The sequence below is a fragment of the Rhipicephalus microplus genome, chromosome X (genome assembly GCF_043290135.1).
Source record: "Rhipicephalus microplus isolate Deutch F79 chromosome X, USDA_Rmic, whole genome shotgun sequence".
Lineage (NCBI taxonomy): Eukaryota > Metazoa > Arthropoda > Arachnida > Ixodida > Ixodidae > Rhipicephalus > Rhipicephalus microplus.
In genome coordinates this window covers 342596675-342740853 of record NC_134710.1, presented here as the reverse complement: position 1 = coordinate 342740853, position 144179 = coordinate 342596675, and the positions used below count along the sequence as shown (strand labels likewise).

Sequence of the window (144179 nt, the reverse complement as noted above, 5' to 3'; positions counted from 1 at the left end):
ACTTTATTATAACGTAATAATGAGTCGACTAGCTTCTTGAGCACAGAGTCTTCCCGCGCCAAACACTTGCAAAAACCATCGGACACATCGATGCGACCATAGATGAAAAGACAAGCTGAAATGATCAAGTATGTGAGCGTTCTGTTGTCACGGGTCAAAGTTGTAAACTTGCTGATAGAAAGACCACTCAGCTCCAGGGTAGCGACGTCCAAGGCGGTGAGCGTGGGCCGACCGTTTGGTTTCGGCGGCACCGCAAGCGTGGGCCTCCGCACTGAGTAGTTGTGGCACTCCTCCAAAAGTGATATCACGTGCTCGTCAAATGGGTTCAGGACATTCAAAACGACATTGATCATGTTCTCCTTATGGTGTAGGTCCTCTCGGATCGACAGGCTCCTGACACCACACCTGTGTTGTACCAAGTTGATCAGGGACATTCTTTTCGCTATAGCATGGTTGATATCGACTACGGCTATGCATCGGTGCAGAGAAAGCAGGCTGTCGAGGAAGCTCACCGTGACAGCCTCACTGTCCATGGCCGCAGGACACCGCGCCATCTGTGGCTGGTTGTTCATCACAACGCCTAGCGTGAGTTCACCCAGAGCGTGTCCTTTTTCCTCCCTAAGTGCCAGGCCCGCGTGCCATGATTTCGATGAACGCAGCCAGCCTGTGCAACAGTATACAGGTAGGTCTATCTTCGAGTTGTATGCAGGGAAGGGTGAGCAGTGGAATGGAGCGTATTCTCCGCCCTTTTGAAGAGGAACCTTCTAGCCGCACAGATCCCCGTTCGTTGCTCATTGGAACCCGCTGGTGAACTGGCTGGCACAGAAAAAGCAAACGTAGTCAACAGTGAGGGTCAGCAAAAAGCACTACTATTAGAGACGGTAAAGGTGTGAACCAAAGTGGCAAGTATAGTACATCAAACGAGAGAAGACGGTTACGTGCAGTGCGTTACGAACACATTATTAGGTTGGCCAACGTTTTTTCTGCTAATTGGACAAATAGGGCAGCAGCATTATGTGACTAATGCGCAGCACTACGCATTAGCATGATTAACCATGAGCCGTGTAATAACGTAGTGCTGACTACGCCCTCCACGTTGAATGTTGTGCGTGCACTGCGCCGCTGTAGAGCAAATGGCATCGAACCAAAAAATTGATAGACATAACAAGGGACAGTCAAAGAAACGTAATGTCTGCTGTATCATCAAACTTCAGTCTTTACATATTGGGATAATATATTGCCAAAATTTTCTTCCTTCGGCCAGAAGAAAAGGCTGTTGAAACTTTGTAGACCAACTAGAGATGAAAATAGGGTGGAATTTACAAATTTCCTTATTACCAACTCAGAGCTATCATATAAAACGCCCGAGACAAGAGAAGTACAAGAGCGATGAGAAGCCAGCGGCCGTAGTTTGGATGACAAATAAAAGCAAGCAATATGTGCAGCTAGTCGACTGGTCAGAAGTAGTAAATGTAAACAAGGTGTCAAATACCCACATACATATGAACGCTTGCAGTGAGCGAGTTAAATTGAGTTTTATCAAAGTATGGATTCACTTTTCTCTATTTTGACGAGGGACGTAAATTCTCGCTTTGATATTATAAACGCTGTAGAAAAAAAAAATACACTGCACGTGCGTATTGTGTGTCCTGCTTTCACCTGCGCGTCTTGTTTTCTTGTGCTGCTTCATAAAGTGAACCTTACTTCATGCGCCAATTTATTTAGGTTATGTCATTAAACTTAATTCACAAGACTCGCTTCAACGCAGAGTGTGGTGCCAATACAGTAACGCCTCCTTCTTTTGTTTCTGAAGAGTTTCTTGTTTTGTACGTTTTATTCAAAGTTGCCAGAAACGTCTTTATTGAATCATTGAAATAATACAGCGTTACGTAATACTATAAATCACGGTTGGGAGTTGTTATATACGTAGAATACATCATACAACCTTTTTGGGAGCTCTTGTATTTTTACGAGGAAGAATTGAAATGCCACGCGAGTACACAACGCATGGTACTACGTTGTCAATTCGCTTGTTTCCATCATGAGGCACAAGAACCAAATCAGGTACTCTTACTGTTGAATCTTAAAGACAAACATGTGTGGTAGTCACTATCTAGCTTCCTTGCATGGTTATTTGAGTCACGTTAGAAAAAGGCCCCGCAGTGTTGGTGGCAATGGGCTGCGAGTATCGATCAAAGGAAACAAAACCGTTTCTTTTAGGTTGCATAAGATTATTTTAGTGAGAACCCTTAGGGGTTAGTCACAACAATTTCATTCAGGGTGGTGCAAAATTAAGCTTTGAGGCACTAGCGAATGCGCAACTTCAAAAGCAACTTGACCTCCCAGCCTTTCCCCTTCGTTTCACTGTTTCTGCTTAACAGAAAGCACCCAGGGGAGCAAGACCGCTGGGGATAAGTAAAGAAGAGCATAGTCGCCGAAAGCATTCATTAAAAAAAAAACGGGGAGATGGCACTCCGTTACGAAGCCAGCCTTGCCCAGTGGAATGATCTGAGAAGACTCTCTTCCTTGCATTATACCGACACGTAAAAGCAATACGCTGCCTCGATGTGGCAAGGTAGTTTGGCCGTGTATGCTCTTACGGCTGCTATACATAAACCATGCACTGCACGGTTATACTGACGTCAAGACGACATATTGAAACGCATTCGATGGCTTATTGAGACTCATACCCATTTTTTTTTTCGGTCGCGTTCCGCATCACTCTGACCCAATTTTTCGTTCCTGCGTGGTGTCGACCCAAGATTGGAGCTGCGGCTGCTGTCTGGTCCAGTACAAAAACCAGATGGTAATCACTTGATGAAGAGGCTAATTTCGGGTTGTCAAAGTGTCATTACGAGAGATGTTACTACAAATACCGGCCATGGTATTTAGCGTGTTGAAAATTAAAGTTACTTTCAACTTTTTTTCTACTTTTTCTCGAGGATATGACATGCATGAAGCATTTCTTCAATCTTGTAGGCATTTTGCGGTTTTTTTCCTTTGGTGCGGGGAAACGGTGTAGTTTTATGGGCAAGGAACTGGCAATGATTCCTTTAGTATACAACATTCTCGCGAAGCGACCAGTAAACAAGAAGCAATTTTAGGGTTTAAAGACAAACTATATACTATTTGGTTGCGAGGCGCATCGTAGCTTAGGACTTCTGCTCAATTTAGAGCACCTGAGGTACGTTAACAAGCGTCTTAATGAATTATGTGGGTGTTCTTGCATTTGAATCTCATCTAATTGTGTGCCACTGGTGCCGGAAACCAAGCCTTCGTGCATGCCGCGCCACAACTTAGATAAGCTACAATGGCAAGACAGAAAAGTTGTGCTAACTAAATCATCATAAGATTTAAGTGATCAATGAAGGACTATTCAATGGCCTCCGCAAAGCTTTTCCAAATGGCCATCGCCAGAGAAGTTTATTTCCTCACGAGTCGACTGCCACACAAAATTTTAAAATCAAACAAGTTTGAGCCGAGTTACATATTTACGCTGTATTTGCTTTCTTTGTTCTCTCGCCTTGACTAGTGCTCTGGAAGCTGATCAGGGAGGGGCGGCACGGGAGAGAGCTTACGTCATGCGCATATCATGAACTTGAGCATTTTGTTTATCTTTTTGCTTTAAACGTGCGTCCTACTTTCAGCGTGTTCGCGACCGTTCTTGTGGGAGGTGAAGGACTCCCACGACGGTCGTGGTAACGAGATTGTCACATGATTGATGTCATGACCAGTGAGTAATATTTGTCAAACCAATGTACCCTCCTATGCTTACTTTGGTTTACCCCAAATTGAAGGGATTATCACCGACATAGCGCTGACGTAGGCGGTTAAATATATTCTTAGATTGAAATTCTAAAGTGCATGCACTACGGTAAGAAAACCTTCGCTTTTAAAACCTTAGGATCAGAGGCTATTCTGATACTCGCCACCAATTAAAAACAACGACAAAGCGTACGTGCTAGTTCTCTTGCAAAGCGTGTTTGAGGTAACCTATGAAAACATGATGGCGTTCGTGCTTACAATTCAGTCAAGCCACGGGTGTTGTTACGAGTAACAACGCAGTGCAAACCCGAATAATTCCTGGTGTTAGGTCACTGTCGCAACCACACAACTGGTTTTCGGAAAGCTTGGCGCTGCGCATGGACAATTGTGGTCACCATTTCTTCCAACGACACAAGAAACACTTACCGTTGCCGTGAAAGCGATATCCTCAAGAGTTGGCTGCCCAAGACGAATGAGATGGCAACTGACCGTTATTCTTCTTTTTTCCTCCTCTCAAGCCACATACCCAATGCAGAAAATGGGACGATGATTAGGTAATGTTTTCAATATTTCTTCATAATAATTTCTGTATGAGCTAAGAATAGCTAATATAACAAACTTAAGTACAGATTATTAGAATTGAAATAGTTAAAAGATGAAGCATTTAGCTCAGTTTTCTTTTAGAATGACTGATGAATTTCTCTTTGAAAATCCTCTGGTGTTTCTTAAGGCAACTGCCCTTCATAAAATGACTGGCTGGATCCGACCCTGGCCCGTCCCGGCCCAAAATCCTCTAGTTTCGGCCCGCCGGAGCCCAGCCCGGTGTTCTTAAATAAATAGCGTACCTGGTCCGGGCCCGAAAAGCTTGGGTTCGGCCCGGCCCGGCTATTTCAGTTAATTGTGCCTCGAGGATAAGCGAGGCACTGTCAGATTGCAGGACGAAATCAAGTCATAGGTGGCTGCCTTACGTACGCAGTATTAACCACGCAGTCTTACACAAAATTCGAAGCGCTTCTTTCGATACTGCAGATATTTTGAGTATCTATCTATCTATCTATCTATCTATCTATCTATCTATCTATCTATCTAGCTAGCTAGCTAGCTAGCTAGCTAGCTAGCTATCTTTATATCTATCTATTTATCTATCTATCTATCCGCATACGTCTGTGTGCTCTCGTGAAAATCCCCTAACTTTGGGTAAACCAAATATAGCATGGAATGGTAAGATGGCTTCGTGAATATAACTAGGTTGTCATCAGTTGAATGACGTTGCAGTCCCATCGCGTACGTCGTCAAACCCTTTCTGCCACACGTGTGGCACATGCCCACCAGTGGGTACGCGCCACAGGCATGCGGGTATGTGCCACAGGGTAGTATTGAAAACTTAGCAAGTTGGTACAGATTCTTAGTTGATCGAGGTAAACAGCGCAAAAAAAACTAGGACAGAGTAAATGAAGGACACAAGACTGTCTTCATTGTTCACGCTGTTTACCTCGACCAGCTATGTGTCACAGGGGATTGACAGTTTATATCTATCCGGGAAGTGTGAAGACAGATATGGGTAATTTTATTGCGTGAGCATTAAAGAAATGCTGACATCCGCAGCGTTAACCTGAGACATGGAAAAAATAAAGGTCAAGGTCTCAGCATAAATCGAACCCTGGTATTTTGCGTGGCAATAATGAAGTATTCTACCACAGAACAACTACGGGTTTCGTAACTGCTTTTCAAATGAGTCTTGATGTGCGTGAAACGTCTATTGTGGTTGCAGTGCCGGATATCAAACTTCATAACATTACATGTGCCTATGATACAGCCGTTTCGTCGGTTTGATGTGAAATGTAGTTAGCCGCCATCCACTGAAGTTGATTTTTGAGTGCTGTTCGTATCTTTGCACAACTGTAAACAACTGATTAATTAAAGCAAATGAGGCTGTTGAACGTGTGTCCGCGCGTGCATTCGTATGTACATATCTTTAGCGCCACTTCGTAATGTTTTGCTCAGTAAAAAAATTACATCCAGTCACCTTCCTTTCGCATGCTTCTCATAGCACCAATGCCCAAGGTACGTGAGGACTGCAGATTTTTTTTTTTATTTTAAATTCGACTGCGAAATATAATACCCTCCTAAAGTAAAAAAATGGCAGAAATTTATAATTTGAGTATACAAAAGTTGTATACGAGTTATGACTGTTGAGTCTCTTGCAAATTTGATTTGTTGCACACTACGATAAAAAAAAATGGTTTCTTGCTCTTTCTGGAAAGAATACACCAGGCTGAGAATTGTTACACAAAGTAAAGCTCTCGTGTCCACTACTCGGCGGCCAACTGTACTCAACGTACACTAAGTTTTCTCTCCCACAACAAGAAGGTTCTCTGACCCACCTTTCTTCCATGAGTTACCGCCACCACAGTGCCATCAGTGACCTGTCGAAGCGAGTGACAGCCGTTCGCGCGCAATCCACCAACCACACTGTTTCCTCAAGATGCCTTAGCTCATGTTCTTTGTGTAAGAATCTTCGATTTTTAACTGTTTCGGCTGTGGTGTCCAATAAAAAAATAGGAAGATATTTTGCTGCAAAGTGCGATATGATTAAATAGGAAGTGAAACGGGTGTCAGAACTAATTTCAATGCACTTGCGCAAGCATAGGTAATAATTTTTGCGTCATCGTCTTCTTTGTAACTCTGCAAAGTGGAGAGCGAAATGGCAAAATGCCATGACGATAACACTCGCTGAAACCAAATAATAAATCACACCTTACTGGTTAACTATTGTGTGAGTACCTACCGTATTATTTAGGTTGTTTGTAAGATGGTTACCTTCCTATTTACAAAGTGGCTTTTCCATAACACCAATGCATCGCCCCGGGCAGTGGACAATCTTTATGTCCTAAATATAGGACACCAGGGCTCAGTGGTTTTCAGACCCCTGAATGCATTTAGAATAGTCTAGATGAGTAGCTTCTGTAAAAGCTCCCGATTTCTTGTTATTCTAGTCGATAAACCTGCCCACATTACTTAGATAATATGTAAGGTGTAACTTATAGCGGGATAGTACGTCATGAATTTTAATTGGTTTTATAAACATTATAATGGTGAGTGAAAAGATGATGATGGAGTGCGGTTCAATCAGCTCGCCCTTGCAAACAAGGATGGAATTAACTTTGGCACTGCAAAGCAGGATTCGGCATTTTTTTGCCACGTTGGATCTTCGAAAGTGTGCAATATATTTGGCCGTAGCCATTCAAGTGCATTGAGGAGCTCTGAATCACAAGCGCAAAAACTAGCTATCAGACAGTTTAGGTGCTTCAACCAAAACGTGGTAGCTGTAAGTTTCAGAACAATAACTTGCACTAACAGAGTTAATCAGATCTATTTAAATTCACCATATATCACTCTACAACCCCTAAGTCCTGGTGTCCTATATATAAAACATAGAGTTATTTTCCTTCTACACTGATCGGATACTGAGAAAAAATATTTACGCGCTCTTGATAATGTAGTAACTCCAAATGAACAAGAAAAAAATTTCTGTCTGTTACTTGAAATTCTGTGCTGGAAGGTTTAAAAGTATTATGTGTTAAAGAAAGAATGAATAACGGCTTCCAAAACTACTCTCTATTAGACCGCTGAAGTGAACCAGCCGATGGACTCTTCAGCGCTCCCCGTCGAACAGGGCGTTTCGGGTGTCCGGAGCGCAATCCTGCTCAAAAAACGAGAAATAGTTAGCGATGACCGACGGCTTCGGTACGAACACGGGAATGAAGTCTCGCTTTCCGTGGCCCGCAGTTGTGATTCCAGGCTTGCAGCTCGCGGCAGCGACAGTGCGAGAGAATGAGAGGTGTAACAGAAAGCAAAACCAGTGACCATTGTGCGAAAGAAAAGGTGGAAGGCTAAGAACAAGCCAACTTTCAACAGTTCTAGCGCTCATGTGGAAGGTCACTTCACGAGGATCAGGCATATCCTGTTGTCTTGGTAGGCTTCATTTTATAAGGCTTCAAGTTTCCAGTCGACAAAATATGTTTTATCATAGGTTGAAATAATAAAGCAAAACAGCGTACACACGCCATTATACAGAAACCTACGAAACCCGGGCCTCAAACTAGTCTGACCTAGGCCCGGGCCCGACCCGAGTCTGAAACTCACAGGCGCGAGCTTGGCCTGAGACCGATTCAACAATCTTTTACCCGGACCGGCGCAGGTCCGTGCTGTGCTTTAACTGAGAGTTCAGTTTCCTTACAAAATCTGACAACATATTCGTATGATGATGGGGCAATTATTATTAAGTGAAAGCTCTTTTGATCCCTGCTCTCTTAAAATAATATTGTTTACGATTGTGCTGTGTGATGATGCCTAATGAAGCTTTGTTATATGTTTACGAGTAAATTCCAACAGAAAGACATACAAAAATGTATAAAAACTACTGAATAACAATTGTCATCCTTCTGTTTTACCCATCAATAAGTTGTCCCTGTGACAATGCCTTTCCAGGTTGCCTGATACGACAATGTATAAATGTTTTCAGACACAAAAGTATGTTTCTCGATTTGATTTGGAACGTAAAAGTAATGCTGAATGGTAGCATACAATGTGTATGCCTTTTCAATTTCCGCAGAAGCGAGCTCTTTGATCGATTATGTTTTATGTATTTTATGAGGTAACTGAAGTTGTATGAAGCATTCACAGCTTAAGGTAGGTTGCCACTTTCAAAAACCAAACTTTCTAAAAAAATAAGTTTTTCGGAAATACCACTTACGCAGATGATTGGTAAACCATTCATCGTGGGTGACAGCCGAGCTAGCAGCGATATGTCACGTTTAAGTACGTGCAAGAAAGGTTACCATCATCGAAGGTTGTCATCCTTACCGACTGTCATTGTGCCCTTAGCACACTCACCCGCAAGGAGATGGACAGCCCTATTTTATGCAGTATCATGGAATTCGTCAACAATATTCTCTCACGTGGAGTATGCCTAGCTGCACAGTGCACACCTTCGCACATAGGCATTGCAGGCAATAAAGAAGCAGATCGCCTTGTCTCGTTTTGCAACCATGAAGGTTGTGACTGTCTGGGAATTCCATGTACGATGGACAACGCTCGTCTGCTTATACGGCGACACCTCCTAAAGCACCACCCAGACCAGCGTCTTGCAACGTATTACTCCCTCCCCGTGTTCGTGGCAGTGGCTTGCCTCATTGCTCTAGAACGCTGTCATACAAACTAAGAGTGGGCTCTGTGCAGGTGCGTGAACAATTGCACCGTCAACGGCGTGTTGACAGTGCTTTGCGCACTGCTTATGGCTCCTGCAAAACACTTGAGCATCGCATAGTGCACTGTGTTACAAAGCAGTAGCGAAGTCCTTGGGCCGGCTGCCCCAAGCGTGCCTTCCCGTCATCTCGGACATTCTTTTGTGGGGTGCGGGTTGTCACCTGCACCGGCTGTATTTGTCTCGGCTGTGCGCTTCGCCTGCGGGGCAGTGGCTACGGGCGGGCCCCTCTGGAATGTGCGGAAGGCCGGTTGTGTGCTACAGGAGCGACTGCCATGAATTTCTCCTGCGTGGTCGCTTCATAGTCCCCGCGCGTGTGCCACGTTTCATCTGCCACGTGTGTGAAGGGATACTTGTGTTGTGCTCTCTATGAGTGGTTGGTTCCCCGAAGTGTCATTTTCCACCCCTATCTTTGGAACTGCCCGGCGAGGCAGGGGGAGCAGCCCGCGAGAAGAAAACAGGAGAGTGTCGCGAGAAGAGTCCTCGTTCAGACGTTACTGTCCAACATGTTGCAAATAAACGTCTTGTTAAGTTTTCCTTTACGCCTGTCCCTCTGCCTCAGCTCTCAAGAGTTCTGAACATCCCCGTGGCCTGCGGAATGACGACCACCACCCAGCTCCATGCTACCTACTGGGTCCGCTGCGGCCACCGACGCGGCTCGTAACAACCGTCCCGTATATTCTACGCAGCGGGCTTTGCTGATTAAGGAATACGAATTCCTGGGGCTTAGGTGCATGACCCTATAGGATTACCTCTTTCCGAGAGATTGTGCTTCCCGCCGCGACCAGGTCCATCAAGCTCTACTTACTTTTATGGACCGAACGGGCCTGGCCGCCCATTTACGGTCGAATTTTAAAAAAATTTTTACCGATACTTGCCTAAGTGTTCTTTTTGTTTACTTCCCTTTCTTGTTTCCTCTTTCTCCCCTCTTATCTTCCTTTTCTCAGTTTCTCCTCTCCTCCCGAAAGTCTGAGCAGGCGTTGTGCTTCTCCAGGTGGCAGTTGCAAGCTTGTTTTTTCCCTCTTTCCTATGTGTCCTTGAGTATCCGTGTATGTAAATGAAATAAATTTTTGCAATGTTTGACTATTGAAGAATATTTAGGAAGAAAATTATGAAATTATCATGAGCCCTTCAAAAGTTATGATTATTTTCCCGCCCCACTTCTTTGGATGCTCTCGAAACCAAAAATGAAGGTTTTTGATTGCACAATGCCTTCAATATTGTCATGAGTGTTTTTAGACATAATAATTAATGCTAATTTGTCTAACTAAACTCCAGATATTTTGGGACATGACGTTTTCAATTTATCAGAAAATGTCTACTACATGTATACGGCACTGCTGTCAAAGCCGGGCTCCTTTTTGCTCGGCTATCTGGGGTTTTTGATTTACTACCTTCCACCTCATGGAATTAGTTGTGGCCTTTAGGGTAGAAAGTTATAGTATTCCGCGAAATATGGCAATTTACAGTAAAAAAATCACAGCACATCTGCGGTAATAATGATGATGAGTGGGGCGAAGCTTCCATCCGTTCATTCGTCCTGATGTCCATCCGTCCATGCATGCGTGCATGCGTCCGACCACATTCGCGAACGTAGACTGTGCGCGGGTAACACCGACGAGACGCGAGCCAAGGAAGCCGAACGCAAGCGTCTTCAATGCACATCCCTCTCCGCTTAGTCCATGCCCTACCAACGATCCGCCGCGTACGGTGACTATCCAGGAGACTGAGAGAGGCCCTCGTTCTCCGCGTACCCAGACACAGCCCACGCAGCAGCCAATCGGAGAGTAGCGGTACAGCACCATCTAGAATGTCCTCGCTCGACTGCAGTTTGTATGTATTTCTATCAGACAGCGTCGTCTATTGTACTGTTCTGGAGGTACCGCCTTCTTTCCTTTTTCGTCTCTTCTCTCGGTTACGCATGACGTATGACAAGGTTACACTAAGAGGAAATTCGCCCCTAAAAAGAAGTACAAACGCAAGGTATAAAATTATTTATCAAGCTTGGACCTGATGTGACGCACGTCAATGAGTGTCAGCTGGAGACGCAACACGAGATAGAATGAAAGTATATGTTTCAGCTCGCTTGAAAGGAGTTTCTAACCCTTCAATGTATGTCCGAAGCAATGATCCTGGTGAATTTCAAAGATATTTACAGATTTTTATAATCTGAACATTCCATGCAAATCTTTAAAGGCGTTTTCCTCAAACACATTTTGCATCCTACACTCACGCGGACAGTGATACCTCTTTCCTTCATCAATATTTTCCTATGAAACTTTATTGCTATTCCATCGCAAGTAGAGCTGTGTATTCAAGCCGACCTATTGAAAACGAGCCGTAACATTTTGTACACTGGCCAATCGTGTGAAAAACGACAATGCCTAACTACAACATTTTCAGTCTTTTGCAATAACGTGCCATTGCTCAGAGATGTGGTGATCGTGAAGGTTAGATGCACAGGGTAGTGTCCTCATTCTATACATGCCGAATCACGTTTGAATCGCACCAACCATTTCGCAAGTATGATCGTTGGCGATACATCCATATTTTGGGATGTTTTATTTTCAATTTTTTTTTCACTTTTTAGCAGAATCATTATTGTAAACCTTACGTTTACCTATGCCCTACAAGATAACTTCATAATTAAACTTTTGGATGGAACCATGAGAACGTTTTTTGGAAGTAGTGACCAATTATAAGGATATCATTTAAAGTGTTAATCATACTGTTGTGACGAGGAAGGAGGCTATCGTTTTATAGAAGATTTAGTGCTTTATCATGTAACATCTGTTATGAAAATTCTTGTTGTGGTGTTTTCCCCTGGAGAAGTCGCGCAATAAATTGACTCTGTTGCGATGAATAAAGGACAGTAAAGGACTTCCATTTGTCAAAAAACATTTACAAATGGTCTCATCCAGCCGCTGTTGTTGAGAGCACAGATTTTTTTTCGACCAAGCTTTATTATTGGTACGGTTCCAAATTATTACACACCTGTGATTCAGGCAACAATGGCGCCTCGCTTTATGTGCCCACTCTCTACTCACGGTTACTCTCGGGCACAGCCGAATCAGAAGGGGTAAGGGTCTCTGCCGAATTGCCGGTTTCGGCTTGTGAAGCTGATGGCCTCAGCTGTTCTTGATCCTGTCTTGCTTGACCTTGTGTCTGTTGAATGAGAGTGTCGTCCATACGCGGCGCCTCTGCTCCTTGGTCACGGAATGGCACGTTTGGAGGATACCCTTGAGTGCTACCGTCTGCGTGAACAATATTAAGCTCCGGAGTCATTTTATTCTCTTGCTGCCCGCCAAGTACTTGCCTACCACCATTCTCTCTCTGCAGATCAAGGTCTCGTTGCAGCAGTGGGTCGATTGGCCGGGGAGCGAATCCTGGGTCGATTATTCCAGAACCACCAGGATAGCCCTGCCAGTGACTGTTTGGAACATGACTCTCCGGTTGTCTAAGGCCTTTTCGCCGTTGTTCTTCATGAGCTCTTTGCAGTAGTTGACGGTTTGGGTCTGGCGCAAAGCCGGGATCTATGATGCCACTTGGGTTGGGGTAGAAGCCTCTCTGGTTTTGGGAGTACTGGGGGTATTGCGGGTAAGCGCCTTGAGGGTACTGGGGATAGGCACCTGGGGGGTATTGCGGGTAAGCACTCTGAGAGTACTGGGGGTAGCCACCTTGCTGATATTGCGGGTTAGCATTCTGGTTGTACTGGGGATAGCCACCTTGCTGGTATTGCGGGTTAGCATTCTGAGGATACTGGGGGTAGCCACTTTGGGGGTATTGAGGAAAGAATCCCTGAGGAAAGAAACCTGGGGGATGGAATCCTTGCGAGAAGAAATCACTCGGTTGGAATGGGAACGAAAGGATTTCCGGGACAGGCTGTTCAGTAGAGACTTCAGGTGGAGTGGTCGGCAGACCAGGAGTTTTTTCTTCTTGTTTCTCTTCAATGTTTTCAGTAGGCAGAGGTGATGGTGAGGGTATTTCACTGCTTGTTTGGGGAATTTTTAAAGTTGTCGGTTCCGAAGCTGCTATTGTGGTTGGCTCGGTAACCACGAGAGTGGTTTCCTCCAGAGGCACTACAGTGGTTGCCTCGGCAACGACAGGAGATTGTTGTTCCGAAGGTGCAACGGTGGTCGGCTTCTGAGAGGGCGCTGTAGTTGAAACGACATCATTACTTGCGGACGTTATTGAAGAAGTGGCCATGGCCTGGCGACGGTCTCTAACCTGAGAAAAAAGAAAGTATTTGCACATGTATTCAGCACAACGCTTTAGTCTAAGCCAATCACTTATACTTACTTGAATTTGTGCTATTGCAAACATGTCAGCTTACTAAATCACCAAGTGCACTTTCTGCTCGTACTGCTGCGATGTGCAGCCAAAAATTGACGTAAGTGCAAAAAGTACATCAAGATTTCGTCATAATGACTTTCTCACCCTAATGAACTAAATGCGTGTCTTTTTAACTCGATAGTGTTTACTGACGGGGTTCACCAAGATTTCAGCGACGTTTTTCCGTAACGGAAATGACGTGAAAACTATACACAATCAGAAGACAAAGAAAATGAGTTCCGTTAAAGATAGTGGGATCCATGCTAAGTCCATGATAACAGATGTCGGGCGCACTATCCACTTTGCCATGCTCACATGCTTCGTACGCTTCAAAAAATATGCCTTTTATATCTACCACTGTCCTCTCACAGCGTTCTTAGTAAATAGAAGGAATGCACCATGGCAGTGGAATCTGCAATCAGCTCCTTTAACGTGTCGATTCTTATCATCCGTCTCATTCGACACGTTTGCAATAGCATAAGTAAATTTTTTGAACACCTTAGTACACTCCCCGGTGGTGACAATGCCAGGTGCTTCGGCTTCGCTCATATAGCATTCATTCATAATAAACATAGTTATAAAACATCTGGAACGCGTCTGTTTCGCCTGGATGTTGCTGCGCGTTACCCACTGACGCTCGTCCCGCGAATGATTGTCACCGGACAAAGGGAAGGCACTAAGCACCTTGCGATTCCTCATGGCCAGGCAGTGGATCTACGACCATGGCTACAAGGATCTACGACCTTATAGCCGAGCGATCTACGATTAATGATAAACGATAGTCGTCGGAATGTAGATGCATGACTAAACGTCACCATAGATGCATAACCGTTAAACGAGCTGTAGCTGTCAAACACCAATGGACATTCTGCGAGCTCTCTTACACGAATGTAATTAAAATACTTTTCTATGGGCATATTTTACTTTGGTGTTTCCCTGTTTCCTATGACAGTAGAATAGAACATGTTGTTTATTTTTTAAAACTTGTTCTATCATAAGGTGGAGCAGGTTAAGAAACATCAATGTTTATGGCATGTTTAGAGACAGTACTCCTTTGTTGAACACTCTAGGGAACGAACACGTGAATAATAAGGAATGCCCACTAAAATAACTGTGGGGGGCAAGGAGCGACGAATCGCACTACTGTAATTCACCTTCTGCTGTGACATGGCGACTGAAACTTTGTCTAATTAGATATTTTTGTCTTTCTTTCTTTTTTAATAGCCACAAGCATTTTCTTCGTGAAATAAGAAAGCTCTCAAAAACTCATAGCAGATACCACTATTAACCAATATAACAGCAACGGAAATGAAACCAAGGTCGCCATTTAGTTTGTTTTATGGGATTCAACGCAGGTCACATAAGGAGAAAGACACAGCATCTGTTACCTGTCACCGTCAGTTAGGAGAGAGCTCAATCTGCGAATACCGCAAAAAAATGCTCAAAAACAAGGTAGTAATAAAAAGTGATTAGATTTTCTTTTTTTCAATGACTGCACGGCATCATAGCCACATGTGTTTTAAAGTTCTCGCGAGAAATAACTAGTATTTTCTTCTCTATTTTATGAAGCCAAGCAAAGCGTTAAAACTCTTACACGTTAAATTAAAGCTAAGAAAATCTGCTAGCGTCGAATTTCTTCAGAGTGAACACCAATGCAATAAATTAGTGTAGAGTTATGCCAGTAAGTAACAAAAAATATGCCTAAAGCTATCAAGCGTAATACAGTAGGACTTATAAGATGGCCACATGCATTCGTTGTAATTATTACTAGGTTGTAAACATTTCCACTGAAAATTCACTGCATACCTCAGGCATACTTTATGCGTTTTCTCATAGCCATTGCATTTCTTATACAGGTCGCAGATGACCTTATAAATCATGTAAAGCTAATCACATTGCACTGCTTGGTCTTAAGGTAGTCTGCTTTTTTTGTTTTTTTTTTTGTCAACAGCGCTCAACAAACGCAAGCCAAATTTTCCATGACTTTGTTATGGCCGCGCAAAAGAGAAGTCTGGAAAGCAGAAAAATGAAAAAAAAGATGAAAGAAGTAAACTCTAAGAAATCTTATTCTAATAGACCTAATGGCATTAGCGATAAACTTAGTGCAGTTGTACATTTGCACTGAAGGCTAGTTGGGAATATGAAAAACTTCGTAGAATGCTTTGATGCTTATCACCACTCGCAATTCCAAACAATTACACATTGTCATTGAGTATAGTAAATAATTTTGACTCCTGTCCCCAAATTATTGAGAAATAATTACGACACAAAACTAATTATGACACGAAGCACTCATGTGTGTCATTTCTTTTTCGGTACATATATCTGAATAAGAATAACAAAAGAACTCGCCCAACTGCTTACCTAGTTTATTTTTTTATTTTCTAAATATGTATTTAGTATTTTTAAAATTTTTAATAAGTGAGAAGTAATGAAGTCTTAGCTTTTACGGCGGTGAACAAGAGTTCTTTAGAAGATGCTGGTGTCACTTATGGACATAATCAGTACATCTATAATTTTTTTCTCTCAACATTTCTATGCTGACACTGCCTTAAAACATTTCAACAGTTTTGAGGTAATCGTCAAACGGGCCTGTGTGGAATACATGCGCTCAGAATTGTGCGTGGTTTTTTAAAGCTACATTTAAAAAGCATTTCTTTTGTATCAACATTTTTCCATTGACATTGGCATAGAACATATACGAAATGATTTACAATTGTGCGTCTACGCATGCGCGCGTTTGGGAGCATGTTTGTGCGTACGTGCACGTGCCTTTATTTTTGTAGTCTTTTTCGTGTAGGTAAATGAGATGGCAACAGACCAAGGTTCTCATTTTCTGCAACAAAATAAACCTAATTTAAAATGGCATCTGCTCATGCGTTGCAATTTCTCATTATTATTCATTCGATTGTTTGTTTGGTTGGTTTGTGGTTGGTCAGGCCATATAGATCAACGCAAGGGGAGGGGGGGACTACAGCCCATGAATAAGTCAGTTGGTTGGTTAGTTTATTAGTTGACCATTCGTAAACTGCAGGAAACCACCGTGGAAAATCAGCCATGAAACGGGTGGTTCTTTGGTAAATAAATGTTATTTAAAATTTACTATTGTTTGAAATTGATAGTTTTAAAAATAACTCAAGGGTTTAAAGCAAAAAGAAAAAAAATTATAGTAGACACTTTCTACCTGCTCATCGCCATCTTCATCCTTTTGCAACAGGCTACTTGGCTCAACGAGATCTTCGTGAGTTTTTTCCACACGGTCATCCGACTTGAGACCGAGGAATTTGCTGAAGAATTCCGAAGTTTGGTCGTCCATCTGCGGTGCTGGCCGCATTTGAGCATCCTCCGAGTAGCCAGGGACAGACTCGCCCTCAGCGGTGAGTCCAGAGGTTGCGTCTGATTTCGACGGCGAGACGTTATTGTCGTCGTCGTCGTCCTGTTCGTCTTCGTCGCCGACGGAGCGTCGGACGCGCTGCGATTCGGAAAAAAAACATCGTAGTATACGAATATTTGATAGACTTAATGTGCAAAAGCAAGGCAAAATGACACCAATTCATAACTCCTGGCCATGATCCCTCTTGTGTTTAAATAATGATTACCAATCAACTCGAGGATTTAAATGAGTCAAATGGGGAACGCTACTATATAAGCCACCCTTTTGTGGGTTCGACTTCGAAGTAAAACAGGGACAACTTTCTCTAGCACATACAAACGTTCTGCTCGATAGCAATCTCAACAACTGCTCGTTTCTATACGGTACTGCCTTTAGTTAAAATGTGTGTGATGTGGCCGTCAAAGAGATTCGTCGCGCCGATTCTGAAGAACAAGACAAATGGTCCACATGGTCTTGACAGAATTTTTTTCTAAAGCAGCCGCCCCCGTTTTCACGCTTTTTTTTTCACCACTTTCTCAGTTTCTTCTGGGGGGATATAACACTTACACAAATATGGCGCCCCTGATGAAAGTACAATAGCAGTTTTTTTTTTAGCAGAAGAATATTTAATGTCGGAGTCCATTAAGAGTGTAGTGCGTAATTCCTGCCCGAAAATGACGTCAAAAAATTGCGCGGAATCAGATAGCGAAAAAAATCTTAAAATAAAGATTCTCGTAAGTAGCAGGCGAGCCCACGACCTTTCGCTCTACGACAACACATACTGGGCGTGCCATCTACTGCACCACCTTCACACTTTCAGGAGGCTTCAAAACTGCGCCTTTCTTATCTCACCCTTTCCTCTCAAAGTACTCTTGGTCGATGGTGCGGTGTCGTCGTGTGGGAGCTGTTAAGGGAAGTTAGAAATCATGACCCTGGCCTCCACGATCAACTCCAGCAATGCTCCGCTGCTATACGTCCATGCCATTAGGCGCATTTCCAATAAGGGAAGCACACTTTTATCAACGCCCTAACACACTGCGAGGGGGCAACATCAGCCAAAGCCATGGCCTCGCTTATAGAATCCATCCAGATAAATATAGCTCTACAACGCTCAGCTGCCTCACCTGTGGCACGCGCCGGGCTGTAGCATCGTGTTCCCGCTTAGCTCGCCCCGAGAGATATCTCGGCTGGGCTAGAGGAGCGACACGTAGCGCAATGCGTTTCCTTCGAGCCCGGCTGGCTGGAATTTCTTTTTGTTAACTATTTGACATGCCGCGGGGCGGCAAGCTTAGCCCAAGTTATGCGCTCAATCAGCGACGCTCCTCTGGCTGTCGACCGCGTTCTCTGATCACGCTCTCACCGTTAATTTCTATATCTACCACAGAGGTTTACTCGTTCATCATGCATGCCAGTCATAGAGCTGGAGGTGAGCCATTAATCGTCGATGTCAGTGCATCCACATTAAACGAGACCAAAGCTGCCTAACACAAACATATATTGTGCTAGCTCTTTTATATTAAATCACAATAAACATTCAACTACTTCTGCGACGACATGTTTTGCTTTTTTTCTTCGTTTTTACCCATTTTTAAAACGAAAAATCAACCTTGGGGGGTTTTTTGCTCTATACGAATAAAACAGTAAGAACGATCACCTTGCATGAACGCTTATCACAAAGTAGTAAATGAGAACTGTATGTAACAACAAACATGAATGGTCTTGGCTGACTGATTGTTTTTACTGTCGATACGGCTACGTAATAACTCTGGCTAATAAAAAAATACGAGACACAAAAAACTGACTGACCCCACCAGCCACACTTTCAATTAACGAACACCTTGTCTTAAAACGACACAAAACATAACAGCCTTCAAGCTTTCGTGATGCAGCTCCACGATAACCAGTGTAGGCTCACTTGTCGAACGAAGGATAGCGGCATACAGTCAGAGTTCGTGTGTTTATTCATGCAATCTTCCTTTGTCTGGGTACACTGTCCGCTTTGCAAAAGATAAGGAAAGGAAAAGTGCTTGCGTAACTACTTGAAATAGAAGCGAGAAGACAACGCGATTTTTTTATTTTCATCACAATTTTCTTAATATATAGATGCACCCAGTAAATCAACACAAAGAAACGTACAAGTGCTCCCTGCACGAGTGCACGTTTACGTCTCATCAGCACACAAAACGAAGCAATGTAATTTGTCAACCAACTGTTTATACACACATACTAGTACAAACAAGACAACGCTATGTATTAATAACGCATGCCTATATGTATATAAGGCAGGCGTGATAAAAATATTACAGCGTAGTATTTCAAATGCAACGTCAATCTCAAAGTAGCGAGACACTAGCATTCATGTGACTGTGGTTGGCGTTTCTCTAATTCTGAACTCTCAAACAAAAGGTTCGTAATAACAGTGACCTTCTGATTGAAACATCCAGTTAACACTTTCGGCAGACCTACTATTAAATCATGAAAATTCAAAGTGGTTACGTGATGATTGATATGTGGGGTTTAATGTCCTAAAGCCACTATATAATTATGAGAGACGCCGTAGCGGAGGGCTCCGGAAATTTCAATCACCTGGGATTCGTTAACAAAGTGGTTACAGCAAGTAGAAAGTATAAAGCTCTAGTGAAAATCCCTCGAATATTTAAGACAGAACTGATGGCGCTCCGTTATATTTGCAACTATATGCTACCTTTCATGATAATAGATCCGTGTAACTTAGTGCACGTGCTGAAAAGGCTAAACACCTTGTCGGTGCTATTTTTCCGTTTATATGGCTTCAAAAACATTTCACTTGACAAAGACAGGCGATAATCGAAGGCAGGGTTCGCAGAGTCCTTGATTTACATCCCCGCGAGCTAAGATCTTGGTGCACGTTAAAGAACCCTAGGTGGTAGAAATTTCACGAGCCCTGGGGTCTCTTATAACCATATGGTGGTTTTGGGATGTTTAACCCCACATATCAACCAATCGTTTACATTCACTTGTTTTTCTGATGAATCCCTTGTCTGATAACAACAAGCCCTTTTACTTGACGTGTATGTGTTTGTATGTGTGTGTTTGTGTCATACACAGATATGCGCATCGTGTTTCAGCCTTCTCAACTATTGTTAGCGTGCCTGAAACGTTGTTTCCCTTTATATTGCTCCAAAATAAATAACTGCCGCTCACTGGACACTTGTTGTGCAGCCGCGCCAATTTTTGTGCACCCAACGCAAGTATCTACTAAGTCAATGTCAGTTTTGGAATCAAGCTCTCATCAAATTGCCCGAAAAGAGGAAGCCCTAAAACACACCACGTTAATCCCCAACTTACCTCAGTAGGCGTCTCGCCTTCAAACGAGGACGTGTCGTTCGTTGTCTCGTTGAGCCTCACGAGCATGCTCTCGATTTCGGCGATATCCGCGACGGTGAGCACATCGGTCGAGTTCTGGGGCAGCCTTATTCGCGTGTTATAGTCCGGTGTGAAGCCAGGGTCTGGTTTGTCCGGAATAAATGACGACGGAAGTGGAGGTGGCAGCCAGGTCGAGTTATCGGAGCCCTCGTCGCTTCGCCGCCAGATAATCACGTCGCCATCGGGAAAGTCTCCCGGCAACGGAGTGGTCACGTTCTCCACGGCGGCTGCGACCGCGAGCCGTAGCGCCGTTATCGGCAGGATCATTGCCGCTGTCCAGTCGCGCTCCCTGCGGAAGGTATAGAACGTTCGTGGCCTGATTATCGGTGTCAGTCAACGAAAAACATTTGCGCTTAGATAACGCACGCGTCAACAAAAACGAAACCAGATATGTCATTGAGGACGTTCTATTATAAAAATATGACGTGGCATTTGCTAATAAACAGTGCAGGTAATACTCTAACCACTCTTCCTGATACTTTTCTTGCTCCATCTCGGAGCTGTCAACAGCTGGCCACCAGTTTAGTCAGCCAAAGTTGCCGGCAAGTTATATTTGCTATCCGCAAAACTAATCGTGCAAATTCTCTGAATATTTGCATATACTACCCTCGGTGCAATCTTCGCGGTTAATAAATGACTCGAGAATGTCGAGCCAATCGACTGAGTGGCTCATCTGAGAAACATTTCCTACAGGCAGAGGAAAGCTCGAACGCTTCAAGGCATGTCATCTCGCTAGTGGCACACTGCACAAGCCTCGGTACTCGGTAATAAATGTGCTGCTGTATGCGAAAACAGCCTACAATATTAACGAGCTATTCCTCTTCTTTAAGGATGGCGTATTTGTTTAATAAAAAAGAAAAAAATGCGGTGATATGAATTCCGGAAAGGCGTATGCAAAACGTAGTTCTGAGCATGCATAGCGCAGTATGCGGTATCGTATTTTTGCTGATATACATCGTTCAGGTTTTTATCATACACATGTGACCTCAACTATAGGTAGGTTTTTTGTTAAAGATGTTTTGAGTCATTGTCTTTTAATCAACATCATATTGTTACGACCTCAGTAGGCGTCTGGGGGTTTATTGATACACGGTTCGAGGGACGAGCCGTATCGGCGCAGGCAGATGATGATGATCTTCTTCTTCCACACCCCTTGCTTCTTTTTCCTTCTTCGTCCGGCACATACGTGGCGTAACATTTCCCCCCTCGCAGACAAAGCGCGCCGCGCGTTTCATGCAGTGTCGCGTTGACTGAAAGGCTTCAGGCGAGCGACATGCGTGACCTCTGTCTTTCTGGAACGTCTCCCGCTAGCTGTAAGACGTGCGATGCGGTAGTCGACTGCGCTCAGGCGGTCAAGGATAACAAAAGGTCCGATGTAGTGCGCGAGCAGTTTTTGGCACAAGCCACGTTTGCGTAAAGGCTTCCACACCAACACGAGATCTCCCGGAATATATGTGGCCTGCCGGTGCTTGCTGTCATAACGAACTTTCGATCTGTCTTGCGAGGCTATTGTACGTAAACGAGCAAGACGACGAGCTTCTTCGGCGAGACAAAGAGTTTCTGCTAGGGAGATTTCTGATTGGTCCCGATCAGAGAAGGAAAATATTGTATCCAGAGTATAACGGGGGGGTCGAACATAGAGGAGGAAGAACGGGCTGTAGCCGGTGGTCTCATGTTGGGAAGTATTAAACGCGTATGTGACGAACGGCAAGACATCGTCCCAGTTCTTGTGGTTCGAAGCAACGTACATAGAAAGCATATTCACCAGTGTTCGAATTGTTCGCTCGACGAGACCATTCGTCTGCGGGTGATAAGGCGTCGAGTGTCTGAGCTCTGAGCCACACATACGGAGAAGTTGTTCGACAACGTCTGCCGTGAATTGACGTCCACGGTCACTTATGATGACGCGAGGGGGCCCATGACGCAGTATGATAGAATGGAGAAGGAAGGACGACACTTGACCAGCAGTCGCGGATGGCAGGGCAGCAGTCTCGCAGTACCGAGTAAGATGGTCAGCACATACCACAATCCATCTGTTGCCTTTCGATGAACGCGGAAAAGGGCCCACCAGGTCAATGCCAATTTGTTCGAACGGAGAACTGGGAGGCGTCACAGGTTGTAGATGTCCGGCCGGAGCTGCTGAGAGAGATTTGTGCGCCTGGCATTGCGCACAACTGGCCACGTACAACTCAACTGACTGGCGCATACGTGGCCAGTAGAAGCGTTCCTGGGTACGATGAAGAGTGCGCGTCGTTCCGAGGTGACCTGAAGTGGCGTCATCATGCATGGCGTACAAAACAGATGACCGTAGTGCCTCTGGAACCACCAGCAGGAAGCGGGAACCGGTGCCGGAGATGGATTTCTTGTACAGTAGACCATCACGGACGCAAAAGCGGCTTTCCGGAGTGGATGCTTGTGCGATCACGAATAACGGATTCAAACTCACGTCCTTCCGCTGCTCAGTTTCAAAGGTGGCCTTATCCGGGAACGCTGGTGCTACGGACGCAATCAGATGATCGAAATCGTCAGCGTCGCAAACTGTAGCATCAACTGGCATCCTTGAAAGGCAGTCTGCGTCCGCGTGTTTCCTGCCGCTCTTGTACGATACCGTGAAGTTGTACTCTTGCAGCCGGAGGGCCCAGCGTGCTAGACGGCCTGACGGATCCCGAAGGTTGATAAGCCAGCACAAAGAATGATGATCCGTAACTACTTGGAAAGGACGACCGTATAGGTATGAGCGGAATCGCTGCACAGCGAAGACGAGTGCAAGGCATTCTTGTTCGGTCACAGTGTAATTGCGTTCCGGCTTACTTAAAGTACGACTGGCATATGCGATTACGTGTTCCACTTGATTACATTGCTGTATCAGGACTGCACCTATGCCAATGCCGCTTGCGTCGGTGTGAACTTCAGTCGCCGCAGAAGGATCGAAGTGCCGCAGGATAGGCTGCGACGTGAGCAAGAACTTCAGTTGGTTGAAAGAAGTTTCACAATCAGGAGTCCATTCAAAACTAGCACCTTGGCGGAGAAGACAGGTCAGTGGAAAGGCAACTTCTGCAAAGGCGGGAATAAATCGGCGAAAGTAAGAGCAGAGGCCCAAGAAGCTCCGAAGCTCCTTCACTGAGCCAGGTGGTTTAAAAGCTCTAACAGCCGCCGTCTTATTCGGGTCGGGCCTGATGCCATCCTTGTTGACGAGATGTCCCAGCACCAGTGTTTGTCGAGCTCCGAAATGACACTTCTTTGCATTAAGAACCAAGCCAGCATTTCGAATACATTTCAAAACCAGCTCTACCCTTTCGTTATGTTCACTGAATGTACGCCCGAAGATAACAACGTCGTCAAGATAACACATACAGATGTTCCACTTCAGGCCGCGCAGAATGGTGTCCATGAATCTTTCAAATGTAGCGGGCGCGTTACATAGACCAAAAGGCATCACGTTAAATTCATATAGTCCATCCGGAGTAACGAAAGCCGTCTTTTCTTTGTCCATTGAATGCACAGGTATTTGCCAATAGCCTGAGCGTAAGTCTATGGACGAAAAGTAGGATGCTGAATGGAGGCAGTCTAGAGCGTCATCAATGCGTGGGAGAGGGTAGACATCTCTCTTTGTGACGGAGTTTAGACGGCGATAGTCCACACAGAATCTCCAGGTACCATCCTTCTTTTTGACTAGAATCACGGGAGCCGCCCAAGGACTCGATGATTCTCGAATGACACCCTTCTGCAGCATATCACGCACTTGTTCATCAATTATCTTGCGCTCAGACGGCGACACTCGGTAGGGTTTCTGGCGGATGGGCTGTGCTGTTCCCGTGTTTATCCTGTGGAGAATCCGAGACGCGGGAATCGAGGGCGCATGGTCATGGGAAAAATCGAAAATCGCCACGTATTTCGACAAAACGTCCAGAAGCATGCGGCGTTTGTCAGTAGTAAGTGACTTGTCGATCATAGGTAAAAGTTTTGAATCGGCCGTAGAAGTATTGGCTGAGGCCCCACCTGGAGCATCACTGAGGGCAGCCACTGCCATCGGTGAGTATGTTTTGAACTTGGCAAGCTTCAGTCCTCCTGGTAGAACCACCGACTCAGCTGAACAGTTTACCGCCCATAGTCCTGTGCGACCTTGAACGAGTGACACTATGCAATGCGGCACCAATGTGTTCTTCTTAATGCAACTGAGATGAAAGGGCTCCACTAATGCGTCGAACGCACTGTCACTGTTTTCAATGCGTGAAGAGTATACAGGAACACAGACTGCAGAGAATGCCGGCACAATGCTATCTTCACTGACCCGGAGCGCACCGTGCTCCCTGTCTGAATTCTCTAATAGTTCTCCAGGGGCAGCATCACATATGTACACCTCTCCATTTCTACAATCAACAGTGGCGCCACACATTCGAAGGAAGTCAATCCCCAGGATTATGTCGTGTGTGCTCCTTGGAAGAATCGTAAACTCTGTGACAAACACTTGATCACCCAAGCACACTTCTGCGGTACAGACACCAATGGGACACAGCGAGTTACCACCAACGCCACAGAATGTTGTTGCCTTCTCCCACAAAAACATCACCTTTTGTCCTAAACGGTGTTTAAAAGCAGCACTCATAATCGAAACTGTAGCACCAGTATCCACCAAAGCCATCGTACACACACCATCAACAAAAACTTCTACCTTGTTCTTGAACATCAACACAGACGGGGGTATTTCGTTTTGCAGCAAGTCACCAGCGACCTCACCCCCATCGGCCGCACTGTTTAGTTTTCCTGATGTGGTGACGATGGGCGGCGCCGTGGCGATGGAGACCGGTGGGATCGAGGCGCAGGAGGTGGCGTCACACTTCGATCAGAGGCAGGGGAGTTGTTGCGCCAGTGTCCGTGCCAGAAGCTGCTGCCGGGTCTTGAGTCGGTGGGCCAGTGTCCTTGAAAAGGTGGGACAGCAGGTTTATCGGTCAAGCTTGTCCACTGATCATAGCGTGGTATGCGCGAACGATCGCAATACCTCGATATGTGACCAGTCAGACCACAGTTGTAGCACACAGGCGCAGGACGAGGTCGTCGCCGTTCTTCGAAGTGTTCACGTCTGCGAGCGTTCGCGTAAGCCCGAGATTCAATGAAATCAGTTGTCGGTGGGTGGTATGGGCGTACGGAACGGAAACGTTGAGGGTACTGTGATCGCTCGTAAAAAACCGGACTTGACTGCTGAATACGCCGAGGCCCTGCAACCTCCGTTGCGTTGACGGATGGATGTTCATAAACTGTAAGCTGTGGGGCAGTGGTGTCCTGCGGGAAATAGGATGGAGACGTGGCAGCTGCCCGTTCACGTGTCATTTCGCCATGTCTGAGTAACTCTTCCCGAACAATTTGGCGGATGGTTGCCGAAAGGTCACCAGTTGAGGCCGCTTCTATGCTGGCTACTGAGGTGACATTTGCCAGACGACCAAACTTAGGCGCTATTCTGCGCTGCTTCAAGGTTTCAAACGTGCGGCAGTGCCGTACAACGTCAGACACTGAAGTCAGGCTTTCCCTGCTAATAAGGAAGTTGTAAACATCTTCTGCAATTCCCTTCAGCAAATGCCCCACCTTGTCCTCTTCCGACATGCTGGAATCGACTTCCCTACACAGCCTCAAAATCTCTTCAGTATACACGGTGCAGGTCTCACCGGATAGCTGGGCCCTCTGTGCAAGACTCTGCTCGGCAAGCTTCTTTTTTGCAGCTGAGTTGCCGAAACACTTCTTGATTTCTTCAACAAAGCGTTCCCATGTTGTCAGAATATCTTCATGGTTCTCATACCAAACGAGGGCAACATCAGTGAGGTAGAAAACAACGCGTGACAGTTGGGAGGCAGCATCCCATTTGTTGCAGTTGCTTACTCGCTTGAAATGTTTGAGCCATGAGTCCACGTCGTCATTGGCCCTCCCGGAGAAGGTTCGTGGCTCTCTGTGATACGGCCAAGAACTGCTGGGGACTGGTTCCCGAGCTTCTGTTTCGTCAGGCATGATGGCCAAAGAAGGAGGCAGGCCGGCGAGGCGACGACTCCGGCGAAATCCGAGGGGTAGCGGTCCCGTCGTTGGTTCCTATACCCAGCACCTTCCACCACTCTGTTACGACCTCAGTAGGCGTCTGGGGGTTTATTGATACACGGTTCGAGGGACGAGCCGTATCGGCGCAGGCAGATGATGATGATCTTCTTCTTCCACACCCCTTGCTTCTTTTTCCTTCTTCGTCCGGCACATACGTGGCGTAACAATATCATAATCTACTGCGGTGTGATAAAATACCTTAAACGCACTTTTCTTACGTGAAAGGTTTGAAGGCCTGGTTGAAGCCAGGTAGTATTTCATATGCCAACGCGACTGCTCACTCTACAAGTTGACCGCATAGGACTTTTCACGGTTTTTACTCCTTTTTTTTTTTCTCCAAAGCAATCTATAGCACTGGCGTAGCTCTGGGGTATACGCGTAGAACAGCTGACTGTCGCGCGGGAGTTTCATTCATGATCAAACCGTTCACTTCCCTTTATTCTCTGCATTCGTCGCAATTGTTCACTTACAAACGACTCCGCTAACACCGATTCCAGACTTTCTGCTACAATGGCTCGTTAACGCTATCGTTTTATTTAACCTAGGAGAGTACAGGTTTTGCTGGAATGTACTGTTGTGCAGTCGATTGCGCAGTCGGCTGGTGGGCCCACAGCTGGCGTTAACTAGAGCTTTAATACTTAGATTACGTAGGATAGGTCAATGGTAGGCCCAAAACACGGGCACGCTGTTGCAGCTTCTCCATAACCGGGCGACCAAACCTTCCCATGCGAATGATATTGTTTGATCAGGGCTTCACAGTGAAGGGAATGTTTTAACACTTATCAACGTCCACAGTGATATAACTTAACAATTATCGTCCAACAATATCTGTTTTCACACTTCTGTGACTACGTTCTTTATCACTACACCAGGCGGTCTTGAGCGGCAGATACAACAAAACAATAGAACGGGGATAAAGTAACCATAGATATACATCAGCATTTATTGCTAGTCTGGACCTGGTTTCCATGCTTCAATTTTAAGAGTGAAAGGGCAGAAGAAATAAAACATGCTATGCATTTCTCATATGTATCTGGACGCAACATTGCCAGCCCATGGGAAAGGATTTTATTATTAGTGTCATCTTTGCTACAAGGTGCCGAATATAGAATTTCTAGCTGAGTTGTCTAGTCGTGGAATTAGCGTGCACTCCTTATTTTACGTCGTTAACAATTTCACAAATAGCGGCTTTGATGGAGCCACTAGTTTGTCAAGCCACATGTTTGTCCTTAATTGAGTTTTACGAGAAATGTGTTACGCTCTTACCTAAAAAACAGAACGTACCAATCTGTAGCATTGGCTTTAAGTAGGCCCACTTTTATAAATTGAGAAAAAAATTTCGTGTGATACTTTGCAGAAAATAGAAACAACAACAAAAAAACTAAACTCTGAGAGCAAAGGAAAAAAGAAACGATTATGAGGAAACACTACGCTGCGAGAAAAACACTTGTGTGAGCTCCACTAACCTGAAACCTGGGGAGGGGTGAGGGATGCAGTGAGCAGGTAAATCTTTATTTGTTTACTCCTTTACTCACCACAAGTGTACTAGCGCACTATCACTTTGCAGATATATTTTTCAAGAAGTCCTGTTTCATATCGATGTCTTTACCATAGAAATGCACGTTTGAGTATCTGGTTTTAGATAAAACAAACTTGAGGTCTTTGGTAAATTTTAACGGAGATTGTGACACAGCTGTTGAGTCAAATATATTATTTTAGGCAGTAACGAGGAAGGTTTACCTTTCGATATGCATAATATGAACCGGCGGAGAATAGGGGGGTTTACTCGATTGGCAAGGTGCATTGCACCCACTTACGATAGACCAACACGATGGCATGGCACCTCACAAGCCGGGACATTCAGGTGCTTCGTCTCTTATATTGAAATGCGTTAATAGTGTGACTCACTGCCGTGCTGCCCTTTTAGAGCTGTGGGCATGGCAAGGCGAAAGGTAAGATATTTTCATTTGAAAGCACATTGCACTGATTGGTTTTTCCCAAGTGAACACTACTTCATACAATACGAAGGCTTTCAGCCATACGAGTTTTAATTGAACCAAAAGCTGTTTCAGAAAGTTCTTGATCAAGAGGACAAACTTCCATTCACATTAATCAATGGGAGTCGCTTTCCAGCAACCTTCATTTAACAATGTTTCACCGGAAATAAATGAGTATATAAGAAGCAGAGGTTACATTGAAATGTTGACACTCTGCATATGCGTTCGAACACAATCGTCTTAAATGTAGCCGCCTTATAGTTATGACCATAGTAGAAGTTAAACAACGCTGTATGTCGTGCGCGTGCATGAAACAAGGTATACCCAACAGTCCGTAGCCTCTTCACGTACCGGAAGATCTATGGAGGCGACGTTGTTGCATTCTCCTTGTGAAGTCTCCCAAAGGAACACTGCGCTGATTGGTTTCGGTGTTTTATGCATTGTTTATGCGAGAAACAACCCTGGCTACAGCTTTCTTGATAAGACTGTTTGCACAGTGATTCGTTCTCTCTTATGAGAATAAGTGCAGTCGGCAAAGCTTCACGCGACCACTTACTTGGCCTGAATCACCTGAACAGGGGAGCCTCTATGTCCGGTATTTTTAAGGAAGGAGGCGTGTGTTGACAGCATATAGCATGGTAGCTTTTGCGTCACTGCGTTATAGTTATAAACTTCAACAGATTGAAAAATATCTTTCTCAATTTGATGAACGTCCCTGTTTAACGAACTGATTCGAGCGTGAGCATAACTAAATCACGTTTCAATTGCCTTCCAAAAACAACTGTTATAAATACTGGCATAACCAAACCTGCTCAAATAGGCACCACCCATCGGTTTTTTGTTGTCTGGAGAGAATTTTTTTTAATTCGCAATATGCAGAAGAATCAGATGCTATTAAATTGCTATCGACATCCCACAACGTTGACCATAGCTTGCATGTCTAGCTAAATATGGCACTGCTCGTTTCTGTGTGGATATTTCATCATGCATTTCATGAACGGGAACAAAACAGTGGTGAAGAAAGCATCATATATATGCACACGTTTCTTCTATGTTTCGTGGATGAAATGCATATGATTTCTTCAGTCATCACGGTTTTTATGGCTACGCTCTTTGGTCAGACTCAATTTTCCTTCTCATTTTCTTCACTTAACTGAAGGTTCGGTCAGTGTTTTCGGTTCCAGTGACATGGTCACACTTGCTTACCGTTCTTTTAAAATTCACCGCCAATCTCTCTCACAAAATTAAATTTCCTCGCTTTCTGGTTGAAAGGTGTTTCTGCTTTGTTAGATTTTACTAGCAGTTGTACTAGGTTTTCACACAAATCTGTAAATTCCCGCGAGAAGCCGCCAGCTAAAATCTTTCATTTATTTAGATTTATTCTTCATGAGCCAATAGAGAAATCCTTTTAGATGGAAAATTCAAAACATTACTGACTCAGCTCCATTATGAATACATAACTGCTGTTGCTACGCATATCACAACATTATCATAGGTTACATTTTCGAAAATGAGAGATTGGCTTCTTACATATATGAAGGCGTTATTTTTAAAAGCATCGCAACACTAAAATGGTGTGTTTTTAATAAGCCATTGTTGTAACAGTAGGAACATTTCAAGCATTTAATTTGTTAAAATCAAATTATGTATTTTATTTCTTCCTCTCTTCATTGTCTCGCTCTATGCGAAACATATTGTGAATCTTTGTCTACTGAAGCCACGGAATGTCGCAGCACCCATATACCTCCATGTTTGGCCATGTAGCTTCGCTGTCTTTCTTTTTTTTTTCTCTCTAAGCAATTGGTTGGTGAGGATAGCAGCACCGGTCAAAGTGTTTACGCACCATATATTTTCTAATATATGCTTTTTACAGCCATGCCTATTTTGTGAGACATAGCGCCAAACCAGAACATTACAATTGCTAAATTCAGCTTCAGCATTCTACTCAACTCGTGCGCTTTAGTGAATTGCGTAAAGTGGTCTTTAAAGAAGCAGTTGGACGAGCTATAAGCATCGCTGTTTTTTTTTTTTTTTGAGGGTGGGGGGCGTTGTGGCACCATACATAGCGAAATTCAGACTTTGTACTGTCCTTAATAGCAATGCACGAACACTCAGCGTTACCTTGTAGGGTGGAATGAAAATTTGTCCTTCAATGCGAATGGCGCGAGAACTTGTCGAATTTCCGAATTTCACCTTGAGACAGAATGGCGATCGTTGGAAGCGGACAGCTTCCCGTCATTTTATTATGTAGTACATGTTACGTATATTTCGAAGACAACACAGAACTCTGCCAAAAGAAATCATTTCTCACATTTTTTGTTAAATATTCAAATAGAAATGTATTTTTAAAGCAATTTTCGACAAAGACCATTCCTGAGAGTCATAACTGAGCCGCGAAGTAACAACATTTTCGGCATAAGACAAATTAATATAGGATTGCTATGTGAAAATGGTTTCAGTGCTTGCTAATAGCATAATGTATGTGAGCATAATGAAGGTAAAAAACTGTTCACCTGACAAAAAACGAAGAATACGCTTTCTTACTCGGGATCATAATATCTTACTGTAATAGCTGTAATCTGTTTGATTAGCGATTGTGTATCAGCCGGTAATATACAAAGGCTTGTTTTTGCAGCACATATTTGAGAATAGTGATGTACGCACTTTTCCTGCATGTCTATCTGTTGAGACCGCGATTAAACGCTCCTTTATTCTGTCATTAGCATGGACGCAAGCACTGGACTATGAAAGAATTGTTTAAAGCTCACATTTGTCAAGTGTCAAATCTACAAGGCGGAACAAAAAGCAAGCCCAAGTGGCCCAGTGTTACAACGTGTGCTACTACATAGCCTAATAAACTCTCTAGATACTTTGGACGTTCGCAACCTTCTTCAACACACGTTCCAAATAGCGCTAAGAAAAAGATCAGCACTTTGCGTGCCCTTAACATGACAATTTGTCTTTAACATGTACTGTGTATAACCACCACTCTTCGAAATTCTGTAGGCCCATGTGCTCAGACTTGGGTGCACGTTGAAAAACCTCAGGTAGTCGGAATTTCCGGAGCCTTCCGCTACGGCGTATCTCGTAATCATATATAGTGGTTTTGGGACGTTATACCCCACAAATCAATCAATCAACAACTCCTCTTACAGGATTTGCATTACCCGGTTAGTTATGCTACTTCCTGAAATTTTTAAACTGCATAACTATTCCCCAAAACTTTTTAGCTCCTTTATAATTGTTCGTTGGGTGAATTGATAATCAATGCAGATGCTAAACATGTAGTTAGCCAGAGTGATGAAAAATTGCGAAGAAAAGTTATCAATAAAAAGATTTCTTCCTGTGGCAAATCTTTTATATCAGCATGAAGTTTAGGTGCACATGGAAAATATTTGTATATACTTTTTTGCACTTAAATTTTGAATGGCCATCCGCCTGCTCATATGTGTACCGCCGCATCAGATTGAGCTGGGGGAGGCCGCAACTTAAGTGGGGTAAATTAATTTATTCCAGATTACACACACACACACACGCACACGCACACAGATATATATATATATATATATATATATATATATATATCTGTGTGCGTGTGCGTGCTTGAGCGCTATATCTGGTTTCTTATGACGGGATGACGCACTGAGATGTTTCAGGGTCATTCGCGACGACAGTAGAACATCCGTTGTCATTTCCGTCTGCAGCATAAGGAAGACACTGACTTGGCTTTTAGGCCAACGCATACACACCTCTTTTCCGTTTGCGCACGCATGCACCGGTAGTGGCGGATTCGTTAGAAAGCTGTGCGTGCGCAATGTCAACTTCCTCCGGGGCACCTAGCTTCCTGTGCAAGAAACTATAGCGTAAATGTGCGCCTATGTACTCACCGTTTTCGCTGGCATTCAGCCACGAATAAGAGCTTTTAACTATCACCTTGGTAGGCCCAAGCGCTGATCGCGGAGCCGCATTTCACTGAAACTTCAGTTCTCCGTTTCAGACAGTGTTCATGAAGTGTTGCCTATCACACTCAAGCATAAAGCAATCGTATGACATCATATATATCGTGTCACTGGCGAGTAAGAACGTTTCTATACGGTCGCAGTTGCTTTCTCAGAACGCTTTGTGTCATTTCTCCAGTATCACTCCATTTCAGTAAACTGGCTGGTTTTAGCAGAAAAAAAAGAAGGTAACAAAGTGTTAAATTTTATACAGGCTTAGAGTGCAATTTGAGACATTTATGCATCTCCACATAAGCGCATGATGACAGCCCCATATTTTAGATTTTTTTACTAGTTATTTCAGCTAATTGCGTAAGGAGAACACTGCGTTTGACTTGGGTTAGTAAGGAGTGTTCGTGGGTTCTGAATTTATGCTCATTGATGCGAATTCAAGCGCCTTGAGAGGGTGAATGTATTGTGGGCCTTCTCCTATCAATATATTCTTTTATATAAACTAAATTTAGTGCTGACAGCGTATTCTTAGTGACAATTGGCAAGATAACGTCAGTTTTTTTATTTCTTATCACATGTTATAGACCCTGCAACGTTCAAACATAGTGTTACTTGTGGGCAGAGAAAAAGACCAGTTCCTTCCGGTGAAAGCTTCATCTTTAAGTAATGATAATAAATGAAAGTATACTTCGCACTTCTTTCGAATTATGATAGCGCCATTAAGCTTACTGTAAGGCAAACTACAATCCAAACCTCATTTGGATCTAGAAAAACGGCTGATATCCAAGCTTGTCTTTCTTATAGGACTAACTCCATTAATTGTAACTGGGTTTAGTCAACAGTCGGCAATAAACTATGTCGAGGGTGACAGCGCGAATGTCTTTCATCTACATAAAACCAATATATCTCAGGTGTGCAAAGTTTCCGCGTTGACGAAAATGCTGCATACCACAAGTATCGAGCGAAAGTCGTTTTTAGTGCCTAGTGTATTGCCTGGCATAAAAGTACGAATTGAATGTAATTGCGATACTCCGTATAAACCATGAACGTCAGAACACAAGCTCGCCAATGAAGTTTGTGTACACAAGCATGGCGACCAATTGTGATGAAGACCCACACCTCTAAGACGACGAAGACGACGTCGATATGTCTTTTGTAAATGTGTAGCGCACACTGGGACATTTTTCGGGCCTAGTTTTGTACATCATTACCATTCCGATGTCTGTAATCCCGCTGTCACAAGGTGCAGTTCTGATTGCCCTTGAGTCCTTAGTTGGGCCGGTTGATACATATTCGCAGATCGTAATTTTCGTAATTACTAGTCGTGAGTGCGCCTAATCCTTATCAAATTTCTCCGCAGTGGTTACTTCTTCACAGTAGCTTTCGTGAGGAAGTCATGACAAAAGATTAGATCTTAATCAGGATTATTCAAAAGTGACTGTTTGACACTGGTGTAAGTATAGTAAAATGGCATTTTTATGTCGTTATTTTTCTTACACTCGAAACTTCAAAACGAAACGCGCCTGATTAAAGCCAGTCACCAAGAGAGAGAGGGATAGAGAGAAATGCACCACTTGCATTGGTTTTATCAGTTACTTGAAATTATCAAAGAAATGGCGGTATAGATCAATTGATTTCACTTCAAGAAATTAACGTCAGTGACACGATGGTTGTGGGATCCAATCTTGGCCGAAAAAATGTGACCACTGCATTTTCCGTGGAGGCGGAAATGCTCGATGCTGATGTTTTTAGATTTGGGTGTACATTAAAGAACCACAGATGAACAAAGTTCCCAAGCCTTCCAGTGCGGTGTCCCTCGCAATCATATCACCCTTTTCGGGAAGTGAAACTTCGAAATGGGTTTAATTAGCTATGACCTATGCTTTTAAATCTAGTCCAATTAGCAAACGCTAAGGAAAAAGTCTTTATTTGCGTTAAGGCTAGCAAGGCGAAAGTCTCTACTCGCCCTTGACATTTAATAATTTACTCCAACATAATTTGTCGATATCATTGTTATTTCCGATTACCAGTTGGTACGATTTCTTAGATATCACATCGGGGGTCTAAATGCTGATATTTGGTTCCCAATTTACTATGATTAACATATCATTGACCTTGGTTTCTTATCCGAATCCCTTTAGTTTGCAGTTATTTCCTCGGCTTTAATTTTTTGTTACCTTCGATCCACTCTTACCGCCCATTTCGTTCACTTGCATGCCCATACATATATTTTATTTTACTTATACCTCAAGTTTTTACCCTAATTCAAACATGATTCATATATCACCCCTTAATTCGAGCGTTTAATTTTTTGCACTAATTATGACTTCTACTAATCACTCTATATGCCCATACGACATAACGCATCTTATTCCCTTTCCTCAGAAAAAAAATATTGACTGCTTACAAAGCGCACACGTTCCACGAGCACTTCACTGGCCACAGTACCTCGCAATCTGGGTACTGCATATGTCAATACAATTAAGTGTTCCGTGATTTTTTCAGTTATTTGTGGGAGCCATGTAGCATGAACTGATGAAATTTGCGATGCTCAATCCTACAAGCGCTACCTGATGATGTCTACGCTTTAAATAAAATGGTAGAAACTAATATGGCGGGCTTTGCGGAAATCTTGACGCAGTCACGACTTCTAGACCCCATTCTGCATTGATCTGTGCACAATGGCGCGTTTCTATAGGCACTTCACCCACCAAAGAGTGAAGTGTGGCAGCGTGTTTGAACTCATTCTCCGTATGTCGTGTGTCTGTATAATTGCCAGAGCATACGGAAATGTTCATGTCTATGAACATGGGCTCATGTGTTCTATGAACATGTGTTCATGGAAATGTCCATGTGTTTTGTATGTTTCAATCGCAATGTGATAGTGCTGTTTTCATGTATACGTATTCTACAGCTACTTACATTAATATTATTTTGCTGCTTTTTTTCTTATGTTGCTTCTTCTCTATCACAGGCAAGGCTCACCTCCTTCTGCAAGATTTATTCCGGTCTCCCCCTCGATCTAATCGTAAAACAGTATCCCCTAACACGAACGCTATAGCAGCGTCTATTTGTGTTCTGTGTCATTCGCATGCTTGAAACCAATGCTACTTTTTGAAAATTTCAAAATAACGGTCTATATTACTACTGCTGATTATGTTGAATAACCCAGCAAAAAAGATGTTGCAGAACCCTTCAGAGGTTATGCAACCTCATCTTCTAACAACAACAACAACAACAACAGCAACAACAACAACAACAACAACAGCAACAACAACAACAACAAAAGTATGAACTGAAATGCCTTGATAACTAAACGGCGTCGAAACATGAATTACTTAGAAGCACTTGTCAGCATATAACTTGACTTTTAGAAATAAGTGAATGATTTATGAAACACATCTCATCTTATTGTTGCACAGGGGCTTTTAAAAACATAGCAACACTGCTCTACTTTACCTTTGATGGCGTGAATTTTCCGAAAGGCATCTGAACTATGATACACACGCACCCCTGCTTGCAACCCCTCCCAAAATATAAACGCCACTGGCAAGACATGAGCCGGTAACCTCTTGCTTAGCTATGAAGCACTTTCCCAGCCACTTAACCACCACCGGAAAATTATTCAATGGTATTTTAAGCAATGTTTAGGCTTTCAAAATGGGTGGAAGGTAAACTACTAGTAAATCACTGCACACAATCACAAAAATACGACCCAGTTAGGCATTTGTCATCGTAATGGATGTGATGACACCATCGCGTCGTATCCGAGCCCAGAAAACGACTGATTTCTTGTCAGTGGTATTTTTTGCTTCACAAACAAAATCTTCAAGTGCATGACGAATCATCGATAAGGAACGTCTCTCTGGTATTACAGAAAAGTGACAACATTATGCGGAAATTGATTACGTTGGCTCTTCTGTGTGCACTGACTGTTGGTGTAGACTAGAAATGAGCTGCACATTCGTTAGAAAGACAATACATATATTATTAATTGTTTTGTTTCAAACTTCTAAAATCACAATATAAATATGAGGAACGCTCTGTAGGGAAGGGTTCTGGAAATTTCGACCACGTGGCGTCCTTTATTGTGCTCCTAAACACAAATACGCAAGACAGCACAAGCTCTAGTGAAAGACCGTTTTTCAAAACGCATAACGTGGGGAACGTTTTAACGTAAGAAAATAATTAGCCACCCTGTATAATCAGCTACTAGAGTACGTGCTTTCACGCTCAAGGAGAAATCGTTCAAGTGTGCAGCTTTCCCTAGTGCATTTATATTGATTCTGTTTGTTCGGTCTGACAGAGGACCGTGCATTCTTCTTTTTTTTCCCTTTATGACGACAGCCTACCTCCCCGCTCTTGCTTTTTCGACGCTTGCTACGCTGAACGGACTGCTAACCCGGTTAACCTTTCTTCCATTCATATATCACTCTCTTTATTTATTGCTATAGTAATAGGCTTTATCAACGCGATTTCTCAAGAATATTTCTTACAGGCATACACTCATCCTGTATAAACGAGGTCGTTTTTACGCAATAACTCACATAATAACGTGCCGTGTTTATAAACGAACGATCTTCTGCATAGTGGCTTTTCTGGTTCGTTTTCTTATTTTCCTTCGCATTACTACTAATGCATTCACAGAGAAGGCCTAAATGCAGTAGCTGCCTTGATGCGGATTGTGGCTTGGTGTTTTTTGAAACGATATCTCCAGTGTTAGTTCCACTGCTCGTAACTCCAAGGAAAGAAAAAATGATTGAAACAAGTTGGAGTGATCGTCAACTCATTCGCTTCGTGAAAGCACGCGCGGATACGAACGCATAAAGTTTCAGAATTATCACTGCAATTCAAGAAGCAAACTATGATATAAAATATGAATGTCCCGATGGTTGGAATGGAGGTGCTTTCCCTGTTTTGTTTGCCGAACCGGCACAAATCGTATCGGCTCTTCCGCACTTTCGCTACAAAGCAATGCCAACTTCCCTATATCCATGCGTACTTTTTCGGTATATATAGCATGACAGCGCCAACGCGCGAAACTCACCTCTGGCGAAGCTGTCGTGTGATCCGCTTTGTCAGCGTTGACTTTGCATACAAGGTCTCCCGAGGCAGCTCCCTTTGTACTCGCCGGGGCTTCACGTGAATCACAAAGTGCAATCGCGAGGGCGGATGCATCCGTTTCGGTTCCATTGGTCGATGGCGCCTTGGCATTGACGTCGCTATCGCGACTGCACACGCCTCTCACGCGACGACTGTGACTAGGGCGCAGAACGTGAGCGCAATTATAGAAGCGCTTTCTGCTGCTACTTTGATAGTGGGGCGACGTCTCGTAGTACGCTAATGGTGCAACATACTAGTGCAACAGCAGTCGGTCGCACTCACAGGAATTTGCACTGAGATTATAAGCCAAAGGAAATCTGGTGGATATATTGTATTTGTGACAATGAATGGGTCCGTAAAAGACTCAACTGTTGGCATTGTTTTTTTTTTTTTGCTGTGAAGCGACATACCAAAGTTCAATTGGTCACTGATGATTCTTTGTACACAACCACAATCACTTCGTATATATACCACTTCATTTTTGTTATTCTAGTGCAAAAAGAAAACAAAAAAATGTTTCAAATTCAAAAATATACATCTTTCATTAGTGTTACGGTCATTTTCTAACCTTCACATAGCTGTCTTTGCGGTATTGCGTCGAGATTTATATCTGATCAATGGAATTAGCAACAAAAAAAAAACGGAACGATGGGTGTGTAAGGTATTCAACCCAGCACGTTGAGCGCAGCGTGGCACTGCACCAATGATAGGGGGCAATAAGCGATGACGTTATCGAGTATTCGGTAAAATGTCATTTTGTAGAAAAGTCGTTTCCGCACATTCAACTTTCCCTGTTTTTGCATAACTCAGGTATCAGGTTTTCCTGCAATACTGACTGCGGTACAGACTGGAGAAAGAAATGATATGAAGCAAAAAGAACCGGGATGAAGTGAAGATACGACCTTGCAGGGGCGTCTGTGCAAGCAGGCGTTTGCGTTTGGTGTGTAGCGACACCACGAACTCGAGCTGATGGGGGGGGGGGGAGGTTCGTCTATCTCTAATGCTTAGCCGTGTGTGGCTTTGCCGTGTCCGGGGAAAAGGGGATCCTGGGGTTTGAGCCGACGCCGGGTGGTTGGACGTTTAAGCCCCCCGGCAGAGGCCACACACCCCTTTGGCACCGGCTTCACGTTGATAGCACCCCTGGGCTGACCCACACAGGAGAAATCGGCAGTCGCCTTTTCCTGTCACACTCTGCCCTCATCTTCGTCTTTCTCTCATAGTTTTATCTCTCCTGCCGTCTTTTTTCTTTCATTTATTTCCAAATTTCCTGCCGGCAAAAGTTAACGTTGTGTAGGTATCCAACCTTGGGTAAATACTTTAGGTTATACGGGTGATGCATGGCTGGCGTCTCCAAGTGTTTGCGAATCAACCTTGTAGCGTCCTGTTGTTGGGCTCAGTGGTGGGTGGCTACCATCGCCGCCGAAATACTCTCCGTATGACAAATGTTTTTTCTCCTTTCCTGATTGCTCTCTCAAAAGGTGGCGCACCGAAGAAGCAATCATAATAACCAAACCAAAGCAAAGCTTCCCAGAGTATCATGTCACTCATAGTCAAAACGAAAAGAAGAAAGTCCTAGAGATTTGCCCGTTCCTTGTGTCAAAAGATCGAAGTAGATGTCTTACCCATTGCACCACAGCGCCACCGCACGAAGGCGAGTCTTCTTGCGGGTATATATCTACCAAGTGGATTTTTGCAAACCGTCTTCGGAACCTTGAACTGTTTTAGGGGCATGTGCATGCATTTTATCAGCAAATAGCTTGTATAGGGCTTCATGAACTCGAGACAACCACGGAAAGTGCTTTCGGCTCTGACTTCGGTTCAGGGTGCGCCGTTGTGCAAGAAAAAATAACCTGTGTTTTTGCGTCGTTTTAGTGCTACCCCGTGAACTGTGGGTATTACGCTCACCGAAATTCGCGGACGATGTTGTGTTCGGCTGTCGAAACCTGCGTATGTTTCTCGCACATGCGTGTGTTGTGAGAAATTTCGCTGATTTGTGTCGCGTGGCACAAGCGTGTCAGTGACAGCAGCCTATTCTCAGCTGTTTGAAGACAATGCGCTTTCGCATGTAAACGTTGCATGGGTATTTTAGCGTGCCTACTATAACATTTGGATTTCGTATGCGGGAACTGCCGCGAGCTGCACGCTGGGACAGCAGCACCTTCTTAGCGTTTTAACGATTACTTCTTTCTGCAATTAGAATTTATGCACATTATTTCTCTATATAGAGTGGTTTTCACTCATTTTCAGTCTTCAACTGATCTTATTTATGGGGAGTGGCTACTCTTACCTTTATTCAGCATCACCCCGCTTATCAAAAGAATGCCGAAACACGCACCAAGGTCAAGTATGACATACACAAATTATCGACGGACAGGTAGGTCTCCCTTCAAATAAATAATGCCTCTGCACATCTCTTTCGCGAACGTCGGTCTGCAGTTGGGGTCACGAAAGGGAGCAGAACGAACCTCAAAATATTCAATTTTACCGCTAGCAGTTGCTCTTTCGAAAATGAGGATTTTTATAGCTGGTACATTATCTTCACAGCAGTACACTGGTTGTCTTGGTCGCGGTTCACTGTTATGAATCCTTGCTGGGATATGAGAACGGTACTTAACATTGAAAAGAGTGAGCAAATGTCAGTGACATACGCTCTCCTGCTGACTTTGATTGATATGCGGGGTTCAACGTCCCAAAACCACCATACGATTATGAGAAACGCCGTATTGGAGGGCTCCGGAAATTTCCACCACCTGGGGTTCTTTAACGTGCACCCAATCTGAGCACACGGGCCAGCAAAATTTCCGCCTCCATCGGAAATGCAGTCGCCGCGGCCGGGATTGGAACCCGTGATCTCCGGGTGAGCAGCCGAGTACCTTAGCCACTAGACCACCGCGGCGGGGCTCTCCAGCTGACTTCTGCGCCTGACTTTTAACTTCTGTATTTGATGTTCATCATCAAATTACGCAACCACTTATCAAACATCAACCAATTGATTTTCAGTTTTGATCTTTTTCTGTCTCATTTTTTTTTGCCATGCTTTCCTCAAATCATCAGTTCAACTTGTTTGGTAGAACATGAGCATCAACATACATCGGCCAGTGTTTCAGAAAGCTGTCACACATGCACTAGTACTCTTTTATTTAGTGTGCGACACAGCGTCATACCTCGACAACTGATGAACGGAAAGTTGTTTGTACTCTTTTATTGAAGTCCAAAGAATAACAATGAGACTGCACATCCCAGTTTATGCCCAAATGCAGAGAGATGTATGATATCTTGAATAAAGCGTTCCATATAGCACTGGAAAATGTCTCCGTCCCAGACCATCTTGTTGAAAAACGACCATCACAATACAGCGGGACAAAACGACGACGCACAAATCTCACGGCGCGCAGGCGATGGTGAACGTGACGCTGGCGCTGAGCTGGCGTTGCAACGGCGGGGGGGGGGGGGGGGGGGGGCTCGCTCTTTTTTTCTCTGCGCTCGCGCTTGTGGCTGAACTGTTCTGCGTAAGTTGAGGCCGGCTCCTGGTGCCAGGCTGGCGCGACGGAGAGGGCTGCTCTCCCCTTTTTTTTCTTTTTCCTTCTTGCGCCTGCTCTTACCGGCTGTATGCGTGACTTCTGCGCCGCGCATATGTGACGGGTATTTTTTTATTGCTTGGCTCCTTACAGACAGCATTTTATTCAGTACGCAGAAGCGCGCCGCATATGTCCCGTTCGTTATCCGGCACCTGACTGATAGCGTGCGAAATGATAGACATGGGCGGCCATTGTCAGCTTGTATAAATTCCGTTGGGCTCCGTTTCCTCTGCGCCATACCAATTTTCCCATAAGCTATGAACCAACTATCAAAGCAACAATCCCTGTTGAATAAAGACTTTAAACGGATGAGTTTCGGTGCTTTCGATATTGTGCTGTTAACTTGGCCATCTTGTAGCCTTAACAATTACTGGGTTGGTGCACTTGACGTTTTCAGACCAAAGCAGATATACGAAAATAAGAAAACCTTCATTTACCAGTCCAAGGTGGCAGCGCCCGCATGCTGTACGTAAATTTGTCTATATACCGATAATACTATGCAGTGGGATAGCTGCGAAATAATAGAATAATCGCGTGGTGTTTCTGATTACAGGGCTGTCACAGTTGAAGGATTTCTGTCCTTATGTTTTATTTAGAATTTCTTAGATGCAAGGTTTACCGCCAAGTCGAACCCTACTTAGACCACCGATGACACATGGGGATAACATAGTATTGAAGTTCAATAATTGTAATGTCCCAACCTAATACTCGTGGTCTGTAAACTAGGGGAATATCCGTAAAAAATCGATACAAACACATGAAAGCAATTGTTGTTGCTAACTTTGGCTACTAGAATTATTCATTTACTCGGCCCCTCCCCACCCCCCCCCGTTCTGTCGTAAGGACAAAGTGCCAGAGCACGTTATGCTAGAACGACCCAGAAATATAGACTGCGCTATATTGCGTGTACTTCGTACATGAGCAGTTAAGCAGGCTACCTTTCATACGTTAAGACATTTGCCGTGGCTAGTTTGCGTTGTCTGAAAGCTTTCATATTACTACCAAACACGCACAAAGACACCAAAGAAAGAGAAAGTCCAGTCCTTTCATCTTGTCTTTTTTTCCGGTGTCCTTCAGCTTGGCCTCTTATACTTGGGTGGTACGGGCAGAATCACTTTATTTCAAGTTCTTTATAAAACCTCACCATAACGTCTGTTCTTCGGGGTGTTTGCTAGTAATATAAATACTATTCACAAAACACATAAACGGTTCTTCTCGACGGCAGGCAACTTGACTCGGCACAATATCTTCCACTTTGTGTAATGTCTCTCCGATAGTGACCTCCATTTCGAGAATGCGATGGGACCATTGTGTTTCTGCGGCTATAGTTCAATATTTCGCGAAATCGCTCCCTCCAAGGCCAGAGCCGTAAGCGTGAGCTATGCGGCACGCTACCCTGATGTTATCATGTCATGACCCATCACTAAAGAGGTCAGCTGTTAACACCAGTGGAATGTATGGTAGGCACAGAACAGTAGACGCACTACGGCGAAACATTGTCTCTCCTAGCCTACAGTATTCAGAAGAAATAAAAAAAAGTAGTAGAAAGTTGGTAAAATCAGCATTTACAACCCCATGTCCACTTTAGTACGTATCGCAAAAGTATAACAGCAATAGAAAATAGATAAGCAGGTGTAACTCTCCTATAACAGAGCAAGGCGAAAGTTTCACTGCACTCATGTAAGGCCAACGAGCCGTAACAGGGAAACCACCGTTCGTTTGGCATTGCATCGGCCTTTTGAACACCTCACGCGAGCATTTTTTACCTTGTACGAATTTTTTAAGTGTGTAAAGTCTTCAAGTTACCTACTGCGCGTCTTGGGCTGTACGCTCACCTAGGCCACCGCTTAATTGATTGATGCTGTATCTGATAATGAGTTATGACTGAGGTCTTCGCAATTGGTGGGAAACTTTACGGCACTTAATCGTAACACAGTAGGCGTGGGGTAACCCCTGGTACGATTCTACGCTTCTGTCACCTGGTATTGCGCCTGTTAACGTGACTCCTCGCACAACATGTATGACACTAGTATAGGGCGTTTTCCAAAGACGTTTTAAGCGCTTGCGGGGTAGTTGGGTAGAACAACATACTGCCACGCAGAATGTCTGGTTTTAATTGTGACTCAGATCCTTCTTAACAATTCACATTTGAGCTCCCGTAAATTCCTCTCCTACACGCCACCTTTTTGAAGGCCAGTATTTCATGAGACATTTAGGCTTTCGCCTAATAATAATAATAATAATAATAATAATAATAATAATAATAATAATAATAATAATAACTATGCCCACTGTAGATGAAATGTAGAACAAAAAAAGCATGTTTCGCAATAAATCGGCTCATGTGCTTGCTGCGACGACATTATCGCAGCAAACTCCTCAATCTTTCCTACCTAACTTTGAGCCTGCCTCTGACACACTTGCTCTGTCTCACCAGTGGTAATCTTACCTACGCGCTATATGCCCAGTCTATGCCCATTTTTATTACTTATTCTCGACTGAAATTTCCTTAACAGTTGTTTTCCCGAACCCACCTACTCTCTTCTTGATCCCTATTGATATACACATATAAGTCTTTCTATAGCTCACTGTTACATCTTCAGCACATATTAAACTCTTCTCGTAAGCCCCCAATTTTTAGGTTCGAAAAGTAATACAGGTAAGATGTACTTGGTATAATACTTTTTCCTTGGGGGATACCGGTAAACAATTAATCATTATTTCGGAATCCCTGTCAAACGCACAACACAGAGCTCTTAATATTCACTTTCATAGTTCACATCTGCGGTACCTACCTGCCCTAAATAAACGTTTTTTTTTTTTCAACTTCAAGTGCATCCTAACTATCGGCTAGCATGGTTGCCTTATTAGGCTGCCGAACACCACATTATTTTCTGCGCAATAATTTTCAGGCGACTCTTGCTGAATTCGCAAAACTTCTCTTTCGTAACGGCGGTTCCCATTGGCCAATGGACTCCACTTGTGATATATCCCATATCGGGAATGGTAAAAATATTCCCTTCCGAACATTTTTGTGTAAGGTGGTTTTGTGCGACCCTGCTTTTCCTGCCCAGATCAGTAGTCCTATTTTTTGTCTTATGAATGACTAAGCAAGGCCTTGTCATCAGCAAATCGCATGTTACTAAGGTGCTTTCGGTTAACTGTTCTGCGTAAATGTTTTCAAGAAAGAGGGCTGGGGCACTGTTTCATGCCGGTAACCAAATCCGATAACTCACTTCCTCACCAGGCACGAATTGGCCACGCTAGAAGAGTGGTTGGCTTCTATTTTAATACTCCTATTGTTATAGAGGTAATAAATGCTGAAATTCTACTCATCATGTCATGGCTAGTAAATATTACTACTCTTGTAAGTGTCAGGTTAGTATTATGATACTACCTTCATTAGAGATAACATATTTCCGCTATGCTTGTTTCCCTCGGACTATGCCTCTTTCCTTTTGACTCACCCTATTAAACACACCAGCCCCTCCTTCTCTCGAACCTCACCATGGCTTTCGAAGTTGCCCTCTTCTCTTCCTTTGTTTCGTTGAAGGATAGAGTACGAAGCTTATGAATACTCGTGCTTAAGAGCTTAAGAAATAAGTTATCGTTGCGCTTGTTAAAACATCAGCTCTAGCACACCCAGTCTTCACAACGTTTTCATTGGAACCTTTACCCTTCGCCTGGCTCCTGCCCACTTCCCTTTTTTTGAGGAGAGGAATGCCTCCACTGGCTTTGGTATTCTGGTACTCCATCTGTATTGAAAATTTATGCAAGCTATAATTTTTGATTACTAAGAAATAGTAGTTTTGCGTTTCGTCATAGCACACTTATGTGCAATTGCTAGGGTACAGGGGTCTGGCTTCAAAACATCGATCATATACCACGTAGTTAATGACTGCTAACCAAAATAACTTCACCTCGATCGCCATTATTCTCTTCGACTGCACCTTCGGCTGAGTACCCTTTGTAGGTGCCCTCCCCCCAGCTTCTCATCGACTCTATGAAGAGTTTTTCAGAGTTTATAGTCCTTATGCTAACGCCAAAACATTCTATTCAGTAATCCTCACGAAAAATGACAGCGATGCTGTTGGCGTTGTTGAGGATTCAATTTGCATTTCTACTTTTAGACAGAAATTTCTCACAGATGTTGGTAGGGGAATATTCAAGGTGTCAAATCTTAGCAAATATACAAATGAAGAAGCATACAGGTGCACTCTAAGAAAGCAATGTAATTCCAATAAGAAAAAATGATGTTTGAAGCATCATCTGGTTCACATGTTTATAGTTGACAAATTTTCACACCACCACTGTAAGGCGCTAATCATTTTATTAAACTTAACGTGACGTACAGGAAGTGACTTCAGATCATACATAAGCAGCCATTTAAAGTGAAACAATAATTTTCCCATTTAATTTTACGCAAAAAAGAAAGGTAAGGTTAGGAATATTCAGGAGAATTGGAGAAAAATAAACAGAAATATAGACTCGTTATTGCATCTAATTATATAAAAGAACAATTGAAACAGTTTTATTCATGCACTCAGCAATGCGTTCGTCACACTGTGCTAAAAATATTTCCCTCAAAAACCGGGGCTCAGCAGGCTCCTATAGACAGATTCCATTACTTAGGTTGACACATTCATCTCGGTAACGCGTAAAATTTTCTATGAGATTAATGAAAGTAGTTTCCTAAAGTTATCACTTGGCATGCCACAGGTGTATTTGAAGATCTACGACGCTCGTGTTTTCAACGTGATTGCGGACTGTCTTTAAAAGTACATCTGCTGGAATACTAGGAAATGAATCTTCTACGCCGATGGAGAAGACAAAGCTGTCTCATGGCACTTCCTGCTGCTTTGTTAAGATGTCTGCAATACCCTTAGAGCCTATGACAACAAATGGATCTGTTACAGTTAGGAACTTCAGTGGTTTTTACAAGAACCTACTAAAAATATCTTGTCAGGACACCTGCTAAGACAAAATAGCGCAAAAGGGCTTCCCCTTCTGATATGTTATATATGAAAAAAAAATTCTCGAGATGTTCTTTTCCACCCTATTCATCACCTTTTTCAAAGACAGTTTATTCAAATGCTGACACATCAACAAGCCCTGCTTCCTCCTAATTACACCCCTCCCTCATAGCATGCACTCCGATCACCACAATAACCGCCGCAAAGCTCGCGCAAAATCTCTACACAGATGTTACGGCTCCGAACCGGATGGTGTGTGGGTAGACGCAGCTTGCGTGGGCGATGAAGCGGACTACCGAAGTGGTTCACTATCTCCCTCCCCTTCCCACAGACACACACACACTTCCTTTGAACATTTCCTCCGGACACTTCATCGGAAGCTGTAGAGGAAGCTCCCATTGCATCACCAATCGTAAAGAAAGAAACAAGCATGGTGTGTCTTACCTGATTAAAAAAAAACTGCAATCCTAACTTTTGCACAAGGCCGAGTTCACGTCCCTGCTCTTTGCATGCTGGATTCACTCACTGAACTCCAGCCGATTCAAGTGGAGTTGATTTCGATGCCCGCGCCCTCTGGGAACCCTGAAAACGAGGTCACCAACCTCTTAGCCCCATGTTCGTTAGAGGCCGGGCACTAGCGGCCTCTGATTCCGGATTCACAATTAAGCGCACACATATATTTAACGAGCTGACTCAAGCCTATATGCTCCACATTGAACTTCTGACCACACCACAACACGTTTCCAACATAATCAGGCAATAACTCCTTCAGCAAAGATTCGCCCTTCCCGTTTTTGTCCTGACAGTACAAGTTTCGCTTTTTCCACGAGAATATAAGTGGTAGAGACTGCTTTCAAAAAAGCTCTGTACACAATGATGCTTCCCAAAACGAGTTTTGCAACAAGCAAGCTTTTGACTCAAACCCATCAGGTAAAACCGAATCTGTCTCCAGCGTTCCGACCATAGCACCTTTATCATCCTTCTTACATGAGCTAGAGAAAGATTGTTGGGCACAAAAATTGTTTAACCTCCATTGGGATAAAACCATTCTTCAGGGTGAATAACAAAATCATTGTCCCGTAAGTAGCCATGGCAATGAAGTTGACATAGGTAATATAATGATGAAAACACACATACGGTGAGAAGACTGGGCCCAAGGAACTAGACAGATGACTCGTAAATTCATTTTTCTGGGCCAGTTATTCTTGTCTGAATGATTTATTATTCTAGCAAACACGCAAGAGACAGGACAACTGCTTGGCCTCAACTGATTCGTAATCTACATGAACTGAGATAGAATAATATAATTCCATTACGCGCACGCAGGTGCTATGTCACATAGAGTTTTTCTAAAACAATTTCACCGTGGCCTGTCTATACCAACAGCACACGCGGAGTGTTTGCGCAGATAGACCAGTTCATTTTTCGACAATGCTATGCAGTGGTGACACATGCTCACTCTCCCTACCAATTTCAGGGTGGGTTTCTGAAGCGCCCCTAAGAGCGCTCAACACGCATAGCTTCAGAAGGACAGAGGGCGTGGGTCTATACAAACGGCTTTATAGGGAAAGAGGCCGTGGGTCTATACAAACGCAAGCTACAGGTTGCGATCCCGTACGGTAATATTGTTTCCTGTCGGCTCAGGAAAGTGGCGCCAAAATGGGCTCTTGGCGCCCTGCTCGTGGCTCCCAAAAAGCTGGCGCGGCCATGCTCCGCAGTGACGAAACCTGATTAGCCGCGGTGTTCTAAGATACACCAAATACAAGTTTACAGCTTGTAAAACAGGATTAATGTACTCCATGTGACTTGCATGTGGCCAAGTTCGTATATATAAGCCAGATAGAGAGCTTAGTCAATGAACATCCCAGGGACTATCGGCATTTAGATCACCTCCCATGGTGGGTTTATTGGCGGTGCAGTGCAACACATGCTAAGGTTGGGTCCCGTCATATTACGTGACTTCTGTGATGTCCGTTGCAGGCATTTGGACAGAAAGGGAGACAATGGAAGTTCTGAAAAGTCTCAGAGTGAGTAATGCGGCATCGAGGCAAGCCCTTGACGTCCCCTCATGGGAGGCCTAAGCCCCGCCACCTAAACTTGCTGGTTTCTTACAGTAAAGTTTGCTCCTCCTCCTCCTCTGTGCCAGTGAGAACCGCGTGAGTGCGGGTCGTACAGATAGGCGGCATTTTCTTGTGAAATACTATGCGACGCGGTACATTCGTGTGCACAATGCAATGTGATATAATAACGCGACAGCAATAATGATCTTCTATCACAGAAATTACAGCCTCGGTGCCGGGTTGTTGCCGTTGGTTGTGAGCAATATGAGATCATTTGGTCTATGTCCGAAAAATCTAGACCGATACATACAGAGTCATAAAAATTTTCATGTGCGTATAAAAATTGAACTCAGGCCACAAGCATGACAAGCAGCTGTTGTACCACACAGCCCCCATAATTAGTAAAATTGCGCAAAAAAACATGTAATTTGGTCTCCAGAACGCATCATATATAGCGTGGCAGAAGTGTAGAAGCGCGTCAGGCATCAAAACCGGTGAATTGAGTTACAGGAGGGTGTTAAGAAAACCCACCAATTACAAAGCACTAAGACACATTCAATCCTTATCAGCATCATAACTATCAGCACGGTGAACTACGGCGTAGGTTCACGTGTTGGTTAGACCCTCAGTGCGACCTACACTGATTCGCAAGAGGAGCAATAATAGCGTATAGTGGGTACTTGAAAACTGTGCTTGCAGTAGACATTCAATGATAAGTAAAAACGGTCAATTTAAATTAATTAAGGTAATTTCAATTCCTTGCGGCATGCATGGTTGAGGCATATACTGAGAATCAAAACAGGCTAGGGGTTCAGAAGGCGATGCGCCCAAGGCCTGATTGCGTTATCAGGATCTGCTCTTGAAGGTGAAGCTCAACCGTCCTTCCATTCTTCCGTACATCATTTCAATTAAAAAAACTGTGGAAATCTGGCATTCGTCATGTACTTTTCTCAGTAGCCCTTGTTCGTGGCTACGAAAATTATGTGGAAGCATTCTAAAATTAGGACCTTGCTGTTGGAACATATTCTACCACTATTACCAAAGGCTGATTACATGTTATTCTTTTCTATCTTGCTTACCGGCGCCTCCTGACAAGCTTGATTTTTTAAGTAAAAGAACTTTGTTTTGTGCGATGCCTTATTCCACTTGATCTTGCTGCCAATAAAAAGTTAGTTCATACGGTCACCTAAAACTTCCTTCTCGGCTACGAGGACTTCTTGAAGAAAAAAAACTAAAGAAATTGGCAAATCCCACGTACAGACAGAATCGATGATATGCGAAGCACGAATGAGGAAGGTTCATATGTCCCTTTAAAATCAGCACAACGTTACGAGGCGGCAGGATTTAGTACAGAGTAAACACAAGTAGAAATGTTATGAGCACTCACGTATCTAGAGAAGATGCAAGTAGTCGTGAAACGACGGCACCAGTTCCAGCAGTGGTAGACAAGTAAATTATGACGTACTACACTTCCATGTCATGATTATTATGTTTGCTCCTGGCATTTGTGTCCATCGTGCATTGACGTCACGTAATACCAAATTTGTCATATGTGAAGTTCAGTGAAACAGCTGCGAGAGGATCATGAGCATGGTGTGTAGACATGTTCTTACATGACACGTATATGATGATTATCATGTTTGCACCGGCCATATACCTTCGCCATCTATCCACGTCACATAATACCAAATATAGTATATGAGAAGCTAGCGAAACAGCCACAAGCGCACTATAAACGTCACATGTAGTCAAGTTTTAGATAACACGCATGCCATAATTATCTTGTTTGGACGTGTCATTTACCTTCGTCGTCGATTTACGTCACATATGACACGAAATGTGGTATATGGGAAGCAAGCGAAACGGCCGCGAGAGCATCATGAGCGTGGCGTGTAGTCATGACTTACATGGCATGTATGTCATGATTTCCACGTAATGGCCTGTCACTTATATTCGCTATGCAGTCATGTCATACCATACCAGTTTTGCAATGTGTCAAGTGAACGAAAACACCACAAGAATGCAAGACTTTGAAATGCAAATTATTGATTGATTGATATGTGGGGTTTAACGTCCCAAAACCACTATATGACTATGAGAGACGCCGTAGTGGAGGGCTCCGGAAATTTAGACCACCTGGGGTTGCAAATTATTACACTCATGACTTACTTGCCATAATGTTCTCGTTATGACTAGACACTGATACTCGTCATACATTCACGCTATGCCATACCAATTATGGTATCAATACCATTATCGGAACGGCCAAGAGAACTAAAAGCCGTAGTCGTCTAGATAGATAGATAGATAGATAGATAGATAGATAGATAGATAGATAGATAGATAGATAGATAGATAGATAGATAGATAGATAGATAGATAGATAGATAGATAGATAGATAGATAGATAGATAGATAGATAGATAGATAGATAGATAGATAGATAGATAGATAGATAGATAGATAGATAGATAGATAGATAGATAGATAGATAGATAGATAGATACGGTCAAAGTCGCCGAAGTTTCCTAAGAAATGCTTCGCATCTAAAAGAAGTAGATGTCAATACTAACTGTACCGTCCAGACTGAACGTACAACAGAAAATGTGTTGTAAGCTCGGCGTTCACTAATGTTCAACGTGTTGTTTTTACTTCACCTGCATAGAGACTAACGTAATGGAACTGCTTGAAAGAATGAAGTAATTTTTGTGTATTAGTGGTCGTCTAGCCACAGCCTGTCTTGCTGGCTAGATGCCCAGTTACTTCTTTGCATCGTTTTACCAGCCTAACGTGTCCGCTTAATAGCATGTGGCCTTCGAGCCATCAACGGTTTTAACTGCCACGTTAGGGCCACACTGTCTACGGACATAGCAATGCATGATGCTGTAATTGGTGAACTTATGCCATCAAAGTTGTTACTCCTGTTACAAGCGCTAATTTAGCCACTCATAATATGCCGATCGTAGGCAAAATGAGGTGTAAAGTACAGGTACGAGGCATGCGAATTAAGAATGTCATGTGCAGCGTCACGTGAAGCACTTTACTGCATGGCGTTTGTAGTTTCCTTGCATTTACGCTGGATGATAAAGGACATCCGTCGCAATAAAGAGCTATGATTTGCGCAGAAAATCACTGTACGCAAATTATCCTCGTTGTGCTGAAGGAAAATTACTTGCAACTCATTCAAGACATGCAAATCGTAATTGCCTCTTTTTATAATAAGTGGCAGCATGTTATACGGTCCTTCTTTATTGCTTATTCTTTATTCTTTTCTTCAGTCGTCGAGTGTTACTGAGAATGCATCAAAATAATTTAGAGTGAAACAGAAACCAAGATTCCTCGGCTTGTTCTTCGCCTGCCTGATTTCTGAAATGATAGCTCTTGCACAGCTTGTTATACATGCACATGCGCGACACGTACCAACAAGTACATGTTACCCATCACCAGGCTGGGTAGGTAATGATAGAACCACGCAAAGTCAACGCGTAGGCGAATAATGTGTTGCCCTTAGTATTTATTTTTCTTCTTCTTCTTAGCGGCGAGCCTTCTTTCTTGCCTCGTTATTTCCCCGCCAGGATGTACAGCTCTCTCATCAGATACTTTTGTAAAGAGCGCTGTTCCGTGCAGCATGACGCATCTATAAATGGTGGGAGATGACGTGTTCCAACTAGTTCCAACGGAATGGTGGTTTGCGGGAATTCTTAGGCGCAGTTTCTTGCTCCTCTCTCAACAATGCTTCGTTGGAAACTCCCAAGCAGCCATATTTTTAAAAATTTTCAACTTCTGAGAGTTCTCGTGCGGCTCTTCATTAAAAAATAACCCAAAGTTTTAAGGATGATAAGCGTAGCATAGTACAGTAACCTAACATAATGAGCCGGAACATTGCCCTGCGTGGGTATAGAAGCATACACAAAGGGCACCGTACTCTTTTTTTTTTTGGATAACGATTTTGGATGGTTATTAGCAGGCCCTTTTTGCCTTCTGAGCTATTCGAAAACGACGGCTGTAGTTAGTTCATATTATAAACGCATGAGACGCTCAGAATGGCATAATACTTCCGTACTGTGAAATACCACCTTGCTGATCCTTCAAGTTATTCGGATCAGCTGAAGCAGTCCATACAGTCCGTCAGAGCTAAGAATACGACAAATAAAACAATATGATGATACCTGATCGTGTACGAAATGACCCCTGTAAAGTTTGGCAGCCCATACTGAACACTGACTACACGCGCAAAGTTCTTTCTGCATTGAAGAGTTCATTGTAGTGACCTCCTGGTGACCAAGTCATGGTGACATTGACAAAACGTTTGAGTGTTCTCGCACCACAGTTGATCACTTATCGCTGTCATCTGACAGAATTTCATGGTACAGTGGTTGATACTGACGAACCTGAATACTCTCAAAGACACTTCGTGAAAACAGGCACGAGTTAGTTATTAAATCCCTCGTGATAGCATAGAGGATACCTACCAATGCAAAATAAGTCTTTTTTTTTTGGGGGGGGGGGGGAGATTTCTTTGTGAACATATAGTTCTAGAAAATGGTGAAGTGGCACTTTCGCATTAGCCATTGGTACTTTCGGGTGCACCCATAGCTTCCAACCTAACTCCCGATGGTGCCTGGAGAAGCGCATGTGCACCTTTGAGCGTTACGGCCCTCGGTGTCACAAGAGAGCGTCTATACGACGCCGAACTGCGTGGTACTGATCACGCGAAGCGTGTACAGGAAACGCCACAGATTGTCGCCAGCCTTGTAAGTTTGATAACAACCAGTCCTTGAGAGCGACGCTGAGTTAGGAAGAAAGAGGGGGATTCCCCTGTTTTCGACGCTCTTTAACCCGTGCATGGATCGAGTGACGACAAGTCGCAGGCCTCGCAATATCAAAAAGGCCCGAGCCAAGCCACTGGGTGGCAGGAAGTCGTTATTAGTGAGTTTTCTGGAGCCTCCTAACGCCCACTCTACGCCTGACCTTTGCAGAAACGCACAATTTTACTCCGTGAAACACATAATCACCCCAATGATTCACTTCCCACCTCAAGCCTATTATTTAGCCGAAAATCAAAAGTAATTGTCTGGTTCACGTCTAGTGTATGACATTCTCAGAAGCTAGTCATTTTTTATTTGTTAATAATACTTCAGCAATAGAAGTCACTGACCTAGCTATTTTTAAAATGCTTGTCCAAATCGAACATTAAAGAATATTACGACAGCATGCTAGCTCAATAAGAACATTTCATTTAGCAGACTAAACATTAGCCTCGGTTCAGTACTTCAGCAACTAGACCCATAAAAACTCACGAGCAATAGGTTGCATTAGAAAAAATTGAGAAGTTATCTGCTACCCGCCCACTTTTTAACCGGAACGTGCGTGCATCGACCACCGAGTCTAAAAGTGTCAGTTCCGGGCACCCTGTCATCACCCGGTTGCCGTAACAGCCTAGATGAAGGCACCTGCACTAGACTATTCGTCACAAGCATGCACGTACAGGCGTCAGCCCCTTTAACTCGAACGCCCCGACGCTTGGTCTCGGCTCACTTGGACTGAGGTGAGCGCCACCAAGCACTGAAAGTGATATGCTTGCTGCAGTTAAGGATAGATGTAGCGCGCATCAGTTTCACCAGCAAATTTCTGTTTCCAGTCTGCCTGATCAGCTGGTCGAATGCACTCACTTCGCATCCCGTTTTCGCCCCGTTTCATTCGTGACTACGTTATCACACGCACCCATGGCGTTCGTTGTCTTATACTTATCTCGACAACGAATCATTGCATACGACAGCTTACGCACCTTTCGTGTTTGAATTCGCAGCTGCTGCTCAAAAAAGAATCACATGTAAAAACAGAGCAAACGCACTTTCAAGGCGTTTGTAAAAGTGTCATATTGAATTAAAATGCATTGGCATTGTTCATGTTCTGGTTCAATAATTTTCAGATAGCATGCATTAAACTGTTCTCACAATTTAGAGCCTGCCTTCCTGCTCAGTTTGCGCTGCACAGAAGATGTGTTCTTGGAGCACATTTGTGCTGGTAATATCATGTGGGGTTTATTTTCCGAGAACTACGATTTTATTATAAAATAAGATGGCAGTTTAAGCTCTTAAGCAATAACTATGCACGGAAACTGCTTTGTTTGCATTGTATTCATGCCTCTGTCTTGCCGAGAACACGTACAAACATTGCGCTCCAAGACGACATCTTCCGTGCAGCGAACTGAACAGAAAGGCACGCTCTAGATTACGTGAACAGTTCAATTGACGCTGCTTCAAAATTATTGTATCAGAATATAAACAATGCCACCACATTAAAGTTTTCTTATTGTGAAAATTTTACAAACGCCATGAACATGCGTTTGCTCTGTTTTCTCTAGATGTAATTCGTTGCTCCAAATTCAAACTCGCAAGGTAGGTAAGCTATCGCGCGTAATGGATCACTCTAGAGATCAGTATACAACAACGAATGCCATTTGCGCACGCGATAACGTAGCCACGAGCTAAACATGGTGAAAACGGGATGCGAAATGAGCAGAGTAACATAAAAATCACAAGAGTGGTCACTAGGGCCAAAAACCGACTTAGCTACGCAGCTTCACCCCAGCCGTAAGATGGCATCACATCACTTACTGCGTCAAAGAAGCACGCGTACTAGTTATTTACTACAGTGCCTTTTCTAGTGCATTATACGTCTACGTCTTTTTGCGTGTGTGATAGCTGCCTGAATCCGTCTTTATTGTCTGCGATTGTATGGTGCGATAACGTCAGGCTGAGATCAAGCATGAATCGGACGCGAGAGAAGTGCACATGGCATCGACACGACGGCAACGTTGTCGTGCTCCATGTTCATGAGCATTTGGCGGCAAAGAAGAAGTACGGGCAGCAGCAGGGTGTTGCCGTAAAAGATGTGTGATAGCGTGCCCGGCGTGCATCGTGGTCTTCACTTGTTTCGTCTGCCTCTCAGCTTGGCTGCTGGTAGGTACGAACACCATCAATACTATGCTAGGTGCATATTGATTGATTGATTTGTGGGGTTTAACGTCCCAAAACCACCATATGATTATGAGAGACGCCGTAGCGGAGGGCTCCGGAAATTTCGACCACCTGGGGTTCTTTAACGTGCACCCAAATCTGAGCACACGGGCCTACAACATTTCCGCCTCCATTGGAAATGCAGCCGCGACAGCCGAGATTTGATCCCGCGACCTGCGGGTCAGCAGCCGAGTACCTTAGTCACTAGACCACCGTGGCGGGTCATGCTAGGTGCATATTGCATTTGTCATTGATGTCTTAACCTAACGTTTCTAGAATTGTGCTGTTCGGCGCAGAGATTTTATTTTTGTGCTCTTCACTTGTCGTACTGTTTTTGTCGCTTGCTTCACATGAAAGAAAACTATCTGGAATGCTTCGCAGCACGTTTGCGAGAATATTATTTCTTGGCTCAACAAATTCAGTCGCCGCTCACGTTGTTCGGTTTTCTTCGGGCCGCTACATGTATCGGATTAACTGCATGAATGAAATTTTGTAAAATGTGCAGCCATGCTCACTATCATTAGCTGTGCTATTCGCAAATTGCTTGAAGCTCGAACGCGCTCAATAATAGTGGTGATGAATTAAAAAAAAATGTCTGCCAGCTAAAGCTAGGACGTAATCTTTGAGCAAACACTCTCACCTTGTTAACGGCTTGCACAACACCTAAAATTGCTTTGTTTTGCTGTGGTAACTGCTTGTGGCTGTTTTTCGCGAAACAGCGATGTGAAGTTTGCAACAGAAAATTAGTGTGAAGGTGGGAAAGAAAACGTAACCAACATTTTTATTTTCACTTTTCGGTTCATGCCGGAGTCGAGTGCTGAGGCAAGTACTGCCGTGTAGCGTTGTGCATTGTTTGTGTAGTTGTGTGCGTTTATTGCAGTTTTAATCTGCTGGAGATCTTGTTATATTGTTTCGTATATGTTTATTTCTTGTGTGCAATTTAAACTCATAATATGGCAGCTGTATTTTCGCGTCTCACAGGGCAATAAACCTCTCTTTGTGCCTGTGTTTATCAAACTTTAAAAAAGTGGGTATGTGCTTACCAAGAATATCACATGAAAATAGTTCTCGCTCCTCTAATGATTCTCATCTTTTAGTTAAAATGTGTGCATAGACGCACATTGGCATCGTTTGCTTGCTGCTCTAGCAGTGCAGCTTACACGAAGCTCATCGCTGCATGCAAACTATGCGTTGAAGAAAAATGAAAGTATGGCCTCAGAGTTAAGCACGCACGTATAAGTGGTCTCGGAGGTTGTATAATAATCCTAGTCACTACAGTGATCCTTCGAAACAGTCTTTTCTGCAGTCTGCCATCTCTGAGGCTGCAAAGTTGGGCCACATCCATTTGGTGCGCTGCGAACCCAAATCAGCCGCAGGGGCCTATGAAAGTGTCCTCTCTTGACCTTTTATATTACTCTATGAAGTGAGTGCATTCGACCCGCCGGTCAGGCAGACTTGAAAGAGAAATTTACTAGTGAAACCGACGCGCGCTACATCTATTGTTACCTTCAGCAAGCATATCATGTTCAACGCTTGGTGGCGCTGACTTCAGTTCATGTGACCTTTCTAAGCTGTAGAAGGGATGCATCCCTTCTGATCAATGAAAAGATTAGAAGGAAGGGAGCTCAGTGGCTGGCAGAAGTACATAAAAAAGATAGAAAGGCAGCTGCGAAATTTTGGAACCATCTAAACTCCCTAAGAAATGAGACAAGCCTAGAGCAGAGTTTTATGACTACAGCCCAAGGTGCTAGGCAAGAAGGGGACGAAGCTATTGAATATATAAGAACAAGGGTGACAGAAAAATTTCAACAAAGAAGTACTTTATGCACCACAATAGACAAGGACGAATCAAGTGGTGCAATGGCTCCATTTTCACAACAAGAGTGGGAAAGGGCTGAGAAAAGGGATCCTAATAGTACATCAACCGGCCCAGATGGCATTCCAATTAGGCTGATAAAGACATTAGGTCTGAAGTCTAAGCAGACTTTGAGAGAGGCAGTGAGCACAATAATAATCGATGGTGAAGATCCCGATGGATGGAAACTTAGCAGGATGAGCATGATCTATAAAGGAAAGGGGGACAAAGCTGACATAAACAACTACCGTCCTATAACAGTGACATCAGTGGTCTACAGGCTGGCGATGCAGATTATAAAAGAAAGACTGCAGGCGTGTATAGAGGATGATGGGGTGCTGGGGGAACTGCAGAATGGGTTTCGGAACAAGGGAGGTTGGAAGACAATCTGTTCTCACTGACGCAGCACATCGAAATAGCAGAAAAGGAACACAGGCCCCTGTGGCTAGCATTTTTGGATATCAAGGGAGCGTACGATAGCGTGGTTCAAGAGGAATTGTGGGGAATACTGGACACACTAGGCGTGGAACATGTAGTCACTAATCTTTTAAAGGGTATCTATAAAGGTAACAAGGTAGTTATAAAGTGGGAAAAAGAGGTATCCAAGCCTGCAGAGGTAAAACGGAGGCTTAGGGAGGGGTGCCCCTGTCACCCTTATTATTCATGATGTACCTACAAAGATTAGAGGCAAAATTAGAGGTAAGTTAACTGGGCTTCAACCTCTCTTTAGTCAAACAAGGAAAACCTATTGATCAGGCACTACCAGCATTAATGTACGCAGATGATATAGTGCTAATGGCCAACAACAAAGAAGATTTGCAGAGATTGATGGACATCTGCGGTAATGAGGGAGATAGGTTAGATTTTAGATTCAGTAAGGAAAAATCAGCAGTCATGATTTTCAATGACAACGAAGGTAGTGAGCTTAGAATACAGGAGGTCACGCTAGAGATAACAGATAAATACAAATATCTGGGCATATGGATAAGCAATGGGACCGAGTATCTGAGGGAACACGAAATATACGTGACGACTAAAGGTAACAGGAATGCAGCAGTCATAAAAAATAGGGCACTGTGGAATTACAATAGGTATGATGTTGTGAGAGGAATATGGAAAGGGGTCATGGTTCCTGGGCTGACGTTCGGCAATGCGGTCTTGTGCATGAGATCAGAAGTTCAAGCAAGATTAGAAATTAAGCAACGTGGAATAGGTAGGCTTGCTTTAGGAGCTCACGGGAATACACCAAATCAGGGAGTACAAGGTGATATGGGATGGACATCATTTGAGGGCAGGGAAGCTAGCAGCAAAATAAAATTTGAGAAGCGATTGAGAGAAATGGGGGAAGAGCGTTGGGCTAGGAAGGTTTTCAGCTACTTGTACATGAAGAATGTCGATACAAAATGGAGGAAGCGAACCAGGAAGTTGACAGGTAAATACTTAGAATACAGCAGGTGGCCAAACCAAAAAGAACTATCGGTTAAGAAGAAAGTGAAGGAAACAGAGACTGACATGTGGAGAATGGGCATGATTAAGAAGTCCGAACTAGAGATCTATCAAACTTTTAAGCAGGAAATTGCCAAGGAAAGGATCTATGATAATACTCGGGGTAGTTCTCTACTGTTTGAGGCCAGGACGGGAGTACTGCGAACCAAGACATATCGGGCCGAATACGAAGGGGTAGACACAGTATGCAGTGCGTGTGGAGAGGAAGAAGAAACTGTCGAACACTTGATAATGTTCTGTAACGGGCTTCACCCTATAGTTCAGGATGATGGCGCAGAGGTTTTCAAAGCACTGGGGTTTAGGGACCGGGAGGGCAAAATAAACTTTAAGCGGGTAGACTTAACCAGAAGGAGGTTATCTGATTGGTGGCTAAAGTCAAGGCACGAGTGAAAATTAAACTCTTCACTGCAAAGTACGAATCCTCAAACTCCCTTTTAAGGAAAAAAATATAGTTTTTGGTTCATTAGGTATTACGGCTTGGTGGCGCTAGCCACCGCCCGATCTAAAGGGTACAGCCATATCCATCCATCCATCCATCCATCCTTGAGCCAAAGCCACGCATCAGAGCGTTCGAGTTAAAGCTGCTCATGGCTGTACTCTTGTTTATTTCGCCATTGTGCTCCCTTAAATGCCGCTTATCGATTGCATGGTTCACGCTCGAGCGTTCAGGTGAGTAAAAACGGACGGGTGTACACGCAAAAGAGGACCATTTAAATTCGCTTGAGTGCACCATGAAAGCATGAAAAAGGGAATGGCCGCATGACAGCACCCGTGTTTCAAGCCTGTTCATAAATATAAGATTTTTGTTTCATGCTGACGTAATTTTTCTCCGAAACTGCGATTAAAAATAAATTTTTTCTTTCGGCTGACACGAAGTATTTTCGTCGAACTAACCACACTTGTAGTCGTGGCACCGATAGCCCACTTCCTTCCTGATCTCATTACACTGGTTTTGACAAAGCTTCTCGTTACAACTCCGACCAGTTTGGCCAAGGGTGCAATGTAGGATGGCCCGAGCTTCTCGAGCAGTCGAGTTCGCTCCCAGCTCGATCTGCGGGGGCCCTAAAATATACAGTTGCAATCTTTATGAGAGTGAACACAGGAGCGCCTGCCTTGTGGCCCTACTAGCATTGTTTGGTGACGCGTCGCAGTATCTAGGTGCATGTGTGAGGAGGGTAGCTTCCCTTCGTCGTCTGCTAACTGATTTTCGACATCCTTGGTGATCGTATTATTATGGCTGCTAAAGCTTAGATGCTTTCAGTTCAATCGGCGCATTTGTTATGCCAGCCGTTTACCTTGGTTTTTGTCTTTTTCCTGCGTTCTTGTAGTCGTACAACGAAAAGGCAAAGGAACAGAATTACCCGAATGGTCATTTGATGTACGTTCCAAAAAAATGAATTAGTTTAAGGAAGTTGTATCAGTAATCTAAAATAACTTACCTCGATGTTACAATAGTATTTTGTCATGTTCACCTTTGAAAAATAAGAGCACTGCTGCCCTTCGGGGAGGTTGTGAGGAGTACAGCGCTGGAAAACAGTAACGAGGCGCTCGAAGATTTTGCTGCTCTTGCTAAACCTTCCGTTTCTGCGCAGCCAACGCGTTAACAGAGTGCCACACTATAGCCAGTTTTATGTATATTGCTATATGTTTTCACAAGTGCTCAAGCTTGCCAGAGGAGCAACGCGACCCTGCAATTTTCGATGTGCTCGTTCCTAATACTTTTTTCAGTGTGCCCCGGCGCCAGGCCATGCTGGAACACAACGTGCGTCTGGGAAAGCACCCAGCGACAAATCAACGATCATCTGGAAAACATAACGTTTATTTGTGAGTATACGTGGAGCAGAATTAGACGTTCAAGATTCTTGCCACGTTGAAACACCCGGCTTTCCTACTGCCGTGCTGCGTGCAGCAGATGACACGCGCTGGCTCACTTGACGCAATGCGCGCGATAGTATCATTTTCACAGCCCGGCCGCACTGCGCATGAGTGATGCTTCTGGGTGGCGCCACTTAACAGCGCTCGGAGCTCCGAAAGCTACGCGCTCCCGTGTTCACTCTCAAAAAGATTGCGATTGTACAGGCCGACTATGATGATTAACACGTGGCCTCGAGTTTGGCTGCAATCGCGATGTTGTAAGACGCTCGGCCGGTAGTGAACTCAGGTGCCACCATGCTGATTATATTCTAAAACAGACTAGCTGCAGGCATTAAAAACTTCAAAATAAAAATACCGTTACGAAAAGTTCCTGGCACTTTTATTGCAAGGGTGCACTTCTGCACTCAGTGAAACGACAAACAAATGAAGATGCCTCTGATCTGATAACACCGCCCAACTTAGTCAACCGTCCTTGACGCGTTTACTGTTTCTATTGTAACCAATGAAACGCCCCTCGCTGAGGGCTATATTTGAGTTTTTTTTTTTATTAACTGTTGCCCCGCTGATAAATGAGTGTCCCCAAACTTCAGGAATATACCGAGTTTCATGAAACTTGGCTGATGCTGCATAGCACCTCAAGTTAAGCTTTCCATCTGTCGAAAATTGCATAAGCCATATTAGAAGTGCGCTAAAATACTGAGAACAATTTCATTTCTTGCATTACAATTTAGTTTTTAATACATAACTTTGACAAATTTTATGGTGCATTTAGAACAACCCGAGCATTTCAAAACTGGCCTATTTTGGCTTTAGTGTGTGGGACAAAGTGTTGCGGTACTGCATATCAATTTTCTGGCGCATTTCTTTTTATTAATTTCTCTTCTCCGCTTCCTTGTTATATAGGTCTGGTATTTTTGTAACGCTTCTCCATCATCTGTGTGGCTGAGGATAGTAGGTGACGCGAATACTCAGCACCTAGAAACCTTGAGACATGTGCTTCAAAACTTCTTTGCTTGCGGTGGTTGGAAATTTCTTGAAAGCATAACTGTGGAGGACGAAGAAACGTATTGAAAATAAAGCCGACAAAGGAGTCAATCAAAGTGGGTTATGCCCCTGTTCTATGAGAAGCGATGGGCCTCAGCTTACAGCTAGGCCCTGCTATGCAAGATCGGCCGAGTTTCGCGAAACTCGAGATCTTTACGAGCCTTGGTGACACCCCCTTTTGAATGAGCCAACAGTAAGAAACTGTTAAATCTAGCCCTTCGCACGCTGCGTTCATTGATTACGATGAAACCAGTCATTCCGTCAAGAACGGTCAACAAATTCGGATAATGCTTTAAAACCAGAGGCATTTTCTTTTATTTGCTTATCGTTCCACTGAGTGCAGAAGTGCAACCATACAATAATTGATTGTTTTGTGGGGTTTAACGTCCCAAAACCACCATATGATTATGAGAGACGCCGTAGTGAAGGGCTCCGGAAATTTTGACCACCTGGGGTTCTTTAACGTGCACCCAAATCTGAGTACACGGGCCTACAACGTTTTCGCCTCCATCGGAAAAGCAGCCGCCGTAGCCAGGATTTGATCCCGCGACCTGCGGGTCAGCAGCCGAGTACCTTAGCCACTAGACCACCGTGGCGGGGCAAAACCATGCAATAATTCTACGCGCTCTTCGTGATAATATTTTTCAGAGGCACGGGGTATTCAAGTTTATTTCGCAGCTTTTAATATATGCACTAAGTGTGTTTTATAATAAATCAGCATGTTGGTATTTGAGACTAGTACTGTGCGAGCGTCTCACAACATCGCGATTGCAGCCAAACCAGAGGGCACGTGTTAATCATCATGGTAAGCCTGCACATTCTAGTGAGCTTCTCGGCCGGTTCGCGTCTTCTTTGTTGTTATCGTCCGCTCGCACCCGAGCATGTGCGGCTGGCCAATCATCTATTTGGCAGGGCGCTATACTTGGCTAGTTCAGGCCAAGACATGCTATGACCTAGCTAATTCTGCCATGTCATAGTACGACCTAGGTAATTACGCCACGTCTTAAGAAGACCATGCTGATGAAACCATGTAAAGCTATTGATGAACAGATTAATATGTGGGGTTTCACATCCCAAAACCATCATGTGATTATGAGAGACGCCATAGGGAAAGGCTCCAGATATTCGGACTACCTAGGGGTTCTTTAACCTGCGCCCAAATCTGAGCACACGGGCCTACAACCATTTAAAGCTAGAACCAGGCTAGCTAAAGCATCCGTGTTTTTAGGTAACTATACCATGCTAACTAACGAGATGTTAATCATGACCACGCTAATTAAAACTATCCTAATTCACCCTTATGATGACAATTGGTATCATGCTCAACAGGATTACGGTAATTAACTTTCTAATGATTATGGTCTTGCTATTGGCGCCCCAGATAATTGCCTTTAATTGAAACCTTGTCAATAAAGAAAAAAGCGAAGTGTAATGGTCGTTAAGCCTCAGGCAGTTAGTACAATCTAAATTAGGACAGTGCTAATGTAGTCATTACATTGAGGCGACCAAGCACATGAGTAGACGACCAACTGAAAACACTGCTAGAAGCTACGTTATCACAAGCTTCTCTAGGGCCCCAGCCTTGCACTAGTTGTGCAAGCTCGCTAAATTATTTTATATGCAAGGAAACTACCGCTTAGCGTTCACCGCATCAAACGCGTGACAGTCACAACGGCACCATGAGAGTCACGAGTTGAGCTGGGGCCTTCTCAAAATCAACGAGTTTGTATCCGAGCTTACGTGTCAATCAGTTTATTGGTAGACGCCCGCGGCGAAAATAGGTTACGCCTACCACGTTTGCTCTTGCTAAGGAGCAGTATACTCACGTACAGTGGTGCAAATTGTCTATCAGCTTTATCGCCCAGACTGCTCACACGCACGCCGAAGTAAAAGTGATATCATCCCGTGGCTATACGATGTCTTGCATTACATTTTACCGCGCTCACGACGTATCCAATCACAGCCGCGTTGCCGCCATGATGCGAGCGCCCCTGGTGTCCACTTGTCCCTATATTTATCTGCAATGTTTAAAACAAGCTAAACGAGAAACTTGCGACTACTGCGTGTGTACCCTTCCTGCCATTGAGAGAGGAAATTTTTATGCTGCAGGTGAAATGACAGAACTTGTCCGAAAGAAGACAAACCCCAACAAAGACGCCTGCGGGAGGTGCGTGTTGATTTGGCAAAAATATAGTGCGGGAATCCCACTGACGTCGCATCAATGTTAAAATGTTAACTGGGTGGTGGCGCTGACGTGTTCGCACGCGGTGTTTTTTTGATAACCGCTGAAAGTGTCCCACGTGCGTTTCTAACACCACGCGCGTTCTTGGAGCCATTTCCATCAACGCTGCTATCACGTGCACCGCACTGTCTTCATGTCATGGCCACCGCAGAGCGATATCAGGGCAAACTCGTCTGCCAGAGAAGCTCTGGTCATCAGACATCACTTGTCTTCAAGTGAACCCCAGGTGGTCGAAATTTCCGGAGCCCTCCACTACGGCGTCTCTCATAATCATCAGTGGTTTTGGGACGTGAAACCCCACATATCAATCAATCAATCAATCACTTGTTTTCAAGTCTTGAGCTTGGCGTATGTGCTGGGGAGGCCCAGGTGCATGACGTAACTATGCTTAAAAGTGATGTCACGGTGATATAACGTATTGTTGGGACATATCAATTTGAACAGTTTAGGTGAAGCCCACCCGGTGGTAGTCAATTAAATTCTCCTGCTCTAGTTTGGGATTTGTTCTAGATATTCGCAATAAATCTGTACTGAATAAAAATTTGAGGTTGTGTTTCACTACAAGCAACGCATGTATAATCTTAGCAGGCATCCTTAAAGCACTGTTCAAATAGTGGCGGTATTCAGGAATTTTTCGATACACGTGTTTTGTAAAGCGATAACAAAAAAAGTACCAGCGAACAACCTCAGACTGTGGTACTTCGCTTCGATGACGTGGCACCGAAAGTAATGATGACGCTTCTCCAAAGCACAAGTTCATGTGTAATCGCTTTTTTATTGCTTTAAATGGGAAGCATTTCTCAGCGAAGTTCGGCGACTTCAAGCGCACCTATCTATCTGGCCGCTTACGCTTGGGTGCTCTCGTGGTCACCCCCTTAGCTTGGCGTGAACCAAAATTAGCATGGGAGAGAAAGATGGTTTGAAGAATATGACGCGCTGGTCAAGACATGAATATTGTCATAATCCCGTCACGTATACGTACGTCGCCAACACTTTCCGCCAGACAGTGGCCTATATCCCCGGGCAGGTATGCCGCTGGTATGCGGGTATTTGCCACAGGTGTTTTACATTTAGTATCTACCCAGGAACGAAGAGAACACACACGGGCAATTTTAACGCATGAGCGTTAAGCAATACCTGACATCGGTAGTGTAGATTCAATGAAAGCGTATAAATGTCGGTGCTAAGGAAAACCTGATATAGGTAGAGTTTACCCCCGACTAATGTAAATAATAAATTTCAGGGTCCCAGCAGGAATCGAACCTAAGCATTCTGTATTGCAGTCAAGCATTTTACCACTAAGCTACGCCAGGTCTCGAAACTACTTTTCAAATAGACACTAATCTTCGTGAAACGTCAGTAGTAGTTACAGCGCTGTCTACCCAATTTTAAAAAATTACATATGTACTCTTTTGATAGAGCCGTCACGTCGGGTTAACGTCAATTGTGGTTAGGTGCCATGCGCTGAAGTTGATTTGCGTAGCACTGTCAAGGGCCAGCATCTTCGCATGCATGAGCGCTTCATATCCGCTTCTGATGTTGCTAATACGCATGTTCCAGCTGACATGGTTGTGCAAACAACTGGTTATATAAACATTTGCAACTCTTTAGGATATGTCTGTGCATGCAACATTTGTACATATATATAGCGCCATTTAATGACGTGTCGCTCAATAAAAAAAATTGTAACATGGGCACCATCCTTCCGCATGCTTCGCATAACGTCGATTTCCAGGTACGTCGGATCTGCCGATTATTCTTTTTATCACTGTATCTCGCTTTCCCAAGGCGATAAGCTAGACCCCGGTAGTTTTTATTTGCATAACAACCCAGTTTTTTGTGGGTCAGTGACAACAAACAGTCGACTAAAATAATTCATTATTTGTTATTGCAATAATTCACAGTACCGAAAGATAACAGCTCTATTTTGATAACGTGACACCCCTCGTCCATGGCTTCGGCCTGGTGAGCAGTGTGCGAATTGCTGCAGCTCGAGAAATCAGTGCATCTGTCCGTGTATTGGAGCCCGTGGGCTCTAAGTGCAATAAAAACGTATTGGTTGAACAGACCTGCTAGCAAACGCGAAATTTTTCCGAGCTTTATAATTGACTGCATTTGCTTTTGGGCCAGAATTCCTGTGTAAACAATTTATTTTAATTCGTTCTCACTTTATTATTTAAATTTTATTCACCTATTTTTATACTTATCTTTTGAGCTTGTTCATTTCGACTTTTTTTTTTTACTTAAGAGGGCAATGAAATACTGAGTGGGGAACTCAGACACGTTGTTCCCACGCTTCAGAATAATAACTTGTTGGGTTTAATATCCGAAGCATCGATATGATTATGGCAGACGCCGCAGTAGAGGGCTCCCGAAACTTCGACTGCTTGTGTGTGTGTTTTTTTTTCAAACATGCTCCTAGAGCTATATGCACACCGGTCTAAGTCATTTCGCCTGTAAATGCTCATTAATAAAGCTGTTTGTAATGGTCAGTCATTAATACAGTACGCGAACCACTGCGTCTCACGCATACTTTAAAGGTATTTTTGCCACCGGAGTATCTGATTCTCTTCTGCGAAAATAATAACAATTAAAAAAGTATTGCTATCATCTCAATACTTACTCGTGATTTCCATAATCTTATTTACACTTAAATTTCTCATACCTACAACGCTATTCGTTGGACGTTATTTCACACTTGAAAAATTTGTTAAAACGAGAAAAAATTCACTTGGTTGCGCAAGTGTAATTGTTTATTAACAGCACGGCTCCTCTCGTACAGCTTTTCATGCATCTGTGGCCTTAAGTGCAATTATTTGTTCGGCTTAATTCGAGTGCAAGCATTCACGAAAACTTTCAGCAATGTCACCACTCCTACTGACCACTTCAGTGACTCAACAATTAATTGTACAAGTGTTTCCCCCGGCAAGCTTTGCAATACTGTTCGTAGGCACGATACGTATATATGTAAATCTAGGAAACCTACCTGCTTCGTCATAGTGCAGCTGCTTCCATTGCACAAAATTACATCGCGGCATGCGCAAGGCTTGGCAAGCAGAAAAAAGTTTTATTTTCCTGCAACTTCCCGGCTGAAGGTAAACCTCCTGGTTAATGGCTAATTGCTCAGCTGGTTTGCCGCACAAATTTTACTACTTTCTTACCTACTAGTTTTTTATAAAGTACGCTACAAGGCTCATTCAGACAAAAAGTAACACCAGAAGAAAATTTTCTTCGTGCGTCAATTGTGTGCCTGTTTTGGACAAAACTTGTTTGTCGTCGTCTTCCACACTGGTAGGTGTACCTTAGTTTGCATGCACATGTGTCGGATAATACCATGCTCATTTTTTGTTCTTTGTCACTATAATTGTCTTCAATCGCTATGAGTGTATGTGCAAGCGCAGCGTTAATATGTAAAATAAACTTAATTAGCTTACATTGACGTTGCATTGCCATATTTTGTGAGAGAGATTTGCAAAACTCACGCTAACAACGGCGTGATCTCGAATAAAGGCAAGTTATGTGAGTAATATGTCTCAGTCATCATTTTCAGCATTCTCACAGTTTGAAGCCAACACCTACTTTGGATTTAAGAAACGCTCCCATGGTACTATTGTACTGTGATGAAACTGCACCTAATCCTTGGTGCGTATACATATAATAGTTTAAATGTGGTGTTTAACGTCCCAAAACCATGATATGAACATGAAAGATGCCATAGCGGAGGGCTCCGAAAATTTAATCCTCCTGTGATTCTTTAACGTGCACCCAAATCGGAGAGCAAACGGGCCTACAGCATTGGTACGCATGCAGAAAACTTGCGTTCGCAGGTGTTTTCAGCTATTGGCTGCTTGCCGTCGCATATTCAGCTTCTGGATAAACAAAAACTATTCTTTAATGCATGATTCTGATAAACTTTCTTTTTTTTCTAACTACGACAGTTTTTTTTTCTTTCTTTATACTGATTGCAATTTCATAATTACCGAAGATGAACGACCATTGCCACAAAACTTTATCTTTTAATATTTGAGAAATCGGTCTATGGTGTCTTTTTCTTGTTTTCTTTTGTTCTTGACTAAAACACAGTGCACATTTCTTTCTCATATCTCTATTCACTTCAATATTAGGCAACCTCAGCCGAGAAACGAACACGTACCAGGCAGGGGGGGGGGGGCAGTATTGCAACAAACATGGATGGAAGAACATACTTAAATTATTCGATGACGAAGGCACACGATCCCGGAGCATTTTTGCGGCACAGAAAATCCTGCCCCAGCCTTTTCTATTAAATCGCTCACACGCCGCTCGCACAGTCATCCATATATATACTTGCGGATCTTGTCGTATAAAAGCACATTGATGGTATAAACTTCATGTACGAACTTGAGTCATTTTCACGGTTCCCGTATGTATCGATAACATGGATTAGTTTCTTCCTTTGCTTTTTCTATGCTATATTTATTCTATTTTTCCTTGGTTGTCTCGATTTTCTTGTATTTATCTTTTCATTACTTCTTAGCGATACCTTATTCAGGAATTCAGCTTATCTCAGTAGTGACAACCGATTCTTCGTAAGAAATCAATGGTGTCCTCTGATGTTTTCCATTGATTCATTTCGGTCGGTTGGTCGGTCGATAGGTCGGTCGATCGGTCAGTCGCTAGGTCGGTCGGTCGGTAAAGTTTATTTGGTTCCTAAGGAAATTCAGTTATGATGCACTGTCTACTAATGCGTCACATTCATATACCATATTTCCGAGGCACTCAATAATACATTCCAAGGCAGAAAATGAAGAAATGTGCTCTTTTGAGTGAGTTTCCGAAATTAATTGTAATTAGCATAAAGATAGTTATTTCATTTTTGCGCAGCCAGTCGTGCTCCATTTTGACATTGTGAGTAAAAATCACATGCTCAAATGCGTGTGCAGTTAGTTTTTGGTTGCATTCACTTCAAGAAAAAAGGAATACTGTTCGCCTTGCATGTGGAACGCAGTTCATCGCATGACCCGTCAAACATTGTAAAGACTCTGACAAAGTGGTCGGCTACAGTCAAACGGAGCACACTGAGTCTAGGAGAATAGAAACTTACCATGGAGAAGGTTAGATTAATTCAATGACCAATATATCCTGCTCTCATTTTGCCACCACTTGACACAATTAGCATTAATTTGTTGCCTACAAAACGCAGCCACCATCGCTCAAGGACTTATTCAATATTACATTGCTCGTAACATTTCCTCATGAATTGATTGTGTCAAATCCGTGTTGCCAAAAACCATTTAGGCTGAATTTTTTATTCAAAACAAAAAAGGGGCGGCTTGATGACACCAACTGCAGGTGACTGTTCTAAGCAGCATTCGTTTATAATGAGTGCAGAGCAGCACACACGATTGATTTCCGTGCCTTTGTACAATGCGATAAGTATTCTTGCTTTGCGCTTTCGGAGTCTTTGTGGTCTCACCAAAAAGTTTGAAGCCACCTGGATCCGGTTGTTTCCTTGAAGACGATATTTAAATAAAGCTATCGCGACATTTCAAGAAATCGCATACGCTCGTAGTTTATTACATGATAAGTATGTCATACATTTGTTCAGACAAGCCATGGATCTCTTTTTCCGCAAAGAACTAAAACTTGCTTGCAAGAAAAAAGGCCTTAAGGCCTTCCATTTCTTTTCTGCTCTACATACACTAGTACACTCGTAATACTGGCGATCGAGCGAGTCCTCTTGTGGGGGGCCAAGCCCCAATAAAGCGCCGTCTTTGCAACTTCTCTCATGGGTCACTACAGCATAGCTTCCATTACTTAGGTGTTTTAAATTTGCCAAGTCATTTTATCATGGGTTTGTATGGTTTTGCATGTCAAGAATTGTGTCATCTAGGATTCACTACATGAGCCTGAACTCCTGTCTGGAGTACATGAAAGTCTTTCTATATACGCACCGCCATTTACTAGAGCGAAAGCCTTTAAGTATCATACACAGGTCCGTGCGTCTGTCTATTCTGCCCTGGCACGCTATGACTTGGCCACCGGGGTGCGCCAACGCACGTTGGGCACGTCGGCAGCGCCTCGCACCAGACCCTACAGTGCACGCGCTTTGCTTCCGTATAGCATCGCTGAGCTCAGCGTGTCCAGTCAAGTCGGAAGGGAGACGAGCACCTCAGGTTCAATGCAGACCAATTCCGTCTTAATGAACACAAGCATTCGTTGAACACACTTCAGAATTTGCAAAGTGTCCTGCATTTTAGGGTCGAAGCTTCTAAAGCCGCGGGTCTGTCCCTCCTAGCTCGTCATAGTACGTGACTGCATAGTTAGATGACTCACTGAGCAGGTGTGGACGGGCGGATGGACGGACACACAGACAGATTGACAGACGGACGGACTATCCATGGTTTGTCGAGAAAACCCTTCGAAGCTTTACCCCATTCATCATCATTCGCTTCATGGATATGGCTAAGGATATTCAAACAATGTTAAGGAAAGTACAGAGAATATTAGTAGAAGTAATTGTGATGTATATGTGAAGAAAAAAAGTGACCGAAAGGATTACTTGTCGTAAGATAGGACTGAACCTGTGACTTTCGAATAACGCGTCCGATACTCTACCAACTGAGCTACCTCAGCAGCTATTCTCCCGAGCACTTTATGGGCTATATATGCGCATTAAAAAGGCCCCGTAACGCTTTTTATTATGCAGGGTCAGAAAACGATGCCAATTGGTATAGCCGAGGCTCTCGAGAACACGTGAACCTAATAATGCAGCGCAGCACGTGGCCTGGAATTAACAATGTATTCTCAAAGTCATCTATGAATTGCGTTCGCTTCTCTCGAAAATTGACGAGGCAAGGTTAAAATTCCTTGTCACAGCCATTGTATCCACGCTTGGCTGATTTCAGGATGTCGCACTCGGTCGTCACAAGGGCCAGCGCGGCGGCCTGCTAATTCTCAACGCGTGCGCGCGCTATTACACTGAAAAGGCGCATTCGAAGAAGAAAAAAAATGAGAAAAAGTTCTCAAGATTACGAGGCGCACGTGATGTGTTTTTTTTTTCCGTGCCATGCCATCCCTGTTTATCTTCCGACGTTTTCGTGGACACGAGAGAAAAAAGAATGCAACTGTAACGTGCGGCAAATCATTGTAACTCCACTCGTAGTGGACGGATTCCAAAGAATTGCGGTAGCAAATTTGTGACGCAATGAGCTACTTTAGAGAATTCATTTTACGGCGACTTAAAAAAGTGTTGCAGGACCCCTTTAAACGTGGGAGCGTCACTAACTACCGCCAGTAGCCACGAAAGCGATTGCGAAACATATCTTTTCTCTGTGTTCGCGTCAGAAGTATGTGATACCATTACGAGCTGGCAGCTGACCTGTAATTCCTCGTATACTACCTGATCGCATTTTGTCTGCCAGAAAGAGACCCTCGATATGTACGAAGGAAGGATTTGTACGTCTAAGGGCTCATTTTTGGGGGCAAACGCACTAATAATGAGATATGCAAAATACACTTATGTCAAGAAAAATATAGACGATGTCATTAGAAGTAAATGTAATATATATGTGAAGCAGAAATGTGGATGAAAGGAAACTTGCAATGTGTGGGTACCAAATCTGCCCATCGCACAACGCATGAGGCGTCCCACAGAAGCGTTGGATTAGCACACTGTAGCTGTGTTTGCACAACGGTACAGTGATATATCACCACAAGAAATTGTTCCAGGCAATGGCTTCTTCATTTACAAGTAAGGTCGACATATGCGAATGAGCTCTGCACATGGACAGATGACGAATTGTATTTAGCAAAAAATAGCCAGTATTTGAAAAAATGAGCGTTTTTGCACAGGGTTGTCGCTATTGATGTGCCACAAAAGGTGTACTAATAGGTTATTTTGTCTCTATGGTGGTTGAAGATAGCACGTAGAACTGATTATTATAATATAAATATGATTTTACGTATGCCAAGTTCTCGCTCTTGATTTCAAAGGAAAAATGGCAGTTTATAAAAAAACAATATTATGCTAAGTTACGATAGATATTGCCTTTGTTTAGCTTCGCTTCAACTAAGATCTTTTCACCGACAGCTGCTTTTCTAAAATAAATCTGCAAAGTTTTTCTAGACAGTCTTACATGAGATTATGAAAACAATCTACTCGTATTAGAACTTTCTTTGTCATCTCTCAGATCCCCCTTTTAATGCCGGCATGTCAGACAAGAACTACAGCCTACCATGCTTCGAAAATCAAACTATTCCATACACGTACTAACGTTTTCAAGAAGCATTCTTTTTACGAGCGAAATTAAAAAGTCGAATCAGTCACCACCCGGAATTCTTTTACCAGCCATTTCTCAATTTGAGACGCTATTATCGATCTATGCTTCCTTCACAGTTGTCTATTCCTTTGTTCTTGCCTCAACACACCACAGTTATTTTTACTAACATAGACACCAACCAATGTCATAGCTATAACGAGCTGCCTGTACGTAGAAAAATGTAGACGTAATGAACTAGTTGTTGCTTGGGCGAGTTGGTACGACTTTATTCACATAAAAACAGCGCCAAAAACGAGGGACAAGAAAAGAAATGGAAAGGCTGGGCAATCTATGGGTCAGCAGGCCTTTGATTGCTCTATCACAAAAAGAAATAGATTTTCTTTGGAATGTTGCCACACGTGGTGCTCATGGCGCGTTATCACGATGATTACTCGGTTGTTAGGTGAATTATCGTTTCTTTGGTTTGTCATTCCTTTTATTTGTCAGATACTACTCAAGTATATATTGCGCTGTTCCGGCAAATAAATCTTGTTGTAAGTCAGTGCCACTGTTTGTATTCTTCTTTTCTTGTCCCTCGTTTTTGGCGCTGTTTTTATGTGAGTAGACCTAATGTCCAAACGAAATTTGAAACGTTAATGTTCACAGAGGAAAAAAATCCCCTCCAATAAGTAAAATAATCCAAATTTACAGAAAATTTTGATAACTTTATGAATATCCATTATCCCGCATACGATTACAAATGCAATTGAAGGTTGATCTTGCATAGATACTGCAAGTCTGGAAAGGATGTTTTTATCAGCCAGTGGCCCTGTAAAGTAGGCCTAATAACGTTGACCATATCGAAAATCAATGCGAATACTACAGCATGCGAGTGAAGTCGACGAAAGCTCAATGTCTGGCGGATTAACCAGTAATGCATATATTTTCTGAAAATATCCTTAAGAGAAATCTCTGCCCAAACAGGCGTTTTGAGCCGTTAAAGTAATACCTTATTTATATCTTATCGAGGGTTATTATCAGTTTCTTGGATATCATGAAATGTTATTTGTAGTCTGACTTGGAACGGTCCTTCATATTCTCAAAAACTAGAAAGGGGCGTGGAGAACGACAAGAACGTGGTCGTGGTGCACTTGAATGGAACGACGCAATGTGGTCCGCGCTAGAACATGTGCGCAAACAGGGTGCGCACGCCACTTTTGGCAGATGCTTTTTTTCCCACACGCTGTATGCACATTTTGTTTATGAATCTAAATCTGCGAATGCGCAGAGCAAATTCAGCACAATGCATCTGATCTCGTTTTCAACCTTCTTTTCTTCAACTAGAGAAAACACTATTGCATGCTTCTTTTACACATAGAAACAAATGTGGCCTCCCACAGAAGCGTTGGCTTAGCACATCACGCTGCTCTCCCAGGACGATGCTCAGAAGTGTCGATTCGGAAGTAACGATTCAGCATGCGTTGCATATAAGTTCATCACGGTGCCTATGGCTATAGGCTATATTCTGTGCTGGATGGACATGAAAGGCGGCTGTACCATAGTGCCAGAAAATGCTGATGCCGTGCTCGTTTTAAGTGAAGAAGGCAATGTGAGAGACGCAAAGCAGCTTCACACTGCGTAGGTTCTGGCTGCCGTAAACGAGGAAAGCGTGAATATTTGACAAAAGCAACCTTAATTTCAATGTCAGTGTGGCAGCGTAGCTGCATCGTTATCACAGAAAAACGTACCTGGAACAAACGTCGGGCGTAGATGCTTTATGAGTGCCAGTTGAATTTTTGAACATTTTGTTCTCAAATATGAGTACAGAATGTTCAAAATTTGGCCACTATACATGAATTTCAAAGACGGCAGCACTTTTCGGCATTTTAAGTGTTACATAATGTGTACGCGATGCTTTACTTTAGCTGCAATCTCACATTTTTCTTGATTTTTAGCATTCTGTGTCTTTGTGAATTCTAGAAATAGTAATATTATCTTGCAATACATGTCTCGGAAATCGGCTAAGGCATGAACACGGGAGGTAGGCAGAAGGCTTGGGGGTTGCATTCCTTCTTATCGCAAGAGAGAAGGGTGGGGGGGGGGGATATCGGACGAAGTTTACCCCGTCCTTTTTACTCAGACCTAACTCATCGTTTTTCAGAGACCAGGATAATCCCACAGTGTAAGCATTTTGTGATAATGGTGGCCGAAAGCCCTTAATGTTGCAATACAAAAACTATTTTTTTACCGTTTTTACTCCCGGAAAGCCAACGACCAATGGTAGGCCAGTGTGGGAGGACGTCATCACTTTATTTTTATTTATTTCATAAACTGTGAAGCATGTTGGCGTTTGGACAGAACTAATGAGCAATGGGGAAAAGTTTTGCCCTGTCTCCTTCCCCCATGCCCCTCACTTCTCTAATTGGTAGCACTGCACACCGCTGTGAAAACCAAGTCGGGGATCCTGATTATCCGTTAGAAGTTCCTAATACAACAACTTTGATAAACGTTGCAAGCATTCATAGGAAGTTCGGCACTTGTTATATTGCCAAACTATACATAGCGCTGGCATAGTGCGTACGAAATGCGTTCTTAAAAAATATCACTTAAGCATGCCCTGTCGCACATAAAAGCACAAGTTTCATTTCATGCATTCCATTGTATACAGAAGTGACTTAAAAATTATACACGCAGCACTGCAATACCACTTCGCACCTTTGAATAAACAAGCTCCTACAGCAGCAGCTGCACTTGAACTAACATTACATTTACAAACAAGTGGGAAGTGCTGTTTTATTCATCATAAAGAATACACAATAGCAAAAACTGGAAAGTCAGGAAGCAGTACCACCACATGAGAAGTGAAATTTCAAAAATTGGAAAAATCACCAACATCCCTCAAATGAAATGCCATCATACGAAACAAAGAAACAATAGGAATGAAATATGGGAGTACATGCACTACCATCTGTGATATTACCGCAAGCTGAATTTTCAGTGTGAAACCACTGAGTAGTGGAAGCGCTAGCATCTCTTGATGTCCTGGAACAGCGTGTAGCGTCATTTGTTTCTGCTTCACGACAGTTCTCGTCTAAAACTAACAACCGCATCGTATTCTTCATTAGATTGTTCACGTACCGGCTTTGTAGATAACACGCGATATGATTGGCGGCGCAAGATTCTTCAATATTTGTGTTTATACGCTGAAAGTGACTATCCCGTAATGTCTAGCAACATGTCAAAAAGTTGTCCAAGACGCATTAAAAGTCACTTCATTGCAAAAATATCGCCTTTTTTTCAGTGTCCTTGAAGCTGTCATTCATCTTGCACAGGACCTCAATAAATACCACTGGCAATGTGACTCACTAAGAAAGTACTTTTGTGTGAGAGCAAGAAGGAAAATATGTCGCTACATTGGTTTGAATTTCCGCTCTTTCAACTTTAACTTTTGAGATCAAATAACATCGACATGATACTTGCAAAACAGAAAAAAAAAAGATAGACTGCAAAGCAGTACTGTAACTTAGATGGGCCTTTCAAAGTAGTTTAGAAAGTTAAACACAAAACAATTTACTCTTTGAGGTCAACTATACTGCGCTTCGCTAGCACAGTCTTTTACATGAATGTAAGCTAAGTAGGACAGCAAGCGATACTCCAAACACTGCGATTATTTGGCACACAATCACAAGTTTACGCAAGTTGTTGCGACTTGAATGTTATAATCCCGAATGTCCGGCAAGACACATTGGGGTTCGCAGTACGGTTTACCAAATTATCGTTTAATATAGGAATGGCACCCATTTCTGTACAGAATGCACATTATGTGCCATAAAAAAGGGTAAAAAGACAAGGCTTTACAAGTTTTATGGGAGTGGGCTTAACACATTTATTCTAGTACTGCACCATCTTTAAGTGTTTTTCAATGAAATGTACTGCGGACCACATTAACGTTATGCTATAATAAAAAGACATCATTACCCCAAAGTACCAGAGGACAAAATGCACCACGTTGTTGCTTGATTAAAGAAACAATGTGTGTAAAGAATCACTTCCTATCCGTGAACCCAAAACTGGTCGTCTGGCCAAACGTAGACGTCCTTCCAAACACGTTGGCTGCTGTGGGGTTTACTCCAGCACCTGCCGCTCCCAGAACACCAGCGGCCGCCTGTTCGACAGCTTTTTGGATGTTGACGAGCCCCGGATTGAAGAGACCCGCTCCAAATGGCAGTGGCCCAACGCCGGGAACGTGAAATCCCGAGTTCGAAGGAGCGAATGGGTTGCTCGGTAGGGACGGCAAACCGAAAGATCCTGCTCCTTGCTGCGGGTGTTGTTGGTGGATGACTCCTCTTCGCGCCTGGTCTAATTCCTGTTGTGGTGGTTGCTGATTGAAGCCTCCTAGGTGGCCACCGAATCTATTCATCGAAGCACTTCCCACAATCAGGTCACCACCCTGTCGCGGCACGTTGCTCGGGTCGGACACTATGGACGGCCGATTCACGTCACCTTCGCGCTGTGTAAATGCGTTGGTTGGGGGATGGCCAGTAATAATTCCTCCGCCACCCTGTGAGCCGGCGTAGCTGGTTGGCCTTGATGAGAGAGATGGTTGCTGCTCGATACTTGGTGTGTACGTGTTTGGTGTCGCCGGAGTGTTTGGGATGTAGCGAGGTGAATCGTCGTCTGTGTAAGCTGAGGTGACAGGAGCAGGGTACGAGCTGTAGCCCGGAGACACTCCCTGGTGGTTCCAAGGCACTTCTCGGTTCTGGTTGACCAAGCCACCCCGATGCTCACTGTCAAAACCGTTCGTCTCGCGTGGTATATCCGCACCTGCATGTCAAGTGACAAAAAAATAAAGTACACGAACTTCTCTTTATAAAATTCACTTCGTCTGATTTTTTTTTCTACATTTACACATTCATGAGCATAGTGACCGTGAAGTTAAGAAGAAAAGAGTAAAAATTACCAGATTCCACGTACAGTGCGAATCATTGGTATGCAAAGCATGAATGAGGAAGGTTGGTATGTCTCTTTAAAACCAGCATAACCTTATGAGGCAGACGTAAATCATGCCATGCAGCACTTCCATGTCAAGAATTTTATGTTTGTGCCTAGAATTTGTGTTCGTCGTCCATTCACGTCACGTAATATTGGATTTTGTATACGTGATCCTAGCCCCGCCGCGGTGGTCTAGTGGCTAAGGTACTCGGCTGCTGACCCGCAGGGCGCGGGTTCGAATCCCGGCTGCGGCGGCTGCATTTCCGATGGAGGCGGAAATGTTGTAGGCCCGTGTGCTCAGATTTGGGTGCACGTTAAAGAACCCCAGGTGGTCTAAATTTCCGGAGCCCTCCACTACGGCGTCTCTCATAATCATATAGTGGTTTTGGGACGTTAAACCCCACATATCAATCAAATCAATACGTGAGCCTAGCGAAACGGCCGCGAGCATGCTATGAGAATATCATGAAGTCATGATTTACATGATGGGCATGCCATGATTATCATGCTTGGACATTTCATCTACTTTCATCGTCTCTTCACGTCACGTATTCCCAAATTTGGTATATGTGAAGCTACTGGAACGGCCGAGAGCACGCTATGAGCATAGCATGTAGTCATGTTTTACATCACACGCATGTAATGGTTATCATGCCTGGACGTGTAATTTTCTTCATCGTCTATTTACGTAACGTGATACATTTCATATATGCGCAGCTAGCTAAAGGACGCGAGTACGCTATGGATGTAGCATGTAGTCATGTTTTACATGACAGGCACGTCATGATTATTGTGCTTGGACATGTAATTTCCTTTTGTCGTCTATTCATGTCAAGTAATAGCAAATTTGGTATATGTCAAGCTAGCGAACGGCAGTAACGATGCTATGAGCGTAGCATGTAGTCATGTTTTACATGAAACCCATGTCATCGTTATCATTATTGAACGTGTCATTTACATTCGTCGTCTCTTCACGTCACGTGACGCCAAGTTTGGTATATGTGGAGCTAGCAAAAGGGCCGTGAGCACGCTATGAGCGTACCATGTAGTCATGCTCTACATGACACGCATGCCACGATTATCGTGTTTGGACGTGCCATTAACCTTCTTCGTGCATTCAAGTCAGTATCACCAAATTTGGTATACGTGAAATTAGCGAAATGGCCGTGTGCGCACTAAGAGAGTAGCTTGTCATGTTTAACATGCCAGTCACGTCATGATTATCATGTTTGTAGGAGTCATTTACCTTCGTAGGTCGTTCGCTTCCCGTAATACCAAATTTGGTATATGGGAAGCTGGCGAAACGGCCCTGAGCGCATCATGAGGGTGACATGTAGTCATGTTCTGACATGACACGCATCTGATGATTATCATATTTGCGCCAGTCATATACCTTCGTCATTCATTCACGTCTTGTAATACCAACTTCTGTATTTGTGAAGCTAGCGAAACGACCACGAGCGCACCACGAGCATGGTATGTAGTTATGACTTACATGACATCATGTCATAATTTGTATGTTTGGGTCTGTCATTTGTGTTCGCCATGCAGTTATCTCATACCATACCACATTTTCAAAATGTCATGCGAACGAAACCACCGCAGTGCAGTAAAATTGTGAAATGTAAATAATGACATTCATGACATACATGTCATGATGTTCATGTTACGACTAGTCAGTTGTGCTTGTCATACAGTCATGTCTTCACATACCTATTTTGGTATAATACCATTATTGAAAAGGCCAGAAGAGCTAAATGTGATAGGCAAACAGACAGACAGACAGACAGACAGACAGACAGACAGACAGACAGACAGACAGACAGACAGACAGACAGACAGACAGACAGACAGACAGACAGACAGACAGACGAAGGGACGGTCGGACGGACGGATATGGTCAAAGTCACTGATGTTCGCTAAGAAATGCTTAGCATTTTAAAGAGAAAACTGTGAACACTTCGTGGTAATTTATAGTGATGACTGTGAGGTGATTTCATATTTGCAATTAAACAGATGTTCTTACGACATCATTGATTTATTTTCATCCCATTGCCATGCATCCCTTGTCTAGCGAAAGTAGGCATGTTCGAAAACTTTGCGCTTGCGTTTTTTTCACGTTCAACGTGTCCTTGGTCTTTTCGGGCCGTTGGCAGTGAACCATGATGAAAGGGAAGCTGGCCCTTTCATGAGCGATTACTTCGAACTGAAATTTATGAAGTTTTGTCACGTCCATGAATGGGGTTTATTTAGATACGACGCAGGGGTAGCTTCAACAGCCTTGAGTTTAAACCAAGACTGTCGCGATCGCAAGGCACGTCTTCGTCCTCTTCACCTCTCTTGACGCCAGACCCATTACACACACGGGCACATATTAAAACTACAATTGCAACATCTCTTCGCCCGCAGACGAAGCCCACCAGCCGAGTCAGTGAGTCTCTTTAGAATTGAATGGCTTTAAACGGGCAATATGTCTAAATTCAGTCTTTGCAGAATGGCGGCCATTGGCGGGAAGCCAAACAACGCGGTATTTCACGTCGCTTAGGTGGTCGATAATGACATATGGACCAACATAGGACACCAGCAGTTTTTCACAGAATTCTCGTTTCCTCCCTAGAGTCCAAAGCCACGCCAAGTTGGCGTGTTCATATGTGACGTAGTGGCGTCGTTCGTCGAACCACATCTACGAGCATTCTCGCGAAACAAGATGGCGCTAATTAGCGAGCCATTGGGCCTTTTCCGCACGACAGATAGTTTCAGAAATGCAGGGATCATTGTGTTTTAGAAACAGAAAAATTGTGTTGAGTGTATAGCGTGGCGGTCTACCTTAAAAAAGAAAGAAGGGACTGTAGCTAGTATTCTCTCATGCTGTGCGGTGTTGGAGGCATAAGTAAAGAAAGGAAAACATTGTCTCAATTGTTGTGATCCGACGACACATACATCGACAGCATGTTCGTGAGAGTTCTGTTTGTACGTTTGATGAGACCATTAGTTTCTGGTGATAGGGCGTAGAGTGTCGAAAACTTGAAGCACATAGACGAAAAAATTTCTTCGATGAAATCTGCCACGAGTGGACGTCCATGGTCACTAATAATTACTTTTGTTGTTACAATGTCTAAAAATCTCTGAGCGTAGCACAAAAAGGAACACGTCACGTGCAGTAGCCGATGGTATAGCAAACGCCTCGCAGTATCAGTTCAGATGATCGGCACATACGATGATCCAACTATTTTCTTTGGAAGACCATGAAAAAGAACCAAGAAGGTCAATTTCAACTTGCTCAAATACAGTTCTTAGAGGCGGCACAGGATGTAGCTTTACAGGAGGAGTACTTGTAGGATGCTTTCGACGTTGACATTCGTTGCTGCTAGACAAGTATTGCTGCAGCACAGTTTGACGCATCTTGGGCCAGTAAAACTGCTCTTTAATGCGGTGGAGAGTTCTCGTCGCTCCTAAATGGCCGGATGTTGGATCATAGTGCATGGCTCTCAAAATGAAAAAAGCGGAAATTCGTCGGTGCTACCGGAAAATAGCGCGAACCTCAATTAGACTAATTTTTGTATAGTAGCCCATCGCACAAGCAAAAACGAGTGGCTGAGTAATCTCGGCCGCTAGAAAGTTGCTGTGGAGCACTGCCTTTTTGTTGCCCATTTGTAAATGCACTTTTGTCAGGATATCCTGGCTTTAATGATGCGATGTACCCATTAAAGTTGTCCGTGTCAGAGCCTGTCATGGGAAGTGGCAGCCGCGAAAGGCATTCTATATCAACGTGCCCGCGACCACTTTCATAAGCAACCCTAAAGTCGTACTCCTGTAGGCAAAGTGTCTAACGTGCGAATAGACCGGATGGGTCGCACAGATTGACTAGCCAGCACATAGAATGATGGTCCGTTCAGACAGTGAAGGGTATGACCGGAATCGTTTGTTCTGCGAAGACCACAGCAAGACACCTGCCCCGTAACGGTATAGACTGGCTCAGACTGGCTTAGGGAGCAACTCGCGTATGCCACGACATTTTGTTTGGTCTCAACGTGCTGAACCAAAACAGGACCAACACCAACGCCACTAGCGTCCAAGTGCACTTCTGTCGGAGGCATAGAGTTGAGGTGTCGGAGCATTGAATGCGACGTCGATCAAAACTTCACTACACTAAAAGTGGACGCCCATTCCCGGTTCCATTCAAACTGCATGTCTTTTTGAAGCGGACACGTCTAGTACAAACATAGTCCTAGAAAGCTCCACAGTGCTTTTACTGAGCGAGCGAGGCTGCTTGAAGGCTTCCACTGCTAACGTCTTCGCTGAATTAAGTCGTAGTAGAATCAAGACTCTTTTTGTCCCTCATGTGCCCTAGAACAAGTGCCTGACATTCTCTGAAATGGTATTTTTTGTTACTTCAAACATCAACGATGCTTTCCTTTGACAATCTAGCATAAGGTTTAAACGTACGTACGTTGTGCTCACAGAACGTGTCTCCAGAGATCACTACATCATCCAAGTATCGCATGCAGATTTCCCATTTTAAAGCACACAAGTTGTTGTCCATGAAGCACTCGAAAATTGCCGGTGCAGTACACAACCAAAATGGCATCGCATTAGATTCTAAAAGTCCGCCTGGTGTTATGAATGGCGTTTTCTTCCTATTTTTTGTGCATCGGTATTTGTCAATATCCTGGTCTCAGATCGACATACGAAAAGTAGGAAGCTGATGAAAGGCAATCGAAAGCATCATCGATCCGTGAAAGAGGATTGATATACGTCCTTGTCGGTGATAGCGTTGAGGCGATGGTAATCGATGCAAAATCTCCATGAGTCATCTTTCTTTTTAACCAAGATTATCCGAACTGTCATTGACTGCCCGATTTCCAGATATGATTTCTCTTTAGCAAGTCACGAACTTGGTCGCTGATAAAGTTCGCTCCAAAGGTGACACACGGTAAGGTTTTGGTCGGATAGGCGGATTAGACCCCGCATCACTGAGGTTTTCTATACTAAAAGGAGGAAATGATGGTGGATCCTCCTTCTGGGCACTATTGAACACTTCTGTGGTGATGGTGGTGGTGAACTCCGTATTTTGAAATAAACTAGAGTTTCTATTCACCTGGGTGGCCGTCCCTAGTCGGGGACACTGTTGGAGATCGCATTTGCCTGGGCATGCGCCAACAAGGAGCGTTGCGCATCCAAGGTAGAGCAGCAGAGCAGGTACTCCTCCTAAGCCTCTCTAAATGTGATGAAGAAGGGGGATGAGAAAAAAAGTGGAGTGGCAGGACACGAAGCCGAAACGTGAAAGGTGTCGCCTAACACTTGACAAGTTGGACGCGTGCCATAGATTTCCGGTATGAAGTACCGGGTGACCGCAGGACTAAGGAAAGTGTTGTTCTGAAGGTGGCGTAGAAGTTGTTCGTCCGCTTTCACCAGACCGCGTGCGGGGCCAGGGCAAAGTCGGCACGAACTGCGATAATCATCTAGAATATCACGGTAGCGTGTCATACAGGAGTTTCCAGGATCCGACTCAGGATATGGAAGGGCAGCGGCACGGAGGGGAGAAGCGCGGGCAGCGGCATTTGCCGCTTTGTTGCCAGGAAGACCTGTATGGACTGGAGTTTTTCTTACGGAGTGAGGCATAAGACGGTAGAAATCAGCTTGAAGGAGAGGAGCAGCCAATGGGGTGATAAAACCCTGGATGTATTGAGAACAGGCTGAGCGCGTGTCTGTTAACATAACGCGAGCAGTGTGACGGGAGGTGGCCAAAGCGATGACAACCTCCTCTGCACGAGGTTCACTGTCGCATCTGAAGGAGATGCAATCGACGTGGCGGCCCTCTGTGATCCCAGTGGCCATGTGATAACCTAAAGTGGAAGGGCCCCGAGACGTCTACATAAAATACCTCGAGGCTATCGGAGTGACGCGCCTGAAGGGCCGCAGTACGCGCTTGCCTACGACCAGGGTGTTGTTCGGGGCCCATGTTACGGGGTAGTGACTCTACGTGTAACTTCTGACAGCGCCAAAGTTTCGGCACTGGTGATAGAGGGGCCAGGTCAGAGATTGTGTGGAGACCAAGTCTGTTGAGCAGGTGGCGCCCGGAAGGCGTCTGCGACCGCGTTGGTTGGCGCGATAAATGTCCCGCAGCTCCGTGAAAGAGTTGTGCATTCCCAGAGCCGCCAAACGGCTATTGGAACTTAGAAGTGTGGCTGTCAGCTTGGGCTAGTTGGTATGACATGACGATAGTTATAGCGCGAGAACCGAACGACGACAAACAGACAAGAAGGGCAAGAAGGACACGAAGCGCTCGTGTCCTTCTTGCCCTTCTTGTCTATTTGTCGTCGTTCTGTTCTCGCACTATAACTATCGTCAGGCTGTTCGAAGTAGTGATAGAAAGGTCCAGCGCGCGTTTCTACACGGATCATCGAAGAGTATTAAGTTGGTGTTCATGGTGACGACGCAGGTGAAGGTAGAGTGAGGCATAGAGGATCGCAAACGCTTGGGCCAACTGGAGGAAGTGGGTCCCTCGGAGGCCGACACATTTAGTAGATAACCGCTGCATCATACGCCTCACTTGTTCGCTGGTGCACTCGCTCGCTGGATTCTGTGCCAACCAGTTGTGCCCTCGCGATCTCCGACGTCAGCGTAGCTCTGGCCGTTGCGGTTCATCAATCACCACAACGTTCAAACCTTTTGGCAGTATCATGGGTTTATCGGAACAGTTGATGGTTCAAAAGCTAATGTGCCCTTCAACAATTGGCAGCATACAATAAGGTATCAGAACATTATACTTCTTGCAACTAAGGTGTATCAGTTCTCTGATGGCGTCAAATGTTTTTTTTTTTCGGTGGCAGAGAAACATGTGACCAAGACACACTTTACTGACAATAGTGGGACAACTGTATCCATGGATACACTTCTGTAACAATGCTGGTGTTTCATAAACGCAGGCGAATCGCCCAAATCTACTTTAATTTCTCTTGTTCGACAACCAACGTTGGCAACGCAAAGATTTAGTAAATCTAGGCCCAGTATTACGTCATGCGTGGCATGAAGTAGAACTGCGAACTCCGCGTCAAATAGATGACACTCCAAGCTAACTTCAAAACTGCACACACCGACAGTATATAGGGTCTCACAACTCACTCCCCAAAGCTTATCGGTACGGTCCCCCGCGAAGAAAACTTTTCGCCCAAAGAGGTGTTTGAGCGCAAAACTAGCTGTCACTGAAATAGTTGCTCCAGTGTCCACAAAATTATAATTGAAATGCTGTCTATACACAAACACACACACACACACACACACACACACACACACACACACACACACACACACACACACACACACACACCCACACACACACACACCTGATTGTTAAACATATAAATCAATGAAGGTATTTCTGTCGAAATCATAGGATGTCCAAGAACCTCATCTCCAACGGCCCGTGTGGACTAGTTTTCCGGAGAGGGAGATGAATAGATCCTTTCACTGTATACAAACACAGGGCCTTGATTACATCCGATTTCGTCCACCAATGTGCCTTAATAGCATTGGGAGGCAAGAAGAGGTTTAGAAAATAGCCTGCTGATTTTCTAGAATTGTGGTCTCTCATTTCACAAGATATATTCAAACAAATGTTTTTTGGGTGTACATAAAAAAATATGGGAGGTGACCTTGAACTTAACGCACGTTGCTTTTATATTGAAAAACTAAAGAGAGATTTTCCTTATCTTTCAAAGAAACTTGGAAACCCGCTTTTACTTCGACGTTAAGAGCTGGTAAAAGAGGTTACAGAAAGTTTTTTGGGGTACAACGCTTGCTACCTTGAAACCATCTATATCGGCGTCCAGGAGAAAGCAACCGGCTTACGCGAGGAGCATCTTATAGAAGATATCTCATTGCTAAGTAATAACATTTTGTTTGTTGATGCTGCTGTTGATGCTGATTCATAATTTTGTTTATATCACAGTATCTGTTTTCCGCGTTATGATAAAGACCATACACATGGGAAAGTTTTACGTTATACCGACTACTGTGATCTATTCTGTATGTTTCATGCAAGGTATCGATAGAACACCAAATGATGCGTCAGTAAAAAAACAACAAATTATGGCAACTCGCGGTGTCAAGCCTGAAGAAACAGCGCAGCTGGGTGGCTCCTTGTTTCTCTTTATCTTTTCTTTCTTTCACCTCTATTTTTCTCTCTCTCTCTTATTTGCAACTTTTATGTTTTTATACATTCTTCTCTCTCGATTTATCCACGGCTTCCTCTACCTTGCTTTTTTCATCTTTCTTTGTCCTTCTTCTCTTTCTCTCCTTAACCCTCTGCTTAATTCTCTCAATTTATTTGTTTCTCTTTATTTCTCTTTATTTCTCTTTCTCTCATGCTCTATTTCGTCTATTTTTCATGTCTCTTTCTATACGTTATGGTTTTTGTTTCTGTCTTCTCTTGTTTTTATCTTCCCTCACCGTTTCTTTTTGTCTCTTTTTTTACGCCTTCTTTCTATCCCCCTTTCTCTCTGCGTGATGCTTCCTATTGTTTCTATCTCTCTTGTGCTTTTCTTTCTATCATTTTCTCCCTTATTTTTATATAATATTGTTTTTGTGTGCCACTCACACTTGCACTACGCGGTACTGAGGCTTGCCCGATTCCTGTGGTGCTTACCAACTCGAAGAGATTTCTGGTGACACCGCGCGAACTACTGCAAGCTATAGGAGCTTGGATGTTTGAAACAAAGGTTTAACAGCCCACTGCTTGCTACCACAGTGCATTTTTTTGTATTCTCTGAATCCAACTGCGTCACACATACCACCGAGCTCAACAACAGTGATGAAGTAAACGCGTTAGTGCCACAGGGGAATCATTTCCTACCCGACAAAGAAGGCCTCCAACTGCTCGACTCTGGCCTGAGTCCTTCTTCACCTACGGTTGGTCTTCCAGTGGTTTTCCATGGCGGTCGCTTGGCCTCACCGCTTCCTGACGACGTTGAGGTCGAGTCGTTACGGCCCTTCGTTCCTGGCGACTTTGCTCCGGAGGTGCTGGAAGAGGTCTTGGACGCTGTACCGCCACCATGCGCCCGCTTTCGAAGCAGGAACACCGGCTTGCCACCCACAATGCGGCCCTCGATAAACTCGACTTCGTAGTCCTCGGTGGCTGTCTCCACCTCCGCATCAAGCTGCACCAACCTCGGCTCCCTCTGGTCCTGTCGTGGCGTCGCCGTGGCGGACGCCAATACCAGCGCTAGCAGCAAAGCTATGCAGAGGGGTACCTGCAAACGCCAGTCATTGATTCATTGATGCGATATACTCGGCATTCTTCTGTCATGTTCCTCACTGCGCTACAGGTGTCCCACGTCGTCAGCACTAACTTTTCGATACTAAGGCCGTTAAAACACCAATAATTTTTTTTCTACAGCATTACATTACCTTACCATTTTTGCCTGCAGAATACAACCTCGTTCTGCTTTCTACATAAGTGTTTTTTGTAAGCGTCATTATTTGAACTGTTAAAAGCATTCACGTATTGCTGGAAGCACTGAGTACAAAAGAGAATGCCTTATTTTACCTTTTTGTGATATACCCTTGGTCGTAGACTATTAGTATTGGTGATGATAACAGTATGTATGCGTCACTTCTCTTTGAAACACAGTAATAACACGAAGCACGAACCATATTGTAATAATCACCAAATGCACAATCATTGTCATCGCTCTACACAAAAACTAAATAAACCTGTTCCGACAGTGTGCTTTTATTTAATGCACGTGTTTTTTTTTCCTGCGTGCTCTCTAAACCACAAAATTATTAACTTTTACAACAAATCTATTCGGGCTAACATTGAAGAAAGGACCCGTCAAACAAAAAAAACAAACCCCTTGTTTGACACTTGTTTTTTTGCTTAAGTACTGGTAGCAAACACACGCTGTTCTTAACGCCTAAACGTACTATGTAACGGCCTGTATCACATGGTATCGCTTCGCGGCTACGCCCATTCTTCTGGTCAACACGATGCCACCGGTTCGACTCACGACCAAGGGGACACCACATCAATAGGCGCGGAGGGCGAAAGTGCCCATGTATTTAAATGCTCGCCACGCTTGAGCAACCCATGTGACGAAATTGCATAGAAGAGCCATATATACTCAGCGACAATAATTAGCATGAAATAGGTTAAATACACGTGTTGTAAACTGAGTGAAAGTCCATAGATTTGTCATTACCGTAAAGCGGCGCTGTGAAAATATTTCTTTCAAGTGGTTTCCTTCGTCTGGTAAAGAACTTAATATTACATTATTTGTCACCCTTATTTGTTAATTGTCAAGCTTTCTTATTAAAAATATGAGAAGGGCCGCAGAAGATTTTACATGCCTCTGCGCAATATTAGGCCACAACTTCTTATACTATAACACTTTCAGATATACACATCATCACACTCTTCTGTAAGCAATTTCAGTTATGACAGAATAGTGAATAAAACTGTCTTAAAATAACAGCTGATTACCATAATGTATAATGGGAATTGTGAGCCCAGCTTCTCGTTGGGGTTCCGCCAACTCTGTTTGAAGCCTGTTATGCTACATATGTAACCGATGTAATGTTGGTCACATACTGTCATGCATGCTGCCAGCGCCCGGGTGCTCAGCACACTACTCTGTGAATTGCAGGCGTCGCGAACCAAACAGACCGTTACTACAAGTGAAAACCAGCCGCAGTGCACGTGCCATCTCTGCATTCACTCGAGCTCCAACCGTGGGGCCACCACGCGTGACGGAGGACGAAAATGAGGTTAGAGGCCAGTGGCTTGTGATTTGGACATACTCCACGTTATCTCTATTTTCGTCCTCCTTCACTCTATCGGTTACGCTGATTCCAGACAATGGAGACACTGCTCAATGCAGGAATGAACTGCTGAGATCTGGCTCTATATAATGAAATTTTGGAGTTGTCATTCCCTTTAAATGCGGAGAATTTCTTAGTCGCACGATGTCGTGCTTCGGCGTCGGTGGTGGCGCCGTCCACAACCCGCCGGAGCATGATCGCGTTTGGTGTCCGGCCAGCAAGACGCCCGCAAAACTGTCGCTCTCCTCGCCCTTTCTCACCTCGAAAGGCCGACACAGGCAGAGTCACCAAATAAAAAAGACGAATAAAGCAAAAAAGACGATCAAAAAAAAAAAGGCGCTGCACAACCACTCACTGGCCACCCCGTATAAGTAGGGACTGGATCGCGGGTTAGGCATTCAGTAAAAGGCGTCTTTACTTGGATTTTGCTTGACGTTGAAGACAACGCTTCTCCTTCATTCAATAGATAAGAATAATAAAAACGAAATGACAATTAAGCAATCCCAAACCATACTCACGTACGCAACATTCACGCGATACCCCCAACACTCTGTGACGCATTTGCTCGAGTTTCCCATTTGTGAAAATGCGAGCGGCAGTTCTTATACTTGCTGTCATTTAGAAGGGACACATTATTCTTCAGTAGCCATACATAAGCATTAGAAAAAAAATGCACGCCTCTCCCTGAAGTGAATGACCACGAGTAAGTGAAGCTAGGTCATAAGGTTCATGGTATCTACGCTGAACTCGCCGACTAGTATGAAGAGTTTGTGCTCGTATGCGTTTGATATTGTTCTGTCACAACTATGATTGATATTAGTGTGTTGTTGAACCTTTTTTGTGGGTGTTTCAAGCATGTTTCCCAAGAGTTGCTCGATATAATGTATATTAAGTGACCTAAAGTGACATAAAGGCTCGACGACAAAGCTTGGTACTATGGTTTGGAACTACGTTTAGGTCATCGACTAGTTTAAAGAGTTTTCACTGGCACGTGTTTTATATGGGCCCTTTACAAATATTTGTTTTTAATCTATTGGAAATCTTTTTTCTTCGTTAATATGCGCGCATCGTTAATATGCACGCAACTAACCACAATGACAACCAGCAGTCTGCTTCGACAACAATGCTTGGTCCTAAAATTTATTATGTATACGCTGAAGTCACCGACTATTATAGGTGGTTTGTGCTTCAAGGTACCTTATATTGTTCCTTCATATTGATGATTGATATTAGTGTATTGTTAACATTTCTTGTGTCTAACACCCACGAGTCTCCCCGCGACGGATGCTGGCGACAACAAGGCTAAGCCCTAAGTAGATTCGCCCCTGAGAATGATCATAGCACTCGAACAACAACCACGTTCAATAACTGCAGCTTCGGCTACTGCATCTGCAAACTTCTATAAGAAAATTTAAAATTTGAAGCCCCCACTGTGTAAGCTGTAAAGTATTTCCAGGCCCCCAATTACGGGCATTTTCTTTCCCCTTTGACCAGAGCAGCCGCCCAAGTACGTGAGCATGATTTTTCTCCCACCCCCCACAAAACGGTTAAAGTGAGGCTCTCTACTTGAGTCTGTTGCATCGTCCGACAATTTTTAGCGCGGGGCGCCACCGACCGGCTTATGGCAGAACCAATGGCCACGTTGCGCAGCACGATTCATCGCATGATTTTGTACATGCGGTGCAGCTCTATACCACTTCGTAGGTATTTCGCAGAACGACGTCCAATTACCGCTTCCGGCGTCGCTTTCGCCATCTTAATGGCCGGCGTGAGGCAGTTTATCACGACTTGTTCGCTTCGCTACGCTGCCTGTGCGTGTAGTCGCTGTGGCGGCCGGAACGTATAAGGGCTGAAATAAAATTTCACAAAGCAAGCGTGGCGCAGAGCGGGGGTAGAGAGAGTGGAGACTAGGAACTGGGGGCTCCAATATTAGTGCCTCACCCACCCTTTGCTTCACAGCGATCCTATGTCCTTACAGTCTATGGTCACGCGCTGCACGCGAACGCTCAGTTTTGGGCACTACATATTCGCAAAATTCCTGTCCCAGTTTTCTCGTTTACGCAGACAATGACCCAGAACTTTGGAGTGTTGAGAGAGTTCAAGGTTTTAGGCGTTGAGTTCAGCGGCAGATACGAGCACGTCCGGCTAAGGGCTTGCGCTCGGAAAAAGCCATCCGACGACGCATCTGCTTTCAGCATGTCGGTCCGTGTACTACAGCGCGAAGGGAATGTCGTGGCCTGTAAACAGCCACGTCACGACGAGAACCCCTAATCGAACACCATTATACAATGTTGGTGTTTGGTTCAGTGTGGTACAGCCTTTCTATGCAGTGCCTTCGACTCTCCTCAAATTCATGTTGGGTACGAAGTGTGTGGCAACAGCAGCAGTGCAGTTTCGTTTCTATGGAACCCCTGATGTTTCAAAGCTCTGAATAATGTCGAAAGTGCTCATTTTATGCTGAACTGCGTACAGGACCCAGTATATGAACCCAATACCTTACTCTCTACAGGCTTTTGTTACCTGTGCCACGCGTATTTCAAAATCATCACGGCAGGTTTAAACGCAATTTCAACGGAACGCACTGCATGTGAAAGGCAACCTGTGCTGCTTCTCTGTAGGCTGTTTCCTCAGCGCTGCAGCCTCTGCTGACTATGCAGCGCCGAGGAACCCGTGCACAATACATTGTTCATTATAGAACGCTATATGCTCAGAAATGACATCAACCACGTTTGAAATAACTGCAAGCAAAACTTCGACTCAGACACTGTCCACCAAAAGAAAAACAATCAGTAATATTTCACACCACACGACTGCCTGACATCTTCATTGTTCTCAGTCAGCTTAGGATCAGGGGAGTAGGAGTGATAAACAACAAGAGGGAAGGCAGGGAGGTTAACCAGGCACATGCCCGGTATGCTACCCTACGCTGGGGGAATGGGAAGGGGGCATAGGATCAGAATGAAGTAATAAACTGGGACAACTTTCAGGCCATACGTGTCAAGGAGACGCCAGGAAAAAAATTTTTCTGGACTTACCTTCTGTTATCGACGCTGACATCATCATCCAGGGTTAATTTTAATATGTTTATGATTGATACAAAACATCATTGTTTCCTTGTCAAGTTTTGAGGTACACCAATCACAACTACGCATGAAAATCCTCAATCTAATCTGTATACCCTGTTCGCTGCTAGAACGCACTGGAAAACTTCATTCTTTTGTAGACAGTCGAAGGTATTTTAAACCCCTCAGCTTGTCCTACCACTTATCTAAAAATCTTCTTTGTTCACACTTCACATGCGGCTAGAATGATTTTCCAAACGATTCAGTGCACCACTCCAGCCATGCATCGTTCAAGGCATTCATTGGCACCATTAGTGACCAGATGCGCATACTGTGTAATAGACCATACAAGAAGCGTATCTGGTCACTAACCGGCAATTAAAGTCCTCAATAAATAAAGTAAAAATTACGCTGCTTCCATAAAATATCCCAAAGAAAGATGTTCATGTTCTTGTCCACAACGTCTTGTAATTCTATTGCGGATCTTGGCATTAGTACCGAGCAATTTGAACAAGCCGAAAGGCATCGAATCCACTTCTCCTACGTTTATGACAATAAACAGGTAATGACTTCGTGCAATTCAAAATACCATAAATGTCAACTGGTATTCGCATGCGAACTGATGGAATATGGTGTCATTGATTTTCACGGTGACAATCCACCCCCACCCCCCCTACCATACATCTGCAACGCAGCCCAATTCAAGCACCTGCTTCTATCAGACTGCGATGCGTATTACAACACATACTTTAAACTAACAAGTCAAACTACAAGAATTGTTCTTTGATGCTACAGAAAATTTGGCAATAATACAAACTTGTAAAATAGAAAAACTGACGGTAATAAATATTTGTAGTGATGATTAATGGTCGTCAAAGAAGGATAGCCTCTGAAGGAAGTGTGCCTAGTGGAAAAGTTGCCGTTAACACAAGACCGTCCTTGTTCTGCCACTAGCCCTCACTCAGGTAGAGTTTTACAAGCTTTTACGTATATACATATGAGGCCTACCAAAAGTACATCCCCAAATATGTTGGCTGTATACATTTGTAGTACCAGGTTTGAAATGATACTCTTATTGTGAATTGTTACATACTTCTATCCATGGTAAGCAAGCAAGTAGGCAATCAAATTCGTTATTAATTTTACCTGTATAACTCGTTATTCCAATGCTACATTGCGGCGCATTAGCATTCATTATTTGACAGGATGATACGTTACACCAGAATATTTATGCATGTCACGTACTTGCGATGAAGCTGCCAGAGAACCTTCAAAGCAACTCCAATTCTGTTTCATAATATATCAGATTTCAATTTGCTTGAGATGCTGAAACGTTCAAGTGGTTTAATTCAATTGTATGCTGATTTCACTGAGGGGACATTTTCTAGAGCTCATGTGTACCATTCTTTCTGGGTATGGGCATGACGAAAATAAAGTAGTTGCTTATGAATAAAAAGTAAATTAAAACAAGATGGCAGGGCTGAGACCTTTCAATAAATATAAAACATTCAGTGCTGCGGTCTCCATAAGCGCCTTCTACCTGCCAGTTGCAAAATACTACGTGTTACGAACTCGCCCCAGTTCCTCGGGAGGAAAATAACAGCCTGAAATTATTTCGTTCCTCTGCCATGAACTGCAGGGTAGAAGTCTATTAATAGTACACAAGCAACGTGATGTTCATCAGAATAATGCGTTTCACGTGTTTCGACAACACATGTTTCATTTTCATGTTGAAACACTCTCCCTATGACTAATTCATATTAAATCATTGAATGTCGGTTATATTCAAAGAACTGTTCTATATCGAATACCCTCAGCCTACTATGAATTCTCCGCTCCTAAGCGTTCATGACATCCTTCTCATAATTTAAACACTAGTAGTGCTTTCGAATGGTAATGTTTGATGTCAACTAAAAATCAGTGTTATTGATATTCGAAGTTCTTCCCCAAAAACTGTAATTGCAGTGCACTAGCGATATACTTGTGACTCATTGGTAAACAGCCTAGTTGTCAATTTCCTAAAGAAATGCACCACACCCCTTCAATGCATTGAAATGCAGCTGCAATTGTAACTAGCTATGCAATAAAAAAACAACATAATTGGAACAAAAGAGCACTAACCCTGCAATTTCACCAGCGTGATTACTTCGTTTGCGAAAATTTCTTCACTGAGCCATATGTTTTATACGGAGACTCATTGTTTACGCCTAGTCAAAGAGAAGAGATATACTGTTTGCACGTCGCATACTAATGATAATCATGCTACCGTAATGTTCCTGCAGATGGTGCAGTTGTGATTCCGTGCGTGGTGTCGGTCTTCCATGCCCAGATGTTGAAGCAACAAAGGCGCAAAGAAACAAGTCAAGAGTGCCCGCAATCATTGTGGCGGAAATCCTTCAAGGACGTGCAGAGGTTACAACGTCCGTTTCCTGGCACAAACGGACGTCAGTAAAGCATGCGAAATCATACGCTCAGAAAAAGGCGCACGAAGAACATCAGCACTGGCGATACAAAAAGAAAAAAAAAACAAGAAACATGAAAACAAAACATAGTAAACCTAAGCCTCACCATAGGTCGTTTGTTTCGGAGACCTTCGAGGCAGCAGTTGCCGATCATTTCTTCTTTCGCCGTAAAGCACAGCTGAACTCGGCGGCGAGTCTCGCCTTACGCGGGTAGCACACAAGTATAGCAGCAGATGCGCCAGCGAACAGCAGCACGGGCGGCAGCGGGGACAGCACCAACACAGCAGCGGTCCTTCCGACCTTCGCACCACATTAGCCGGAAAAATGTTTGTCCATTAGAGACAGCGTTTCCTCCTTTAAACGATTCCCTTTATCTGCCTCCTCCTCGTCTCTTTACCGTCGGAGGCGCTACGAGACGTCCAATGCTGCGTCATGCACCAGCGCCAGGAGTCGGCAACCGCCGGTCGGCCAGCTCGGAAGACCAGCCGGGAAAGATTCTTTCAGCTTAAAACGCTAGGAATTCACCACCGAATGCGCCGCCCGGCGATGCCTGGTCAAGCTCCGCCGGAAAATGAGCGAGCGCCCATGTAGGAGAGGAGGGCCGGGACGAAGAGCGGGAGCCGATGCAACGGACCCGGCGGCGGTAACAGCTAGGTGTTTCCCCAAATCACTGCAACCGAATTGACGCTCGGCTCTCCTACCCGCGCACGTCCGCGTCTTCTGCACTTGCTCTCGTTTCAGCATAAACCGGATGCGCTGCTCTTGGGTCACGGATCCGCGCGCGCGTCGCACCGTTTCTGTCCTGCCTGTCCCCGACCCGATGCCGGCGCCTCCGTCTATCCTTTCTGTGATTACACGACGCTGCGCTGCCGCGTCACCTGCGGACGTGGCAACGCTGTCGTCCTCCGGGGGTGGGCCAGTTACACAAGGCCGCTACAGGCAGCCGCAACACTGGCTGTCTTGGTGGGCACTCGCATTCGGTACACGTCAGCGCTGCAATCTGATATTGAGCCCGTCTGAAGAACAGGCACCAGCTAAAGGCATTTGCACTGTGAGAGTTAGCCGATGTGCTACCCCTGACATCTCTGTTTGTGCTTTCTCTTCCTCGCTCTCATAGGTACTACGAAAGCGCGGATACAGCATATAGCTCGATGATCACGGTAAAGTCTCGGGGAAAGGACATCCCATCGAGCGGCGGGCCGACCGTCTTGGCGTTGAGAAACATTCTGCGTTTTTTTTCCGTTCATGATTGCATTAAAAACAAAAAAGGCTACCCGCAGCGGCTTCTTGTGAACGAGCGGCAACATTCCTCTTTGTTGTTTTTTTTCTCACCTCTCGTTACGCCTTCCTCCTGCAAAACATATCGAGCGTGCTAAAAGAAGCTCGGAAGCGTCTTAAGATGACTTGTTTACTGGCAAAGCGTTTACTAGCCTGGCGCCAACGATATACTCCCGGCTGTTTGTTGCGTGATGTTTCATATCAGTTTTCATTTTCTTTTCTAATGCAGCACGGCTATAGGTAGCGTGTGTGTGTGTGTGTGTGTGTGTGTGTGTGTGTGTGTGTGTGTGTGTGTGTGTGTGTGTGTGTGTGTGTGTGTGTGTGTTTGTGTGTGTGTGTGTGCGTGTGTGTGTGTGTGTGCGTGTGTGCGTGTGTGTGTGCGTGTGTGTTTGTGTGTGTGCGTGTGCGTGTGTGTGTGTGCGTGTGTGCGCGTGTGTGCGTGTGTGTGTGCGTGTGCGTGTGTGTGTGTGTGTGTGTGCGTGTGTGTGTGTGTGTGTGTGTGTGTGTGTGCGCGCTGGCCTTTATTAACTTCTTCGGCTTTCGACTGCTCGCAAGCACTTATTCTCAGACCACGACCACGACATCAACCGAAACGAATGTATAAATTAGTCATAGAACTCTTCGGAGGAGTCACTTCAACGTAGGCGCCTCTGAAAAACTCATGTGGGTGGTCTCATAGTTCGAACGTCTCAATGGGAAACTCAGTCTTGAAGTGCTATTAGATAGAACAAACATTACATTACAACTCTTGAACAAAAGATGTCGAACTTGATAGCGACAAACTTGCGCATTTGGCTGTGCTATCATGCACTGCAAATTACTTTTTGCATTATTTGAGAGCCAGCACGGCAAAACGTCCCTTGCTTCAAGTGAGCATTTACAGGTACAGCCATAGGCAAGCTGGAGTATTGGGTGTCTTTCTGCCACACAACAATCGTCGTCTGCCTTGCTTCTGTTCGCTTCTGTTGATGGAGCAACACTGGTCATCGTACTCGGCATAAGCGTGCGCAGAATTTCCCTTCAGGAGGTGAGGGGGAGGGTGGGTGAGGTTACGTCGCAGCACCCCCCTCCCTATAAGGTCAATGTAAGGGGCAGGCTTTGCACCCCCCCTCCTATGAGGTGACCAGGGGCGAGCGGCCGCTCACCACTGCCTTCCTCGTGCGCAGCACGCCTATGGTTCTCGGCTGCTGATCCTAAGCTCCCTGGTTCGCGCACCTGTTGGTCAAAATTTCTGAAGCCCTCTTTTACAGCGTGTTTCATAATCATATCGTCGTTTTGGGAAGTAGAGCCACAGATAATATTATTATTGCCCCTTTCTCAAGAAGCATTCGAATTTGCGCTGACAGAAAACGCAAGACCCTCGCCAGGTGTTTACCCTCAGCACCATTTTGAGTGGTTTGGTATGACTGGCTTAAGTGGTAATACTTTCTCATAAGAGTGCTGTACTACGCTGATAGCCGCACACCGTGAGTGACGGGGGAATACTGGCCGCCCGGGGATAACTCAAGCTCGCGAGTTCGACGACAATTATTGTTATGCGGCAGAATGACAATCCAAATTGGCCTTTTTATAGTTATGCTGTGTATGGGAGAACTGGATGCCGGATTTCATGTTCTCCCCGTCAAAAATTCATTTCTTTCATCAAAAGTAGGAATCGAAGAACCAGTAGTAAACATCAAGCACATGTCGGCGCTCGCATCGGAGCTCGGCTCACCAACGCCAGTAGCAAGGTAAGGCGCACTTATCGCCACGGCGTCGAATCATGTCACGGGCTATACGTGACCACGAGGTGATGCACTTCAATGGTCATGTATAGATGTGAAACTGGCCTAGAACCTCAAAACACCACGTTGTCTCCGAGTTTTTGGCGGTGCATCAAAGCAACCACAAGACAATTAACCATCACTTGGGTGACAAAATAGGAAACAGAAAGAAAATTTCAAACAGAGCAGATTCCGTATCTGTATTTATTTGGACAAACAATATAAGTGGTAATTAGATTATTACATAAAATGAGCCCAAGTGCATATTGAGTAATTACTAAATAGGGAGTAAAGTAACTCGGCAGGTTTACGTTATGCAAAGCATGTGGATAAAAGGTGACTGTGTTGCAATTAGCGAAAGGTTACGAAATGACGCTGAATATTTGTACAAATGTTGTACGCAAAGACATAGGTTAAAAAATCGCATATGTCCTATACAACCAGTCTTTTTAACAACCCGCCATGGAGGTGTAGTGGCTAAGGCAATCGGCACTTGCAGGTCACGGGATCGAAACCAGCTGCAGTGGCCTCAATTCTGATGGTGGTGAGAATGTTTGAGGCCCGTGTGCCTACATGTGGACCTCGTTAAACAACCCCAGGTAGTTATACGTTCCCGAGTCCTTCACTACGGCATCTCTCATAATCATATGGTGCTTTTGGGATGCTGAACCCCAACCATTATAATTAGTTTTTCGCACTCGCTGAACGATGCCAACAGCAAAACGATTGTTAGCAACATGAGAAGCGGTAATCTGATATGTAGCGCTTGGGCTAGCCAAGATGGCAGTTAGACGCTGCTTCATTTGTGAATATCAGTGAATGGCGCTTAAATACAGTTGACGTTCACCCGACATGACGGCTGTATCATAGGAGTATATATGTAATGTTTCAAATACTATATTCTCAGAATTGCAACCGCATTTGACGTTTCACCAACAGTGCACCTGGTTAGCTTCTTTTTCAAAAGTAGTATCCAGACATGGCGTGGCTCTGTAGTACAATTCTTGATGGCCACGCAGAATGCTTAGTTATATTTCGGTCGGGGCCTGGATAATCATTCTTCGCATTTGTCGCGTCAACGCTGCTGATGTCAGCTTTTGACATTCTCGCACTAAAATTATGAATGCCTGTTTACGCCGCCATGGGTAGATGCCTGCGGCACGTACCCACATACCTTTGGCATATACGCGCCCGTGGTATACGGGCATGTTCCAGAAGTGCCTAGCAGAAAGATTTTGATTATGTACGCGACGAGATTATCGAAATATGTATGTCATGACCGGCAAGCCGTATTCTTCAAACCATCTTACCCTCCCATGCTAACTTTAGTTAACCCCAGGTGAAGGGGTTGATGTGGATAGATAGATAGATAGATAAATAGATAGATAGATAGATAGATAGATAGATAGATAGATAGATAGATAGATAGATAGATAGATAGATAGATAGATAGATAGATAGATAGATAGATAGATAGATAGATAGATAGATAGATAGATAGATAGATAGATAGATAGATAGATAGATACTAAAACTGCCTGCAGTATGCAAAAGAATGCTTCGCATTTAAGAGCTCTACCAAATACCACAGGAGCTCCGCTTGCCAGCCACGTTTGCATGTGGAATGGCTTGTAAATGTTTGTCTTAGAACGTATCCTGGCGCAGTTATGCAATATTTCTGCGGTTGCCTTTCTTATTCTGTGTAGCACGTGTGTTCAGCCTTCTTACTAGCAATAAGACTTTTCTTGTCATAGTCCTATGTTTGGTTTGCGAAGATGGCAGACTACCCCCTGAACCATGCGTCCCTTCACTTGAGTGCTCTTGATAATAATAAAACGCAGTAAGCATTGCTATTTTTCTTCTGTCCACGCAAAACTACTGAGCTTATAAGAGATGAGAGCAGGGCTAGTTGGTATAACTCACCGACTGCATACTTAACAAATTTATGCGAAAACAAATGCAGGAAGACACGAAGGGAAAAGACAGAACGCAGTGCCAGAGTAGCTGCTTAACGCTTCGTCTTTTCTGGTTGATTGACCTTGTTCATGACTTTTGCGCTAGCCTCAAGCTACTGAACCTACTTTAATTTACTTTATCCACATCATCCACATTACAAGAAGATTCAACTACTAATTCTACAAGACAAGTTCATTACACTACCGAGATGTACAAAAGATTATTACATGTGGGCAGTTCAGATATAGCAGAAGGTCACGCTGCGGGTTGCTCTGATGTACAAAGTTAACATGACTCATTGCACGTGACTATGACCTCGTATACTGGGCGCACCGTGTGGCACGTGCTGGAGATTTGGAAAAACACAGCTCAGGAAAACACCCGTGGCACTCTTGTCGCGGTAGAGCCGGCTGCCACCGGAAATGGGAATGCAAAGATCACGTACAAATGAATACTTTCACCCATATTCACTGTGCTTTCACCATTTATGTCCTTCGCATTGGGTGGCAGTTAAAGACCCGAGCTGTTGTGTCGTGCGTCAGTGTCCGTCCTGCCCAGCTGCTTCGAGAATAATCTGGGGTGTGACAACTGGCTGACTCATGCAATATGGAAGTGTCACTTCACCATCGAATCTTGCACAACGCCCGTACTTTTTGTTAAGAGTTCTGAGGAATGGCTGGTTCATTTAGTAGGGAGTGTAATTTTACGATTCTTTTCAGATGAACTATGATTTCACCCTTTTGACTTAACAAGTAAAATGTTTTGCTTCTCTTGGTGCCAAAGTGACGAGTGGGACTGATATAGCTACAAATACTTTTTTTTTCGAGGCGGGAAAGGGCTCTTTCACCACCCTAAAATCGTTGTCCTGTCAGCAAGTATTACAGGCAAGTGCCGTGGTTCATTAAAAAAAAATCGCTCAAGCTTTTCTCTGCAGTAATGCTAGAGAATACAGGCGCCATTATTGAGAGGTGTACTTCACAAACCGTTTTTTTTTTCTCGTTATTTTGCTGTCGAATGGTAGCCTTCACTAATTGAGTGCCTAGCATCAGCATTGCCTGTTTTTTTTTTTGCAAGAAATTCTTGCTTCAAACGGAGGCAGAAATTTAACGTTACTTATGCAAAGATTAAAAAAAGAAGCTTCCAAACAGGCTATTTATGAAAACGCAAAGCACTTGTATTTTACCATTTTCATGAGGTCCTGAATGTATGTTTACGATATCTTGACTGAGAAATTCCGTTTATTACATATAACTCGATGAAAAAAGTGAGCCTATACAAATTTTGAATATTCCTAGGAAAGCAAATATTCGTGAAACAATGGTATTAATGCAGACTAGTTGGTATTTCGTTGTGAGGTGTGGGGGCAGTGCCACGTTTGAAGAGGCTGCGACATACATACGAAAAGAAAGAAGCGCACTCAGAACCAATATTTATTTAGCGTTAATTGCAAATATAAAGCCAAAAAAACACCGCAGTTTGCCGACACTATTGCAACATAGCGAGGAAAACAAACAGAGAACACACTGGCGAACCATTCTAATCCTCGTTAATAGTCTACCTGGCATGATAATAAGTCAAGCTTGCTGATACATTTCTCCCCGACTTATTGATGACATACACTCTTAAATATAAAGTTCGGCATATTCAGTCACTAAATAATAATTATATTCTTTTGTCACATAAATGACTAGCCTCTTAGTAAAGGGAGGCTGTAAAATACCGGCTAGTGAAAATACTACCTAGTTAGTAAGGAAATAGTGCTAAATCGAGTGTTTAGTTTATAACTAAATTGTTAGGAATCTCCGAAAATAGAGCTTTACGCCTATTCTGTTAAATGTTCATGTGCTTCCAACTACGTCATGTAACTATACTGCGGTAAGTGCGCATCACAGCGAGAAAGATGTAAAGAATTGACCACATGATCATATGATCAAATCAGATTCACATATGATCATTGATATGTGAATCTGATATGTTCATATGGACTCATATGAGCATATGATAAGGTTATGTGAGTTCTCGTACTCATATGATTATGTGCTCATGCGTATGAGAACTCATATGAACGGATCACGAGAACACGCATGCCAACGCATGCCCAACTAAATCTTCAAGACTTGAACATAGCAGATTTCTACTGTAGCAGCAGTTTGAAGACTATATATACCTCTGCTTTGGGATCGCACACCGCGTACTGGTTAGCAGTCACAGATATTTGTAAGATAGTTGTTGTTTTCTACGCATCATTATGTCCCCTTCTATTTGCCTATGTGTGTGCCATTACGTAGCACGACACTTCTATTCCAAGGTAGTCAATAAAATTAGAGATTACGATGTCACCATTACGGCAAATTGTACTGCGGCATCTAAAAATATTTGGAAACGTAGGTAGCTTAGTAAAATCTCAGTTAAAAACGCTAAGAAATGTTCTCTGGTTAGTAACGACGAAAGTCACAAGCTGTACTAGCTGGTTGCTAGTAAAAATATGCCGCGAAGGTAGAAAATTCTCCGGAAGCTCGTAAACACACGCGTTTACTAACTGATTACAAACTTTTTTTCTATAAGACTGTAGGCTTCATATAACTCTCGTTCTTGCCTTTTTTCATATTGTTTTAGAACTCTTGTCTTCTCTTGCTCAGGTGCGTAATCGGCGGACGTACACTGCTTGATGCAATGAACTGCCAAGTTGTTTGCAGCGCTCGGTGCCATATGCCACAAAGTTAAATCTTGTGAGCCGTTTTCACGCCAGTTTGCACCATGAACCACGTTCCACGTCCTTCTTGGAATGCGAAAGGAACGTTAATTACGGGATCCGCCTATATTGTAAATCTTATTATCTGACAAAAACTAAAATTTTCTTGTCTCCCTTGTCGCATAATTTCTGTAAATGCATGTTTTCTGTTTCTGCAGTTTTCCTTATTTGAACATATTCATTTTGTTATGCTTTGCAGAAAGCTTCTGTATAAACAAAACCATCAGTTCTTGCGTAGCAGGAAAAAGCTCTGTTCTCAGCTTTTCTTTTTTTTTATCGTACTTAACTTCTACGTTGTGTTTTACTGCACGAAAACTTCATTTTTTAAATTACGTTTGAGCTTTCATAAATAAAAATCTTCTCGCTCAATAAAACACATTTGCACCTAATGACATGCTCCGTTGGCTATATGTTTAGCGGCTTTCCCTTTCACGTATTTGTGAGACGATGGTCACTTTTCTTGTTGTTGTAGTTGTTGTGGTTGTTAGCATTCATTATCTTGTAGATCGTCTCCACAAAAGGCACTTCCCGTGACCACCAAAACACATCTGGTGTTTGACGAGCTTGGCATAGTTTTTTTTTTGCGATACCATGTTTTCCTAATTTGCTATAGAACACTCAAGGCGCCACGCTTTGTTCAAGAAAAGGCTTTTATTCTTCTAAGTCTCACACTTCCCAGCGGATGAAGCATGCTAATAAAATTTTATATAAACTTGTTTGATGCACAATGTCTTGACACCCTTACACAACTTTTTTCTTTTCTGAAGAACAACTAAAATCCAACAGTATTCTATATGGACTACGAATTGGCTGTGATATTAACCATTTGTTGTTTGGGTAGAACTGAGAAATTACATCAACCAAAAAGCAGAACTATCATTTCTCTGAATACAAAACATTCCGTGTAGGTTAAACAGAAAGTACCTATGAATTCTATGTTAACATAGATTTTTTTACAGTGATAATTTGCGGCCTGGAGTGCGTCACTTGAACCGGGTGGTGCTTAAACGATCACCTGAGGTAACATACGGGTGCGTTAAAGACTAGCAGAGGAACTAACTTGCCACTTCATTGCGTAAAACATTGCACGTCATCTGAGCTTCAGAAGACGTGAGGGCTAATATTATATGGAGAAAGACAAGAAGGAGAGGGTTTTATTATATACCTTCACTTAGTTGGGTAGCAACTGTATCAGCAAGCGATCTCTTGACTATTCTTACCTGAGATAGATCATCTAAACAGTTAGTGTAGGAACTGGCAAATTACTTCATTGTTTTTCTCCTGTGTGGCGGGAGTAGCGGTAACACGTGGCGTTTTCAAGGATATATACTTCAATTTGACAGAAAATAAATTTAAGTTGAGTGTGCCTTTTTACTGTGGTGTCTCTGTTCTTTAACCTTTTTGTACATGGCGATACAACCGAGCCCTAGAAAAATATTTGCGACACGATAGCCTATCAGACATGCAGCACCTATTGATAGTACTATGCTGCTTGCATGGTATCATGAGCAGTCTATAAAAATGATGTAAAGCGCTTATAAGAGATACGTTACTGTACGATTGCAATTTTCAACTTGTCTTTGGCAGGGTAACAGTTGAACAAATTTTTCTAGGTGTCGGCACACATACTTGCACTGAAACAAAATGCATTCGATTGCATGTATTACATTGGGAAGACAAAAAAATTGGGGAATCATAAGTGTAATGACGCTTCACGCAACTATCAAATACACAAGACGCTGAAGGATGAGAGACGAACACAGAAGTTGGAGCAAGACATTGAGCTTTTATTTGCATTATTTAGGTTTCTTTTTAATTTAGCAAGCATGACGAAAAATTTTAAATTTTGTTAAAATTGATGGTTGATAAAGAAAGGGAGGGCACGAAAATGATAACTTGTTTGGCGCAAAGGAGCAAACAAGTGCGTTCAGGGAAACTTAGCGTGTTCGACCGACAGCTATTGTCGTTCTCTGTCTATGTTGCAGTCCAGGACGTTCTTTCTCTTAGTGAATTAAAAACGCGTATAGTTACAGCTATATTATTATACGCACATGTTAACCAGCTGCATTTCTGCGTGTGTGTGGTCCATAATGAAGTTGTGTAACGCCACATTTCATCAAGAGTGCGCGAGTGGAAATTTTATGCAGTGCGCGTCACTTGGAATGCAGCGTTCATACGCCTGCAACGCCGTTACAGACGCACTGAACGCAGTACTAAAACTTGGTTATAATGTATACTTGCAAGCACTGTTAATGTTTGCAACATGGTCATACCAGCCTTCGCAACACGTTAAAAAAAGCAAGCGGTAAATATTACGGGCAATCAAATCGCAAGGCAACGTCTTGGTACGTTCTATACCTTTGTTTACTTTAACGTGCACCTTTTCATAGCACGAAAATGCAGGCATGAAGAGCTATGTCTTCCCCAATTATTCAGGTGAGAATAAAAAGCCTATTTCTGTAGCAGTATACCCATTAGAAGGGAAAAACCGCTACGCAATGTCAGATTGGTACTGCGTGTCTAAACAAGTCATCAGCATTTCCGTGTAGGAATTTCGTGCGTTGTAATGTACCTGCAACGTAGAAATAGTGGCGTCCGCCATAATTTCTTCCGGATAAGGTCGCGAAACCAATACTACTACCCGGCATCACTGCAAAGCGAATATAAGGATCCAAGGGGTGAAATGCGTAGGAGCAGATGGCGCATGACTTGAGCTGGCATATGTTGCCAAGCAATATCTCCCGTAGGCTGTTCGCGAATTCTCGGCCGAGTCAATCGTGTACTTTATTAGCATAAAACAAGTTTGGCTGCAGCTCTTATCTCACACCTTAGGGCACATTTCGATTCCTTCTTGTTGAACCGCAAAGGCGACTACGTGCATTCATTGAATTGCGGATGGAAGCGCGTCAGTAGGACGCGTAAGAAATGTACGGGGCCAGCCCAGTTGACTCTCTCATCGGTCACCTGTGCTATTCGTTCCGGGAAGGTATGCCAGCTGTACGTAACACTTCCGGAATGACTGATTGCCGGGCAGTCACTTACGAGGAGGGGGGGGGGATTACTGGCTCGATAATTTTAGTTTTAGGCTTCATATCCGCTTAGCAAGCCACTCTGAATCTATTACTATAGATTATTATCTCACAAGTCTGCGCACTTCATTTCGCTAATTTCTAAATGAAATTTGTCGTTACTCAGACCATGTCAGAACTATTAGGGCGAGCCAGTTTTTACGCCTACGAGTAAAATTGCTCGCGTAGTAATTGCCGTAAGCTTTGGATCACTTGAATGAGTAGTGCCGGACAATCCTCAAATGACTCGACAAGTGGCAACAACGAGATTGCAACAAAAAATTAACATTATTTTATGTATTTTTGTGAAGCTGTACAGAGATATTAAATGTACAAGCAGCAGCGAATTAGCAGTTGTTTTTTTTTTTTTTTTGAGAAAGTAAAGGGCTTCTCAGTAGCAATCTAAAATGCACTTATGTGCTCACTTCAACCACTGAAAAAATTCTGCTGAGATGTCTATAATATGAATAATGGTATCGGTCGGCTCATGCTGCGTATAAATAAGATTTCTCCCAGAAATCTACATAAAATGGCCTCCAGAGTCAATACCAAGTGTTTACTGACTACAGAGAGACTTCATCAACACTTAACTGTGCTGGTCAGAACCGAAAGCATCCCAGCGCGTATCACTCCAGTGCTACAGTATAACTCGCTGTAGGGATATTTGGTGCATGTCTGAATTAAGTAGTCAACTTCGTGCCAAGAGAGAGAAATAATAAAATGAGGTGAAGGCAGGAAGGTTAACTAGAAATTGGGGCATCCGGTTTGCTTCCTGCACTAAGAGAAAAGGTAATGAGGAAGAAAGATTAGAAGAAAAGCGAACACCTCAATGGATGCGCGAAAAAGAAAAAAAAGAGAGCGTAGGTGCTATATCCCATTCAATAGGCCACTACCACGCATAAAGTTCAATAAGGCTTTCACCAATTTTCTGTGCGAAAATACATCATTTCGGCTTTCGAGCACTGACTGTTCTGACAAGGGTCTGTCGTCAAGGCGGGCTAACACAGCAGCTAGCGGCTGTCTTTGCACGCTATAGCGAGGGCAGTGGCAGAGAACGTCTTCTCTCGTTTCATCGCTGCTGTAATGATCGCAAGCAGCCAAATTCACAAACACACCGAGAAAGAAAATGCATAGACCGCGCGGGCACTCACAACAATTTAATCATTGAAGAAACAGGCTAATATAAACCCACTAACACATGCGGAACAAGATCGGGCCATCGCTCACCTAATCACGCTGTCGGACACTTGCTCTCGACATAACGTGTTTCCGACTCATACAGGTTGAGTGACCTTTCTCTAACGCAATTATTATCCCATTTCTCTATGTGATTGCCCGACTAAATGTCCCGTGCTAACTTGCTTTTACTTCTTGCCGGGTACTAAACTGCGTTAGACATGGTGTATGTTAACAAGAGGTGACATGCGCGCTTAAATGCGCACTATACTTATTCTTTACAGTGAGCGCGTGTTTCCTCGCTCGATCATTGATGCAGCGCCCCATGTGGCCCACATAGCTGTTTCAGCATGATAGGGGTATTTGGTAAACCACTCCAGTGGAACACTTCGTAAACGGCAGCGCATGCTTATTTTTGCAGCCTCGCGGCAGTTGAACATAATTTCGATATGCGAGGGCACAACTTCGCCATTTTGTTTAGGGCGGAGAACACCAGCGGTACACCATGCGGACTGACCACGTTTTTTGAGATTTTGTGTAACCTTATGAATATAAGGTACCGCCCTCGGCCGTTTTTTTTTTTTCGTGGTCAAGCCAGGCCCTTTTTTTTACCTTCTGCAGACGGCATTCCGTTACCATATACGAAATGGACCAAGGGAGCCCGGCGACCTTCCAACGATGTAATTGTGCATTAAAACAAGACTGCGTGAGATTTAGACACCACTTTCGAAGTGCGCCACCCAGGGAAAGCATTGATATGTCTCTCTTCACAGTTTTCGAGTGCGCCGAACCAAAGGGTAAAAATCACGTATGCTGGTGTTTTCCTCCGTGCAAAGAAGGAACTTTTACCGTTCAGTTCAACCCACTCAAAAACCATGAGGAGAGACATCGAAATGCTTTCTCGGGGGTCTGCGCTTAAGAAGTCGCGTTCGCACTTCATACACTCTTGTTTTAATGCACAATTAGACCATTTGAAGGCCGCCGGATTACCGTGCTCAATTTTGTATGCGGTTGCGAAATGCCTTCTGCAGAGTTAAAAAAAGACCTGGCTGAAGCACGAAAGATTGAAGAACAGCCGAAGGTAGTACCATATATTCATAAGGTTACACACAACTTAAAATAAATTGCCAGATCCACCTACAGTGGGAATTGGTGATATGCGAAGCACGAATGAGGAAAGTTGAAGAGGAGGACGTACATTATGCTGTACATGACTACCATGCCATTATTATAAAGTTTCTACCCAACACTTGTGTTCGTCCTCCATTCACATCACGTAACACCAAATTTGGTATATGTGAAGCAAGTGAAACGGCCGCGGCCACACTATGAGTGTAGCATGTCTAGTCATGGTTTACGTGACAAGCATGTCCTATTATCAGGTTTGGACATTTTCTTTAGCTTCATCATCTATTTTCGTAACACAAAATTTGGTATATGTGAAGATAGCGAAACGGCCGCGACCGCGCTATAAGTGTAGCATGCAGTCATGTTTCACGTGACATGCATATCATGATTATCATGTTTGAACGTGTCATTTACCTTGGTCCTATATTCACGTCACGTAATACCAAATGTGGTACATGTGAAGCTAGCGAAACGACCGCGAGTTCATCATGAGCGTGGTATAAAGTGATGTTCTTGCATGACACGCAGGTCATGATTATCTTGTTTGCATCAGTCATATACCTTCGGGATCCATTCACGTCAGGTAACACGAAATTTTTTATATGTGAAGATAGCGAAAACCGTGAGCGCACTGTGAGCATTGCATGTAGTCATAATTTACATGACACTCATGTCATGATTGTGTTTGGACGTTTCATTTACCTTCATCATGCATTTCCGTCACGTAATTCCAAATTTGGTGTATGTGAAGCTAGCGAAACAACCACGAGCGCACTGCGAGCGCTGCATGTAGTCCTAATTTACACGACACGCATGTCATGATTATTATGTTCGGGTGTTTCATTTACCTTCATCGTCAATTTGCGTCTCATAGTACCAAATTTGGTGTATGTGAAGCTAGCGAAACGGCCACGAGCACATCATTAGCGTGTCACGTAGTCATGTTCTCACATCAAATACATGTCAAGATTATCATGTTTGCATCAGTCATATACCTCCGTCATTCAATCACGTTACCTAATACAAAATTTGTTACATGTGAAGCAAGCGGAACGACAGCGAGCGCCCCATGACTGTGGTGTGTATTCATGACTTACACGACCTGCATATCATGACTTCCCTGTTAAGGCCTCTCACTTATGTTTACCTTGCAATCATTTCATGCCATTCCAGTTTAGAAATATGTCATGTGAACGAATCCATAAAAGAGCAGCAAGACCATGAAATGTAGATCATGACATTCATGACGTGCATATCATGATTTCGATGTTGGGACTAGTCACGTACTTATGGTCGTTATACCTTCATGTTATTCCATACCAATTTTAGTATCGATACCATTCTCCAAATGGGCAGGAGAACTAAATGTCGTTGGTGGCTACATAATAGATAGATAGATAGATAGATAGATAGATAGATAGATAGATAGATAGATAGATAGATAGATAGATAGATAGATAGATAGATAGATAGATAGATAGATAGATAGATAGATAGATAGATAGATAGATAGATAGATAGATAGATAGATAGATAGATAGATAGATAGATAGATAGATAGATAGATAGATAGATAGATAGATAGATAGATAGATAGATAGATAGATAGATAGATAGATAGATAGATAGATAGATAGATAGATAGATAGATAGATAGATAGATAGATAGATAGATAGATAGATAGATAGATAGATAGATAGATAGATAGATAGATAGATAGATAGATAGATAGATAGATAGATAGATAGATAGATAGATAGATAGATAGATAGATAGATAGATAGGAAGGAAGGACAAAATTGCCTGCAGTACGCAAAGAAATGTTTTGCATTGAATACAGTCACCCTTGCGCGGAACGCGCAGCTCTGTCCCAGCGAAAGCCAAAAATGCAGAATTTCCGGTGTCTGTTTTGAACATTGTTCGGACAAATAATGATATTACAGTTGCATCGTACCCATTATGCAAGTGTAGTTGTTAAAACTTTTTCTGTAGCGGGTCCACCGTGCCATTTTTATACATTCGGAAAAGCGTGGTTTTTGCTAGACGCATGCAAGGAACTATGTGCATTTTTTACAGCGACAGCTGCTATTAGATCACAACTAGGGTCACGTGCGCCGTAGTTTTGCAACGCCGCCGCCGCTGGTGGCCGTAACAACTATCACGTAAATTGATAAAAAAGTGAGAAAATAAAGAACACCAATAACACAATGGGATTCTAACCCGAGTCTCATGTGTGCCAGTCTAGTATTCTAACGATGAACTATGCCGGCGCTGGGAACTACGCTGCAAACTGATCATAGTAGGCAGGCTTGATATTGAAAAGGATCGTTTTATATGTGGCGTTTAACGTCCCAAAGGAACGATATGATTATGCGGGACGCCGTAGTGGAAGGCTGCGGATATTTCATCCACCTGGCCTTCTTTCACGTGGACCCAAATCGGAGCACACGGGCCTACAGCTTTTCACCTTCATCGAAAATCCAGCTGCCACAGCCGGGATTCGATCCCGCAACCTGTGGTTCAGTAGCCGAGAATCTTAGCCGCTAGACCACCGCGGCGGGGCTATCAGGAAAGAAATAGTACTACTGTGTGTAATAAAGCGCTTTAGAACAACGAGAAAAAGCCAGGCGTCTCACAATGCCAATTGCGTAACAAGTGGGTCTTCGAACAACCTCATTACAATAGCGCTAGGCATAGTTATTCATCGTTATTTGCAGCCAAAGCATCAAAAATTGTACAAAATTTCTCGCAAGTGTGTAGGGGGTATCACACTTCTTCGAAGAATGGCGAAGGATAGCATAGTAAATGCCTCCCAACAACACAAAATTTAGAATTTATGGCATAGTGGGTACCCTGCAAATGTGCGTCCAGCATTTACTGAAATAGAGAAACGGCTCTAAAAGGCTACTTTTGCAGATTTCGCTGTGACTGTGCTGCACGTTCCACGCAGGCCTGGCGTTTTTTTTTTTTTTTTCAATGTTGTGGCTGATGATGATGTAGAATTCGACCTTAAGCGTTCGTTTTGCTTTTTAAATATATACTTTCAATTCAGCACAAGAATTTCCTATGTCCTCTGTAATATTTTTATATTTAACCATTCCTATTCTAAAATTTCATACTACTTTTTGTAAGACTGCTCAATTATTGGCCAAACCACCAAAGCGTGTCTGCACCACAGTTAATAAGTAGCCAAGAACACGCCTTCGTGATAGGTTCGAGTATTCAACGACTCATCCTCTGCGCCGTTCGCATTGTGTGAAACCTGATTGTAACTTTAATGTTCTAAAACATGTTATTGAAATTCGCCATTCCTTAGTGGACGTGAAGTCTGCGTAAACCCAGTCTGGACCGGAGTTTTAAGCACTACATCGTAGCTCAGTTGTAGAGCACTTGATTTTCCTGCAAGGGCCGGGATTCAATTACCCTTCTTTAGAAATTAGTTTTAATTTGATTAGTTTCTTTTTTTCACGTGATAGTGGTTACGGACAACAGCGACAGCGATGGTGGTCATTGTTGTGGTCTCAGAATAGCTTTGTCTGTAAATGAAGTTCACTGGAAAACATCTCTCTAGCACTTGTCGCTTATTAGCTACGTACATGTGCTCGTTCAAAAATTTGTTTTGTGTCGATAATTGCTCGGTGCATGTCTGCTTCTTTATCACAAAATCGCGCCAATGTGCGCGAAAGCATCATCTCAGCCCACCCGCCCCTCCGACCGAAACACAAACCCACTCTTTTGCCAAAGTAAATCGTTGAAGGCAAACATGAACGCTGCCGATGCGTCAACTCGAGTGTTTGAGTAACAAAAAATAAAATACAAGTTCTATACACATTGCATACTGCAGTATGGTATTGGCCACCATAGGAAGCACACAAGCAACCAAGGTGATGTCACCCTGTCATTTTCGCCCTGATTAGTAACAGCTTTCATTCCTATTGAAAACCGACATACGACACGTCTGAGAAATATGCAGTAATCTCGCATGTATATACAAGAACACAATTGATTCTATGATTTCATACGAGATCATTCTATACGAGGCATGTGTGCCCTATAAGAATTTTCTCTAAGGATATAGTAGTGCACACAGTTCTACAAATTATTGCAATGTAGTTGTAATTGATAAACCCCTTTAGATTCGTGGTGTCAGTGCGTGTGCGAAAAACGCCATGTCAGCTCCTTCCTAGCACGTAACGTCATTGCATCCCATATCTCTTAAATTTGCGATGTCATTATTCGGCCTTCGTATTTGTGATATCATACGGTTACATCACTACCGCATTACGTCACATGATAACCTCATCAATCTACACCGTGTATCAATCACAGCTGTTGCAGAGCAACACCGGAGGCAGTGCAACGCCTCATGAAGTGCAGAAAGCTTCAGTGCAGCGGTACGCCTTCCATAGGCGTTTCGGCCCCGCCGCGGTGGTCTAGTGGCTAAGGTACTCGGCTGCTGACCCGCAGGTCGCGGGTTCATTTCCGATGGAGGCGGAAATGTTGTAGGCCCGTGTGCTCAGATTTGGGCGCACGTTAAAGAACCCCAGGTGGTCGAAATTTCCGGAGTCCTCCACTACGGCGTCTCTCATAATCATATGGTGGTTTTGGGACGTTAAACCCCACAAATCAATCAATCATAGGCGTTTCGTCACATCAGTCGAGTCAAGGCACCGGCCGCCTTCGCGCAGTCACACGTGGCAAGTATGAGCCCAGCAGGCATGATGAGAATGGCCGAGTAAGAGCATCTTTAAAAAGAACTACCCTGTTCTGTGTCTACAGATTCGTCCGATGACATAAATAGCAAGGGTGATAATGTATAGGCCACGCTGCGTGATTCCTGCATCAGCAGCTTCGACAAGTATTCTCCCGTAAATGTTATCAAGGTGCACTGGTACACTTTTTTTTTACCATTGTAGTTACACGTTACGCACACTAGGAGCATAGGGGATTGATATCCCCTATGCTCCTAGTGTGCCTTCACGAATCGAATATAGACTTTACTCTGAAAACTAAACAATTTAAATGTCATCATAAATCCTTTCTTCTTTTGACTAAAGACATAGTAGATCCATAGGCTTTTATATTTAGGAATACTTGTATACTGAGTTGATTTTTTTTTCTGTGAACAATGATACTTAAACAGAATCGTTTGATACCAAAATTGTTTCCTGTTTATGTAAAACATATTCTGAATGTATATCATGTAGAAATAAGCTATGTAACTAAATAAGATATGTATAATGTCACTTATTTGTATATGTATGTTACTGATGTGTGAATATGTGTAATATGGCACTGATGCAGACTGTATCAGGAGGTCAAGACCTCGTCAGGCTATTTAGCCTTTAGTCTTTGCCTCCCGCAGGGAAGTTTTTTGTATTTTCCTGCAAATAAACTTTGAAACTTTGAAACTTTGAAACTTTGATATGTGGGGTTTAACGTCCCAAAACCACCATATGATTATGAGAGACGCCGTAGTGGAGGGCTCCGGAAATTTTGACCACCTGGGGTTCTTTAACGTGCACCCAAATCTGAGCACACGGGCCTACAACATTTCCGCCTCCATCGGAAATGCAGCCGCCGCAGCCGGGATTTGAACCCGCGACCTGCGGGTCAGCAGCCGAGTACCTTAGCCACTAGACCACCGCGGCGGGGCTAGGAGCATAGGGGAGCCTACTAAAAGCAAAATTCCTTCGCTGCTGTTCTTGTTTATGTTGCATAGAAAGAGCCGAATAGATTGATGGATTGATTTGTGGGGTTTAACGTCCCAAAACCACGAACTGAATATGAGAGACGCTGTAGTGGAGGGCTCCGGAAATTTCGACCACCTGGGGTTTTTTAACCTGCACCCAAATCTGTACACACGGGCCTACATTTCCGCTTCCATCGGAAATGCAGCCGCCGCAGCCGGTATTCAATTCCACGACCTGCGGGATTTCTAAAGAGTTACACGATACGCTTGTGTTTTGAGAGATCTAGCAACGTACGTGGCTTCGTAGTTACCTAGTTAGTAAGACCAAGAAAGTATTCCTGGTTAATAAAAACAAAACTTTCAAGCTTTACAAGCTGCTGGCTATTGAAAAAAGTTGCCGCGAATGTAGTAAAATACGCTCAGGACAAGTAAATGCATATGTTTCCAACTGTTCGCTTTTTTTTCTTTTTAGGATTGTGTTTATTATGCAAATACTCTAGGAAGCGAGAAAAGTGCCCCTGTGGGAAGTGGTACAGTGGTTGTACTGCACAAAATAAGTCACCAAGCTACTTTCTCTCGACCTTTGCAACGCGTTTTGCGTACTTCAACTTCTTAACGCATTTAATAAATAACGCTTTAACGGATTTATTAAATCTGAGCACACAGGCCTACAACATTTCCACCTGCATCGGAAATGCAGCCGCCGCAGCCGGGATTCGATCCCGCAACCTGCGGATCAGCAGCCGAGTACCTTAGCCACTGGACCACCGCGGCGGGGCCAAGAACTATAGTTCAAAGTAAGTTTAAAATAAAAGCAAAATAGGTACCCATGAATAATTTTTTGTGTATATTGTTGTTTTTAAAAATCCTTCTGAGATTGCATTTTAGAAGAGTCTCAGTAGCTCTATCAATAAGTAGTTCGATATTTACCCGTTTAGGTGATGTCTTCCTGACATTCACATCAACGTAACACTTTGCTTCAGGGTAGCGTAAAGTAAGTATACCAGACACACTTAACGTCAGTCATAACTTCCTATATTTACAAAAGAAAGTGGAACGCTACCCGTGTCTCGTTTCGCATATATATTTTGCACTATTTTTTCTCTGGTTGTGCTTTATGTCCGATTCTCACCTCTCCTTGTTTTTTGTGGTTTCGATCGCCTGCTTGGAATTGCGTTGACTGGGCAAGTAAGGGTGTGCTGTGGTGGTTTTTGCAGATATCCTCTTGCAGGGGTGGCCCCACCGCGGTGGTCTAGTGGCTAAGGTACTCGGCTGCTGACCCGCAGGTCGCAGGTTCGAATCCCGGCTGTGGCGGCTGCATTTCCGATGGAAGCGGAAATGTTGTAGGCCCGTGAACTCAGATTTGGGTGCACGTTAAAGAACCCCAGGTGGTCGAAATTCCCGGAGCCCTCCACTACGGCGTCTCTCATAATCATATGGTGGTTTTGGGACGTTAAACCCCACAAATCGATCATCAATCTTGCAGGGGTCGTAGATAAGCATCTTCTGGAGCATATTCACCGCATCGCTGTCAGCCTCGGGAATAAGCTCAGCCACCACGTTTTTTTTTTCTCAATGGGAAATTTATTTTTAAGTTTGGCAGTTTCATCACGCCTGGCCATGTGTCGACTGTCGGCATGCCTAGGACATGAAATATGCGGAGCAGTTGGTCTATCTTCGAGTCCCCGCGAAAGAGCACTTTCCCAGCGAGTCATTGGAATAAAATACAGACGATACTCCACACATCGACCAGTGTCGAGTAACGTCTGGCGCCCATGCGTATCTCAGGAGCGAGGTATCACAGGGTGCCTACGTTGTGGGTGAAGAGACGCACTGGCTCTGAAAACGGGCGACAAAGACCGATGTCGGCCACCTTGTTGTCGCCGTTACCATCGATAAGTAGGTCTGCTGGCTTCAGGTCGTGGTGCAGAACTCTCCGTTGGTGGAAGAAGAGAATCGCATCTACGATCTCACTGAGGTACTTATTAATTACCGCGCCGTCCAGGGTCTCCTTGTTCTTGGGCTGTGCATTCAAGAGCTTCACATGGCCCATGGTCATATACTTTAACACCAAGTGTATAGCATCGTACTCCGCCATGACAACGTCTACAAGCCGCACTATGTTGGTTCATTTCAGCTGCCTGAGAAAGGCCACCTCTCGGATGGTCGTGGCTGGCACACCTGTCTCCACCCGTCTCCTCGGTCCTCAGTCGGATCTTCTTGATATCGAAGATCTCGTTGGTGGACTTGAACTTCGCCTTGTAGACGACGCCGTACCTGCCTGCGCCGATCTTCTCCGTGACGACGTAGTTATCCATCTTGACCGGGCTTCTCTCGGATGCCGTGTGTACAGGATTCACGACGGTGTGGAATGGTACGAGCTGTACCTGGCCCAGTTAACGGCTGCCCAGATTGTTCGATCAAGAGGGGTGCAAATGTCACCTCATGAAAGCTGGCCGCGCGCGGTGCTCTCTCACGAAGGGGCACGTTAACGCCCCACTACAAGCAACACGGCGTGCTGGCTTCTCAAAACGTCGAAGTGATGGGATACCATCTCTTTTTTCTTTTTGTCAGAGTTTCCTTCTCCATGTACACAGAGAACATATCCGTGAAATCGGTTCTGGTTTTTCTTAAGCTGAATCATTACCACACCTTGAAGCAGGAACACCGTGGAGAAAGCGCCTTAGGAATGTTACGCCAGTTTTGCAATAAGAATTTGGGGATGCACACAGATACGTTACTTATGATATACAATCGTTACGTACGTCCAATTCTGGAGTTTAGTTGCGTTCTGTTTTCCGGAAGTGCTAAGTATCAATTAAGACCTCTTATATTGCTAGAAAGGCAAGCTCTGCGACTGTGTCTCGGACTACCCAGAAGTGTTGCAAATAGTGTGCTTTATTAGGAAGTTTGAATCATTCCACTTGATTCAAGAATTCGACAGCTTACTATACAAACCTTTTTAAAACTCTACGATGTGCCCCTCTCACTTTCACAGACAGTTTTCATCAAATCTCCAGATTCTTTCTTTAAACGCCCGTGGCCTCGTTATCAAAGACCCAAGTCATTTTTGTCGAGCCTATGTCGTCAAAACTTCACGTTTCTCTTCAGCATTTAACTCCCCAAACCCCATGCTCGATGCCAGTCGACCTAGCGTTCAATGACATTTTTTTCAAAAAATGCTAAGCTAGTACCAAAGCATGTTCTGGAGGGCCTCCTTCAAGACCATCTAAGTCATTTTTCTCCTTACGTGGTAATTTCAACGGATGCAACGCAAAATCTTCAGAAGGACAGAGTAGGCATCTTTTCTCATCATCTTAATTACTATTTTGTGCTCCGACTGGCTGACTTCATGCCAATTTCTCTCGTAAAATTCTTTACAATTACATTGGCTTTTCGAAAACTGAGTTCTCAGCAATCAACATCTATCATTATAATGGATGCCTTGTCTGTTTGTACACATTTAACGTCCGCAAAGCAGTCTCCACTTATCAGAATATTTTGGTCTTTCGTACCACGTAGCGTATCAGAAGTTCAGTTTCTTTGGGTGTCCGGGCATGCTGGAATAGCACTAAATGAAACTGCTGACTCGCTCGTTTCGGCGTCGCGAAATTTCCCGATGGTTCCATTAGCTCCACAGTTTTCTTTTATTACAGCCGAACGATTCAAACACCTGTTAATTTTAAAAAAAACGACACAACATCACTCCAACAATCTGAAAAATTTCGGCACTTGCAATTCACATGGAACCCCGCAAAATGCATTTCCCCTCAATGTGAGGTGACCCTTACAAGCTTTCGCTGTAGAGTTCCTCAGTTAAATTATCATCTCCACAAATCTGATTTTCAATAACTAACTTATGTGCACTTTGCAATGAACCCGAAACAATAGATGACTTTCTTCTCACATGCCACCGTTTCGCCTCAATGTGCCGAATAATTCTTGAGAGACCGATTGGTATGTTGGGATTGGCAGTTAGTATACATTCACCATCTTATCGTTTGGAGCCAGTCAGTAGGGTGCTGGCCGCAGTGCTATTCTGTCAGCGCTACATAAATTCAATCAGGCAACCGGAAGGATACACTGCTAGTGGTACTACCAGATATATCCAATTCTTTGTCCCCCTTTCTGATTTTGCTATTTGTTTTATATATTCTGGTTTATAGAATTCTTTGGCCCTTTTAACATTTTCTCTTTCTTTTTTTAAAGGAACGTTAATATTGTTCTTATCTGTTATTACCTGATTTTTTTTCTCTTTTAGCCAGCATTGTATAAAAAATTTACATTATAAGGTACAGGGTGGCCAATCCTCCTTGTGGGTATGAGCCAAGATCTTCTAGGCGACAAGACAAGTAAGGATTGACGCTGTGGAGTTTTATAGGCTTCATTGGTGAAAACCATCCTAGCATTACGCAAATCACCTCAGTGGCTGTCGGCAGCGGTTATCCTAACAGACTCCCTCTCTGCTTGTTTTTTTTTTTTGAAGGTGCACCTAAATCAATAACAGACCCTTTGTTATTCAAGACTGCAATTTCTCAGCAATGCTTGTAACTATACGCAGTTTTCATTGTCTATCTTTGTCTTGTATGTGCTTGAATTCTTATACATTTTTAGTTGACTTATGTTGCCTTCCTGATTTGCGCATCTGATACTTGTTTCTTCATTTTGTCTTTTTTTCTTGTGTGTTATATATGTTGTACCCACCCCCTCTGTAATGCCCTACGGGCCCTGAGGGTATTCTAATAAATAAATAAATAAATTATTAAACAATCGGAGGACATTTGAGCTTTGCCTTCAAGAGTATATAAATTACGATAGCATTATCGGGACTCGTGCGCAATCACCTTGTTAACTGATAGCCCACTCCGGTTCTCGGTCCATACTTCGACCGTGTCGTAAGGACATGGATGACTGTGCGCATAGCATTGGCCGTTTTAAAGTATTATCGAATGTCTATTGCAAGCACAATTTTCAAGTACCCACTACGCCTTAAGAATTCCTTCTGCGAATCAGCGAAGGGCCCACTACGCAGCCGTAGGGCAACGTGTGCACCGACGCAGCTATTGATTACGTTGATGATCCTGCTTCGGGTGGGGATGAGCAAATATGTTTGAATGCTTCGTAATGGGGGTGGGGGAGGCGGAGTAGCTTTAAAATACTCACTCGTTTCTCAATATTCAGCTGTTGACGACTGGCGCGATTCGACACTTATGCTAAGCAATATATGAAGCTTTAAGGAAACTCCTTTCACTAGATCAGGGGGTCCTCAAACTGGGTTTCGCTGAACCTAAGTGTTCTGCAGGACCCTCCTGGGGGTTCCACGAGCCACTGTAAAGTTTTTTGCTGGTTCCGCACGAACCCACTCAAGTCATTTAAATGACAATGAGACATAAAAACAGTCGTTGAACATCTTCCATAGAGAAAAACTATTTATTAAGGTAAACAGAAACAATTTAGTGCACAAGATGCTCTAAAACTGCTTCGTTAAGGGATACAAGTAGACTGGGAAGCGTTCAAAAGACAAACCCTGTCATTCGTTTTGTTGCGATAGCAATTATATGAATATTCTCCACTGGATTTTGCCGCTGGTGTCACCATCACTTACCACATAAGTATATGTATATGAAAACGCAAGAAAGAAAAAAAAATCTGAAAAAGACTTCCGCACTGAATCGAACCTGGAACCCTCCATCCGTGAGCGCGAGACGTTAACCACTGAGCCACCGTGCAGCTCGTACTTTGACGCTCAAACGGCAACCTATTTATATCTACCACATACCGCTGGTGATGCGCATCTCGGGGGCGGGAGGGAACTATCGTGTTCTCAGCATTACCAACAAGATGTCGCAATGAGTGTCCGTCTTGGCGCGCGTCTCGATGGGGGGGGGGGGGGGGGGCTATCGCGTCTTCAGCATTACAAGCAAGATGGCGCAGTGAGCGTGCAGCGGCGCGCGTTCTCAAGTCACACACGTACTTTGCCCCTCACAGTGGAGAAGGGGGATGCTCGATGCTCGCTCACACACCCTTATCTCGCGTTGGGGACGATCGTACGTCCTGGCTGGCGTTGAGCTTTCACTAGAACAATTTTGTTGTAGTTACCGGGCGCACGAAGGTCACTGCAACTGTTGCACTGTCTTTGTGAAAAGGGCGCGCTTTTCAGACACAGTGAAGTAACAACTGAAGCGCTTATTCGCGTTCGTCTGCACCTTTCAGTACGTTGCGTGCTTCATTTGTGCCTGAGCAACGCGGGGCACGTTTCGATCAGCTTGCCATTCGGTGCGTGACCTTCCAATTTGTTGCTATAGCGTTCATTGCTTCGCCTTTGCGGCAAAGCTGTGACTTTTTTATGTTCTTCTAAATATACAACTGCCCGGGCGGTCTCTCCCGCTCCTGTTCGTGCCCTAAAGCCAGCCTGCTCTCTCTCCCTCTCTCCCTCAATTATCCACCTTTGGTGTCACAAATCTGGCAGTGCAAAACAGTTGTCGGCCACAGAGCACGGTTCTAAGTACTGATCTTCAATCGATTCCCACGCGAAACCAATCACCTCTAGTGGGTTTGTCGTTTGCCCTAACGGTTGTTCGGCAGGGTCCTCATGAGTAAACATTGCCCTAAGATGTTGGCTATTAGACGCCTGCTTGTGGAGGTGCAAGGACGCCTTTTTAAGACAAAATTAGCCTCTTCATAAATTTTTGTGGCTTCACCTTCATAAGCTGCTCCGCAAAACAAGGCGTCCACGTAAATAGACTGCTGCAGAATGGCCACTGTTTCAAGAAGCTGATGTTTCATCGTTTCGAAATGGTGTCCAAGCGTTGCTGCTAAAATGAAAGGGCTCGATATCGTCTTAAATAGAATTCTGGCTATCCTGAAAACTCCTACCGTCGGAAGAGGCCTGTTAATTTCAGGTTTTTCACTGACCCACAAAACCTTAATGCATCTAGGTCAGTAAAATGGACTGCAATTTGCAAAAAAAATGCTCTTTGCACGTCGCTTACGAGTGCTATTCTGTGGCGTCGAAAAGTCGGCAGCACGCGTAGAAGTTAAGGATTAAGGTTAGGTCTGCTTTCCAATTTTTTTTGTTGATTTTGCTCCCCCTCTGTGCAAAAATGCGTCGAAAACAGTCCGCAGCATTGTAGTCGTACTTTTTTCTTGAAGCACTGGCTGGTGTGGCATGTAATAAATTCGCTTGCCGTCGTTATCGGTTTTGTCGCGCACGCTTTTGGCGACAGCTTCAGCCAGTAACCATCTCACTTCGTTATCGTATTTTTTTAGCAAGCTAGGGGCCTTTACAGCCGTTTCGTCAACTGAAGGAAGCGTTTGTACGCTACAGTGCGGTTGTCTGCAAGTTCAAACTCGTTTTTTTTTTTTTTGTGGTAGCCTGATTTTGTTGCATTCGTTTACTTCTTTTATATTCTCCGAAAATTCTTGGATTAGGCGCTCATCTGCAATGATTTCTAGACGGTCAGACATTTCAATACTTTCCAGCTCCCGAAACGCCCTCAAGATCGGCGCTGTTTCATGATCTGCAACAGCCGTCCTCAAAACGATCACATGAGCACAGTTAGTTCTATGGCAGGCAGTCGATATTTTGCATTGGACTGCCCATCCGAAAACTGTCCTAAATGCTGTCAGAGCGCTGGTGAGCCTTTTCACCTTCCCAGTGACGAAGTCCCAGAAAGGGTTGGAGTCGATCACTATATCGATCGTAGGGCTTACACAATGTTAGGAATAGGGACCTATTGGCAATGACAGCTCGAGCAGAACTGTTTTAACTTCTTTGGAGAGGGGTTATGGCGGGCCTGCTAGGCTTGGCACCGCTTTGGCGCATGAGACGTTGCTGCTGAGCCTACCTTGATTTCTTCCGGCTCAACGCTTCCGTAGGGGCACCAAGAGCAGCGATAACACAAACGTCGTTCTTCTAATAAAGCCGGGCCGTCGGCACCCCTCGTAAAACCTTTTGGAAAAGCCTGACCGACTGATGAATAAGGAAGAGATGTTGGCCATCGAGGTGGCTTGCTTTGTCGTCAAGGTGCCCCGGGCAAAGGGCCCAATGTGTGAGAACCATCTGCGCATGCATTTCCCACGTTCACTGAGGTGCCTTCATGCCGCTGTTTCCACAAGTCGTGATCTTCCTGGCACCGCGTACCCATCACTGCAACAGACTACAGACTACAGAGTTCTTTTCTACGTAGGACTCAACATCTTCGTACTGTGGCCTGTCGAGTGCGGTATGCAGTGTTTTTTCCTTGCCATGTGACGAACTGGGCGTGACTCTTTTCTTTTCCGGAGTTGGCAAGGAGGCGGCTTTTCAACTTCTCTTTTTTGGGGGCAGAGGTGCAGATGACAATTTCATTGGATTGTCCTGGCCTCCGTGGTTTTTTTTTCTGCAGGGAATCCTGGTAAGGCCAGGCCATAAAACGCGAGCGCCGAGACGCTCCCGACAAGCTCCCAGAAGCTCTCATCACCTTCCACTGAGAGCTTCCATAACGCTGCTCCCATCATGTTGTAACAAACTGCCTGCAAATATTGTAAATAAAAGTTATTCTTAACTGCTTTGGGCTCCTCTCCTCGACATCTCCCCGAGACTCTGGGTGGCTTTGGTCCCCTGAGTAGACCTCCGACTACATTAGCTGGAAGGCAGCGGTGTGATGCTGCTGGCGATTGGAACGCATCAACTGGCTGGCAGCGACGGGATGTCCCATGCTTGATTAGGGCCTCAACGACATGGTGAGTGCTCGACTTTCTTTGAGTAGTGCCAGGTTGGAGCTTTTGAAGTTTTCTAAGACTGTGTGTAATCTTCTGTGCGTATAAGCTTCGTTGTACCGCTACCATACGTCACAGCTATTCACGATTTTAGCTTTCATGTTCTAAACTAGCAGTGTTTTTACCGGGCGTGGCGGCTTCGCTTGTTCGCTACCTAACGTCACGCCAGGTAAGAGAGTCCTCACTCGTGAAGACCATGAAGTTGGTAAAGAAGCTCGAGAGGCCAGATCTCTTACTACTCTGTGAAGAGCTGTGAATTATGGTGGGGAGCGATGAGAGAGAGTCGCAGCTGATTGCTGCAAATCACGAGTGCAGTGCGGAGGATGACGATAATGAGGAATGTTGGGAAGGAATGAAAAAACTGAAAAAGGATAAGGAAAGGAAGCGAAGATGGGCCGAGGAAGACAGGATACTTGAGAAAAAACAATTTGCGTTAGTAATTTATCAGGCCTCAAGTAACCCGGTTAACGATATATATCCTCCGATATGAAAATAAAAGACAGTCCTGCCAAGTCCACAGCTACAGTGAACGACTCGGAAGGGGAGAAACATAAGTTGTTTAGGGCTAAGCCGGTCGTACATCACCGTTGCCAAGAGCCTAGTCACAGTGCGCTCGGCTACCGTAACCCTAGGAGTGTTCTCTTTTTTGGTGCACAGCAGTGAATGTAATCTGGAGCAATTAAAACCCCACGTTCAGGGGTAAACTGAGGAGAACGTACCATGGGACCCGGCCACAATGTTTGATGCGGTGCATTCCTACCCCGTGAGAAGTGAGGTGACCACAGCGGAACGCGCGTGCACACTGCAAGCAGTTGAGAAAAATAATGTGTTTCTGCCATTTGCCCACGTTGAGAGTGAGGACCCGTTCAGAGTGCTCGCCACGGAAACTGTGATGTCGCAAAAACCTGCCCGAGCATTGTGCCTCTCTGACCGACGCGGGTATGCTATTCAAAGGCCTTTGCGTTGGTGACGACTCAGTGGCAGATCTGACGCGTCCGATGGCCTTTGAGTCTGGTCATGAGATTTCCGAAGCGAAAATCGGTAATCAAATACAAGTAGAGTGCAAATGTCTAGATGAAGAGGTGATTAGGTCAGCACGTGAGGGAGAGGTACTTAGCATAAAGCGACAGGATGATGCGCATGAAATAGCGCGAGATGATGAAGCGATTAGATTAGAACGAGGTGATCAATCTCATCATGGAGAGACACCAGAAAGTTAGCCGGCTATCTTAGAACGTGTCAGATTCACCATTGAGTCAGAACCACAGATGTATGCTGCGCAGTTATTTTTTAGGAAGTGGAATTATTTTAGCAGTTTTCCAACTGTAAGTAATCTATGAGCAATTTGTAAAATGGATATTTAATAGTTAACGAAATATCAAGCGCCTGGTTGATAAGGCTTTTTGACATTTTTTTTTCAAATATTTCGTCACAGCCTGGTGCTGAGTTTGGAAGTCCTTGCATAACCGTGGTCAGCTCAGTCATTGATACCTCGCAGGAATCATCACTCTGCGTCTTAAATTTAGTGTAAGTAGATAAAAGATATGAGAATATGTTTTCTAGAACGCTCGCTATACCGTTTGGCATTTGTTTCTTCTTCAATTAAATCTCATGAATCTATGCTTAGACTAGGATTTTTATACTGCGGAGAAATTCGAAAAGCGTGCTCTTATTTTAAGTTTTGATAGATACTTATGATGTTTAGTGTCGTAGGCTTCTTTTGCTTTAGTTACTGTGCCTTTGAATATAATTCAGTAGAATTTGTAATCGCTCCAATTTTTCAGACTCTGCTTATGTAGTAAGCTTTTCCAGGCTGCTTTGCTTCAGCTATATTCTCAGGAACAATTTGCGTTCTACCAAGGGTTAAATGAATGATCCTTCTTTGATTGAACAATAAATTCCGACTTTTTTCTACAATTTCTTAAAACACCGCAAAATTGCTTTGATTTTTCTTCATCCGGAGCATCAGATAGTAAACAAATTGTTGTCATCAAGTACTTCTTGAGTATGCCGTAATTTATAGTAGTATTAACTTTTTCAGCAGTGAGTGTCACTGGACGAGCAATATCATAAATACAGGAAAATGGCCACTGTTTGTGGCACTATGAATGGTCGATCATGAAAATACAGAGAGACTGCTGCTAGAGATTGTGAGATCAACTGTAGAGCAGGTTGGACCTCTCACAAATGTATATCATCCAAAATTCTTGCAAGAGAAGTTTTTGTCTAATACCAGTTTCACAGCCTGTTACCTCAGGAATCTCTTTTTGAACACCAAGAAATATTCTACGAATTGAATTATCAATATATCACACCCGCCATTATTTAGAGCTTTGTCAAGATGGCTTGTACACTAAACACCTTTAGGAAAGTAAAAGTTTATAATATATATCGGATAACATCCGGGAGGGACTAGCTCTACGGTTAAAGTTTCACAGTCTGGATTCATAAGTTGAAAAATTATTTTTGCCTTTTGGTACACTCTACCCTAAATAAATGTGATAATACCTCCGCCTCTAGTAGGTTGGTTCATGCAAAAACACCTGTAAGAAATAAATGAAAACTTTTTTTCCTAGTTAACCAAGTTTTTTGCAGTCGATTAAATTCGTTTACAAGACAAAATAAATCTACAGAAGCTGCAAAACAGAACGGCAGTTCCACTGAATCACTTTCAACGACCCTATGTGAAGATAGTGCAGCAGTCTAAATTGCCTTCTCTAGTATACGTTCTTTCAGAATAGTTCTTGAGTGACTTTTCTTTGGTTTAGACAGATGAATACAGAATAAGTCCTCGCTAATGGACGGCATTGCTCTCTTTTGAGCCCTAGCAATATGTTCTGCGTCTGTTGTCTGCAAACAAGTAAATAGTATAACAACATTGTCCGGCGTAGTAGATCACAGGTGCTGGCTGCTCACTCAAAGGCTGTGGTTTGATCCGGGCCATGGCAGTCGCTTTTCGTTTCAAGTGAAATGGTAGATGCCTGTGTGCTCTGTGATGTTAGTGCACTTAAAAACACACCGGATGGTTTAAAAACTCCTGGAACCCTCCACTACGGTGTCCCTCGCAATCATATCGTGATTATAAGACCTAAAACCCCAGATATATGAGTAGTAACATTTCTCGCCGAAAACACCACTGGGACGCTTGCTTTGGGGTTGGGATCGTATGACATGAATGCGGTGTATTTGAATGCGATAGAGAATATCCACGTGTTTATATAACTTGGAGTTCTTTGTGCGTCTGTGCATAGTCTCTGCAATTAGGTTCATAAATTAGTCGGGTCAATCTTTGGCGTTGTGGCGTGAACAGTGCTCCTTGGCAAGAGCAAACATCGTGGGCGGACCTGTTGTAACCACGTAGCATTGTCAATCAAACCGATGGATTGTCCGATATGTGAGGTTGAATCTCTCAAAATCACCATATGATTATTAGAGACGCTATAGTGGAAGGCTCGGGATATCTTGACCACCTGGGGTACTTTAACGTGCACCCTAATCTGAGCACACGTGCTGCAGCATTTTCACCTCCATAGAAAATCCAGCTGCCGCCGCCGGGATTCAAACCCGCGACCTGCGGGTCAGCAACTGAGTACCTTGTAGCCTTTAGACCACCGCGGCGGGGCGCGCTCATCACAAGTGCCCCCCCCCCCCCCCACAGAGCGAAGTTTCAAAAAAAAAACATGGAGGTTGATGAACGATGCTTAATGTAGCAAAGTTTCATGACATGCACGCATAGTCACTCTCTATGTACATGTCCAGCTACGTAGTTCAAGTGAGAGCACACTTAAATGTTGAATAAACATATATAGATAAACATAACTAAGTATAGTTCCTCCAGTGTACTACGCAGCTCAAGTTGTGCCCGAAAAGATCATCCCACCACAGACAAGAACATGAAAATCCGAATATGTACAAAAAGATCAATATGCTGCAGATAGTCAAAATTGAGACAAGACACAAGTCATTAACCCCGATGCTTATGTAATTGCGTCGCACATGAGACGAAAGGCCCATTTCTGGTTTTCGCTGCAAAGCACCAGCCACGCTTCTAAGCGTGGTTGGTGCTTTGGCTTGGTGATCTGGCTTGGTGCTGGCGCTTCCAAGCCAGATGACTGTCTACTATTCCCTGTCACCGATAGACGCCCAGCCGACCTATATGGTGATCTGATCCCAGCAAGCGTTACTATACCCAACTAACTGCGTTGCTTTCTCGCGGGCTGAGAGAGGAGTGTTCTAATGACTGCTTTAGGCTCATGAACGTCTGCTCTGGACCGATCAACTCTTTCAGAGTTCAATATCTGAAGTAAACGGCCTCCTTCTTCCAAGGATGTGGTAGAGGTCGTATCGGCTTCATCGCTTACGCATAGATACACTGGCTCTCTGTTATTTCCTACGCATACAATGAGGGGCTTCTCAATACTACACTCTAAAAAATATCGAGTAAAAAGGGTGTATTTTTGTCCCACAACACTAATCGTCATCAGACTTGCGTGCGCTTCCTTTCTTGAAAACTCAGCGCTGGCCACTTTCCTATTGAGAATGCAATGTAGCCCTAATCATGGGCATGTCGATCGTTACCGGAATGTACCGGGTGCGGGGCGATAGCGCAAAGATGGAACGCAATATAGATGACGATTATTGTTGTGAGATACAAAGACACCCTTTTTACTCGCTCCTTTTTTAGAGTGTAGCGACCATGCCAGCTAGCTCATCACACGAGTCGACAATACCGTGTACTGAAGACTGTACTAGCCTTCTACATTTCATAGTTTAATTTGTGTTTCTCCACCCTCTTCCGACTTTTTCTCACAAGCCTTACTTGAACTATAAGCCTGGAAGTGAACCTTTCTTTCTTCACGAGACTGTTCTTCGCATACAGCACAACCAAGCCTAAATCAGCTGATGCGGAAGCATGCAGCTTCCTTAGTGAATCTACGTCTCGCTCCTCAGAGTTTTCCCTATGGCTATCACCATCTTTGTATTCTAAAACACTTTGAGTTCTTGGAGTCGCTTTGTTTAGAGCTGCCCTCGCTTTTTCCTTGGGCGCGCTTGGCATCTCGCAGCTTCTGAAGCTCATATCTTTTTTAACGGAACTTTTCTGTTCCTTGATACCGAGGGTCTGCTTTACCTCGTCAAACGCAGCTAGGCTTTCGTTAATCTATAGCTGTCCCTTTCAATGCCATCTTCAGTCCGGACATCTGACTCTAAAAAGACATTTTTGAAAAGACTCGATCAATGCCAACATTAGGAAAAGAGTCAAACTCCGCCTCACTACTAACGCTCCCAGGGCACCTTGAACCTGCACAAGGGCTGACAAAAGGCTTAATATTCAAACCATACAACATGGTATTAAACAATTATGAGCGCAGAATCCCTCTTGCTTAATAATGAGAAAGAAAAGAATAGACGGTTTCCTTACGAAATTGGGCAAAACTGATCATTCAGGGATCAAAACCGTAAACCTAAGCCCTTGAACCCTTTTGAGAAAACTTTATACCTGAAGAACCATTGTAGACGTGCAACAAACAAGGCGTCACTCTGCGGAACTTAGGGTGGTGGGTTTCAATCTAGCCGCAGTAACGGCACTCTGAGGGGGAGAAAGGAAAGAAATTTGTCACAATTTCCTTTCGGTGTACGTGTCGCCAAAAATAATTTTGAGTCATTCATGACAGTTGTTTCATCATAAACAGTTGTTTTGTACGTAGTACTCCAAAACTTTCCTTCTTTAAGCATTTGTCACCTTTTCATAACACGAAAATGTTTTATACCGGGGTCCACCACGGCTCCGCTGAAGTCTATATTAATGGAATGCAAAGAAAAAAAATTAGCCTCGTATCCGCGTGTTTCATTGCAAATATCATCGAAAGACGATAATCTTGCGTCTGGAGAGACTGAATGAAACGCTAATTTGATGTTCTGCGCGAGAAAATCAGTGAATTGTATTCTAGAGGCGCTGCATTGAAGTGCTGAGATGCGTGCAGCCGAGGCGGACGAGCGCATCGAGGCACGTGAGACAGAAGCACTATCTGAGAGTTGTCTTCGAAAACGAAGTATGCCGCGCGCGCCTGTCTCGGAGGCGATAAGGGGCAGAACGCAAAGCGACGGGTAGGTGCCACCACCGTGACGCCTTAGCTAGAGTAACTGTATATTATTCATACGGGACCGGAGTAGAGCCACTGTATTCTAACGCCTCCGGCGCCGCCGGCACCGCCAGCAACCATGCTTTGCGGAGAAGCTGACCCTCAGGCCAATTTTGTGTTTTCCGACGCCGACGCTGCATTGGCGCGAATCATCGCCAGTCAAGTTCGAAGCGAATCCCGCTGCTCATCACGTCTTTTCTGAATGCGGTTCGTCAATACGTGCAGGCGACTGTGGATCAGCTGTGCGCATCAGGTTTGCAGTTCCACCATCACAGCCAACGAAATGTTACAATGACTGGGTAAACTGGTAAGAGACGTTTTACCACCTGCTGAGTGCTCCTTCGTTTGTGGTGTACTTGCTAAAAGAGAAGTGCACTGTTCTTTGTTGCGCATTCGTATCTGTTCAAAGGGAGCTGGATTACCTATCTTTATGCAAAGGAAATATTGTGACGATGGAACGCGTTTATTTACAAGATGGGTAATGCAGAGGTGTAGCTCAGCGAAGGATCCACAGCGTCGCTCGCGAGCCAGTCGAGTCTCTTCCTCCTCTCCGTCGAATCTTCGCTAGCGCGTTTCACTTCCCGGTTCGCAGACGATGCCCTCTGGGCGAGTCACTCAGATGGTTGATGATGGCACGGTTTAAGGCGCGCAACGTGTGTCAGTTGTGTTTTGCTAGAGCGGCGACCATTGCTTGTGACGCTCGAGATTACGTACGTGACGTCGCTGAGGCGGTCAAGAATGACGGATGGACCGGAATAGTGAGCCAAGAACTTCTGGCACAAACCACGTTTGCGGACTGGTGTCCATAACCACACAAGATCGCCCTTACTATAAGATACGGAGCGATGGCAGGCGTCGTAACGTTTCTTAGAACCCTGCTGGGATGCCAAGGTTCGGAGGCTTGCGATGCGACGGGCTTCTTCTGCGCGGCAGAGCGTCTCGGCTATCGAGGTTTCCACGTCTAGTGTAAAAGGTAGTATAGTATCGAGACAAAATCGTGGGGAGCGAGCGTACAGCAGGTAAAATGGAGAGTAACCTGTAGTCTCATGCTTCGCGGTATTGTACGCGTACGTGATGTAAGGTAGCACTTCGTCCGAGTTTTTGTGCTTAGAATCGACATAAATAGACAGCATGTTCGTGAGAGTCCGGTTCGTGCGCTCTACGAGATCATTGGTCTGTGGGTGATATGGTGTGGCATGACGGAAATGGCAGGCAGACAGACGCAGGATCTCTTCAACGACGTCGGCAACGAACTGACGTCCGTGGTCGCTAATGACAACGCGTGGAGGACCATGGCGGAGAATTATACAGCGAAGCATAAACTGCGACACGTGCATGGCCGTTGCAGCCGGTATTGCAGCAGTTTCTGCGTAGCGCGTTAGGTGGTCAACACAGACGACGACCCATCGATTGTTACTGCTCGATCGTGGAAATGGACCGAGCAGATCGACACCAACAGTCTCGAAGGGAGAGTTAAGAGGTGGAACAGGATGGAGAAGTCCTGGCGGCGTAGCCGTGGGACGTTTGTGTTGTTGGCATTGTTCGCATCCAGAAACGTATTTTCCGTGTCGTGTCGCATCTTGGGCCAATAGAACCTTTGCTGGATTTGTTGAAGCGTTCTGGTGAAGCCCATGTGGCCGCAGGTTGCGTCGTCGTGTAAGGACCGAAAGACGTGAGCCCGTAAAGTGCGTGGAACAACTAGAAGCAGACGGGCGCCTTGTCCGGAATAATTCTTCTTGTAAAGGACGCCGTCATGAACCACAAAATAGCTTGGGTTTACGGGTTCATTTGCGGAGGCGAACAGAGAATCTAAGGAGCGGTCCTCTTGTTGGACTTCCCGGAAAGTCGCGAGATCAGGGAACTCAGAGGCGATAGCGCCGATATACTGGTCGAAGTTGTCAGCGTCGCACTCAGTCGTCGGTAAAGGAAGGCGCGATAGGCAGTCGGCGTCTGCGTGCCGGTTACCGCTCTTGTAGTGTACTGTGAAGTCGAACTCCTGTAAGCGCAAAGCCCATCGCGCCAGTCGTCCAGATGGGTCTCGGAGGCCTACCAACCAGCATAGAGAATGATGGTCGGTGATTACCGAGAAGCGACGGCCGTAGATGTATGGGCGAAACTTGTGCACGGCGAAAACGACTGCGAGGCACTCCTGTTCTGTGACTGTGTAATTTCGTTCTGCCTTGCTCAACGAACGACTCGCGTAAGCGACCACGTGTTCAGCATTGTCATGGCGCTGAACGAGCACTGCACCAAGGCCGATTCCACTGGCATCTGTGTGAATTTCCGTTTCAGCAGAAGGATCGAAATGGCGTAGTACCGGTCCTGAAGTCAGTATGAACCGAAGCTGCTTAAAGGCTGCTTCGCAATCCGGTGTCCAGTGGAAAGGGACATCCTTTTGCAGCAAGTCAGTCAGTGGTTGTGCTTTATCAGCGAACTTCGGAACAAATCGACGAAAGTAAGAACACAGGCCCAGTAAGCTACGCAACTCCCTGGGGGACTGCGGCTGCTTGAAGTTGCTGACAGCGGCGACTTTCTGCGGGTCCGGTCTCACGCCATTTTTATCCACCAGGTGTCCCAGTACCAAGGTTTCACGTTCTCCAAAGCGACATTTTTTCGAGTTCAGTGTAAGCGCAGCTTCCTCGAGACAGGTTAGAACGAGGCCAAGGCGATGATTATGTTCTTCAAATGTTCGGCCAAAAATCACCACATCGTCCAGGTAACACAGGCAAATTTCTCATTTGAGTCCCCGTAAAACGGTGTTCATATATCTTTCAAATGTGGCGGGGGCATTACACAAGCCGAATGGCATAACATTATACTCAAACAGACCGTCGGGTGTAACAAAGGCCGTCTTTTCTTTGTCAGCCGGATCCATGGGGATCTGCCAATACCCGGATCGCAAGTCCACCGATGAAAAATAGGACGCTGAATGCAGGCAGTCGATGACATCATCGATGCGAGGAAGCGGGTACACGTCCTTTTTAGTTATAGAGTTGAGACGTCGGTAGTCAACGCAGAACCTCCAGGACCCATCTTTTTTCTTGACCAAGATAACAGGCGCGGCCCAGGGACTTGACGATTCTTGAATTACGCCAGAGGTTAGCATCTCGCTGACCTGCTCTGAAATTACCTTGCGCTCTGACGCGGAAACTCGATAAGGTTTCTGTCTGAGGGGGTGCGCAGATCCGGTGTCGTTCTTGTGACGAGTGCGTGTGCTGGGCGTCTGAGGTCTATGCGACTTCCGTGCAAAATCAAATACTTTAGCGTGCCTGGCCAGCAGTGTAACCAACACTTTGCGCTTATGCGAGCGAATAGACTTGCTAAACATCTTATAAAATTCGTATTCCGTGCCGGATACATCAGCATAGTCCGAATTTGCCGCATTGCTGAAAGCTCCTATGCAGATACTGCACTGCCCTTTAAACATGGCAAGGCGCATTCCCTCTGGTAGTACAACAGACTCGGATGAGCAGTTAACTGCCCATAATTTAGTTTTTCCCTCGGTGAGAGACACAACGCAGCGCGGCAGAAAGATGTTTTTCTTCATGCAAGGCAAAGGCAACGGCTCAATCACAATATCAGGAGAACTGAAACTCGAGTCGGCATTCGAAGCAGCAACGGGCACGCTGGCAGTAGACCATGCCGGTAGAATAGCGTCTTTAACTACAACGAGGTTGTCGTCTCCACTGCGCTGAGGCTGCTGGGCGAGGGCGGACAACAGAACCTCGCCTGCCCCGCAGTCGACAGTCGCACGGCACTCTTGCAAGAAGTCAATTCCAAGGATAACGTCATGCGTGGAATGAGCGAGCACTGCGAATTCTGCCTTGAAACGCTTCATTAGCAACACGAACAGACACAGTGCACACACCTACTGGACACAAAGCCGTGCCGCTGACTGCTCGAAAAGTAGAAGATTTATCCCAATAAACATAACCTTGCGGCCAAGTCTCTCCTTGAAAACTAAACTCATTACAGAAACTGTTGCACCGGTGTCTACCAGAGCCATCGTGGGAACATCGTCAATGAATACATGAACCTTGTTGTGAAGCATGTGAACTAATGGAGGCATACTTGTGTGCAAAGCGGTACGTCCAGCAACCTCACCTCCATCGGCCGCGCCGGCTAGTTTCCCGGTGGCGGAGAGGAAAGCCGCGGCCGGGGACGGGGAGATGGGGACCGTCGCTGGCGCGTAGTAGGTGGCGTCAAGCTCCTCACAGAGGCAGGCGAGTCACTGCGGATGTTCGGCCGGTGCCCGTGCTTCTGGGCAGTTGAATCCGAAGGCCAGTAGGCGTAATCGGGCTGTTGGCTTCGCCGTGCAAGCATCGCTGGTCGGTCAGAAAACGTCGTGCGTGGGCGACGTCGCGATGGGCGAAACCGGGCGATATGTCCGCGAACACCACACTGGTAGCACAACGGGCGTTCCCGAGGCACATTGAATGCTGCGGTGTGGAGAGGATGCTCAGGGAACTGTTGCCACTCGGACACAAACGGAGGCGGTCGGCTGTCGTAGCTATAACTGCTGCGGGGTGCATAAGACGACTCGACGTAAGTAGCCTCTGGTGGCGGAGCCCTCAGCCGTGGACTGCGGGTGGAGTAACTGCGCTCGTCGAAACTCGCAGCATTGATGCTTGGGGATAGTGTATCACACTGCGGGTCTCCAGCTTGCATGGAAACAGAGACATGGCGACGCAGTTCCTCCCGTACAATCTGACGAATGGTGGAGGAAAGGTCGGCAGGTAGAGAATTTTGGCCGGCATCGACGGTGGCAACTGTCGTGACCTTGGCCAGACGTCCAAACTTCAATGTGATGCGACGAGTTTTAAGAGCCTCGAAGGTTCGGCAGTGGTTAATCACGTCGGCCACGCATTCCAGGCTCCTTGCCATTGGGGAAGTGGTAGACGTCATCGGCGATGCCCTTGAGTATATGGCCCACTTTGTCTTCTTCCGTCATGTGGGCATCCACCGACTTGCACAACTTCAGAATCTCTTCAATGTAGGTTCTGCATGTCTCACCGGTGACTTGAGCCCTCTGCGACAACGTCTGCTCGACACGTTTCTTCTTCGTTGCTGGGTCTCCAAAGCATTTCTTTATTTCCTCCACAAACTGGTCCCAGGTTGTCAATGTGTCTTCATGGCTCTCAAACCATACCAGCGCCATGAAATCGAGGAAGAGCCCCACGTGAGACAGCTGGCTAGCCGCATTCCAACCAATCGAACGGCTCACCCGCTGATAGTGGCTTAGCCATTCGTCCACGTCATCGCCGGGTTTCCCTGTGAAGGTTCGTGGCTCCCTGTAGTGGTAGGGCGACGTCCTTGCGGCTGGTTGCTGGTTGTCTCTGTTCGAGCTCATTTCTTGAGGTAATGGTGACAAGCCCGCTAGTCGACGGCTGCGGCGAAGCTCGTGTAGGGGTTCCGTCGTTAGGGGACGGTGCCTCTCCGGTATCACTTGGTAGTAGCTAGCTTACCCAGCACCTTCCACCACAATTGTGACGATGGAACGCGTTTATTTACAAGATGGGTAATGCAGATGTGTAGCTCAGCGAAGGATCAACAGCGTCGCTCGCGAGCCAGTCGAGTCTCTTCCTCCTCTTCGTCGAATCTTCGCTAGCGCGTTTCAATATATTTATTCGCCACTGACTATGCTACAAGGGCGTGGTTGTTGAAGTCACTGAACTTTACAGCGAAAGCCCTAATGCAATCACAAGGACCAACACTGGCGCCATAGATGTTCGCCACCACCGGTGTCCGTGATCACTATTGCATGAAATTAAAAAAACAAAAAAACATACATGTCTTGCTTGGGAGTCCAACTCGAGTCTTTCGCGTGGCAGTAGAGTACTGTACCACAAAGCTACGCCAAACGTGCAAGCTGTGTTCTAAACTGACTTCAAGTAGGCTGCATATCGGGTACGAATTTGCGTTTACGTGTCACATAAATTGTTTAGAACAGTGAAGTAACAACCGGGCATCAAACAACGTGAATTGTGCAGAGTGCGTCATTATGCCTTTACGCACTTCAAAAGCCTAAGGTCAAGGTCAACGAATGTCGCATGTTTTACCAGCGTAACGTGAATACTGAATGTTCCCGCTCGTTATCCGGTCAAGACTTCAAAAACTTTAGGAAATGTGAATGTCGCAAGACTAAAGTAGTTGATGATGTTCGCTGTGCACATTTCGCAACACGCTGAGCAAGGACGTAACTTTTTTTTTACAACGCTATTTAGTCAGCTCTTACGTTGCACTTTGTTGGCAATTGAGCAGAAAAGCGGCCTTCGAGCACTGCAAACAGTGCGTGAAGTACGTAAGCCAAAATAGTATGTCAATAAGCAACATGGCAAAAAAAAACACGCAGGTGTGTCGCCAGCAAAAACAGAGGAGGACTTCGCCACATTGCTAGTTGCTAGCCAGGCAAGATGGCGGACCTATGCGCTATTCTGGTCTCGTAGAGATCATATACAGTTACTATAGTCTTAGCAGAGCGTTGGTAACACTTGCTGTTTGGTGCATAGCGTTGCATTGTGACCGCAGCGTGATAAACGTTACGGTCCTTAGAATTAATTATTTATGCCTTCTATATTATGAGAGACACACCCCAGTATAGTGATATGTAGCTAATTCGCCTCAGATATGCGCAATAACTGTTTTTGTTACAATTGCATAAGTATGATTGTGGAAACTTGAGAGTTATTGGTGGGCACTGCGAATAGGGTTGATTTTTGGCCGTTTCGGGTATTGTTTTGGCGTACAAACAGACAAACGGACAAACAGGCCGAAATTTTTGCGTCGAACTACCCTAAGGGAGACTATCGTCTTTAAAAAAAACGAGAAGCAAAGGTGGTGGGGTGGGCCGTCGAACCAGTGAACTCTTAAATCGGTAGCGCGCGGCACTAACTACTATAGGCCACGGAACGTACCTTGTTAAGAGTGTTAACGCCAAGTGGTTTTATACACCATAAACTATTTGGTGGTCCTCATAGACTCGACACTTCAGCGTGTTTTCGTAATCATTAGTAAGATGCCGCCAATGGCGCACGTCCCGCTCTCTCCTGTTTCAGGAAGCACCGCTTGTACGGAGCATGGTCCCTCCTGCGCTTGCGCATATCATATACTCGTGATTCTGGAGAACACGAAGGTAATTTCACTCGCTTTCACGGCCATGTTTGCGAAGGGAGCACGCGGCTCACACACGAACGCGTAAGAATTGTGACAGTTGTTCGGCCTTGCCCTGTGTATGCTCTTGCGTCTTTTGCGTGCTCTATGTTCGAGGTGCGCGCTGCAAGTTTCGAGCTGTGACAGTTGTATGTCTGCGCTCGTACGCTCATTTTGTGCGTGCTCTATGTTCGAGGTGCGCGCTGCAAGTTTCGAGCTGCTTGCATTTATTCGTGTGATTTTGCAATTTGTTGCTTTATTCATTCATTCGCCCTTGTGGCGAAATAATGCACAATAAATTCTCAACGACATCTGTAAAGACACGGTTAACTTGCGTGCGGTGCCGATTCCTGAAATAGGGATCATTTCCGATAGAGGCGGAAATGCTGTAGGCCCGTGTGCTCAGATTTGGGTGCATGTTGAAGAACCCCAAGTGGTCGAAATTTCTAGAGCGCTCCACTACGGCGTCTCTCATAATCATATGGTTGTTTTGGGACGGTAAAGCCACATATCAATCAATCAACAAGAGGGATCAGCAACATTTTGTTTGGCTTTACGTCTAAGGAGGAACCCGTCAACTGCGTAGTTGTGCCTTCAGCAGCGGTAAGTATTGGTGTTTCTGGCTTCTGAAATATTGCCGCTTTGTCATAGCTATGCCGTGAAGCTATTTATCTTGGAGCCCCTATGCCATTTCGCGTGCATGTGTACCGACGCATTTGATTCTAATATTCCAGCAACTTGAGCGATTTAGTCGCCGAGGTAGCTCATTGGTTATGGCACTCAGCAGCCAAAAGAATCGTGATCGATGCCGGCTTCAGTGGTCTAATTTTTTGTAGGCAAATGCTGCAGGCTCGTGTTCCGTGTGATATCAGCGCACCAAGAATAACCAAGCGGCCCAAAAGTATACGTACCCTCCAACATGAGGTCTCTGACAGCCCGAGTATCTTTAGGACGTTAAATGTGTTAAACCAAGCAAACTTTGCTCAGTAGTGCGTCGCCATCCGATTTGAGAATGTTTTTCTATCATACAACAAAGCAGGCATGATCTGAACTTTCAGCTTTGAGAGGCATTGGACGGTGCAGCCATTCCCTGCTACCTAACTAGTGTGTTATATTTGGACAATAAAACCCCGTGCTCTAAAACCCGCCTTGAATCACCGTTCTTTATAGAAGATAATGTTTAAAGTATAGAGCTAAGATGAGGGTGTAAAAGACGTTCAAAATGGTGATACAAACTTTAGTGCAGTAGTCTCCAAACGGTGGTTTGCGGACCTATGGGGTACACGCAACCCTTCCTCGAACAACAAAAGAATAGAAACAAAAACATTGCAGCATATCCACAAAGTGAATGATGATGAGTGGGGCGAAGCGTCCGTACGTCGATCCGTGCTTTGGTCCATCTGTTCATGCGTCCGTCTCTTCATGCTTCCATCCGTCCGTTTGTGGTTCCGTGCGCCCGTCCATGCGTCCATCAATGCATCCGTTCATGCATCTGTTAGTTCGTCCGTGTGTTCGTCCGTCTGTCTGACTCTCTGTTTGCCTGTTCGTCCTTCCGTGCATGCGTCCACGCGTCCAATCACGTTCGGGAATGCAGATGGTGCACGGGCAACACCGACGAGACGCGAGCCAAGGAAGCCGAGTGCAAACGTCTTTCACGCGCCCGCTGCTCTACTTCCTCCATGCTCCACCAACAACCCCTTACGTACGGCGACTTTCCAGGAGATTGAGGGAGGCACTTCTTTCTCGCGCACACATGCAAAACGCACGCAGCAGCCAATTGGAGAGTAGCGGTACAGCGACATCTAGAATATCCTCACTCAACTGCAGTTTGTATGCACTTCTATGAGACAGCGCCGTCGATTATACTGTTTTAGAGATACTGCCTTCCTTATTTTCACGTCTTTTTTTCGGTTACGCCATACGCAGGACAAGGTTAGACTAAGAGGAGCTTCACCCCTAAAACCACGTCTTTTGAAAACACACAATGACCCCTTTTGATTTTGCTATACTTCACCGCATGACGCTGTAGCGTAAAGGTGGAGCTAACCTATGTTGCCCTCCTGTACGAGGACGGTTTTAAAGCATTTGTTGCGATTGTCTACCACATATTCACGAGATCATAATCTTTTAGGGCTTGTATATTTGAAAAGAGTAGATTGCCAGAAGTACGTTGAATGTAGCTGCAGACCGCAAAACGTTTGGATTAGCTGTTGAGATTGATTTGGCGTGGAACTTTCTTTTGACCACTCTTTACGAAGGAGAACTAAAAGGTGCCTATTTTTCTCTGCATGAGGCGTTCATTTATGACCCCCTCCATTTTCTCTCACTTTAAGGGATCCCTCGTTCCTTCCACCAGTTGAGAAGAGAGCCCGCGAAACGTCCGTGACTGAGAACCACCGCTTGGGAGGTTGCTGTGCCGTACCATATTGGCTCCGTCATCGCGCGTGAGCGTTACGGGACATATGTGATCTTTTGTGATGGTGATCTGCTGTTTCATACTAAAAAATAAGCGGGTTTGTTGTTTTCGTCTATGTATCATTTTCTTTACGTGACTTTTGTCATCACTAACCTGCTCCTAACTCTCATCTGCTCTACACCGGCGAACCAAAATCCAGCATGATGTTTTTGTTGAAGTTCAGCCCTGGGAGGTAGGTGAAGATAACCTTCGCGAAAAAGTCATTTATTTAGGGGGACAAAAATGAGTTATTGGCAGTCATCTCGCTAATTACGATTAAATTATCAACATTTGAATTACTGTGGTGGAAGAGTAAGTACGTATTGGAACATTCGAAGCAGTCGCGTTTCTACACAGTTCCACCTACAACAATTTTTCTGGCATGTACATTCTGCGAGATATTTCACCTAAATATTTAATTCTATTTAATTCTAGCTCGCGAGATTATTCGTGTAAGATGGTGAAGAGCTGCGCATGCTCCTCCCAGATGTGATTAGCAGTCGGTTTTTGCTATCACCGGCAAGTAGCAAACAATAACCGTTAGGAATTTTCGCCTATGCTTTCGACCCGGCACATTAAGGAGATACTTTGCACGTGCGCTCTCTTACTTGCATGCATCATTGTCCAAACAAACATAAATTCCTCGACCGTTCTTTTTCTGTAGAAGTCCTCAGCGAGAATTCCATCCGTGTGAACCTTCGTAGAAATACATTTGTTGTTAGCTTGATTCTACCAACCTTTATCCTAACATTGTATAAAACATAGTTTACTCAATATTTAGCGGAATAGTGCCTTTGTGTCATGGAAAAAAGTCTTGTTTGTATGAACTATGCGCCTACTTCTAATGAAGCGTTTTCTTTGTAAAAATGCAGTTTACAAATGCCTCTCCGTACTTGTAGATCCCAAAGAGGCAGCGACGTAGGCAGTAATGCTTTATTTCTCATTGCGTTTACCACTAGGAATAACTTTTTAAAATATTATTTCTTTCCCCAAATATAACAGACTGGAATAATCTTAATACCAATGTAGTTTCTCAAAAGTTTTTAGCGATGTTTGAAAAACATCTGAAGATGTTATGAATTTCTTGGCGTTGTTTCATTCGCTCGTTACCAGTATTTTTTTTTCCTTTTGAATTCTTACAAATGTCTGAAGAAAGCCTGCAATTTATGTGTACTGAATTGTTTGTATATTTATGTATATTACCCTGCTATGATCTGGGAACAGATCGCAGTATCTATAAATAAATGAAATGAATAGATAATTTTAAAATCAACTGGGCTTGGCGGTCGCTTCTGGTCAGTAGCGTAGCAAAAGGACAGCACACCATACTTGGGCCACCCCCCCCCCCCTGCGGAATTTTTTTTCACCATTGCATACAGAACGATAAATAACAATTGTAAAAAGGTGACCCTCCACCTACGAAATCAAGGAGAAAATTTGGCCCGGTATCTGCATGTTAAACTGCAAATGTCGTCGAAAGACGATAGTCTTGCATCTGGAGAGATTGAACAAAACGTTTATTTGATGTTCTGCGCAAGAAAAATGGGGAAATGCTATTCTGGAGGTGCTGCGTTAGAGTGCCTCGAGCGTGCAGCGGAGGCGAACGAGCACATCAAGTCACGTTACACGTGAGACATGAGCGCTATCTGGCAGTTATCTACGAAAACGTAACGCGCGGCTCTGAGATGGGCGTGCGCACCCGTCTCAGAAGTGATAAGGTGTAGACCGCAAGGCGACGGGTAGGTGCCACCACCGCGTTGTCTTAGCAAAGCGTTGGAAACACTTCCCTTTTCGTACAAGCGTTGCATGATCAGCGCCGCGTGATAAACGCTACGGTCCTTAGAATAACTTATGTATGCCTTTTCTAGTAAAAGACGCACATACAGAATATATGCGTGTTGTTGTGGTGCCTCAGATATGCGCGATAATTGCTCTTTAATTGACGATCGCGAAGTACAAACGCTTAATTTTGAGCAACATTGGTGGGCGCTGGGAATGGGGTTGGCCATTTGGGGTATGCGCCGGTGCCGTTTAAAGTGTCCGGTACCATTAAGGGTGGACAAACAGACAAATGAACAGACAAATGAACAGACCGATAGACAGACAGACCGAAATTTTCGCATCGAAGGTCCCCAAGAAAGACTATCGTCTTTAAAAGAATTCTCCCACCACCCCGAAGGGAATAGTGAGGAAATGCGAATGCATTGTGTAGTGTCTATATCGGCGTTTGCCACGTGAGAACCCAGCGTTAGAAGAATGTTTTTTTTTTTCTTCTTCTTACACCGGGCAGCCAATACTGCCGTTCACCGCACGTGTCGTTTTTCTGTCCCGAGAAACGCGGTATGCGTTTCCAGCCGTCGTAGCTAGCGTGGACGGTTAAAAATATTACGAAGTTAACAAAAGAAACAGCGTTCTCCGCTCGTCATTGGCATTTGACAGCGGCGTCTCGAGCACACATTTCCGGATGTTTTTGAGAGGCGCCCATCGAGCGAACGATCGAGAGTGAGGTGCGAGCGGGAGAGAAAGTGGGGCGCAGAGAGGACAGAGAGTGAACGGCGAGAGAAGGAGCGGCGATGCACTGCACTTGTCGTTCTACCTGACGGCCGTAATGTCAGCGTCTTATCAACACGAACGCTACACAAACGCTGGCAGCCCAAACGCTACAAACGCGTTGCGAACGCACTGCATTGAGGCGGTGGCAAGTCACGTTCAAGTCAAGGAAGTGGGGGCTTCAGTTGCTAGGGGCAAGGATAAGCGCGCCTGCTCGCATCTGTTGTTGACAGCTGCCGACGCCGAAGCGTGACATGGTAGGTTCTCCGGTTGTTAGGGGCGCGCGCACCCGCAGCTGTTGCTACTAGAGAGGGCCGTGGACGGATCCCGACGAACGCCCGACATAGCCCGACTTAGAAATGCATTCGCGTTTCATATTTCTGCGTACGACCCTTCTTTGCATGCGTGCAATAGACAGGCGCACATGTTTCATTTTAGTTGCACTTTTCGTCCCATTCTTTCTCTGTTTTCCTTTTTTGTTCTTTTCACTCTATACAATAAGGCAGCAAACCGGACCTGCATTGATCTCTCTTCCTAACTCCTTAGGAACCGACATAGGAGTGTCAAACAAAAAGCAGAGATGTTAGTTGTAAAGTAGTCATGCACTGGAGAAAAGGAGTGGACGCTTGAAAAAACACAGCATATATGTGGGCAGTAAGTACACAGATACGCGCAAAAATTTGCAGCACTGGTGGTGAAAAAAAGTGAAGGGCCGACACAACTAAAATTTCCTCTTAGAATTCAAACGGTGATGATTCGACACTGGCTAAGAGGTCATAAATAGACGTAAGTTTTAATACGATTATTTGAGAAGCAGCAGATTAGCCAGGCAACAATAGGCAACAATAGCTGCACCACATGACATTCTTCGCTACTCAGCGAGGCTTGCACCAGCTTTTGCGACAAGCTTTTTTTGTCTGTAATATTCGAAAGTTCTACACTAACCTTTGGAGGCCCGTTTCAAATTGAAGCACAACATTTGTCGTCATTTTAATATTCCAGAATATATCCCACGATGAATGTCATTTTCAAGTTTTCTCTTTTTACTTGCTCGTCAAACGGAAAACAAAAGTTTAACAAACTGTGGACGAGAAAGTTCTTATAGTTACTCTAATGATGACACCTTAATAAACGAACTTAGGGAAAACAGGAACATTTATTCAAACAAGAGTATTCACAGTCAGAAAAGGCCCTTCGTGCGACCACTGATGCTGTACCACCCTCTCGTGATGAGTTATCTTTCATGATATGCCCGAATTTCATGTCGAAGCAAGTTTCCTTTTTTTTAATGATGGAAGTCTGTGTACAGGCAGTGTTGGTGAAGAATCCAGCTCCTCTCTGTCCGTCGCAGACCCAGTAGGAGCAGGATGGGGCAAGATTCTGTCGTAAGAAAAATAATAACAGAAGCATCACTCAGTCACCAACACACGCCCACACATCGCACAAACAAAATTGTATCAACATACCTTATCATTCGATGATCGTTTGGATGACTATCATACGCTGTGAATATAATACCAAAAACTGCCAAGGAACTTCATTCGCCTTTTGTTCTGTAAAGTATCTAGTTAAACACTTCCTCGGCTCACTTACCTGCCTTACAGCCTTCATTCGTTTATCTCCGTATTGAATACATGGAGCTATTCATCATTGTTCAGACTATCATATATATATATGTTCATTTTATTAACAGCCATGCTTCATACTTGCTACACGCTTTGTCGATTTTGGTTATGACTCAGCGACATATGACGCGCAATGCTTCCGGGCACATCACTGACTACAACATTACTGCAGCCTAGTAAATGCATTTGACACACAGTGGTATGTTACAGTTGACAAATTAACGGTGTTTTGCTTCTGCGTTCATGATTGCAAATTCTCAACCAGCCACGATGGCATGTGAAGGAACCAAGATAATTTCAATTAGTCTAGAGCCTCCCAATGCGTCTTTCCTCATATAGTTAAATCGGCCTTTCAGTACCTAAAATACACAGCTTACCGTTTCTTTTTTTTTTCTGAACGTATACTTTGATTCCTTCAAGGAGAGGCAACAATTGGCGGCGTTTTCTTGCACTGGCCTAACAGTGATGGTAAGAACACAACAGCGTCTCAGTGAATTTAGTTGTAGGTTGGCGTTTCCGTATTTTACTACCGTGCACGCACAGCAACGACAGATGGTTATAATACCCAAGCGCACTGCACGATGCATTTAAACGTGACATTCAGCATTCATTGTTTCTGCACACTTGGATATGTTCTCATAGGATTTTTGTCCTCGTACACGCACTGAATCGCAGTGTTGTTGCTTTAGAGTAGTAGACTTCCAAATGCGACGTATGCGGGCAAAACGCCCGCAATAAAGAAGTAGTAAGCTGATTGCGACTGTGTAGAATGTATTATTGAGTCCCTTACCTACGAATATCGCAACTTTTCGCAACCACTTAAGAAGTCCGTGGGTGATTAAAGCATTTTGCGACACCTTTAGCAGACCTATAAGTTCTTAAACCTGTATCTGCCAAGCACACAAAAAAAAGTTACAGCCAGCTAACCGTGAATGTGGAGAGTCTCAACCGACGACGCCTCCGACTCCGACGCCTCCGACTTGGGCACCACCATACTGTCCACTGGCGGCTCCTCCGGCGTGTGCAGCCTTTTCGAAGCCAGCTCCGCCAGCCTGATGTCCCGCACCATACGCGCTGCCTTGGCTGGCCTGAAGCCCGTAAGTGGACGTCTGGCCGTAAGTAGAAGTGTGGCCATACACGCGTTTCGCGGCTTCGCCACCACCGTAGCCGTAGCCACCCTGACCATAGCCGCGGCCGGCACCGTAGTATCCACCTCCATAACCACCGTAGCCAGCTCCACCGTAGCCGAGGCCACCATAGCCCAGACCTCCGTAGCCAAGTCCTCCATAGCCAAGACCACCGTAACGAAGCCCGGCGTAGCCGAGACCCCCATAGCCGAGGCTGCCGTATCCAAGACCACCATAGCCGGGGTGGCCGTATCCAAGACCACCATGGCCGCCACCATAGCCAAGACCTCCATAACCAAGGCCACTGTAACCAAGACCTCCACCGTAACCAAGACCACTGTAGCCCGGACCGCTTTCGAAGCCGAGGCCTCCATAGCCAAGGCCGTAGCCAAGACCGTAGCCAAGACCGCTATATCCAATTCCTACGCCCGGTCCGTAACCACCAAATCCGCCTCCGAAAATGCCACCACGGCTCTCCACTTTCTCCTTGCCTTCTTTCTTGTCCTTGTCATCGGCAGCTGGCTCAGTGGCTGGCTCCGCAGTGCTGGTCACAGCTGGAGCATCGGTGGATGTGGCCTCCGGCTCGTCGGCACTCGACACCAGAGCCAGGGTGGCTAACATGACCGCGAGGACCAGCTGAAAACAGTGAATTTTAATGACACACACACTTGACCTGTTGTTTTGCGTGCGATGCTGCAAGCAGAACTTCTGGGTGCTTTAACCACAAGTTGCAGGTTAGCCAGTTTTAGATATATTTTCTGAACTATAGAAGGGTCTTTTCAACGCTCTGAATAACAGACCTTATTAAAGCTTTTCGTATGATATAGACAAACTGTACACACAATCCCGGGAGATGATTGCACTTACCGTGCTTTGAATCTGAAAAATCTTTGCACAATTTCCTTCTCTATGCGTCTGCATTTGACGGTTATTCGCTTCCTAAACACAGATAAAACATTTATTTAGAACTAAAGAATTTTGTTTCAAAGAACTCACTGAGTCCCTTATGCATTCGCTTAAGTCAACTGGTAGGTGAAAGTCACCCGGTGAAGATATCGTGCGAACGCAGTTTCTTTAATATTTAACCACGATAATGGTGCATAGACACAGTTAACACACAGTTCGCGCACCTCCGGCCACAAAGTATGTGGGTGGTGTGTGACTTTTGTATACACAAATTATTCGGTGAGGGACACTTCTCATGAGTCGTCTGAGGCGTTCGTCTTCATAATGTTGTTGTTACATTCAATAGGGATGCGAAGTAATACCAGTTGCATAAAACAAGGTGAAAAATCAAGAATTTAAAATTTGCATAACATCCGCACACTACATTAGACAAAAAGTTAAAAGATTAGGCACAAATGCTAAATGAGAGGGATTACCACATTATTGACAAAATCACAACGTTAGTGGGCTTTCATATATCAAAAGAACTTGATGAAAGGTAGGGAGCATAAAATACTCCCATTGCGCTGGCGCGTGCAACATGATGTACAAGACTGATATCTGAAAACTCATCGTCCATCCTAACCATGCATTACAACTTACTAGAACTGATGCTGGTACAAATGCAGTATGTTCTTGCATATGTCAGCAATGCCGGCGAAATAATGCTAGGATATAAGAAACGCCACAGAGCAAGGTATATCTAGACCAAATATTACAGTTCCTTATTCTACCTCTAATTTTTATGTATTTACTTGAAATACCTTCAATGTACATGGAGTGTCTTAAAAGGAGAGAGGCGTTGTAGAGGGAATTCTGCGTTCCATGAACTTCCTGGTTTTTAAGTATTGATATGTCTGCCCTGAACGACACCTTATTCATAAATTTTTCTAAATTTTGATCGACTGGCCTTGCATGTATCATTTAAATGATGTTAACCTCGAATAGCAACCTCAATGAATGACCGTCTTAAATAATAATTATCATTTTGTTTAAAAAAACGTAACGATACTTGAGCGCTTGTGAGAATTAAAATAATCAAAAATGCTTTACCTTTTTGCGTGTTGTATTTGATACAATGAACTGACTAACTGCAATTTATGTTTCCTCAATCAATACTGAAGGTGCAGACCTGTAGAGAATAATAGCTGTCGGTAAAATTGGCTTTCCCGAAATACATGTTTCAGTACAGAGACGTGTCTACTTCAGAGCGAATACAATGCCCTTTCCCGAAATCATCATTCTTAAAGCACCCTTTGTTTTACATCTATTAAACACCCTGCGTTAACTCAGCTCAAAGAAAGCCTCAAAGTTTCAAAGATACAGCCTTATATACCTCACCCAACGCGACAACGGTCCGTGGGCGAACCCCGGCGACGGCGTCCACGTGGGTGATGCAAAACAATCATTACGTGATTACGTCACCATATGAGGTCATGATGACGTACAAAATTTGTGACGTTGCCATGTCGGAACGGAACATGTCGTCAATTTATGACTCCATCGCGTCACATCGTTGCAAAGTCGCAGGCCGACTGATCACGAAGGAAGTGAAAAACTGGGGAAGGCCCCACTGTGGTGGTGTAGTGGCTAAGGTATATACTCGGCTG

At 44.3% G+C, this 144179-nt stretch overlaps 4 protein-coding genes and 1 long non-coding RNA gene across 8 annotated transcripts in view; 1 reads left to right on the top strand and 4 right to left on the bottom strand.

Annotated features, from left to right (window-relative positions):
• LOC142776320 (uncharacterized) overlaps positions 1-4250 on the bottom strand; it is a 4267-nt gene extending 17 nt beyond the window's left edge. Inside the window, exons 1-2 of the long non-coding RNA XR_012887450.1 lie at positions 4192-4250; positions 1-816 (exon numbers count right to left, since the gene is read on the bottom strand). The exon at positions 1-816 is cut by the window's left edge and continues 17 nt beyond it. This is a non-coding gene — a long non-coding RNA (uncharacterized LOC142776320). The remainder of the gene's footprint in view (positions 817-4191) is intronic.
• A 7326-nt stretch (positions 4251-11576) lies between these two features.
• Positions 11577-37377, bottom strand: LOC119161189 (uncharacterized). The gene is made up of 4 exons (XM_037413548.2): positions 37217-37377; positions 20064-20430; positions 16548-16835; positions 11577-13258 (listed from the first exon to the last, which is right to left on the bottom strand). The coding sequence occupies exons 1-4, from the start codon at positions 37360-37362 to the stop codon at positions 12071-12073; spliced, it is 1989 nt and encodes a 662-aa protein (XP_037269445.2). The 5' UTR covers positions 37363-37377; the 3' UTR covers positions 11577-12070.
• Positions 37378-54598: 17221 nt separating this feature from the next.
• On the top strand, positions 54599-114538 carry LOC142776319 (uncharacterized). Of its 3 annotated transcripts, none has more exons than XM_075879801.1 (3): positions 54599-54848; positions 59995-60090; positions 113956-114538. In XM_075879801.1, the coding sequence occupies exons 1-3, from the start codon at positions 54779-54781 to the stop codon at positions 113961-113963; spliced, it is 174 nt and encodes a 57-aa protein (XP_075735916.1). In that variant the 5' UTR covers positions 54599-54778; the 3' UTR covers positions 113964-114538. The 3 variants fall into 3 exon arrangements, with proteins under 3 accessions (XP_075735916.1, XP_075735914.1, XP_075735915.1); XM_075879799.1 differs by having other exon boundaries at positions 54599-54852; XM_075879800.1 differs by lacking the exon at positions 113956-114538 and adding an exon at positions 92825-93115.
• LOC119161191 (uncharacterized) lies at positions 74447-93249 on the bottom strand. 2 transcript variants are annotated; one of them, XM_037413550.2, is made up of 3 exons: positions 93111-93249; positions 85514-85910; positions 74447-76491 (listed from the first exon to the last, which is right to left on the bottom strand). In XM_037413550.2, the coding sequence occupies exons 1-3, from the start codon at positions 93156-93158 to the stop codon at positions 75713-75715; spliced, it is 1224 nt and encodes a 407-aa protein (XP_037269447.2). In that variant the 5' UTR covers positions 93159-93249; the 3' UTR covers positions 74447-75712. The 2 variants fall into 2 exon arrangements, with proteins under 2 accessions (XP_037269447.2, XP_037269446.2); XM_037413549.2 differs by lacking the exon at positions 93111-93249 and adding an exon at positions 92809-92912.
• A 25471-nt stretch (positions 114539-140009) lies between the features above and the next one.
• The window catches only part of LOC119161192 (uncharacterized), a 9284-nt gene continuing 5114 nt past the window's right edge, over positions 140010-144179 (bottom strand). The window contains exons 2-3 of the mRNA XM_037413551.2: positions 141425-142260; positions 140010-140252 (exon numbers count right to left, since the gene is read on the bottom strand). Coding sequence (XP_037269448.2) covers positions 141442-142260 — 819 coding nt within the window. The 3' untranslated portion in view covers positions 140010-140252; positions 141425-141441. The remainder of the gene's footprint in view (positions 140253-141424; positions 142261-144179) is intronic.

Coding starts and splice junctions, on each gene's coding strand:
- LOC119161189 (XM_037413548.2), bottom strand. CDS start 37,362: ATGGAACCGAAACGGATGCATCCGCCCTCGCGATTGCACTTTGTGATT. Junction 20,431..37,216: donor ACACGACAGCTTCGCCAGAG/GTGAGTTTCGCG, acceptor TACCTTCCGCAG/GGAGCGCGACTGGACAGCGG. Junction 16,836..20,063: donor AAGGCGAGACGCCTACTGAG/GTAAGTTGGGGA, acceptor TCCGAATCGCAG/CGCGTCCGACGCTCCGTCGG.
- LOC142776319 (XM_075879799.1), top strand. CDS start 54,779: ATGTGTGATAGCGTGCCCGGCGTGCATCGTGGTCTTCACTTGTTTCGT. Junction 54,853..59,994: donor CTCAGCTTGGCTGCTGGTAG/GTACGAACACCA, acceptor TACTTTTTTCAG/TGTGCCCCGGCGCCAGGCCA. Junction 60,091..113,955: donor GGAAAACATAACGTTTATTT/GTGAGTATACGT, acceptor GGTTCATTTCAG/CTGCCTGAGAAAGGCCACCT.
- LOC119161191 (XM_037413549.2), bottom strand. CDS start 92,865: ATGGAAGACCGACACCACGCACGGAATCACAACTGCACCATCTGCAGG. Junction 85,911..92,808: donor CCATCTGCAGGAACATTACG/GTAGCATGATTA, acceptor TGGCGTTTGCAG/GTACCCCTCTGCATAGCTTT. Junction 76,492..85,513: donor TTGGAGGCCTTCTTTGTCGG/GTAGGAAATGAT, acceptor CTTGACATGCAG/GTGCGGATATACCACGCGAG.